Raw genomic sequence first — 109983 nt, forward strand, 5'->3', positions numbered from 1 at the left:
TTCTTCTTTGTTAGAGTGAGCAGAAGACTTAAGACATGTTATAAATTCTTCTAAATGTTTGTCTCTGTTTATCGGCGGTCTAAATCCTTTTTTGTTTCTAACAAGGGATTCATCATCATATGGAGAATTTTGAAAATATTCTCTTAAACGTTATTTGCGACAAAATTCATCCGTATCTGCTCACTCTAACAAAGAAGAAACGAGGACAAAAAGTAATATATCTAAATCCCAACAAAATGCAATACAGGATCTACGGAATGATTCATCCATAATCATAAAAGAAGCTGATAAAGGATAATTGGAAACGTTACCTAGACGACTGCTTCATATTTTGGACCAGGAGTGAAGAAGACTTAACTAAATTCCATTCACTTCTAAATAACCTCCATGATTCCATACAATTTACTATAGAAAAAAGTAGTACGGAACTTCCATTTTTAGATCTTCTTATTATAAAGAATGGATCGTGTATAACTACAGACTTGTACTGTAAACCCACGGACACGCACCAATATTTGGATTTTAGATCGTGCCACCCATCCCACACAAAACGTAATATTCCGTTTAATTTAGCACGGAGAATTTGTACAATTATTACAGATGAAACCCTACGATGTAGACGTTTGGAAGAATTAAAACTATATTTAAGACGGCAAAATTATCCATTGGATCTAATAAACATTGGAATAGAAAAGGCATCCGAAATTCCAATAGAGGACCTAAGAAATCCACGCCATATAGACGACACCGATGATGACGGGAAAATAGCCTTTGTAGTTACCCATAACCCAAGGAACAGAAACATCCTTATGGACGCTAAAAGATTTTATCCCATTTTAGAACAATCGGAAAACATGAAAAGTTTAGTTCAGCCAAATGATATCATAAACAGTCGACGACAAGCACCAAGTCTTAAAAAACTGTTGACCAAGGCCCGTTTTACAACACAGGAGGAAATTCCAACCATTAAAAAATGCGGAGATCCGAGATGCGGAACATGTACATATTTAGAAGAGGGGAATAAAATCCAACTTAAATCAGGAATGGAAATTCGAACCAACTCATCTATGAACTGTAAATCGGAAAACGTCATCTACTGTGCCATCTGTCCGACGTGTAAAGAATATTATATTGGACAAACGGGAAAATTAAATGCCAGGGTTCGTGTGCACAAGCAACAAATTAAAGACCCTAGTGTGCGTAATACACCATTTCGCAAAATGTGGCAAAGGAATATTTAAGATTTTCCCTTTTTATAAACTTCCAAGTGAAAACGAAAATTTACGTTTGGCAAAAGAAGACTTTTTTATCAACCTCTTTAAACCCAAACTTAATCGGAAATGATACTGTATATTTTATATTTTGAAATTTCATTTGTATAATGTGTGAAAGTTAGTGCAAGATTTGTACATTAACAATTACGCCAACTTAACGCTACCTACATCTATTATGACGTCACAATGAACTTTATGCTTTTGACGTTACCAGGTAACCTACCTGACATTTGTATAACTGCCTGAAGAGCCGAACATGGCGAAAGCGCTTGCAGTAAATGTTTTGTGATATTTTTGGATTTTTACTTTTAAATAAATATATATATATATATATATATATATATATATATATATATATATATATATATATATATATATATATATATATATATATATATATATATATATATATATATAATTGTTCTCCCGGTCCGAGAAGAATATATTAATACATGTATAACACCCCCCCCCCTTCAAACACACACATTATAATGATTTTTTTTTAATCACCAAAGCAAAATTTACTATGAGATGAACTTAATAAAAACGGCGAAGGTCTGACAAGAGCAAAGGTATGCAAAAGCACAAAGACAGATTTATATGCAATATCCTTAAATTTTAGTGGTATTTTTGTTCAAATTCGTATTTGAGGAGACAATTTAATACCTGGAGGAGTCTAGAAAGCAATTCTTGCACAAAAATCGAAAGATTTGTTAGAGGAAGGACCCAGAATCAGGAATCCACTGCATTGAATTTCTTAATGACAGGGTCCAAAACCGCATGCCCTGAAGAGTAAAGGGGTTACTGGGATAAACAGAAAGTTAAGAACCCTATCTATACTGCACACTAAAGAGTGCTGATTGTAAGGTATTTTTCTGCAGTTAGAGTGATCTGTCCTTAGATCTAAATTCTAAAAAATAGCAATTTACAATATATTACTCAACTTGAAATTCATTTAAGTTGTCTTAACATTTCAAAAGGCCAAGATAAATTAATTGAACGTTTTATTTACATACAGTTTCTCAACTGAAGTAATTAACAGTGATTTCTATTCACTAATACTGCTTTGTCTTTGAACATTTTTCCCAGGGGTAAGTGCCACGCACCATACAGTGAAAATTAAATAAATAAGCTCAATATTAACTCCTTTACACAATATATTTTTTTCAATGTCCAAAAAAATGGCACTTGTGTAAAGAGTGTCCTTAACGTTTTTTTTTTCACATTTACAATATTGCCAGATCTATAATCTTTCGACTTGTTTCTATTTCCAAATTTGACAAAAATACCTTTCAGAAGGAGAAACCAAGTCCGGGAAATGATTGGATCTGTCATTTTTTTTTTTCAGTATATTAAGGGTAATACCCAAAATTGAGTGCTAATAACAATCAGAAATTGGATAAAAATGTTATGGAAATGTGTTTGAATTAAAAGAGACTCATATGTAAAATCATTAGGACCAAATCATTGAAAAGTGTCGTTTGCTTCTATCTGAGCACCGAGGACATTATTTATTGAGCAGCCCTTGTATGATAATCCACGCCTCCAATATAATTTTATTGGAAAAATTTGTGTTTTGCTTTGGGTGACCCAAAGTAAGTGTCTGGTTAGAAATTAAATAAAATGTACTCAATGGCATTATGAAATAAAAGATCTACGAAAGTATTTCAAATTCCATTACGCTATGTAGAGAGAAATGAGGATAAGCGATTAGGATCCTTGATTTTTATAGAATCGCAGCACAGTTAAGGTTACAAAAAGGAAGGCGGAGTCTAATTTGTACGGGAAAACTTGACTATGACATCATACATATTATACGTCCTACATCATTTCTTTAAAATACCACTAATGAGTTTATCTGCTAATTTAACCAGTAAGAAATCATCAAAATACGGAAAAACTTACTACAGCGTGTTGTTTTGTCGTTAGTTAAATCCCAAACAACAGGTTAAAAACAAGTCACTGATCGCAATAAACGACGTCAATATGACGTCATTTCTTACAACGTGACGTAGTTTGTAAACAGTGAGAGACAAATCAAGTAATATTTTGTCAACAAAATATGTATTCTCTAATTAAATAAATATTATTTACAGATATTCTATGGGCCAATTACTTCAATTTAATGTCTTCTTCACTATTTTATTAATATATTTTCTGTAAATTACGTATTTAATTGACACTGCCGTATATTTGTATGCAAGTACATCGGAGGGTAATGTAGGGGGTCTTAATAAATTAATCTAGTGCAAGGGCATACACTTTATGGATCAAAGTAAGCTTTAAATTTACATTTCAACTATAGAACTATTAAAGTATCTGAAAAGTGCTGCTATCCTGATGAAATCTTAAAAACAATTTAATAATATCAATATTCCATGCCGTTGACCAGCAAAAAATATAGCATTTGATCATACAATTATAATTTTAACAATGAAATCGCTGAATTTAGACAGGATCGCAGCACATTTTAGAAACGACATTGCGTGTTGAAAATATCTATATACTTAAGAGTCAAAATCAGCAAGCATCGTACATTGTTAAAAAATGTGGAAAGTGGCATAGAAACAGATTTGGTTAAAACTCATATATAAATTTTCAGAACAAAGGGTATAATAGAAAAAAGCAAGCCAAAAATAATTTTTCGCATTGTTGCTATGGAAACCACGCGCCTTTCAAATAGCGTGTTTTGTACTTTATCATGACACTTGAATTTATGGTTAAACAAATATTTTTTTTATTTCTAGTCATCAATAAAACCTTTTTAGATTATTATTCTGTTTATCTAAAAATACTCTATTTTAACAACTGTTGATTATTGAAATTCTCTTCACCTTTTGATAAATAAAACTAGTTTTTGGAGGTTTATTTTGATTTAAAAAACAGCAAATTTGCAGTACTCTATAAGAAATCTACAACCACATTAAAGCTTATCAACATAAAATATATATTAAACAGTATTTGTCCTAGAAGAATCAAGAAAAAAATCTGCAGGCAACTAAAGCATTTATATATGATAACTGATTTAAATCCATAATTTTCTGTCTTTTTTGCTTCAAATTACCTCCCTTTGGTATAGCTCTCTAACATAGGAGGAATAAACGGTAGTTTGCTTACATTGTTTTAAATTAACAGTGTACAGAAGACTAGAAGAAAATTACAAACTTGGAGCAGTCTGAGCCTCAGTTTTGGCGTTTTCATGAGTCTTAATTACGGTTAGTGACTGAATTTTTTACAATTTACCATTACAACAGTTTCTGAAGAATTTATAACAGAAATTAACCATGCAGGAAAATATGTAACACTTTCAAGTGTTTTTTTTTTTTTTTTTGCACATTTCAATTTAAATGTTAGCATTACTTTAGTATTTTATAACTAAAAAGAAAAGATTATGCAGGGCCTGAGGAACCAAGAGGAGGGGGTATGCCCCTCCTTCCCCTCCCCGATAATATTGCCGATATTAAACTATATAATATGATAAATAAAATGAAATTAAATTCCCCAACTTAGATTGTTTCTGCTGGCCGAACGTGAAAAAGTTGGTCATGATCAGTTACATAACTGTATCCCAAATTATAAAGTTTAATTTGAATTTAGTTTAATTTTGATTTGTTGTATTCACAGCATGTGTGTAACCAAGTCACTCACCAGCTATAATGATTATAACTTGAGTGATGGTCGGGTAAATAAAAATTCTGTATATAGTAATAGATATCTTTATTTACCATTTAAGATAATACCTGCTTTTTACATAAAAAAAGTTATGAATTTATGAAAATCAACACTATTATGAAATATTTGTAAGATGGAATGACTTTTGTTATGGCGTCGTAAAAAAAGAAAAAGGGGGTTAACTCTGTACTTAATATATTTCAGTTTAGGAAAGGGGATTACCTTGAAAGTATTGTGATACAGACAAGTATATAATGTAGTGGACTAGTGGTAACTGAATTGTATATATACCACAGTAAAATAATAACTTTAAAAAAAAAGGTTTTGCTGATGTCATCCAGTGTTTACTTATGAAAGAAAATTCATATTCAGCTAACATTTTCACCGGGACCACTGCACTAATTTAAGTCAACTAGGTTCAAATAATAGGCATCATTAGAATTACAGCACATAAATTTTTGAAAAGAATTTCTATACTCTATTTTTTCTTGAAAGGGGGGGGGGTGTTATTGGAAAGAAATGAAAACCACAATTTAGAGTTTTGACAAAACCTAGAACCAATTGACCTTTTTATTACAAGTTTATATTTAAAGAATATCTAAAATCAATACCGTCTCAACTTTGTGTTGTATACTTCTGTTTTTAGAATGAAATTCGCCACTTTGAAGCCAAACTCGGAAAGAAGCAGAAACAGAATTGGATGAGCTGATATAGAATTACACAGGAAAAACGTGTAAATAATATATTTAGTAAAAACGTTAACTTTTTGAAATAAAATGATAAACTAAACCATTGAAATCTCTTGGAATTTAATTGATTCCAATAAACATGCTTTGTATTCATCATCATTGCTCAAGCTCAACTAGAAATGGTTCTTAGTAAGTATCTGAAGGCAAAGCTGTATAATATTATAACATTTTAATTTTATAACTTTTTCAGATTATCAATATGAGAATACATCATTACAGTACAGACCTTGATGCTGGAAGTGAGCGGATAGTGTTACCGGAGACTCAGGGATCCAGAAAATAGATCCATAAATTGTACAATGTATTCATGAAAGTGGATCAAATAAAAATGTTCAATCCAAAAGTAACATTCTTTGTTTGTCTGTTAGCATTTTTTTTATTGATGTAAATCTAACAAGGTAATTCAGAGAATTTGTGTCCCCCGCTTAGGGAAAAAGTAAACCATGCGCAGTTCGGGGCGAGGGGGGGGGGGGGGAGGGAGGGGGTCGGATCCCCCAAATTGAATTTGTAGAATTTTTAAATCTATACATGTATACTGAAGCAAATAAAATATGTCAATATTGATATAATGATTTGATTATGTGTATAGAAGGTTCATTTTTTGTGGATTATTTATCACAACGTAATGATGATTTTATGAGTTTGTACAAGCTAGACCTCATAATTTTTTTTTTTCATTTCACTTGCTGAATACTATCATTTAGTAAAAAAAAGAATTTCGGAAAAGAAAAAAAATGATCGTCCGAGAATCGAGCCCGTGACCTCTCGCATGTGAAGCGGGAGACATACCACTGCGCCAAGGAACTGCTGTATAATTTCGACCATTATATGCAAATATGAAGTCACATACATGTATATATTCACGTTTGATATCGTAAAAAATTTACACAAAACATGGTGTCTAATTCAACCTTTATTAAACAGTTCTGGTAGATGTGATAGGAATATAAATTCTGCCGAAAACCTGTTTTATACGCAGTAACTCTCCTCATGCCCCTGTGCTAAAAATAGCGACATGTAATACTATAAATACTAACAAAACAAACGGCTCGGGACACTTTGAGAGAGGTCCTAGGAAGTTTTGATATAAAATACATTGCATAAGCTCAAAATCTTCTTGAAATACCGCCCGGAAATGATAGTGTTACACACAGAGAGAATGTATAAATTTACGACGTTTAACTTTGATCTTTTGACCTCAAAATCAATAGGGGTCTTCATAAGGCCACGGGGAGTTGTCATGTAAAATTTCATTGCAATAGCTCAAATGGTTCTAGAGATACTGTGTGGAAAGGAAATTGTTATAACAGACAGAATTTGTTTATTTATGACCTTGACCTTTGACTTTTTGACCACAAAATCAATAGGGTTCTTCTTTAGTCCATAGGGAGTAACTGTTGCTATGCTTAATTTCACTGCAAAAGCTCAGAGGGTTCTCGAGATATCGCGTGGAAACGAAAGCGTTCCAGACAGACAGAAAGATGGACGGACGGAAGGACAAACGGACAAACTCGGGAGGGGGGTGTGGTTAAACATTAGGGTACGTTGAGAAAAATGTTGGGTGGGGGATGTCATCCCCCCTACCCAACTGAAACCTGTTGCTACATGCCTGATTGACATGGTTTTTCTTCATAATTATGTGAGCTGTCATAGTGACTCTCTTTCATAAACAAGAATTATTGTGAGCAAGCTAATAAAATGATACCAACCCTCCTGCTATTGCATTAAATGTTTTTTTATTACAAAAAAGTCTAAATACTAATTTGAAACCTTTTAAAATTTTGCAGATATACATACCAAAAATGACTATGACAAATACTCAAGTCATAGGTAGTGAAACCGTTGTGTTGAGCACAAACTTTCCCTTCATTCGAAGTTAAATATGTAAATGTGCCAAACTCATATAGTACACTTTTACTGCAGTGACCTTGAAAAAGCTATGTCCTTGAGTCAAGGGCAAACATGTTCAAATGAATTTTGGTCAAGGTAATGACAAACCTACAGCTTAAAAATAATTCCCAAGATGAAACCAAGTCTTTTCATTAGAATGTTACAGAATGGGTAAAGGTTGCACTTTTCTTCTATCAATGACCTTGAACTTGTTCAAATGACCTTGAGTCAAGTTTTTGACACATCTCTCGATCGCAAGCAATCTTAATATCAATTATGAATTTTCAGTGGCACTTCACTGAAACGTTATGGACAAATCAAAATTTTACATGCATATGGATTGGTGAACAAGGTGATTCCTACCCCCCCCCCCTTTTTTTCCAAGTTTCGTTTGTGAGGAATATAAAATTCCTTTTGAAATTGAATGTGCATTTATTTATTAACACTAGTAAAGTTTTGAGTATGCTTTTATCAGAACCAATATGGCCAATATAATGGACACTGAACATGTATTCAAATTACCCCCACCCCTTCAAAAAAGCTTATAAATGCCAGATTTTCACAAATTTTAACCATTTGTAACTTTTTTCTGCTTAAGTTGCCTGCAAATTTTATTTTATAGATATGACATATAGATAACCCCTAACAAGATCATACCATTCATTTTTCCAGCAGTGGTTGTAGATTTTGTGAATAAAGTGATAAACATATGTAATTTTTTTTCAAAATTAATAAGCATTGACGCCATGTTCTTTTCCCGTTGTCATGGCAACAATATAAATACGGAAATTTTGTTCTTCCTATTTTTTGAGAATAAAGTAATTCCATCTTTTAACAAATAAAGTAACCAAAATACCTTATCTTATCACGTTCAGAAAACATATTCGTAGAAAAATTTCTAAAAATCATTGATTTTCATAAGGATTTATGAGCCCGTTGCTAAGGAAATGAATTTCCTTGGATACCAGTCCCTTCATACGTTCGAAAAAAAATTTAATTGTGTTTTAGCATTAGGTAGGACAAAATCTTTCATATACCAAAAGCTTTTGAAAAAATAAAATTTTGACTTTCCATTCAATGCTCGATGCTTGCTGATTTTGACTCTTAACTTGGAAATTTAATTTGGTTATGCCCTTGCAATAGTGAGATTTATATGCAACATCAATACTTCAAGTCAATGTGCTTAAATCGATCGCGTGACTGCCGCATCACCTGATTAGTCTAAATGTAAAATACAATCATCCTCGATATGTAGTTATTGGTCATAATTACAATTATCCGATATGAATTATGTAGTAAAAATAATCGCCATCCCGATTACGAATACAATTTTAAATACAAAATTTAGTCAATTTTTCCATTGTGCACCTGCGATAAACGGTAGTCTTCATCTTTCGCTATGGGAAACCAGGGATGTAGAAGTCAAATCGAGAAGTAAATAAGAGGTCAGAATGACCATTTATAACACAGATTTCAAGTAATTTTTCTATTAAATCGCACAGTGGTATAAGAGGAGACGTGAATAATAGATGGTTACCTCAAAAGAAAACAAACAGACGGATAGACATGTAGACAGACGGCCGAACATCTATACAGATTGATGGATGGACATACAGACCACTCTAAATCTCTTGGTATAACAAGTGGAATATTCTTTATCATTAGCTGGTGAGTCAGAAGATGATGAGATCAGAATCCATCAAGGAGAGAATATTTCTGAAGGACCAGAATATGAGCGACCGTTGCTGACACATACAGATCCTTCTAATGGTAATGACTTCTTTAAATTTAGTTTTATTTAGAAATACATTAAAGATATAATTGCATCAATCCTTGAAGATGAAAAGATATTATTGACATCGAAATAAATATCCCTTAGGACAATCTTTTAATTAAAAAGAATAATTTAATGGGTTTACATTTCTTAAAGAAAAATTACAGATTTTTTTTTAGAAATGTCAATTAAAATATTCGGTATTTCTAGAAGAGACAGAGAATGGTGTCAGAGAAGTTGGTTTAAGTACTGAAGAAGAAGAGAAAATTCCTATTGACACAAAAGAGAATGTCAGTAGTGATTCTGAAGATGACGGTGAGTTAATAAAGCAAACAGTGCAAGCACCTATTCTTTACAATGTAAGATATTGGGAATAATTACTTCTTTATCTATTTACTCATTTTATGTTTCCAACGGAATATACTTTTTAAATAAAAAAAACAAGCTTTTATATTTAATTAGAATAGAAAAAAACATTTGGAAATTAGCACATGTATTTATCATTATTTTAAGTAAATCGATTTTCAGCAGAAGGGTTACATTATACATGTGTACCAGATAGGCTCGCGTCAGTAATAAGGTGGCATTAATTAATCGGTATTCAGAGACCAGCTTCAATAGAAAAACAGAAATGACATTAAATTAATTCATGTAAATAATAACTAGAGAATATTTCTATGGTTTTACAAAATCTGGATCTTATAGTGAACCAGAAATGCGAGCAATTTATACTTGAAAAAAAAATATATATTTGCATTTTACTTCATTGGCCAAAACAATAAATTGTGTCAAAGGATAAAAATACAACAATTGTTGTTTTCAAGGTCGTATGTAAATGTTACAAAAACAATTTACAAATACACTTATACATGTGACTCTCTAGATTGGAATTGGGGCCAATTGAATAAGTGAAACATCTTCACAGATTTGAAAGAAAACCCTGGGATCAAGTGAGGGGGAAATCAATTATCCTTTTTTTGAATGTCACACGCACTGGATGTATAATTTGATCATACAGCGTCGCTGCTCGCTTTCCGTACGTTTGTGTGTGTGTGTGTGTGTGTGTGTGTGTGTGTGTGTGTGGGGGGGTGTGTGGGGGGGGGGGGGGTATATGTGTGTGAGTTAGAGAGATCGATGGTTGTGCGTTTGTGTGTCCATGACAGCTTGTGGTCATGAATTAAATAAACCCTTATCACTCTATTCACTGCCTGCAAATACTTTATTTGGCATTGTCAAAAGACCAACCCATTTCATTTTAAAGTCAATTGAAAATTTAATTTGTGTAGTTTCAATAAAACCGTTTTAGTAAGTTCTACTTTGTACTTTTTTGGCCATATTATTGTGTGTATCTGAAGTCAGTCTGTTTGAAATAAAAACGCCATCGCTTACACTAAGGAGAAATTAAAAAATTAAATTAATTTGATGAATGTCGCCGTTTCTGTTAAGTATACTACATTTGTAAATTCATTCTTAAGGGCCACATAATTCTTTAAAGCTAGGCCAAAATAAAATTATAGTTTGTTTGGAATTGCCTCCCGCCTCATTGAAATGCCCCTTCCTGAAAAAAAATTTATTGACCAAAAGTAGGACAATTTTTTTTTATTTAATCAATTTTTTTGGCCATTATTCATGTATCACATGCACCATACAAAACACCAAAAGATAGTGTCAGATCTATGTAAAATTAGGAATTTTTGTTGATGGTAGATACTTTTTTTAAAAGTCAGAAAATGTATTTACTTTTTAATAAGATTTTTATCAAAAATTTTTAATTTATCTTCAATTTAAAAAAAATAAAATAATTTCTCCCCCTTCCTCCTGTGTCTGAAACCCTTCAGGCGGCAATTCCAAACAAACAAATTTTTTAAGGATGGGCCCTATTTATATATTTTAATGACATTTCAAATGTTTTATTGACATCTCAACACCTGTATATTGTATTTTTTTTTCATTACGAACACATATTGTTTCAAAGGATAATATATTTATATATTTCAATGACATTTCAAATTTTTTATTGACATCTCAACACCTGTATATTGTATTTTTTTTTCATTACGAACACATATTGTTTCAAAGGATATTTTAAGATTTAATTCCTTTTACATGCACCTGCAAGGTTTACATGTACTCAGGTAGGCAAATTGCTAATAAGAGTATACGTGGTGTATTGTGTGTGACTTTAAAAAGCGGGTTTCATATTTTAACGACTTAAGTGCAGACAACGATGCGGTATACGTATTACATAAATACCACGATTAAAAATCATTTACATATACAATACACTGAAGGGAAATGTCGAGCGCTAATTTATAATTACGCCAACAACTCCATAAACCAGTGGTTCGCTAAATTTTGAATACGCCAAATTATGTACATGTACAGTATGTTTTGTTAGGTATAAGGGAAATTGACAAATTACGTATAATTGTTTTTTACCCATGCATTCAAACCCCTCGCCCCAAAAGGATGCTGTGGACCCTGATTTTTTTCTCAAAAAATTGATCACATCCCCATTACTAAGATGATATCAATCTTAACTTTTGTTCAAAATATTCAGTGTTTCAATTCATTTTATTTCTATTACCTTTTTTTTCATTGCCTGACGTCAAGGCGTCAGGCTGTATAAGGATTCATATTTGCAAGATCTGAAACTAATAGCTCATACCTAGAGAGCTAGATTTTGTGCAAGCTGATTTACATTGGAATTCTATACCTACAATTTAAAACAAACAGTTTTCAGAAAAAAGAATGATATAGCTGCCGCAAAATACTGTAGTGTTTACTTCCTTTAATCTTTAAGTATGGACAGATTATTCCATGTGATTCATCGTTTCAACATTGAATCATTTTTTTCTGCATTTCTGTACTACTGAATCAGTCCATTTATATTCTACAAAAGGGGTGTATCGCTCTTTTCGCGCCAAATGTCACTTAGTAGGCTCGTGCCTTTTTCTTGGATTGTTCTATTGTATGATAAATTGATTGATTGTATATTGTTTTACGTCCCTCTCGAGAATTTTTCACTCATATGGAGACCTCACCGTATGCCGGTGAAGGGCTTCAAATTTTGACCTTTACTTGACACTCAGGGTTATTGAGCAGTGAGGAATCTTTATAATGCCTGCCGCTGACACGGGGCCTCTCTTTTAAGGTCTCATCCGAAGGACCCGCAACGTTCACTTCAAAGTGCTGAGCGCATGGCGAAGGAACAGTTGCTGGTGAAGGGCTTCAAATTTTGACCTTTACTCGACACTCAGGGTTATTGAGCAGTGAGGAATCTTTATCGTGCCAACGCCTGCCGCTGACACGGGGCCTCTCTTTTAAGGTCTCATCCGAAGGACCCGCAACGTTCACTTCAAAGTGCTGAGCGCATGGCGAAGGAACAGTTGCTACCAATTTTAAATTGACTTAGGTCAGTCGCGGCCGAGATTCGAACTCACGGCCTCCGCAGTACAGTTAAGGCAACATTTTCTATGAAAAGTCACCGAAAAAGATATAATTAATGTTTAACTATTTTTATTTTTCAGCAAGACACTCTACCTAAAATAGCTTTATGTTATCTTGAAGAGTATGTCCATCGCTAGTCACCTCGGAATTTTTGTGATCATGTGACCCTCTAAAGTCACGTGGGCTCCGATTTTAGGTCAACAAATAAAATGTTAAATTTAACCAAAAAGTTCAAGGGCAAGGCAAACAAACAAATAACTAAAAAGTGTTTTAAATTGTCCTTATGCATCTATACTTTCGCAAAAGTGATGCTCATTCAGTTGGTCTTCCGATACATTTAAGCTATTCACCTAAAACAGTCAGTAGCATATAACAAATAGGGTATTTTCCTTATATCATCGGAAATTATAAATTACCTAAAGGGTTACAAAGAAATGAGCATCACTTTTTGAAAACTATACAGTAAAATGAATAATTTAAAATAAAAACCTACTTATTAGATTGTCGCCTTGCCCTTGAACTTTTTGATTAAAAATTGACATCATGGTACAGTCAGTCTAAATATAGTTTTCAAACGCATTGTTGACCCAGTATGGGAGATAACTCTTTAGTACTTGATGAAGTTTGTTTACCTCGTAGATTTAACTAGGCCTATACTTGCAGACTGCGCTGGGATCTTTTTATTAATCGAACAGTATGCATAAAACACTGGATATTACTTTCTATTTTGTGACTTCGTTCTCTATACAATGTATGAATTATGTATGTTATAAGACGTCTTTCAGTCCCTCCTCATTTCCTTGAATATGTGTAAACACACATGCAGCTACGTGTAACGTGTGCCGCAGCATGTAATTTAAAACGCCGATTGTTAATAAAAATGGGAATATTCAATTAAAATAGTCAATTGAAAGCCTCCATCAATAATTGATCCGATAAATCTATACCTTTCTGTCACTGCTGTACTTACATGTACACTTATGTACAAATATTTTTTTTCGCATACAAGATTCTATCATGGCTTTCTTTTAAACCTTCAACTCCTATGGGATTTAAGTTGTACGTTTTAAGAAGAAAGACTTAGTGGAAATCATAAATATTCTTGTATTTGTTAAAGGGACTACCATTTTTTTTCCAAAAGAGGGGGGGGGGTATTTCAAAAATGTTGAAAATAAATATTCCCACACTGGATAAAGAATAAATAATCTGCCCCAGACCAGTGCCCCCCCCCCCCCCTCCTATAATTTTTTTTTTAGCTTGTCAGACATTTTTCAGTGAAGAAAAAAATAAATAATCTGTCCATCTTATTGGAAATAAATATTGGTAGACCTGTCATTCATTCACATGAAAAGAAATAAAAAAAATAATGACCTGGGAGAACTTGCCAACCCCCCCCCCCCCCCCCGCCCTCCCTTCAGAATAAAATGGTGGTTCCCTTTGCTGTTTTGAATCAATTAGGGGAGCCTTTAATCTCTTTTTCAGTTACTATTATTAAGAAAAACAAATTAACACAATGTACATGCTGGAAATAAAAAAAACTTGATGGACATTGACACACACCACACAAATATATGTAAGTCAAGATTATCAAATCTTAATAGCCTTTTACACACCTGTACAGTAAGTACATGTATATGAAAAAGTCAAATATTTTTTTATGTAGAAATATTATTTTATAAACAGCTTTTAAAACTATGGTAGACTGTGCAAGGAATACTGAGCAGCTGCAAATAATTTCCATCATTTCATGTTCTTGTGGATGAAATCAATTCTGAAAATACATGTATGAGAAAATCAGGATATACTTGTAGTAACATACCATTATTGAGAGTGAATTGGAGTTTAAAATTGAATCAAATTCAGAATAATGCATGGAAACATGCACAAACATTGGATGCATAATAAAATATTTGCAATTCTACTGTTAATTTTTTATTGTTTTGTTTGCCAGGAATATTGCATGGTAATATGGAGCATACCATTTTCCTTACATGATGGATTAACTTGCTGTCTGAATTAATCCATTGGTCCAATTCTTTAGGAATAGCTGCAACACATTATATATTATGCTATTGCAATGAGATTACTAAATAAAATACATTGTAAAATAAAATCACATTACACTTGACAAAACAACTCATGATATACTATCATAAAGTACATAGTAGTACATGCATATGAATTCAACTATCATTTGGATCTCTTCCTCTCTTTAGCTTTATATTTTATGTTGTATTTTTCTTGAATGCCCTTCATTGGCCCAAAATTGGAAATAAATGATATTCTATAAATTCTATAAATAAATTATATTCTATACCATCATAAAGAGGAGGTTATTTGTTTTCAACATAATGATACAGATAATTTTTTTTTTTACATTATGTAGCATGTTTGTATGCCAAAAAGACAACATTACATGTTCAGTAAATCATTGTCAACTCATTGACTGCAACAATGAAATTTCAAATTTAATGAAGTTTGAATTTGTATTACTGTTGAACCCCCTCATTACACATGCTGTCTCAAAGAAAAAAGCTAATTGACTCTATATTTAGTACAATTACATTTTTAAATTTCTAGTAAAAAAAAGGGATCAAATTTATGTGGGCTGTTGGGAAGAGAGAGAGAGAGGGGGGGGGGGGCGACACACACTGCACTGGATTAGTTATCACTGACTGTGATAATGCATCTAAATAAACACGTACACACTCGCGATCGTTTTTTTATTCGATGTTAACAAAAGCATATCTACACATTGTACATACATGTGCATACATACCTGGGCTGAATGCACTGCAGTGATGGATCTAGGGAGCTAGTGCAGATCGTCTCAGTCTTCCGTTATTTTCTGTAATAATGTCCTCATATTCTCGTAATAGGGATAAACAATGCCTTGTCTCTTATCTTATCCCCATTTTCTTTCAAGAATATCTGGTTATTGCATTTAACTCCACTGCATATTTCAGCTGATGTCGCCACGTTTTTAGATGTAAACAACATTCCGTGTCATCGAGTGCAAGCGCTTGGCTGAAGCCGAATGCAGCTAAACGGCACATAAGAAAGAGAATTATTTTTAAAAACATGCTATTCTATGTAGGAGAAAATCAATAATAATTATTTATTTAAACATGGAAATATTGCCGTTTGTTACAAATTCTTGCAAATATCGGTAAATAGTTATTTTGAGCTCTATTTCCTCATAAGGATCAATCAGGGCGGAGCAACTGTCATGACGTCAAACCTCATTATGACCTCATTACCATATTTTTTTCCATGGGTTGCCTTAACCTTACTGCGAATTTGCACGAAACCTTACCATTTTTTTTTATTTTGTACATATGAACTAGAGATATCTCGTAAAACAATGCTTAACTGGGGATTCTACCAGCACTTTCTAAGTATTCAAGAAGGCAAACCTTCCATCTGTGCTAATCTTATATTTTGAAATATCAAGCTTATTGTTATCTAGTTGCGTTATTTTTATCACGGATTACAGAGGAAAGGTCGACCGGGATACGTATATGAAAATTGATGAAAAATAAGTATACTTTTAATTACCTGAATCCCAAATGAATTTCACACAATACTCAAGATATTTGCTTTTAAACTCCATTTTACAGTGTACGTATCTTTGTACATACAGTCTTAGCCAAATTCTCTTTACACAACATGATCAATTCCCAAACTACGTGATGTACACATATGACGTCATCAGTTGTAAATTTTCATCGCCCGAGGACAATATGATATTTCCTTGCTGAATAAATCTTCATGTTTTTCTAACATTCATGCAATGAATAGCTTTTTAAACGGAAACAAGCAAAATCGTTTTTTAAAAATAAACATAAAATTTCAAATTCGACACAGTTTCAAAATATCTCCTTCATTACTGAATTTATTTGTCACATCAAAATCCGATAAAATAGTCAGAAATTTTGGGACGTATACCAGGCTATTGTGATCTATCTCAGGACTTTTCGTTCAACGAACTATAACTTATTGCGGGAAAATACACTAAGTGTTCCGAGGAGATGGAATATGATTTTAAGCGTGCCGAAGACCACGAAATATGAAGTTCTACGGCCCGTTTACGTAATGGTCTAAATCCAATCAGATAATGCGTTTTAAATAATAATTATAATGAGGTATAATTATCTGGTTTGGATCAGTTTGGGCTTTATAATCCGCGACGCGAAGCGTATTTATCTGTACGTTTCGTATACATAGGCGTGTTCACAGGAGCGCCCTAACAGATATAGATTAGGAGAGTTTTTCTGTGCCCCCCCCAACCTTTATGTAAAATTGTAACACAATCATACTTATGTTGAAATTACAATGAATTATTAAACCTCATTTTATTGCAAATTTACTTCCTTTTAACAACAACTGACTAAGCATATCTCATAAAGTAATAGTATGTTGTACATGTAATTAAATATTAAAGTAATTAAGATTTGCATGTTTGGGATAAGGAGTAGAGGTCATACGTTATTTAAAGACATTTCTGTTTCACACAGCATCTGTTATCTAGCAAAATCTAATGGGAATTAAAAGCTTCCCCTTGTGTTGACATCAAAGTAATTATTTATTTTCCCTACGGTATCTCCAATTTCTTGTTTAACACATATGCCTGCATTTAGATATGTGAGAGTTCTATTTACATATACGCCCCGGTGCACATGTATTTGCAATGACATCAGCTTACCTACAATCGCGGCTTTTCACATTTAGTTAGATTGTGTTGAAATCTTCATATTCATATATTATGTCTAAAGCAATAATTAAATAATTAGTATAGCACTAGTGTTAATGATATTTTTTATGAGGTCATGCAGATAGCACATGCTTTGTTGACTCTCTCTTCTTATGCATCTCAACCATTTTGTTAATACAATGTAACACTTTCTTGGAGTCTCGAAGTTACAGAACATGACTTGTAATTTTGCATGCTAAGCAATTTTTTTTCTTTAATTTTGTTTGTTTAGCGTCCACACTATACATGTAGTAAAAAAAAAATCTTTCTATCCGAATAAAAAAAAACATAATGAAATGGAAAAGCACAACATGAAGAATTTCTCATCGTCATCTGGGAATACACATTAATTGTATCAAAGATAAACTACTAGTTTAGCGAAATTAAATTTTTTGGTACACAAAAATGGGTACGGTGGATCTTAAAGAGAAAGCTGTGTGGCAAACATTTGTTTTTCGTACATTTTCATGGCCATGGTGTGTTTGGTTTTCAAATGTACCTCAAAACTAATTCCGAGTTGTCCGCTAACGCTAAACATAGAAATTTTAGCGCAGAAAACCTTAGGGCCCATAAACCCTCTGCTCACTCATATACAATATTACTTGAATTTTAATGATTTTCAAAAAAAAAAAAAATGTATTTTATGAGTAAAATACAAACAATTATACAGGGGAAAAATAGAAAAAAGCAAATTCAATTTGTAAATTTCATAAAGGAAAAATAGACATTTATGTCATTTAGAGTTATCTCTCTTATCAGAGATAAGATGTACCTTAATCCATTGCCGGGGCTTTGAGTAAACAGAGTTGAAACTAGTCAACCATGATTTCAATGTTAAAGTTGCCATTTATTATCATTACATGCTGATATAACATCAATTTCATAGATATGCCATCTTTCATATGATATTTCTTTGTCCTCTCCCGACTCAAGGTAAACTAAATGGGTCGGTAGGTAGTTGGGATTTTTTTCTTCAAAACTTTAACATACATGTTTGTGTTATCTGTTTTAGACCCCCAAAATTCTTGCCCTGGAATATTAAATCAAAGTTTTGAGTCGGGACATTTTTAGTTCGTTGGTCGGAAGAGGGTACCATTTTTTTTTTAGATGACCTCCGGTTGTTTTGTTTTTCATTTTCCCCATAATGTATAGGACCTTGCTTAAATAATTTTTTTTTTCGTTTAAAGACACCCAAAAAATCTTAAGAGTGGATAGGTCGACATGTTTGTTTATAACAAAATGATGAGTTTTTTCAGAATTTCATTACATAACAAAATTTAACTTATTTAACATAGTTAGCTTCATCTGATTGATAATAACGAAAATCAAAAAAAAAAATGAAATAGTTTCAATATCCCAGGCCTTAAAGCTTGAAACTTAAAAAAGGAAAAAATATTTGATTTTGTTTTTGTTTTTTTTTTTTGGCGGGGGGAGGGGGGGGGGGTTTCAGGTTCATTTTCAGTTGATGGGTAGGTAACTGCAAGCTGAAAACGTACCAATTTTTAATCTAGGCTAAGATTTCTTGAATGGCGTTGTAAACTCTTACAATTACAGGTGATAGTATACTTTTTTAAGTTATCATTAATTCATTCTCAAAAGATGTCATCATATGAATATTATCCTGATAAAATCATTGTCGGTATAATGCTTAAAAATAAATAAATAGATAAATACGCATCTGCGTGCATCTATCTGTATTTAATTTCTAAAAAATTTAAGTTGCAAGTTATAAAGACTAAGTAAAGTGTAAATTCAAACATCTCTCTCTCTCCCTCGATCGATATTTTAATTTTCATATGCATGTGGGACTGTGGGTATCGCCAGGAGAAATAAGTGTAAACTGACCGAGGACTATGGATTATTATAAAAAAAAATACGCTATGGCGCGCCAACTTTCATTTGTAACGCTAGCGTACTCCTAAACCTACGTCATAATTTATCGTCAAAGTAAAGAAATATGACGTCATATTTAGACCAGTACAATTTAAAAATAAAGACCCATACTTGTGTCAAAGTATTCGTATTACTGTATTTATTTTAAAGTAAGATAAATGAGAAATAAACGAAAAAGTTAAACATATATTACAAAGCGACATTTTTGTCGCTTTGGCGTTGACACGGTAAACGACATTTTTGTCGCTTTGGCGTTGAAAGGATTAACGAAAACTTGTGTTCTAAACTTGACGTCATCTCGCCTACTATGACGTCACAATGTAGAACTGATTTAGTCAAGGTAGAATATCTTATATGCTTCCTTATTCCCCCTGCGCTTCGTCTGTCCATCTGTCTGTCTGTACATGTAGTTATGTCCCTCTGTCTTACAAACTGAAACCTTGTTCATATCTTTTGAAAGAAAAGAGATAGGGCTATCATATTACACATGTATATTACAAGAAATTTCTAAACACTATAAGATTTTTGACCTTGACTTAAAGTTTCCTACTATTAAAAAAGTTAAACATTTTTTAGATTTGGTCATAACTTTTGAATGAAAAGAGACAGGGCTTTTTATAAAACATATATATTATTTGTGAAAAGACCTTTTTAAATAACATACAAGATGAATTTTGAAATAATGACCTTTTAATTTATTCTTCTTTTCAAAAACTCCAACCTTGGTCATATTAGGTGACAAAATCATTCGGTCGAACGCACTCTGTGCATGACTTGTACAGGCAATTGGTAAAGAATATTTTTTACAAGGGTAGTAATACATATGTATATGTATTATGCAGTTTAAAAAAACCACTGATACTCCCGTATACAATGTAGCACCATTAGGTAAAGGTTGAATTCTCTCAAATGCATGTCAAAATCTAAAGGTCAAGGTTAAAAGGTCAAAATTATTGGATCCTACACAGGAAGGTCTTGTTTAAAAAACACACCTGTGATATATGAAAGCCCTATAATTAGTTCTAACTGTTCAAAATCTTTGACCAAATTTTAAGCTTTAAAAAAAAATGGGTCAAACTTTTGGTACTAGATCAAAAGATAAAAAAATAATTGAATCAACTGAAAAATCTTATCACACTGAATACACATGCGAAGGATGAAAACCCTAGCTCAAAATGTTCAACAATTTTATTTTTTTTAACCAGAGAGCTACATGTAAAGATATACAGCTGATGATAATATTGAAAGAATGATGGCATATTCTTGGAGATATGAGTAGTTTTTCGGATGGGATATGTACGGAGGGATGAAAGATCAACATAGATTTTATGAATTAAAAATATTTTTCTAGCTTGTCATGCACTAACAATCAGCAAACATGTGTATCTGGTCGAGCAAATGAGATATAATGCGTCCTAAACTAAACTCTAACTCAATCTATGGAAAGAAAGGGGAAAGTTCTTTCATCATTGTAATTGATGGATGCAATTTTTTTCAGCGATAAATTGTCTATTACTTAATTTAAACAAATAATTATATGATTATAGATATTTGCAGAAAATATTGTAAGAAACATGCCTAGTATTCATACTTAATATAAATACAGTGAAACTCAACTATAACGAAGTCACTGGGACTCCGTAATTCGTTATGTCAGTTTTTTTTTTCATTTACCTGGAGATCTGACTCAAAGATAACTTTGCTATAAACTTGGATTCGCAGTATCCATTTTCCTACTAAAAATGATTTACTGTACAAATAAAGCACTTCTTTAAAGGATTATGTGGAATTTATTCATTTACTTTTCTTTTTAATTATTCGTTTATTTATTTGTAATGGAAGTGTTCAAAACAAAAAATATATATATGGTTTGCTTATGCTTGCAATTTATAATTAATTCATATAGGTGTTGAATTGATGTTTTCTACACCTGACAATGAAATAGAATAGAATACTTACAATGCAAGGAAGAGACATTCCAAATAAATCATTCATATGGCATTCGCTGAATGTATACCGTTCATTTTTAAGATCGACTTGGGGGGGGGGGGGTATCCCAAAACATACGTTGCACTTTTAATCACGTATAAGTTTATCAATTTAAAAGCATTCACAAAGATATTTTGTCAATTTCTAATGTATTAGCATACATTTTATCTGACAAACTATCGAGAAAATATGTTCAAGATTCAGGTACGTATGATGTCCTAATGCCTTCATCATAATTCTAATATGGAACCTTCATGTGAAGAGCTGACTTTAATATCGGTCTAAAATTGCTACTTTAGTCATTAGTACCATGAGAAAACAACATCCTGTTATGAAAGTCCTCAACAGAATAATAATTTACACGTTTGTGAAGGAGTTTGAAGTTAAAGGTACCATAAATGACACATGACTTAATTCTGGTATTAGAAGACCAAGAAAAGCCGATCTGAAGAGAACATTGATACCATTGATAGAGTTGTTACTGAAACTTTACACAAATCCCTTCGTCGAGTCATGTATGAACAAGAGAGAACCTTTGGTAAATCTAGTCATCTAAAAATACCAAAACTTGATTTAAAAATCGATTTCTTACAAGATACGTGTAAAGCAGCATTTGAAAAAGACAGAAATTAAAAGTCGTTTGACTTTGCCCATTGGATTTTTATTAGACCTGAGTCTGAAAATTTAAAATATGCATGATTTTTTGATGAAGGCCACTTCTATTTAAACAATGTTGTTAAAAGATAATCTTATATAAAATATCATTGTTTGGTGAAACCCAATTTCAATGTGGAAAAACTTCAAAATTGTGAGAATATGTTACATGTAACGCTTAGCAAATAAAAACGTCAGGAAAATGGACGTTATTTGGAACATGTTGTAAAATAATATACAATTATGGACTTCAGTGTAGGTCGATATGTAGTTATAAGGACTCATGGCAATTGATATTGACCTCAGACACAGAAAGTGATAGCGACCGAGCCTGCAAGGTCGCTATCATTTTCTGTGTCTGAGGTCAATATCAATTGCCATGAATCCTTATTACCACATATTGACCGTTCACTGAAGTCCATAAAAGTTATATTATATAATCACTCAAAGTAAATGCACCGACACAGTCATAACACAACGGACTTGGCTGTCATTACGTCACAATGGTTAAATTCACGTTTCTTTTATTGTGACGTCACGTTCTACGTAACTTCAGTGCAACCGAACGGCGTGTCGTGCGATATCATTTTCCTCGGACGCCCTTTCGCGTCGTTATCGCAAAAGGAGGAATGACACGTGACGTCCTTTCAACCAATGAAAACTACGAAAACAATCCTCTTATATAATATCATATGTTATTTTAAAGAAAAAAATATTGATGATTAACAAGGAAACTGTGACAAATGCATGCTTCACAAAAACTTTATAACTTTTTTTTTATATATTTTGAATTTCATTAATATTTTATCGTAACCTGATGCATAATTATTTTTATAACGGCTTAAAAGTGTAAGATATGTTTTGGGACACTATGTATATGTGTCATCTTGTTGGATATAGCGACTATCAAATCAAAAATGAAGATACATGTATCCTATAATTATATTCAAATACACTAGTAAGTCATATTGGTAATGAAAATATCAAAACTGTCTAACGGATGTTTGTTTTAGTAATTCTGATACTTTAAAAAAAAATCTTGTTTTTTAAATTGCGTGTGGGATTAGTCTTTAGAAGACAGGTCTTTCCCGTAGGTTGATGTTATATATTTGAAAACACTGACATACGATTTTCAAGTTTTACATGTTTTTTATCTCACCTGATCTAAAAGCTTCAGTGAGCTTTTCTGATCACATTTTGTCTGTAATATGTCTGTTTAAAAACACTAAATTACGATTTTGAAGCTTTACATCTTTCTTATCTCATCTGAGATAAAAGCTTCAGAGAGCATTTCTGATCACATTTTGTCTGTAGTATGTATGTTCGTCTTTCTGTCTGTCTAGCTGTCCGTCTGTATTTTTTTTATACATTTTTGACTTCTCCTCCAGAACCACTCAGCTAATATCAATCAAACTTGCTACAAAGCATCCTTGGGTGAAGGGGATTCACATTTGTTTAATTGAATGGCCACCTTTCAAGTGGTGAAAATTGAGAATTAATGAAAATTTGGTGGCATATTTTTAAAATTTGCTTCTCATAAACCACTGTGCAAGGAAAGAAGAAACTTGAAATCATCCATAGGAAGTGTAGATTCAAGCTTGTTCAAATCATTGACCCTCAGGGATAAGGCAGGGCCACAAAGGACCATCAAATTTTACATAGAAATTCTTAGAAATACAGTGTATATAGGAAAAAATATCTTATTCTCAAGAACATCGAAGCCATGATTAACCATATTAAAAGGTAGTGTAGATTCAATTTTGTTCGAATCATGATCCCTGGGGGGTAAGGTGCGGCCACAGGTTTACAAAAAGATAGGTGTATATAAGGAAAATCTTTAAAAACTTCTTCTAAAGAACATACAAACTGTAATTGATCATATCTATATGAGAGCATCATCTTCAGGTAGTGTAAATTTCGGAATGTTCAAATCATGACCCGGCCCTGGGATAGATTTGGTCACAAGGACCATCAAAGTTTTACAAAGAAATATAAAGGGAGTCTTTAGAAATATTCTTCTCAAGAACATTAAAGACATGATTGGTCATATTTGTACGAAAACACACTCAGGAAGTGTAGATTCAAGTTTGTCCAGATCATGACCCCCGGGGGCTAGGGCTGATCATGAGGGACAATCAAAGTTTTACAGTGTAAAATACAGGTAAAAAGTATATACGAGGGTTGTCCGTAAAGTTCGTGGACAAGCTCAGAATTGAATAAAAGTTGCGTCATTGATATTTATTATTAGCATAGTTTTAATCCTTTACTAAATGTGAACTGAGAAATGTAAAATCTGATTTAATTTCAAATGTTTGATTAAAATTCTGACTTCATAATAAGACTTGGTATGGAGACCCGGAGCACCGCAAAATTTTAATTAAAAAATTATTTATCACTTTATAAATTTCATTTGTATTTTAAAAATAATGCAGAAATTTGGATGACTTTTACATTATGAGGTTGACAGAAGTTATCACTTCAAACCTGCAAAATTTGAACATTCAAAGTTGTAAAATGGCTGAGCAATCAAAGTTAGAACATGTTAAGACGGATTGGAATTGTTAAAAAAAAAAAAAGGATGTTTTCGAAGTGATAAAATTTTGCGATGACATCGGATAAACACCTACAGAGACCAAAACATTTTGTAAACAATCGGGAAAACATAGGAAAAGACGCCGTACATGTACATTAGTATTTAAGTGGCATATAATATTTTCGGACTTAAGGGACAGTTTACAGGATGACATGCGTGAAGGAAGACCATCATTCCGAGATTGCAGTGCTGTAAAAAATGTCGTAACGTGACTTTACCGTATTTTCGTGAATAAAATCTTTTTTACGCGGACAGAGGTTGGAGGATTGCAGGATATGATGCAGGCATTGTTAAATATTATTTTACGCATGAAACCCGAACATTTTGTGCACATATTTATGAATGGTTAAAGTGACATAAGAAATGTATTGAGTGAAACGGTGACTATATTGAGAAAAGTTACATGTACTCGTATAATGCTTTTGACGTCGGGTAACGTCAAGAATTTTCATTTTAGTGCTCCGGCTATGAGTCTGTGTCTTTTTTAATCTGATAAAAATATAATTATTTGTTCTTTGTATTTGTTGAAAACTTGCATGTTAATAACATGAAACATGAATTTAAGGAAAATAATAGTTTCATGTCTTATATCAATGTTTGTCAGTAATTATCAATGTTATCCACGAACTTTACGGACAACCCTCGTATAAAAAAAAAATTCACGGACTCATCAAATCCATGATTAATCATGTTTACATTGAAGCTTCCTATGGTAGGGTAGATTCAATCAATTTTTGTTCCAATCATTACGGTAATCGGGGGGAAGGGTAACAGATTTAAAGAGTAAAAAAGCCATAGTAAGTAAAAGAAATATGCAGACACCTTTGTTAGTGTAAATCCAAGCATTCAACTTTGTTCAAATCATACATGTAGAACCCTCCATTAGCCACAGTGCTCAGGCGAGCGATGTGACCCATGGGCCTCTTGTTTATCTCATGTTCCTCGGATAAGTGATAATTTACCATCCTTAAAATGCATTTCGTTTTTAGTTATTTTTAAGCTTAAGGAATTGTTTTTTTACCTTATCTGTGATCAATCAAGATACATTTAGATACAAAATTTCAGATCAATATCTGCAAGCATTTAGGAAAAATAGCATAATAATTTTTATACTATCCGTCAAAAGTTTATTACAGAAACAAGTTCCTGTGAAAAACTGTTTAAAATTAAAACGGCCGTAATTTTCTTATGAATCGATGAAATGGAACGAAATTCAAATTTGATCTGTAACTAATCAAGATACAGACCATTAAACGTGCTACTACACTTCAGAAACGAAACGAACCGTACCGTTGAAGAAATTAAACGTACAATACCGTTCACAAAACAAACCGTACCATTCAAAACAAAAAACAGAAAAAAAAAAAAAGGTTAAACACACTTAAGTCAAAATTAAAAAAAGAAAAAACAAAACGAAACAAAAAAAAAAAAAAAATTAAGGAAGGTATAACAGATCAAACATTCCAGTTTCTAATTACTTCATTGAAAAGATCAATTGGTTTGCGGCCGAGTTTGACGCAATATATGTTTCTTGTCCTTATCTAAAACGCATCATTCGCCATTCGGAGAGCTATGTTTAATGACAACTTACATTAGAAGGCTTAGCTCCCTTCCGGATTTCAAACATGATGTGTTACAGTTTACATTGTATATCTCGACATAAAGATGACAATTAATCACTGATTAATACAAAATTAAATAAAATGACCACTTAGTTTAGATATATGTTAAAATGTAAATCCATATGTACATGTAATAAAATTCAGCTAATTATCATTTCCGAAATCGAAAATAAGTTGGGATATATACACGATCTGTAGGTGGAGGCTTGGAAGCCTGGACGGACTGTTACATTTACTTTATATACCTTTGATTATATTATCCCAACTTGTAAGTCCTCAACCCCAACTCTCACCATACAACAAATGCGTGATCAGTTTTCTTAATTTACTTTGTAAAAATAAATTGGAGGATGGATTGGTTTTTTTTCAATATTAACCTTAAGAGTATAATTAGACTATTTGAATGTCTACTTGACACATTTTAGTGATGCCAGTATTACAGTGTATTTATTTTTTTGTCTTTCGCAGATCCCGACGTAGGAAATTACAGCGCTTGGGAGACAAGGATATCAGGTGAACAACTATCTTTTACATTTACTTTTTTTTTTAGATGAAAACGAGTTCTTTGATACACTTTTTAGGTCACCTGAGTTTACTATTTACCTGAGTTTACCTATTGCTATCTGTTTTCGTCCGTCGTCGTGCGTCGTCCGTCGTGCGTCGTGCGTCGTGCGTCGTGTGTTAACATTTGAACATTTTCAGCTTCTTTTCTGAAACCACTAAACCAATTTTAACCATATTTGGCACAAAGCATGTATGGGTGAAGGGGAACAAAAATTGTGAATTTCATGAACCCTGCCCCCCTGGGGCCTGAGGGGTGGGGCCAAAACCACTAACATTAATGCAATCTTAAAAAATCTTCTTCTTTACTCCTGGACATCAAGCAGTCAATCTGTTTGCATGATTGTAATCAGAAATGAGTTCTCTACCAAAATTGTGAAATTCATGGCCCTGGGGTCAGGGGTTCTAGTGCTAGGGCGGGGCTAAATAAGTAGGTAGTGAAAATGCATTATTTCTTTGAAAATCTTCTTCTCTGCTCCTGGATTTTAAATAAACCAACTAAGTACATAGTTATGATGAGCAAGAGTGCCTCTACCAAAATTGTGAATTTTATGGCCCCGGGGTCAAGGGTTCTGGTGTAAGGGCGGGGCTCTATTGATTATATAGTGAAAATACATTATTTCTTTGAAAATCTTCTTCTCTGCTCCTGGGTATTAAATAAACTAACTAAGTTCATAGTTATGATGAGCAAGATTGCCTCTACCAAAATTGTGAATTTTATGGCCCCAGGGTCAAGGGTTCTTGTTTTAGGGTGGGGCTCTAATGATTATATAGTGAAATGCATGAATTCTTTGAACATCTTATCCTTTGCTCCTGGTTAATATGCTAATGATCTAATTACATATTTAAGGCCAGGATTTATTTTATTTTCAGTTTTATAAACCCTCCGCTCAAGGTTTAGAATTTTCAGAAAAAATAAATTTTTTTCTTTCCGATGTCAAATTTGAGTCGGGATCGAGATTTCAAATTTACAAAGTCGCACTTCCGGTTTTAAGATGAAACGGCGGGTAAATAATGCTAGATCTATCTAAGAAGATAGCTTGGTTTAGTGTAAAATTCATGGATTCGAGTGCCATTCAAAACGTTTCACCCGTTCAAAGGACAAATAAAATGCTGACGACTTTGTTGCACAATGACATGCTGGTGAGATAATTATGTGTTAGTTTCAAAAGTATCTGTAAATTATTTTCTTCCCCCAGGTTTTAAACTGCCAGTGGTAGCTATTGCATATTGTCAGCGACATTGTTTAGATCTCTGTTTTAGCTTACAGTCTAAGCATCATTCTTCGGAAAAGGGTTGCTTATGCATAAAATGTAATGAATAAAACTATGGGAGAAGTTAAGTCCATTTGAGGAAGAAATAAACAATAACCTGAAGAAATATAGAAAAAATTCAACTATTAAAAGGCAAAAATATACAAATATATACAGGCATGAAGAATCATTTGTATCAGCCAGTAAAATTATTTTACACTTAATTGAAAAAAAATGTTCACCCTACTCACTGTCTGTTTTATGATAGGAATTATATAATTTTAGGTATCAAGTAAATTTTAGAACAATGCCTACACATTCACCTAACACATATCAAAAAATTGAAGATATATTGAAAGACATTGAATTGATTTTTTTACATACATATTGACCAACATCACAAAATTTATATAACTGGCCCAAACTGGCAAATGATGAAATAAACAATGTTCTACTTTCGTATTTGTAAGCATTATGTGTCCATTGGTAAGGAGCCTATTAGAATGGCATAAAATAGAATGTACAAATGTTAATAATTGATTTATCAAAAAAAAAATTATTTTCTTCTCATTCAGGACATTTTCATTCTAATGTTCATAACTAAACCTAAACATAAAAAAATGCTGGCCTTGTAATGAAGAAAGGGGCCTCTTTCAAAATAGATAATTTCAGGGCTGCTGGGTCAGGGGTACCAGGGGGGTACTTTGACTAAAAATAAATTAATGCTTTGAAATCTGCCCTTTGATAAGCAATGGTGCCTCTTTCCAAATTTGTGAATTTCATGGCTTTTGGATTAAAACACGAACCAAATACAATCACTGGAAAGTTGTTGCATGATACTCAGGTGACCTATAAGGCCCGTGGGCCTCTTGTTTGATTAACAGTTAACAAAAAGTTAATTGCATAGGTATAATAAATCCTTTATTTTATATATTTTTTTTTAAGTTTGCATTGATTTCACAGTATTAACAGATAAAAAGTCTTTATTTTAAAAGCATCTTTACTCGCTGTCAGGGGGTATTATATAATCCAACAGGGTTGAAAGTCATTTTTTATTCGGTAAAAAAAAAAATACCGGGAACAGCCCATCCTCTATCGTGTCCCTGCACCAACATTCGCATATGGTACGTTACTGGCAGAAAATTGAAAATTGAAAAAACAGCATCACCTACACACAGTTATCGTTTCAATAAAACATAGCTCAAAAACATAGCTCTATCTCAACTAAAGCTGAAATATTCCTTACTGTGCAACACAATTAAGTACATGTAGAATTCCGTATTTGTCCCCCTCCTTCAACTGTTCGTCCGTCCGTCTGTTCATCCATCCATCTGTCTGTCTGTAACACTTTCGTATCTGATCGATATCTCAAGAACACTTTGAGCTTTTGCAATGAAATATTACATACCCTCTGGCCAGGAAAGAAAGGAAATACAATTAATAATGATAATTGACATTCTTACGTCAATATGATATATCCTGATGAGCTTGAGATAAAAGATACCACAGAGTCCGACACCTCTGCTTCATATTTGGATATTTTGCTTGAAAAAGACGCTAATGGTAATCTAACAACCAAGCTTTATAATAAACGTGATGACTTTAACTTTTCTATCGTCAACTTCCCTTACTTATGCAGCAATATACCTTCATCACCTGCATACGAAGTATGTGTAACTCAGTTGATTCGATACCCAAAAATATGCTATACTTATCAAGAATTTCTTCAACGAGGTAAATTATTGACAAACAAGTTGATGAAACAAGAATTTCAGCAGTTTCGTAAGTGCCATGGTCGATACAATGACCTTGTCAGAATATACAATTTATCATTGAGTCAAATGCTGACTGACGTTTTTCATGCCATTTTTAGTCCATTATTTAAACACTGACTTGACGACGGATTTTTTTTTACAACGATCATGATGTGTGACCGGTCGGCAGAGCATTCTCACTCCTCCATGGCACCTGATCCCACCTCTGATGTTTCGGAGGTCCGTCTTTGCTCCGCTCTTATTTTGTATATTGTTTGATGCACTTTGAGATTGAATACTGTTCATTATCTCCATATCCTTCTTTGAAGTGAAAAAGTCAAATGTCAAGATAATAAAAAGATAAATTTTGTCTGGTTCATTTCCACTCAGAATCTTGGGAATCGTTTGAGCAATTACAATGAAATTTCACGTGTACATAACAACTCCCTGTGGCCTAAAAAGAACCATATTGAGATCTAAAGGTCAAAGGTCAAGGTCGTAATGTTATACATTCTGTCTGTGTGTAACACTTTCATTTCCGTGCGATACCTCAAGAAGCTTTTTAGCTTTTACAATGACATTTTATATCTGTTCACATATCCATATTGCCTCTTTCACGCCTTTCAAACTAACCCGTCCCATTAAAAAAAAATATTACTTCTATTAAAACTCATTTGGCAATTTTTTTGCACACGAGCATGAGAAGAGTTATTACGTGTAATTCAGGTTGTCTGCGCTATGCGGACTTTATATTCTTATATTTTTTTAAGAACTGTCAAGTAAAGGCTTTAGACACCAGCGAGCATACTTAAGAAAATTTCCTAAGACGTGTTTACAATACTTGCTAAAATATATCTTTATATCTTAGGAATATCTTAGGATACGTCCTAGGGTGTAAGACAAAAGCATTCAAGGCATATCCTAAGTTATAAGATGTCGTGAATTCCATCTTAAGCATTTAATTTTTTTTTAGGTAATATAAGCAGTAGTTAGTAGTTAAGTTCGTTTGTTATGTGAAATTAACTGTTATATAACAGAGCTACTTGTGTACAATCTATTTAACAAAATTAAAACAGAAGAGCAGAACTACATCAGCGTCAGAAAAGCTACATTTGTAAAAAAAAAAAAATACATATATTTAGCTTCGGATTGGTCGCACGCTGGTCTGAAAATAATATGGCTGTCGTCTATTCCAGTTTTTTCAGACAACGGAGCGAACTTAAGAACTGCGGATAATGTTTATACGAGGGTTGTTCGAAAAGTTCGTGGACAACTGCTATATCTTTTTTATTTGACGTCATAGGTTATACAAATTTGGTAAAAATATTTTAACAATAAATCCAAATTATATGTAGTAATTTTGAGAAAATATTACGACTGATTAAAAACTTATCCAGATTTTAAAATTGCAAAAATTGGATCGCGGAGCAGGTCAAAATTTAGTCTGTTACAGACAATACAATAAATAATTTTTATAGTCATATTCTCTGTAAAATGGAGGAAAAACGAAAAACTATTGTTGAGTCACGTTTTGTCCGCCGTCACGTTATGTCCGCTGTCACGAAATGTCCGCCTCTTTTTCAGAAAAATCGTCACGTTATGTCCGCCGTCACGAAATGTCCGCCACTTTTTCAGAAAAATCGTCACACTGTGTCCGCCGTCACGAAATGTCCGCCTCTTTTTCAGAAAAATCGTCACACGATGTCCGCCGCTACAAAATGTCCGCCTTTCTTCTAAACACATCGTAATATCATATTCCCTGCTTCAAAATGCCTGCATTCTTTCTAAAACAAATCGTAATATTGTCCGCCAACAAGAAAAGTCCGCCTTTCTTCCGAAAAAACAAATCGACGGATTACGTCCGCCGCCAAGAAATGTCCATCTATTCTCGGTAAACTCGTCACTGATCACATAATGTCCGCCGTTAAGAAATGTCCTTCAATATTTCTGATTGTAAATATCGTCTGGTAATGTCCGCCAACACGAAGAGTGCGCACTTTCTTTTTTAAGAATTGAGACGTTTTATATACATTTAATTTTTTTTATATCAAAATTAATTTAATCTTTTTCTAAGAAATTATATACATTTAATTTTTTAATAAACTTTATATCAAAATTATTTTAATCTTTTTCTAAGAAATTATATACATTCAATTTTTTAATAAACTTTATATCAAATTTATTTTGATCTTTTTCTAAGAAATGATGTTCTCAATTTTTTAGTCTTAGTCGTAAGTTCTTTTGTAAAACGGGCCCCAGGCCTTTGCCGACTTGAACAGAAAAATACAGAATTGTCCCTCTCTAAATTTTCAAATGTCAGATCACGTGTATACTTCATCCAATGAGGGAATGCGTTCCGCGGTCTCACCTGGCCGCAGGCAGGTATCTGTTTCTACTTTGATCCCTGCTGCGCCACATGACAGGTTCATAAGAAAAATGAAGACTATTGGGTAAGTATCAAACAAACAATACCAGCATATATGTTGTAAAATAATTAAAACAGACTGATGATGAATTTATATTGATTTTCTATTATCATCATCTAATTGTTTAATAGATAAAGTCCTTCCAGATTTCTTTTTAAGCAGAATGTTCTCAAAGCCGGCAATGCTATCTATTTATCATTCTTCATGTTTATCTTAACTAAATATCATTTCTTGAATTAAAAAAACAACTTTTCACTTTTAACCAACTTGTATTTATATGTAAAGGATAACGTACATGTATATATGGCATAATGTTATCATTTAAATGTAAAAATAAAAATTTTTAATACAAATTGGCTAAAATTGAAAAATAATTTTTCTAAGCGAAATAATACCTTACTTAAGTTACCTTTTCTTATAAACTTTGTTTTGATGCATCTGTCAGTTTATTCAATGCATACTCTTGTTTTTAGCATCCTTAGTTCGGGTAGGGGGGGTTAATCTTTTCTTCATCAGGTTTAAAATTGTAACTTTTGGCTCAAAGAATGAAAAAAGAAGCAGTTCTGACATGGTTAATTGTTTATGAATTGAATCAGTAATATATTTTTAGGGAAAAAAAATACATGGGAAGAGAACGTAGAACGCATTTCAGAATTCCTGAAACTCGGGAATTGAATGCAATCTTATTGTATTTAAATTGAAGGTAAAAATTTTCCCACGCTGTAAAACAAAAGGTGTGAATCCCAGGTGTCTGTTGAAAAGGTCTTCATTGTTTTAGAATCACAGGTGTCATTAAATGTATTGTACACATCCTGTCTCTACCTGAAAGGGGGTATCTCGGTTGCGTTTGATGTAATTTTCACATGCCCCTCAATCAGTGCGATTTCTTCCATGGGTGTCCCACTTTTTTTTAAAATCTCAATTCCACCTATTCCCAGTTGCAAATAACAATAAATGTTTCTATAATAATTTAATTACAGTAATTACATTTCATCTTTGATTTACCTGTATTTTGTACATTTGATGACAGAAAATAGTTTTAGAAAAAATGATTTATGCGTGTTAATCAAATATAATTATGCATTACATATATAAACAATGCATAATATATAACACTGCGACATTTAAGTCCGGACACGACAAAGTCCGGACTTTTAGGTACCCTTTCGAAAAGACCTACATTAGATTTTTTTCTATATTTTGGTGGGATTTTTTATTCTGACCTCATCATGTCAATCTCAACTTCCACATTGTAGTAGTTTTCTCATAAACCTCTGTCAAAACCTAAAATCCCATGGGAGAATGGCGGGATTTTTCATCCCACCAAAAATCCCACCAAAATCCCATGGGAGAAAAAGTACTGTGGGATAATTTCTCCCACATGGGAAAAAAAATCCCACGGTTGTTGCAAAAATGGGATTATTTTTCCCACAGGACAAAATATCCCACTAATTGATGTCAATATAGGATTTATCCCATATTTTTGGTATGTGATGGGAGAAATTATCCCACCAACCTATTAAATATATAACAAATCTGAAATAACCACAATAAGTAACCTTAAGCATCGTTAAGAGTGGTGTTTTATTTCTAGTGCCAAAGAATGTAACATGTAGTATACATGTAGTATTCTCAAAATATTTTTTTTTCATTATCATTTTTTGTTATTTACCCCCAATAAGGCATATTGTCTTGCTACTGATGATTTGTCTGTCCACCATCAGTTGCCATTCATTTTCTTTGCAGTGGTTGTACACATTGAAATGATATTTGTTATACATGTATCTATCATATGAATATCTAGGTCTACACAGGTTATCTATGTTACAATATATTTCTTTAACTTCTCTGAATGATTATGATTATAATGACAGCTGCTAACATAATTAATTAACATGATTAATGAATCCAAGATATGAACTTCATAATTCTGACAGTACTTTTTACATGTCTTTCAATTAAAAATGTGTCAAAGTCACAGATTTGTACTTCTGTTATTGTGTTTGATACAGTCATATTTCATTATTTGTTCACATGTAACATGTAACATGTTCCTTCCTAACACTTCTTTCTGATAATAAAATGTATTTCTTTTTATTTACACCTGTTTAGTGTCTGTTGAAAGGTGAATTTACCCAAAGCTCATATACAGCTATACTATCTGTACCTGTTGATATAACTTTGACCATTTACTGATTTATATACTCACTTGCTAGTTGCTTCACTTTGTGTTGAGATGATAATGAACTAATTCAAGCATGTTAAACCAATATCTCAAAGAAATGAATATGAATGAGACTAAATTGATTTAAATGTACGTGAATTAATCCTTAAAATTTAGTCTTTAAATCAATTATTGACTAAAATCTGATCAAATCACCAAATTCTTCTTTCCGAGTTCTTGCATCTCTGTTGCGACAATTCATCAAATGATGTATTATTTTACTACGATTGCCAAGCGCAGTTGAGATCTCGGATGATTTACAGTCAACTCGTACACAAACCAAGTCGTACTTAAGGTTTTAAAAAAATTGAGGAGTCAACTCCTCTACAAAGGTTTTTCTTTATGCCTCTGATTTTTCCTATACCATTATGCGCAGATTGTCTTTGTTTTCCCGGTGTAATTAAATCTGAGGCATCAACTCCTACATATTTTAATATTGTAAAGGTAATATATTATATATTTTAGACAACTAAATTTGATTAATAAACATCACTGCAACAAGATATACATATATGTAAAATTTTGCATTTTAACATTAGTCTTCTTTTTGTAAGTGCAAGTAATATATGTGGATATAAATGTAACTTGATATAATGCAGATAAGAAAGTTATCTTAAATATTTCAACAACATTAACAACAACAAAAATAATATTCCAAATTGGCTTAATATGATTGAGAAAAAAAAAAGAAGAAAAAGAAATGGTCATTTAAAGGCAGAGAATTTTTACCGGGTGGTATTTTTATTCCAGGTGAGGGAGGGGCTAATTTTGTACAGGTGTGATTGCCTTGGAGCTAGCAGTCTACCTGCATGAATGGATACACAGTGAAATACCCTAAGGTGTCATTAACTAATTATACCTGTGATAGGGATTTTAAAACAACTTTGAATAAGTAGTAGAAAGGCTTCTCAAGTACCAAGGTATTGAATTATATATTTTTTAATGTTTAATTTAACACCCCTATCCTTGAAAAAAAATTATTATATCATATACTATAAACTGCCTTTATGAGAACTCACAGTCCTTTAATATTTACAAATTATAATTTCAGATTTCGAAAGTTCATGCTTTTATAAGAAAAAAAAATCCCATACTTGCCAAATTTCATTCAAAAATGAAAAAGTTATGACCATTTAAGAGAACTGAACACACCGGTATGACTGACTGCATATAGCTTTGTTATGGATTCTCCCTATGTAAATTTCAGATCTTTTACAATTTATCATGTAAGATTTACATAGTTTATGCCATTGCAAGAAATATAAAACCAATTATACTTGCCAAATTTCAGTGAAAAAGGAAAAAGTTTTGACCATTTAAGGAAACTGAACACACCGGTACAACTGACTGCATTATTATAGCCTGATGATGGATTCTCCCTATGTAAATTTCAGTTCTCTTACAATTGATCATGTAAGATTTACAAAGTTCTTGCCACTGTTAGAAAAATAAAACCATACTTGCCAAATTTCAGTGAAAGAGAAAAAGTTATTACCATTTAAGAGAATAAACACACCAGAGTACGCCTGACTGAATATAGCCTGGTGATGGATTCTCCCTAGGTAAATTTCAGTTCTCTTACAATTTATCATGTAAGATTTACAAAGTTCATGCCATTGTAAGAAAAATAAAACCATACTTGCCAAATTTCAGTGAAAAAGGAAAAAGTGTTGACCATTTAAGGGAACTGAACACACCGGTATGACTGCATATAGCCTGGTGATGGATTCTCCCTATGTAAATTTCAGTTCTCTAACCGCTTATCACGCAAGATTTACAAAACTTATGCCATTGTAAGAAAAATAAAACCAAACTTGCCAAATTTCAGTGAAAAATGAAAAAGTTATTACCATTTAAGAGAACAAACCCTGGTACGACTGACTGAATATAGCCCGGTGATGGATTCTGGATCCCTATGTAAATTTCAGATCTCTTACAATTTATCATGTAAGATTTACAAAATTTATGCCATTGCAAGAAAAATAAAACCATACTTGCCAAATTTCAGTGAAAAAGGAAAAAGTTTTGACCATTTAAGAGTTTACCCTGGTATGACTGACTGAATATAGCCTGGTGATGGATTGTGAATGTGTAAATTTCAGTTCTCTTACAATTTATCATGTAAGATTTACAAAGTTCATGCCATTGCAAGAAAAATAAAACCAAACTTGCCAAATTTCATTGAAAAATGAAAAAGTTATTACCATTTAAGAGAACACACCCTGGTACGACTGACTGAATATAGCCTGGTGATGGATTCTCCCTATGTAAATTTCAGTTCTCTTACAATTGATCATGTAAGATTTACAAAGTTCTTGCCACTGTTAGAAAAATAAAACCATACTTGCCAAATTTCAGTGAAAGAGAAAAAAGTTATGACCATTTAAGAGAACACACCAGAGTACGTACGCCTGACTGAATATAACCTGGTGATGGATTCTCCCTAGATATATAAATTTCAGTTCTCTTACAAGTAAGATCATGTAAGATTTACAAAGTTCATGCCATTGTAAGAAAAATAAAACCATACTTGCCAAATTTCAGTGAAAAAGGAAAAAGTTTTGGCCATTTAAGGGAACTGAACACACCGGTATGACTGCATGACTGCATATAGCCTGGTGATGGATTCTCCCTTTGTAAATTTCAGATCTCTTACAATTTATCATGTAAGATTTATAAAGTTTATGCCATTTTAAGAAATATAAAACTATACTTACCAAATTTCAGTGAAAAAGGAAAAAGTTTTGGCCATTTAAGGGAACTGAACACACCGGTATGACTGCATGACTGCATATAGCCTGGTGATGGATTCTCCCTATGTAAATTTCAGATCTCTTACAATTTATCATGTAAGATTTATAAAGTTTATGCCATTTTAAGAAATATAAAACTATACTTACCAAATTTCAGTGAAAAAGGAAAAAGTTTTGGCCATTTAAGGGAACTGAACACACCGGTATGACTGCATGACTGCATATAGCCTGGTGATGGATTCTCCCTATGTAAATTTCAGATCTCTTACAATTTATCATGTAAGATTTAGAGAGTTTATACCATTGTAAGAAATATAAAACCATACTTGCCAAATTTCATTGAGAGAGGGAAAAATTATGACCATTTAAGAGAATACACCATTGACTGGGTATAATCTAATGATGGATTCTCCAAATATAAGAAGATATTGAAAAATATATTATACATGTATGAATTCTTAGTTATCATGGTTATTGAAATAAGTTGCAACAGATTTTTTAATGAGTCTTACATCAGAGACATATATAAATACCAGATATTACTAGGTCTCTGCTCACATCCGAATATACGGAATTTTTCACTTAAAAGATATAATTTTCATGACTGTTTTCATTGGTAATTACACAATATAATTATCAATTAATAAAATTTCAAAAAATAGTATCTATTAATAATGATAATTAATATTTTATGTATGTTCATCAATCAACACTTTGAAATGTGCTCTTTACTTGGAAAACTTTTGAAAATAATTTTGAGAGTAGTTACTCTGAAACAAGCTACCAGGGTATGTATACACAATTGGATTAAATAAACAGGAAACGGCACGTGTAATGATCAGTCATGCAGTGTGGAGATGAATTCTGGAATATATGTGTATATCACCGTATAGACTTAAACTCTGAAAGGTGTGAGAACCTTCCTTCGGGCAAAATTTCAATATATTTTCAAAGGTGTGAAATTTAAGGTGTGAAATTCACTGATTTCAGGTTGATTGCTCTTGTACAAAGTTAAAAAGATTTTTTAGAATTAATTAATTGAAAATCCATCTGCAAATCATCTCTTTCATAACAACACTAATAAAAGGGATTTTAATTAAGACTGCTTTTCAAGATTCAACACTCCTGCAATTAAATCAATCGGATACTGCTTTGCATGTAAGCATTCAGTGGTCAGGCTATCAATGGCTTCCTCTCTCTCTTTTTCTCTCTCTTGACACAGTATAAAATTATTGCATCAGCGGTATGAGAGAGAGAGAGAAAACATCGCACACGGCCGGGAATTTAAAAAGTTTTGATTTGGGTCATTTTAATGAAAATTGTCAGTCGGTCGGGAGAAAGCAACTAAACACTTTATTTGAAAAGATGACATCATTGTTATTTTTTAATCGTTCTAGAAAGACCACATACATGTACATATTTTTAAAAAAAATTATTCTGTTACATATGTTAGTTGTATATCAATACTTGAGGGAAAGTTTCGATCGAATAGATCAAGTAAAATGCATACTGAAATAATCAGGCCTCTGAAAGCCTTTTCTGTTTTCTTTTTGGATGGGATGGGGTTTTAAATAAATTCTATAATTTTGTTCCATAAAATTCGCAGCGTAATTGAAACGTCGGGAAGGGGGGGTCCCTTTTGTTGTTGTTGTTGTTGATTACAGAATTACGATAAAAAGTATAAGGAATATTAATTTAGCTTTCCGTTATTTCGCGAGTGTAGATGGTGTAGTTTTCTCTTCTTTACTTTCAATACCAATTGAACTGTTGCCTGAAATTTTTAGTTATTGTGTATTCTATAACTCTCATTGCGTCCAACATCATTTAATTTAATATGAAGAATTAAGTGTATATTTGAATAAATTTAAAGAAGCAATATAACTTTTTTTTCTTTTATTAAAGAAGCAATATAACCTGAAAACAAGAGGGAAAAAAATTAACAAATTTAATTTTTAATACCTGTTAATATAAATTAAAAAAAAATTAAACATTCTTGCTATCTTTGTATACTTCCTCAGATGAGGTAGAAATGATGAACCATATATAATTTTAAAATCTGAAACTTGTTCATGTAGACAGTGCTCGAAGACGGGACTAGACGATTATTATTATGCAATCAAGAAGAAATGGCAGGTGTCACTATGTAGGTGTGGATCCGAATACTGTAATATACACATGTGCGTGTATATGTATACCCTCGGAATACAGTCTGAGGGTGAATCTTACAATAGATTTTCAATTCTCTGTGTATAGAGTGGTTCGCCCATACTCTGTGGCACAGTGCGCCGAAGCTAATAAACCAATGAATGAATACATGCCCCCCTCTCTATCATACCTAATACGCGATTTCCATACATTTGCAATGTGGAATAAAAATTATATTAATTATAGAATAAAATTTATTTTATTGAATAGCAATGTAGCATGTTGTTATACCATTTGGCACAACACAAAACATTTATTAATTGATAGTTAATTCTTTCGATTATACAAAAAAAAAAAAAATGAGCCTGAGGGAAATGAAAAATAAATCATCTGATGACTAAGGCATATAGCATCGTTTTTGAAAAGTGGAGCCAGACAATTGTTTTTTTGTGGGAATTACTCGGCCTGGAAAAGTTGAGAAGCAAAACAAAAAAACAAAAAAAAAAAACAAAAACAAACCATTGCTCAAACTCTGTTATCCTATTTTGAAGGGGGGGGGGGATTTTCCTTATATTTCTTCATTTTCCTTATATTTCTTTACCGTAGTATTAACTTGGGGGGGGGGTGTGCTTCAATGAATATTTTCAATAGAAAAAGTAATGTTGGTATCTTACATATATGCTTGTAACGGAAAATTAATTATGAGGAAAAAAATATTAATTAGAATATTGACCAGATTGAGAAGTTAATATACAGTTGATATAAGAAGATTTGAAACTTCCATTTAAAAAGAATGAATCTACTGCAGTTGGGCTATCTTCTATTTCGGCCTTTTAGTGAACACAAAGTCAATTCGGCATTTTAGTCAACACTTGGTCAGGGTCAAATGAGCGTTTTATAAGAAGACTACCTGCCTGGATTGATTGTCATGATGATGGAAGTAAGAAGTTAACTAAACTTTATTTTAATACGGGTTAATTCATGCAGATTTTTAAATCAATTTGATTGATTTAGCGTGTGTGAATTACTCCATTAACATCATCCCATGACCCAATAATGTCCATTGGAATTCTGCTGTCGGTGTCCGAAGAAATAAATTTGTGTACGAGACTGGAGTGATGTAAGTATATTACTAGCTCATTACACTCTGCATGCTATGAATTTGATTGGGGGTTATTTCTGGCAAAATGTCTATGTGGTAGATATTACCACATTGAGACTGAAGATTTTTTGGGATGTAAACATTGTCATTTTTTTTATCCCGTTTATTAGTTTTTTGTCTTACCCAAGGGAGGAGGAATATGTTTTGGCATGGATAGCTTGTTTCCCACAAGTTGCAACTTTGTCAGCTAGGATGTCACATATCAGTTAGATTATAATGTCACATTGTGCCTGTCTAAGGTTAATCAAGTTCAAGTTCAGTGTATTTTTATGGATACTAATAAAAGTTCGGTCTGACATTGGGAATAAATTCAAAAATGAAGCCCCAAATGGGGGGAGGGGGATTTATGTACTTTTATGGGGTACTCACAAGGGTGGATCTGATCAACTGCTGCAGTGGTATAGATGTAAAATCTCTATTTTTCTTTAAAAAAAATGTGAACCAAAAATTATCACTTCAAAATCAAAGAACCAATCATATGATATTTATGGAAGTACCTTATGGAATCATAATTTTTTTTTCTGTATCATGTGAATTATTCATATTTGGTGAAATGTTGTTATAATAGCCATGATAGCATATACGACATATTTTGTCAAATATGAAAGACCTATCATATGTCATTGAAGAGTTAATGTAATGTAGCACCACTTTTTTGAATTAGGTCAAACATGAAGGTAAATATTAAGGTGTCAGATATAGCATGCACAGAAATATCATGTCACAGATAATGCACATGTAAAATATGAAACCCTATCTCTTCTAAATCAAAAGTCAAAAGGATTTTTGAAAAGTAGGTCATACTTCAAGGTCAAGGTACCATGGTCAAAAATCATTATTAGTTAAAAACATAGTTACATGTACTAGTTCATTATGAAAGGAATTACCACAGGGAATGCATGTATAATCTGAACATGTCGAAAGCCCTATCTCATCTCATTCAAAAGTTATGACAAAGGTTTTAAGTAAAGTTTCTGTGACAGATGAGCAGACCAACAGACATACATATGACAGATGATAAGATTCAATTAATTATCATGAAATCTTGCATTTGATAAAAAGGAGGACAAAAATCAATAGAACCATACACTAAAAGGGATTGACTGACCTTGACATGATGTTGCATATACCCGGTAGATGCTTTTTATAAAAATTTAGGTCTTCTTTTAAATAATTAACAATAAATTATATTTAGGAAGTTTAAGTAGCTGACATAATAAAAAATATATCAAGTTTGACATACATTTAGATCTATTTCAATGCAAAAGCAATATCGATCAATATCGCCTGACTGCATTATGCAGAATGAAAATTCAGTTCTCTAAAGGTCATACGCAACATACCGGTAGTTTGAACTTTATTAGGATCTTCCCTGGAGTTTCAGAGTTTCACTTAATGAAGGACCTGGGTACAATACTTTGAATGTCTTTATATGGATTTGTACACCTCTTCTAAAAAATGTTTGATGAAAAAGAAATCTGGAAATTATGTTCTGTAATTATGCCCCCGGATCGAAAGATCGGGGATATATTGTTTTTGTCCTGCCTGTCTGTCTGTCTGTCTGTTTGTTTGTCCCCCAACTTTAACCTAGCCCATAACTATTGAGTGGTAGGGGCTATGGCTTTCATCATTCATAGGTGTGTTACTTGTGACATAACCTTTCTTTGGGTACCACCAAATTTGACCTCTTGACCTTGACCTTGGAGTTTGACCTACTTTTATTCTATTTGTTATCAACTTTAACTTTCGCCATAACTTTTGAACAGATCAAGATAGAGACTTCATATATAAAATGCATAGACTCCACTAATTAAGCACTTTCAACTGACACCAAGGACAATGACCTTTTGACCCTGACTGTGACCTATATGCTAAAAATAGATTTTTTGAACTTTCGGTATAACTTTTAAACAATAGGAGGTAGAGACTTGATATTTGGTATGCCTACTTCACTAGTTAAGTGCTTTCAAACGACACCGAGGTCAATGACCTTGTGACCTTGACTGTAACCTTTATGCTAAGAATAGCTTTTTCAAACTTTGTTGCTGTGGGGGCACAGTGTTTCACAAACACATCTTGTTTTTGTATATTTCTTTGAATAATGCAAACATTTTCACAATTTGATATTTTTTCAAAACCCCTAGTAACACTAAATTAGAAACATAAAGAATTATTGTTCACTTCCAACATATAAATTCTAACATTAATTATAGTGAACATAATGTATGTAAAAACTTAATTGATTTGTTATCCAATGTAGTTTTAATAGTCAAGCTGATGGATGTGATCATGGTGATAGGGATACATTTCAAAAACTAACTAGTGGTAAATAAAGCACCGTAGTATTAAGCTTTGAATGCATTGATAAAAATGTCTTATTTCATCATGTTCATTACATGTACCTGGGGTTTTTTTTTTGCCGGTAGGTGGTTATTTCAGTTAGGTTAATAAAGAGAAACATACGAGATGTAATTAAATTTCATTCTTATATATTCATTCATAAAGATGATGAAGATACCCAACATAATGATTAAAAGATAAAGAGAATAAATCAGATTGGTGATCAATATCCAAAAGACAGGATGGTGGATCTAAAGGGAATGGGTTCCAATATTTTCCTTTGTTTATTGCATGGTTTTGAATTTCACATTTACCCCAGACAAATCAAAATGAGTTATTTGTAGGTTGATCTAATTAAGAGGCTTTATCTTTTTGATTATGGCTAATTGATTTCAAACAGTTAGCTTATAAGTCATGTGATATCATGGTCCAAAGTTATGAGTGGTGGATCCAAGGGGAGTTGATATTGAATTTTTAATTACTTATCATGCTTATTGTAGATCATCATGGGATATACTAATAATTATTGCACATTTATTTAAACATTTAAGTAACCTTTCTTTGTGTGATAAGTGATGGATCAAAGGCATGTATATTTCACCAGTAATTGTTTTGATAGTTGAGGTGGATCCAAGGGGGTGGATAGATATATTTTTAAATATTAAATTTTGTAATGTGTCAAAGGAATCAATAATGATCATGTGATGTTTATGGTTAATTGATTTTAAACATTTAACTTATATATCATGTGTGATCAAAATCTAAACTTATAAGTGGTGGATCCAAGGGGGTGGATATTAATCTTTTTTAAATATTTGTGGTGGGTGCAGGATCAAAGAATATTAATGATCAATGATTATGGTTAATTTATTTCAGACATTTAGCTTATATGTCATGTTTGATCATGATCTTAATTTTAAAGTGATGGGTCCAAGGGGGAGTGGATATTTATGTTATATAGTAGTTGTGGTTGATCCAAGGGGAGTGGATATTAATTTTAAATACATGTATTTGTGATGGGTAAAAGGATATTAATGATTATAGGCTTATAGCTAATTGATTTCAAACATTAAGATTATATGTCATGTATGATCAAGATCTAAACTTATAAGTGGTGGATCCATGGGGAGTGGATATTAATTTTATTTTTTTTTAAATATTTGTTGTGGATCAAAGGATATAAATGATTATGGCTAACTGATTTCAACATTAAGCTTATATGCCATGTGTGATCATGGTCTTAACTTACATTAGTGGTGGATCCTTGAGGAGTAAATTTTTTATTTTAAAATATTTGTGGTGGATCAAAGGATTTTTTTATTATAGTTTTTTAAAAAGAAGAATTGCTGTCCATCCAAGTGTTTACAGAAGATTCCCACTAATGCAGTTTTTTCCATCAGGAAGCAGTTTTGGAAACTGGTCATTACTCAGCAGAATCAGGAGATTTCAGTATTGTATGCAAACAAAGATAAGACAGTGTCACTAGCACAAATTTAAGTCCCCTTTCGGTTGATTGTACTTTTTCTTAACAAATAAAAATCAGTATCTCAGACACTCCTCTTCTCTTGGCAAGTCATTTGGTTGAGTTTTCTCTGGCAATAGTATTTGTTTATGACCCTCACTTTAATTAAAATGGCTCTGCAAAAGCAGTTTAACAATGGATATATAACAGTCAATTTTGCATTGTTATGCCTCTAGATCTGCCACATAAAAAATAATTTGAATTTGTATATAATTGAAGATAAAATGCTTCATAAAGTATATTCAGACATTGCATTCTTATCCCATTATTCCCATATCTGCTTATTTATTTATCCCATGGGATTAAAAATACCCAGTATTATGTACTTTGCAGGATTTTTAATCCTAAGAAGGGCAAATATGGGATTTTTAATCCTATGTCGCCTATTATGGGAGAAAAAATCCCATGGGAGAAAAAATCCCTCAAAGATTTTTTTCTCCCATGGGATTTTGGTGGGATTTTTGGTGGGATGAAAAATCCCGCCATTCTCCCATGGGATTTTAGGTTTTGACAGAGGTTTATGAGAAAACTACTACAATGTGGAAGTTGAGATTGACATGATGAGGTCAGAATAAAAAATCCCACCAAAATATAGAAAAAAATCTAATGTAGGTCTTTTCGAAAGGGTACCTAAAAGTCCGGACTTTGTCGTGTCCGGACTTAAATGTCGCAGTGTTATATTTAAATTTTTGAAAACAAAGGGTTACAAAACCCTCTTATATCTTGAATTTTAAACGTAGAATGAGAAGATTTTTTTTAAATGCATTAAATTAGCTGAATTTAAAAAATTTACTATAATTAAATTAACGGGAAAAAATAATTTATCAGTAATTCAGTAAAAACTTGGAATGTTACCTTTAAATATGAGTAAAAAGTATGATTTAGAATTTTTAAAAGCCAATTTTCCTTTCAGTTGGTCATTGATCAACTGTTTATACAGCAGCAGTAATATGTTTTAAGTTAATTATTCTTTTACTTTAAAATTCCACAGATTCCCACATAAAATGTTACCTTTTCCTACCCGATTTTCAGAAAGTGTGAATAGGTAAAACGATTTAACCCTTCCATCTACTTTAATTAGCTAATTAACAATTTTGATTTTTTTTTAAATTTATAATACATATATTTTTAATAAAGGTATAATTACTTGAATAATTACAAAACCTATATTGCCCAGAGTTCGGTATCAAGATCCCTATCCCTGTCCTAGGAAACCCGATAACGACATAGATTTTAGTCTTCAATTTCTCTTAAATTTGTCAGTAACATTATGAGACTAGTGATTTTTACCAAATTATTTTAGTTGATAAAAGACAAAGGTACAATACATAAGCCTCGTGATCAAAATGAAAGGAAGGGGTGACTAAACTAACAAAAGCGCATGGGGACTAAGCCCCGAATTTCAATGCCTATAACGCATGTTTGACTATTTTTAGAGTGCGACAAAACTGTGTCCGGAAAACAAAGTACACAACATCAAAAATACACACATTCACAGTTGTATGTTCAAACTATACATGCCAGGATGACGGAAAATGTACATGTAGATACAGCCTATGAAACCTATACGATTGCAAGATACGATTTTTCAAATCATAAAGTTTATAAAATAAACTATCGTGAAAGACAGAATACAATGCAGGATAACTGAACGATGGAATATTACGATTTAGAAGTTAATCAGAAGAAGCCAGCCAATGTCCATATATTTTATTTCAGAATATAAAGAACGATTCACCATTACAAGAGAATTGACCAGCACGAGAAAACAGTTTCAAGCACGAAAAAGTGATGTATTTTTTTTTTTATACGCGTGTTTATTTTTCTTCAATTTTCTGTCCGTTTGCATGTCTATTCTCGATATAATACTTATAAGAGAGATCAAATCGTTGCATTCCGATGTACATATGTGCTAAGTCCTTCTCTGGGTTACATGTAATATTGTTTCGATTATTTGAGTTTAATATGTTTGAATATGTACATGTACATTTGTTTTGAGTCAATGTTCCCCTCTGACACAGTAGAAGTTTAAAATACATTGTATTTCACTCTGCTGTCCTTTGGATGATTTCATTTAGGTCTATAATTTACAAATATTAATGGTATGATCATGCATTATATCCATTGAAATCTGATGTAAACATAAAGAATATATTTCCAGAGACTGTAGACATTACATGTTGTACCACTGATTATGTACAACGAGAATTAAAATCGATGTCAATGTTTTATTACATTTAGAGATAAAAAAAAAAAAAACTTGGAATATCAATGAGAGTGGTCCTCCTACTTCAACTCAGTAAAATAAACTTTAATGTGTTATAAATTTAACATTAATCGGAACGCGTTCGAACGGAGATCAACAACTTTTTTTTCAATTTTTGTATAGAAAAAAAAAAACAAGCCCAGCTCTATATAAGTCAGATCGCTATTTATATTGAAGTCAACGTTTACAAGTTTTTCTCATATCCTTTGGAAGATAAATCAATTTTTTTCATTTTAAAATAGTGCATTAATTAAATAACCTATAAATTAAAAAAAAATCATATTATCTATCTGCAGTACTCAAAAGATTGTAACTCAATCGGCAATCCTCGGCTGATTCCGCTACACTCCATTCATGCGAGGTACTTGTAAGCCATCCGAGGAAATCCTTGTGACCTTTACTTGGAAAGGTTATTGCCCTTTGTTAACTCTCCTGTTTAAATGGCAGCATCCCGTTATTATTTCGGAAATTCCAAAGTGTTCACTTTCAAACAGTCACAAAGTTTAAAAACTAAAGGTAAATTATGTGTTTTACGGTGCGGTCGTTAGCGTTAGGGAGTTACCAATATGCGGCTTTTTATAGTTTGACACTGAAATAGGTATGAACAATTACAGGTGTTTTAGGAGTAGAGTATCAAAGAGTGCTTTTTTAAATGAAAGGTTACTTTCACATTTATTTATATAATACAGATTTGATTGTACTACTTTGTGAATGTGCCTATTCAAAATACTCTGTAAAACAAAGTCGAAAAAACTTGCGGTACGTTACGCAAGGCAGGGGAGGGGGGCGGGAAGGGGAGGGGACGTCCTTAAACACATGTCATTCAACACCCTCGAGTACAACATTATATAGACACGCACACACACTCACACACAATATTTGAAAACGAACCCCCATTGCAACTGAGCTCGTAAAAAATTCATAAGTTTTATATTTTATGTACAGAGAAAATTCAAATTGACTTTCCTATGCATACTTAGTACCCATAGTTTATTAATACAAGTGCACATTATGACGTATTTGAAGTAAAAAAAAAAAAGTCCACAAGCAGTTACACATATATAATTATATACATGATTTACCTTGATTTGGGGGAAAAACACAGATTTCAATAGTTTGTTTCGTTTCGTTTCGGCAGGTTTCGTTTTGATTATGTTTCGTTTCGTCTTGATTTCGTTTCGGTAGATTTTGTTTCGTTTCGGTAGATTTCGTTTCGTTTCTTTTTCGTTTCGCACTTTACAGGTACCCTGTCCAAATATCATCTCCAAGATGTTGAGGTACAACCCGGGCATCGTTGTAGTGTGCTTAGGGGGAAACGACATTTCCAGTGGAGCCGAGGCGTCTACAGTCATTGACTGTCTGACAAGCCTTTTCGACCAAATTAAAGTCTTGAGTCCCAGCTGCAGACAACCAGAGATTTTCTTCACAGATATTGTTTCTAGAGGAAAATTTCGATTTCCTCTGCAGCGTGAGGAGGTTGTTAAGGACTGTAACGTTATGTCCGCCATAGGACTGTTAACAATAAGATGAAGACAATCCTTGGCAGAACCTACATCAGAATAGATGTCAAATTTCCCAGACATTACCTTTCCGATGAGACCCACTTCAACCGGGCGGGAACAGTCCTCTTCTTGCTTTCAATAAGCAAGACCATCAAGAGTCGCTCCTAGAAGTTGACAATAAACAGCCCTTGTAGGGGCAATTCAATTAATCGAAAAGATACCTATTAATACAGACGTAGAAACATCACACCTAACGTACATGTATATGCCCATTTATTTTACCGAACTTACCGGTAAATGAAAAAGAAATACGTAATACCTATAAATATACACATATAGTATGTAATACACAATGACTAAAAACTTCTTTTTTATAATTCCCGGATATATCGGCTCAAGTGATATTTGCTCGAACTTTTATTTAAACTCGTCATATCTCGTCATATCTACACAAAACATTTTAGTTAGGTATTTAAAACAAGAAATATTTTGATTTAAGCGGCAAACCACAATATTCCTGTTATTAGGCAACAAACTGAAATTACTTTATCTGTTATTAATAGAATCATAAAAAATCTATAAATATGCCACATTAAAACAGTGCATGCAATATTGCAGGCGCGTATTTTATTTGAACAACCGATTTTTTTTTCATACATAAATTTTATAAGTAGCCTATCACGAGCTAATTACCGGTACTTGTGTTAAAACACAACAAATATTCGGAATCTCACTCACTCTAGCATATCCCAAAGGAGATATACCCCCCCTATCCCATCCAGATTTGCTAAATTGCATTTCCTTTTATTTTGGAAAAGTATAAAACGTGCTTTATCCTTGTCTGCTGCAGCAAAAATTTCGTTTTTGTGATAAATTAAAATTTTACATATAATGAAAATCCTTAGGAAATGTATACAGTCATGTACAATCTGTACCTATATGTACATGCAAATACTCTCTCCGCTTCGAATTTCGTCAATCAGGATACGTCGTTTCCGGGATCCCCCTTTTAACTTTATCTATCACGTGACTTTCATCATCACGTGATAAAAAGTTAGGCATATTTTGTTCATAATGGCGGCGGAAAGTCACCGAAACAAATCCGTGGCTGAATTGAAGGCATTTTTGTCAGATAGAGGCATCAATACATCACTTTATCGCAAAGATGCATTAATACGTATTGCAGAAGCTGCATCTGCGTTAAATCTAGAGCCTGAGACGGAGAATTATGGGAATTATCAGACTGAGAGAGCAAATCGAAGAAGTGTGATAGTCCAAGGAACTTCTGTGACTTTACCTGATATCTGTTCCGTATCAGACTGGCAGCAAGATTTGTCATTACTTCCAAATATTGAAACAGGGGACATCATGGTTTACCTAATGACAAAGTGCTCGTGGACCGAATCGCGGCTTAAGGCATACAAAAATGACAATGGCTACAAACTTTTTCAACATAGACACATTGACAATGTTGTTGTCAAATTCTTATCGTACAACCATTTCTATATAAAATGTACATGTGTTCCAGAAACTAGACAGTCAGAAAAGCCATACACAACATGGATTCTTATGGATAATGATGGCACTGTAAAATCTGGGGGTTGTACTTGTGTTGCGTAAGTTAAATGTTTATATTTGTATATTGAATAGTTGAAAAAAATGTTGAATATCTTAAAGTTCTTGCTCATATGTGATTAACAGATTGCCATAAGTTTAAAAAATATTTTACCATAAACTTGATAAAGTATACATTTAAGGAATGTTTTTCAGTTTTGTGTGAGTTATTGGTGTGTGAATCACACAGACTTGTCACGTAGGCATATTTCATGAAGCGCGCTAGCGCTTCATGTAAAATATGCCTACTTGCAAGTCTGTGTGATTCTCACACCAATAATTCACACTAAACTTAAAAACATTCCTTATATTTACATTTTACATGTTTGGTAGCACCGAAAATATACTCAATATTTGAATTTCTCGCTGCCCTATATTGTTATACTTTTACTAATGTCGCTGTAGTCCTATTGTGACGTCACGGTAACTAACTCACGTTTCTCCATGTATATTTCTACGCGTGAGTATACACGAAAATGATTTTCAAATCAATTTCACAGTTGGCTTAGTAGAAAAACACAGCGAATGTAAATATTAATGTATGAAAAATGGAGAATACCAACAGGTTCTTTACTTTGATGTAGTGCTGGAGCTCCTTTAAACTTTATACCTCCCAGTTACATATTACCGGTAATTATTTACTACATATTTTTCAACAATTGGAGCATTCAACTTGGTATCCTTACTTTATTTCAGTGATGACGGAACATGCAAACACTGCGTGGCTTTGTTATTTTCTCTTCAGTCCTTTTCTGAGAGACACAAGGATAGGGGAGAGGAAACCTGCACAGACAAACCATGCAAGTGGGACAAACCAAGGATAACTTCACACCCAGTCACTGTTGAGGAGATATCGTTTCGTAGGAATTCAAGTCATCCAGATAAAAAAGACAATTACAACCCGGTTTCAAATCAAAGGCATATATCACACAGGGAGATCACAAAGATATTGTACAAAACATGTAAACATTATGGTTCTGTGTTTATGCACACTGTAGATCCACCTTCGGATGACAGTAGTGATGAAGAAGATTCATTAGAAATCAAGGAACTCAGTGATATAATAAGTGATTACAAACAACAAAATCCAATCGGAAATGAAAATGAGTTGATTGATTATCTCAGAAAAATTCATTCAAAAGATGTAATTAATCAAATAGAAAATTTGACTAAGGATCAAACAGATAATGCCATGTGGTACAAATACAGGAAAGGTCGAATTACAGCTTCGGTGATGGGTTCTGTTTACAAATGCAGAATTGAAAATCTTGCAACAGAAAACTATATTGTGAAAAAAATTTTTGGCAGATCTTCTTTTTCTTCTGCAGCTACAGAATATGGGAAAGCAATGGAAAGTGTAGCTCTTCAACAATACTTCTTTCAATACTCTAAAGATCATTCAAAAGCCCAAATTATGAAATCTGGTTTAGTAATTAGTGAAAATTATCCTTTTATAGGTGCATCCCCAGACAGTTTAATTTCTTGCCAGTGTTGTGGTAATGGCATTGTGGAAATTAAGTGCTCATACACCCATCAGCATAACTTTATCAAGGACATTGCTGCAAGTAATGACTATCACATACTTTTACACGAGGATAATATTGTATTGAATAGATCATCCTCATGGTACACTCAAATTCAGACTCAACTTTTCTGCACTGGACTTCAGTGGTGTGATTTTGTATTATATACCCGAAAAGACATGGCAATTGAAAGAATTGTATTTGATCCAGAATACTTTGATTGTTGTTTAAAAAAAGCTTGTATCTTTTTCCACAAATTCTTGACATAAGTTGTATAAATAAAATACTGAGTGATTGATTGCTTTATTATATCAGAATCAAATTATACACTTAGATCATGATTAGAGTTAAACAGTATAAGTATCAACAGCCTTAAACATTTGATTACAGGTACACAAAAAATTGTACAAATTTTTTTCAGTTGATATCAATAACCATATAATCATTGTCAAAGATAAATGTAACTTCTACAGAATTCAGTCAATTATCTGACCAGGTTTCACAAATGGTAACTTCTATAGATTTATGTCAAATATCTGACCATGTTTTACAGATGGTAAATGTAGTACAAGTGTATAACTCATGATTTACAATTGAACATAGACAGTGCAAGTTAGTAGCACTAAAGTAAATGCAGATATTTGTCGTTCTTTTTTTCAAGATTGATGACAAAATTAAATATTGTTTAAAATGAGATCATGGGATTTATTTGATTCAAACTGCATACAGTGTCACTTGGTTACAAGAGGTTTCTTTAAGTTACAAAAGAATGCACCTAAAATGATCATCGGATTGACTAAAGATTTCATACTCCAGGGTAGAATCTGAGAAATTAGTTTAAATGATTTCAACCTTTGAATGGCTCTCTCAACATGGATTCTCAAATTTGCAATTTGACGGGTTTTTTTAATTTGAGTAGATGTAAGGTACTTCCCTTTGCCCCAAGTACACTTACGAGTAAATGGTGGTATATTCAGATAAGCATGTCTCTCTGTAAGTAAATCTCGAATGGTGAAACCCCGGTCAGCCATAATCTCGTCTCCCGGTGACACATAATCTAAGAAACCAGAATTCATGGTAATGTACCTGTCAGAAGTGTTCCCTCCCCATATTTGAGACACAAAGTTAAAAGCACCTGTTGGTGTAATGCTCACCAGAAATTTAAAGGTGTTGTGAGATTTATATGTACTATATGTCCTAGCATTTACAGAGGGGTCCCTGGGTCTCTGAATGAAAATCTCTGAACAGTCTATGATAGCTCTGGTCCTTGGAAATTTGTAAAAAGATTTTGGCATGAACTTCTTCACTAGTTCTCGGGATGGCCAGAAAATGAAATCTTTAAACATGAAATACATATAAAAAATCCAGGTTGAGAATATAGAAGAGATTCTGGAACAAGACACCCCAAATAAATCAGACATAACTACCACTGGCAATGCAAGGCGAAATCGCACAAGTGTAAGGATCAATTCCTGGTACCTTGATAGCTTTCTAGATGGACCGGGCTTATTCCCTCTATTTTGATAGCTTTTTTCGTTTTCGCTATGTTCACCGGTCCAGTATTTCAAATTTGGTTCATACTTTAATGTTAAGTCACTAATTTTATTAAAAGTTTCTAAATTTGGTAACCCAGTATATTGTTGGATAGATTTGTCATTTTTGGTTACTTTTTCAATGAACAGGTTTCTGAGAAGTGCATCTTTATCACTGAGTTTTGCCTTTAATTGTTCATTTTCTCTCGAAGTGTTGTTCATGTCTTCAGAAGTGAGGTCTGTCTGTGTACCTTTATCTTCAACATCATCACTGGTTGTTAGAAACCTGTCTACAAGTGGTCTGCTGTAGCTGTGATCTGTTTCAGTAGTTGTGGATGGTGCTAAGTAAATATATACATGATATATATAAATATATACATAAATAATTAATGCAAACAATTTTCTGTCAATTAACATCTGCACATTTTGTATAATTATACATGTATCGATATAAATAAAAATTCTGAGTACCGTTTTATCCCCAGTGCAGTATCAGGGTAATGAATTGAATTTGTACCTGACTCTGAAAGTTTGCAAGACTCTACAACTGTTTCATACACAGCAAATGGCAGGCCCACACGTATGTCTACTGGTACGTGCTGCTGAGATGACGATGATACTTGCAGCATATGTGCTGGGTCTGTAAAAGATAGTTTTTTATTACTAGTCCAAAAGAACTTCATTGAATGTACACTGCATGGGTGATTATTATGAGGACAGCTCTATTTACAATAAATTCATTCCATATTACAGGGCTGTCCCTAAGACCTGAGAGCCAGGGGATTCTCCCCTTTAGTCAAATTAGTGGCATATGATGCCCTGGTTATTTTGGGATTGTCCCTCAATTTAGTAACCCCAAGTTTTCCTTCTATTTTTTAAATGCAACCCACTATTTCAAATCCTTGGGGACAACCCTGCATATGATGTTCTTACCAGGTAATGTGTATTTGGAAAAGATGGTAACCTCAGATGTTAGTTATACACATGTAATCATATCAAATTAAGATGGATATCAGGTGAATAATAAATAATTGTGCTAAGACTGGACCTATGACTGATATGAACAGCTGATAAGGGTGATCTTAGCTCAAAAATGCATACATTAATGATAAGTAATTTGTATACTTTTAGCTGTTGTCTTTATGTAGGGTTGGCCCATATATTTACATTTGTCATACCTGAGTTTTCCTTGTCTTGGAATGCAGGTACTGTTGCACTTTGCTCCATTGCTCGTTCTCGCTTCTCAATAGACAGGGGTTTTGTTGTAGATACTGATTTGTAATTATTCCATGGGAAAAGTTCTGGGATTGTATGATTTTCTGAGCGACAATTTCCTACGAAATGTTTCGTGCAAACTCTGTGATGAGCTAAAGGTTCATATTCTTTGGGGCGCCGTATCATGGTGATCCATTTCGCTCGAAGTTTTGGCTCTTTGCGTTTCGTTGGGAAGGGTTCAAAGGAGACATCCTCCATCCAAGGATATTTATCTAGTTTATTTTTCTTTCTTGAATCGGAATTGCACCCTGGTACAACACACCAATACTTGCCCTTTGATTCGGGAGTATTTTTTCGACCCACCATGATTTGTTTACGTTTCATAAAACCCCGCGTCAAAATGTGCCTAACTTTTTACAGAGTCACATGATCAGCGTAGACTAAAAGTAGAGTCGTAACGGATCAGAGAAATGACGTATTCGATCAGAATTCTTACCCGATTATTTATTTTATTTTAACTGCATTAAATTTTTACAACATGCCATTAAATTCTCAAATACCGTAAACAATCAAGAGGAATTAAACAAATCTCCATTAATTGATCGAAACAATGTAGTTCAATGAAATCATTTGTAGCAAATTAGATTAGACAAACCGTTATCATTAATAAACACTATTTTCAATCATTGACGGACATTTTGTTTGGGCAGACATAACGACAAGACAATTTTGGATGATCGGTGGACACTTCGTGACGGCAGAAATAGTGTGACGATTTTTTTTTTGGGGGGGGGGGGGAGGAGGCGGACATTTCTCGGCGGCGGACATAATATTACTAATTTTTTGGGGAGAAAGGCGGACATTTTGTAGCGGCGGACATAGTATGACTATTTATCCGAAAAAGAGGCGGACATTTCGTGACGGCGGACATAACATGACGATTTTTCCGAAAGAGAGGCGGACATTTCGTGACGGCGGACATAACGTGACGATTTTTCCGAAAAAGAGGCGGACATTTCGTGACGGCGGACATAACGTGACGGCGGACAAAACGTGACTCAACAACTATAATCAGAAATTCAAATTAAGAATTGTTACATCGATACGTGTACCAAATTATGGTTTTCTATTTTGCTTTGTTGAAAAGGAATCAACTTGAGAAGATAAGTAGTCATTATTGAAAACGACAAAAACGATGACGTTTTCGAACGTCACGGAGCAGCAGATACCGAAGCAATTTTGTGTTTTCCTCAGGAAAAATCCTGAATAAATTCTAAAAATATTAAAGGAATCAAGAAAATATGTCACAAGTGAGTTGTGCATGTGTGTACAAACAGTACAGGCAATATTTGAGTGACAAATACTCTGTATCGGATGAGGATGACCAGTGAAGAAACGGTTTTACTGTATACATCTGAACAAAACTTTAAAATTTGAAACGTAAATGAAAGACAGAGGCGCTTCAGAGTTGCTCATCTTGTGAAAGCAGAGTAAATTACCAAAAGAAATTAAAAACTTATCAAAGGAAAATATACAATGAAATCAATTCTTGAAAAATAAATTTCAAGTATTAGAAAAAGAATTTAATGAATGGGGATTGGAATATTCTGTGTAAAATGTATAGGTATAGTATCTATTATAAATTCACGACGCTGTGTGTTGACGTTACATTGCCGTTTTGTGTGCTCCGCGGGTACTAAACATAGTGATTTTAAAATGAAGTAAATTTATTTGTGTTGAATCGAATGGAATGAAACTTCACACATCAACAAAACAAATATTTTTACATAATATAATGTGCTTCTTTGAAATTTCTAGTGAGTAATATAACGAAGATGGACATCGTCCACGAACTTTTCGAACAACCCTCGTACATGACAAGTACATATCTCTCAAATTTCTTTTATTTATGCATAACTGGATTATAGCAAATAAGAAAAATGTTAAATATCATTTCTTGTTGTTTATCCAACGTTGATAAACACTTCTCTCTCTCTCTCTCTCTCTCTCTCTCTCTCTCTCTCTTGGAAAAAAATAGGTGAGATATAATCTAAACTGACAAACCTTTGTTTGCCTTATATTTTTTTTGCGCAGAAAGGACCTTACAACGAACATATAACCAATCGTTGAATTAATAGCAACGTTTACGCCGAACACAAGTTTACATTCTAATTCGAACACGTGTTTCGGGTCAATCTATGATCATGTGAATGGAGTGAAACATAATAAAAATGTTTTTATGAACAACTGTGGGCTTTTTTCTGGTTAAGAACACAAGTGTTTCAAGGGAAAGGAAAACGAATAGCATCTTTAAAGCATTTAATTGACTAAATTTTCTTTACCTAGCTATACTCGTGATCACGTGTTTTTGCCAGGGAATTCACCTTACAATTGAATTCGCCAATAGTACAACAATTGAACAAAGGAAGTAATACAGACGCAAATCGCTTTGTAGTGTGACTTTGAGAAACGTAGACTCCCACCTTTTATTTAACAACTGAATTTTTTATAGTGTTGGCAAATCGGACAATTTTTATTGACCGGTTACTCGCTTAATCTTCCGATCGAGTACCCGGTTACTCGGATGTTTTTTTTGTTATAGTTTCCGTATTAATTATTAATCTCATCCTTTTACATATTGATAGAAATAAATAATAAATGTTACATATATGAACTTTATTTACAAATACAAACTCCAGAAACACAATATCTTCGAAGAATTTTGATTTTAAATGTCACTTGAAACAAGGAATGTGTTTTTGTTTAAGAAAATAATTTTATCAACACATTAAGAAGATATATGTCGTGATCGAGGAGAATTAACATACCCTGTAACACTTTTCAATTACTGGTTAATTTTTGTTGAGTTTCATGCAAATCACTGGTTATCGAATTATTTTCAATCTTAGGTGATTTAGCATATTTGTAGTTCCAACCGTATACGACAACTCCGATTCACATAAATTGCATCTGACAGATTTCGAGTCAGCCGTTCTTTAACAATATTTCCATGCTTTAGATGTTTATATATGGCGGCATCTTGTTAAATTGTGTTCCTCTTACTAACACGAGTCTAAATGAGGTAATTATAACTCAGGTCTCCAAAACGTGTACCCCTGGCAATTAAAGTCATCAATTAAACTAATCAAAACAAATCGATCCTATTTGTGAACCACTAGAGTAAGCCTAACGGTAATTGAATTAGGGAAATGTGTCAGTATACATTTACAAATAACAAAAAATTATTTCAAACGTATTTACTATGAAAAATGTATTTTTTTCCGAGTAACCGAATAGCAGTTTTACTAACCGATACTCGCATCGTTCGACGGTTAACCGGTTAACCGGGTACTCGTTGCCAACACTAATTTTTTATAATTGTGAGCATGTAAATTATGTAGAAATTTAAAGCATGCTCTTCAGTTACCACTGACTTCCTTTTCCTTTTTTCAACCGTGAAATTCCTGTAGAACATATATTCGTAGCAACCTATAATGCAATTCTCATTCAGCTGATTTGTCAGTTAAAATCATGCTGGCGCCTCATTTGCTAATCTGACGCCAAAAATATAGTCCCGGTTCCGATGTAGAAACATTTCTTTATAAAAATGAAATTTTAATTCCTGACTGCTGAAAATTTTGATACAGAGTAAACTAGTCTTGTCTAAGTTTGAATGAATGTAAGAGAAATCGAATGAAGTGCATTTCTACACATATTATAGGGTGGTAAAAACTGAAACGCAACATAACCTTTCTGTTTACGTGTCTCCACGTGCTAGTAACTTACTAGCATCATTTCCGTAAATAATTTACCCTATCTCCCTGTCGTCTTGCTTACTCTCGCCAGAGACATCACCAGAGGTACTCTGAACTCTAAGGGTTTTATAATTCGAAGAACACCGAAAAATAAAAGGTTCTGAAAACATTAGTAGGGGCGTAGTATTGTATGTTAGGAAATCAACGATAGTGGGAAACATGTGATAATTTGCATAACGGGCGATAACAAATCACTGTGAAATAAAATTTTAGATTTTGATAATGTAGACATAGATTTAAATAAGATAAGAATTCCCTTGCACATGCCAATTTTAATAGATTCAATAGTTTTCACCCACTGACGTAAAACACAAAGACAGCCTCACGAGATTTGCTTGCATATTTGGCCTCCTTAGCGTCAGACACAAATACTGATGTGCACAACATTTGTCTGCATATAAGGCCCCCTGACTCCTGACATATAGACCTTCATAAAATACATTAATGGAAGAATTATTAGGAAATCTACTCCACTAACTTTCAAAGAGATCTTAGAAAATATATTAGAAATGGAAATACATTTATATGGGTATTAAGGATAAATACATGTATAATTTTTTTTCCTGAAATCAGCAATATTTCTCATACATTAAAATTAATAATCTTCATTTTGTTTTCCAAGTTGGAGAATTTATAAGATTTTCCCATACGGTTAATTTTTTTGCAAAATTTTATGTGGAATTAAATACATGTGGATAGTAAAACATAGTCTCAAATCTAAGCATCAAGGAAAACCAACGATTTCTATATATTTCAGGGATAAATTATTTATGTAATATCAAATCGAAATCAGTCAAAATATATATCAATCCATGCATCAAATTTTTGTTTACGTTAAGTACATGTGTCCTGTATTTTATGTATTTTAAAGGTACTAGGCTATGACTATAGCCCTCCCCTATTCTCCTTGTTTAAAAGATAATTACTGATATTTATTTTCATAAATTTCGAGAGGGATAAAATTTAACCAAAAAATTTCTTCAATGTTTTGATCTTTAAATTCATACATGACGAGAAAAACCGGGAAGGGGGTGCCTATCGATAATTTGCCATGATGCAGATTGCTATAGAAAAGTACAAAGTTACAGTAACTGTGTTCTTGTACACCTGATGGACCACTTGGTTTATTTTAAGTAAACTTGGTACAAAGCATCCAACCCTAACAAAAAATACAATAGTTAACTATAGTTATAACTTTGACACTTTGAAAACTTTGACAAAAACTTTGACACTTTAAAAAAATTGGCGAAAACTTTGACACTTTGAAAAACTTTAGTGAAAACATTAACTTTGACACTTTGAAAAAACTTTGGCTAAAACGTTGGCAAAAACTTTGACACTTAAAAAACTTTGGTGAAAAGTTTGACACTTTGAAAAACTTTGGCGAAAAATTTGACAGGTTGAAAATTTTGGCGAAAACTTTGAAACTTTGAAACAAAATTTCCTTGTCAATGTTTGTAAACTCAGACATAGTGTTTGGGGAGTTTCAGCAACTCCGTGAGGTACTCATCCAAGGTTTGTCCTTCCTTTTGTTTGCAATTTCTGAATGTGTATATCTCCATTTGTGTGTTTTTCCGCGGCCTGAAATAATCAGTGAGAACTTTCTTCGTTGCTGTATATGTAGTTTCGTTTTCCCCCTTTTTAGCCTCATGAACGCAAAAGTTTGTTCACATACGTAGTGCAGTAACAACGCTTGTTTACGATCATCTACACTTTTTATAAACGCTTCATTAGGCTCCTCACCTTCCGGTACAATAGGATTTACTAATTTTAATGCCACAAATAAATTGTCTAAACGTCCGACCCACCTGTCCCATCTTGGTCCTACCGTTGACATATCCACTTCTGCATCGAATGCCGGGAAAATCGGTATTGACAGTTGATCCATCATAAATTCTGGGTCCTCTTACTATCCTCGTCGCCAATTGTTATGTTTTCAGTGGATGATGTTTAGAGATAATTATCAAAACATGCGACAACACACCATGCCGGGTTCCGTCATATTTATTACTTCTTCCGTTATATATATATTCTATACATTAGAACCAATTATGAACATAACTCCGGGTAACCATTACACAGATCATAACAGTAATAAAAATTTCTATACTTTAACAAATAAAGAAAAAATTTTATGGATAATGTCTGCTGAAAATGACATGTTGCTTATCAAGCTTGGTCATTTTTTAATCAATATCTTAAAAATAAGAAATAGCAAATTATGCACTGTTAAACAAAGAAAAAAATAAAAACAAAAGAGTAATTAAAAAAAAAAAACTTTAAACAAACTTTTATTTACAGTATATTGATTATATATGTTGTAATCCCCAACTGATCTAACATCATTTATCTTTTGTCAGTTACTGCTATCAATTTTGAATTTCTTCTTTTATCTTTTTTTTTTCTTATTACTTGTATGCCCTGATGAGCCCCAAATTGGTATCAATAAATCTTATCTTATCTTATCTTGTTAACATTTTTATGCGCCCGGATCGATAGATCCCGGGCGTATATTGTTTTTGTCCTGTCTGTTTGTCTATTTGTCTGTTTATCTGTTTGTCTGATTATCTGTTTGTCTGTTTGCCTGTCTGTCTGTTGTCAACTTTAAACTTCGCCATAACTTTTGAACAATAAGAGAAAGAGACTTCATATTTGGTATGCATACTCCACTAATTAAGTGCTTTCAAATGACATCAAGGTCAATGACCTTGTGACCTTGACTGTGACCTATATGCTAAACATAGCTTTTTACACTTTTTGTCATAACTTTTGAACCATAGGAGGTAGGGACTTCATGTTTGGTATGGATACTCCACCGATAAAGTCCTGTCAAACCACGGCAAGGTCAATGATCTGGTGACCTTGACTGTGACCTATATGCTAAAAATAGATTTTTACACTTTTTGCCATAACTTTTGAACCATAGAAAATAGGGACTTCATATTTGGTATGCATACTCCACTGATTAAGTTCTTTCAAATGACACCATGGTCAATGACCTTGTGACCTTGACTGTGACCTATATGCTGAAAAAACTTTTTCCACTGTTTGTCATAACTTTTGAACCATAGGAGATAGGGACTTCATATTTAGTATGCATACTCCACCGATAACGTCCTTTCAAATGACGACAAGGTCAATGATCTTGTGACCTTGACTGTGACTTATATGCTAAAAATAGATTTTTACACTTTTTGCCATAACTTTTAACCATAGAACATAGAGACTTTATATTTGGTATGCATACTCCACCGATAAAGTCCTTTCAAATGACACCATGGTCAATGATCTTGTGACCTTGACTGTGATCAATATGCTAAAAATAGATTTTTTGAACTTTGTTGCCGCCCATACTGTTTCACAAACACATCTTGTTTAAAATGTAAAAACAATTTAAGTAGTAGTTAGCATGCATGAACAAACAGGGGCCTGGGAAGTGGCGAGGAAAAGGATCTAGTTGATATCTCTTTACGTTTTAATGGTTGAAACTCCTAAAATAAATGTTGACCTCAAACCTGCCTTTTCCTCATCATTTTTCAAGTAGTGGTGTCTCCATATGAGCGAAAAATTCCTGAGAGGGATGTTTAACAACAAAAAACAAATGTCATAAAAACCACAATATTGATTTGCTTTAAGATTTATACATGGGATTTTTTCCATCATAAATCTTCATCTCAAGGATAGCAGAGGCATCATCATGATTATTTTCCCGTTTTCGGAAAAAGGAGGGGACATTAAATCTCATTTGTCTGTCAGTCTGTCCATCTTATTGACAGTATGTGCATATTTCACAATGAATTTAACCTTGTTCATAAATTTTGATTAATAATAGACAGGGCTTTCATTTTTCACATGTACATTATCACAATTTTTTTCTTAATATACTATGATTTTTTATCCCAAGTGAGATTTTGACCTCAAAGTTTTACCTACTTTGAATAAAATAACATTAATTTAAATTGATTTATATTTTGAAAGAGAAAAGATAGGGCATTCAAATTATACATGTATATTACATGTGATCGATTGATTGTATACTATTTAACGTCCCTCTCGAGAATTTTTCACTCGTATGGAGACTCCACCAGTTGCCGGTGGAAAGCTGCATATTTTGTCCTATACTCGGCACTGAGGGCCATTGAGCAGGGGATCTTTTTAGTGCCAGCACCTACTGCGACACGGCCCAAGGACCGGTCTCCACGTCCCACAGTGGGATTCGAATCCGCGACGTAACAATCGACTCCTTACTTCGCGACTCTAGAGCAGACGCTCTAACCACTGCACCATGCTATATTACATCTGAAAAGATTTGCTAAATATATCATGACTTTTGACTCTGTGACCTTGACCAAGAAGTTTAACTTACTTTTCAAAAATATTATATTTCCTTAATATAACTTTTGATTGAAAAGAGATAGGATTTTAATATTTGACATGTACATTAAAGCGGCACAGTGATGCACAGAGGGGAAAATTGACAAATGTAGAATTTTCGCATGACCTCTGTAAATTTTGTTCAATTCCTAAAAGTATTCAGTTTCAGAAAATTACATGTTTCAGAACCTAAAAATTATATATTTATGGGGAAAAATAAAAGTAAAAATTATTTTCTGTCTGCCCCAGAACGAAAATATTGCAAAATACCCTGTTACTTCTTCCTCCTTATTGTACGCGTGCGCAGAAATGTGTTGAATAAGTTTCCGTAGTTACCATGGTCTCAGGTATCCACGAATGAATGTACGAAGACCAAATAATTTGATTTAATCTTTTTAAAAAAGTTGTTAGAACATATTTCTCACCTTTGCATGCTCCAGTTGAATGTTGTTTACAAGTTTGAGCTGAAAATAAGAGTTGCGTGACCTTGACATATACGAAACAACGAAACGGTAGATACAACCTTTATTTTTCCGGCACACAATCTGCCATTAATCTGGCATCCAATTCACTAAAACACAGAAAGCAGAGGACCACAATTCTTTGAATTTGCTTATATAATCTTGATATGGAAACATCCTCATATAATGTAGATTCAAGTTTTTTATGCCACGCCATGATTAAAGGAGTATATGTATAGTTTTTATCATGTCCATCCTCCACCTTTTCATCTGTCTTTCCATCGGGCTCAAAGAAACTATTCTAGAAATTTTTAGCAAATTTCATATGCTGATTAAAGGAGAAATTTGGGCAAGCCTGCGCTGGGGATAAACTTTTTGAAAAAAGGTAAAAAACGCCGACCGTTTTATTCGCTATTTACGAGTATTTACATGTCATTGACCTCATTGTGACCTGTTTAGTATTCCGATATATCACGTGATTTGTAGATTCAGGTAACTGTGAATATAAAAAATTAAATAAACCACGTTGCTGTAGCTTCGATTGATAATATTGCATCGAATGTTTTTACTTAATCAACATTGAATTCTTATTTCCGTTTAGTATATTTTATAGGGCAATGGAATATAAAACTGGACAAAATTTTATAGTGATATTTTATTTATTGTAGCCCTTCGATTTAGGGGGCACGTTTGGAGGTTCAAAGAATTTCAAAGAGATTTAGTCCCAATCGTTGCAATACCATCTTCCTAGCTGCAGATCTGTAGCGTTATGGTTTTATATAATTTGTCTTTGACCATTATGGTCAAAGAAAAATATATAATACCATAACGCTACAGATCTGAAGCTACATCATTCTTCAAAGTGTTTTCACTGTAAAAATATATAACATGTACACTGTATATGCACACAGGGTTTAAACGTTAGTAGATTTTTTAACACTGGAATACTTTCTGGGACACCCCCCACCCCCACCCCCTTCTCCAAGAAGAAAACAAGCAAACAAACAAAAAACCAATCACACATATACAATTAATTAAATTGTTTTAGTAATATAGCACCACACGCAGCATCATAACAATAACAAAATTCTGTACACCATTATATGTTCTAATGTTCTATAAGTATCACATTGTAGCTGTACTTTCAAAAGTACGGAGAGAGAGAGAGATTTAATAAATTCGATATGGCACTAATCATGCTAATCTTTTAAAAGATAAAAAGTTTTTTTTTCATTAGCGGACTTTTGTTCCGTTTTTATTTACAAACTTGTAGGCTTCCTTTATCAGTTTATTTTAAGTGTTAAATTTTCACCTACAAACGACTAAAATTGAGGGGGAAATCTGGAAACAGAGAGGGAGTACATGAACATCCCCGTGCAAGACCCCCCCCCCCCCCAAAAAAAAAAGAAACAACCAAAATCAAAAAAAAAAAAAAAAAAAAAACTGGCGTAAAGCTTGGGAAGTTTTTTGTGTTTATTGCTTTGCGTGGACGCTGCCTGAGGTCTACGTAGTAAATATATAAGCGAGGTATAAACCATATGCCATGGGCATAAGTCAGGCTACGCATGCGCGAAAATGCTGGAGAGTTTGCAACTGCATCATCTCGGATCTTACTGTCAGAGTTCGGAAAAACAACTTCCGCCAGTCGGAAAGGCCCGAGAATTTGTGATTGAGAGAGTTCGACCCCCCCCCCCCCCCCTCCCCAAGACAAGTTACCCATAGAATAATTCGCCATAATCGAATAAGAATAGACTATGTAAATTGGCAAATCTCGCTTTTAAATCTGCATATCGTGTTTATTTGTGCATCCTAATATCTTTCTTATACATACACTTTTATAAAATAAGCATTCCATGCAGATGTATTTTAAAGAGTAGGAAGAACTTGCCTTCATCGGCATTTGTTTTGTGCATCGAGACTCACGAAAATAATTTGATATAGGCCTACAGCAATTCAAAAACAGCTTGATACAGGCCTGTAGTAACGGTTTTCCACGGAGAGCTCTGAAGGAGGGGGGGGGGGTTAAAAATAAATCTGCGAACTACATAACTATATCAACATGTGTTCCATCAGATATATTTTTTCAATTATAGATTTCTTCCATATAAATCAAGAACAGATGTAAAGTCCTTGCCATTATGGGTTACATGTTTCAATATAGCCCTTTTTTTAAATGACAAAACTTTATGCATATGTAAGCCAGTCGGAGATATAACATATATATAACAAATTCGTTATTAAAGTACTATAGTAGGCAAATCATAATAGAAAGTGTGAAATAACGTACATAAATGTTCAAGAAACCTAGATATTGTATTGAATTGAATTTCGGTTAGAAAAACATGCATTTGGTACACGTATTGTAGTCCTTTTTTAAAGGACAGCAACTTGTCTGTATATTTTGTAGTCATTTTAACTGGCTTTTAGACATGTTTTCAATCGATCGATAAAATACCCCGCCTACTTCGAATATTAATGTAACACAATTAAAACCCAACTGGGACAATCGCAACATTCCGGAATTAACATCCACTAGAGGGCTTTTTTAATTACCTGAAATAAAACCTGAAATAAAACTAAAGAGCCGTTTTCAATGAACATTTTTGCAAGGAATGTACCACACTGATAACAAATTATCGGTAAGCTGTAAAATTATTAAGATTTGAGGTGATTAGATAAAGTTAGAGGGGTCCAAAAAAGTTGAAACATTCTCTAACAAATCCTGAAGTTAAAGAGAGAGAGAGAGAGAGAGAGAGAGAGGGTTCTGCGGTAAAACTTCTCAGTCATTAAACTGCTTTCTTATATTTTTTTTTCTGTGTGGTACTTTGCCGCGTAAAATGTACAATATGTACACATTCGTACAGTGTACATAGTCATACATGTATATTGGATAAAAAGCAGGAGACATTGCGTGATATAATATTTTTTCGAACGAGATCACCTTTATTTTAACTACTCTGTACAACTACTAATGAAGCTAATATAATCATATTGCAATAATTATATGTGTTTAAAAAAAACTTTAGATGTAAACCTAGTAGGGATTTTTTATGAATTGTGAACAATAATCTTATTATTGTAACGACAATAACACACCTGGATGTACTAGATGTATTCTAATATAATGTGTCCAGAGTTATATGTACAAGTAATAACATGTTATATTTTCTAGTTAAATTCTCCAAACTGTCTGATGACGAGGTGTCGGTGTTATTCTGTTTTCTGTGTTCTGATTCCGGTCCTCTTGACTTCACTGACACAGAGTGGCTGGACTTGCTTAATGTGATACGACAGGAAGTGTACCATAAAGAGGATCCTGTAACACGTGAGGAAGCTCAGCAGACTCTGGACAGACTGAAGTCACATGATTACCTTTGGGAAGATAAGGACAAGATAACGAAGGATACAAAGGATGAGACAATGTATAGGATAGCATCAATAAGGAGTTATATACCATTCTATTACAGCAGTTATGACACAGCCAGTCTGTACCTGAGATCAAATGGATACAACAGAAAACCTGGAGAGAAGTGTGTCACTTGTCCTTTTGAAAGTGATGCATTACTGATACACCGTCTACAGATGAACATACTGACTCACGTCACAATGGAGGACACGTATATATATGATGAGATACAGCAGATATGTAAGTCACAGTAAAATAATTGTAAACTGTTCTATTTTTTATTCAAGAATTTTCTTAAAATAATTGGATTACATTTCAAAGAGTTAAAAAGTTATCAGTAGAAACATTAATACATTTTAATCACTTTCTTTTTTTGTAGTTGCTTTGTAGTAGCTTCATCGATTACAATTTAATGCTACTAGATTAACATATTATAATAGAAGTAACTGATCGTGTTTAATAAATCTATAATTTGATTGTATCTCTACCTATACACATGTATGTATATATATATACATAATGGTATTACAGTGTAAATGTTTATTATAAACGGTATATTTCTTTTTACAGTAAATATCCCAGAAAATAAAATCAAGAGCAGTAAAGATGAACGAGAAGAATTTCTAACGGATCTAAGAAGAGAAGGGGAGGCTGTACATTACAGAGGAAGATCACAGGACGGTGTAGTTCACGTGACGTGGCTCTGGAGATACGGGTTATACAATAGACCTGACATCGTGAGATCCTGTATAGGTCTACATCCACACAACGACATTTATATCATAGACAACAAAACCTATAGAAAACCAAGTAAGAAAGTTTGATTTTCTAGAAAAAAATAAAATTAGTTCTTTAGTGTATTTCTGTGAATTTGGACCCATAAATTTATATTAGCTCAGTTCATTATATTTGTTACCCACGATCTTGTATAGAAAAGTGATTAATCTGTTCAGTAATCTAAATAAATATTACTGAGTACCTAAATATACCTGTAACTTTGTGTAGACATAAATCTAAAAATAAAGGGTGTCATTTTTTCTACTTAAATAAAGGTGAGGATTGGGGTTTGGGGAGATTGAAGTTCTTTCATGACCATTTTTTATCTTTCAAACACTACGACTTACCATTCTTTAAACTTTAACTAAACTGCAACGTGTGTTTTGAAAGTGCATGAGGGTGTGTGTATGTGTGTGTGTGTGTGTGTGTGGGGGGGGGTGTATACATACGTCCCAATGTTTTTTACCTATATGATTTCTATCGTTTGAAAAAAAAAGTATGGGGCTGACCCCCCCCCCCCCCCTCCGCTAGCCTCCCTTGTTACGACGCCAATGGTAATCTTTTTTAGCTCACCTGAGCCAAAGGCTCAAGTGAGCTTTTCTGATCAAAAGAATGAATCGTTTAAACGTCCAAATTTGGCCCCCCGATAATTTACAAAAAATAAGTTTAAAGATGTTTTACATCTTTTTGTCTCAATCTTTCCATCAAACATTGTCGTTTATTAATTTCATTTTCAATTCCTTGGACTATAGTTGGGCATTTATCTGATTAATATAGCAGGGGTACGTTGTTTACATCTATTTCTCATAGACATTAGGCCATACCCCCATTTTGCAAGCCCATTTTTTATATGAGCGCATCGATGTTTCAATTTGTAGTAAATAGGGTCAATGTAAAGAGTAATACTTGTCATTTTAGTTCATGAAAGAAATTGAAACAGTCGTGCGCTCACATTTTATTTTCCAAAAATGTGTAAAATCACGAGTACCTGTCCCTATAGTAAAGGCACCTTTTTTACAAATTTCAACCCGCCTTTGACCTCATGAATAACAAAGCATCGAACACGTGACTCAAATCTATTCACTTTCATGCTTTGAGCAGATCAATGCGACATCATGTAGAATGTTGCGAGCTTTCGATGGTCAAATCATTTTCAAATGGGTAGAATTAGATGTGACCTACCCACCATATACGGCTTACGCCTCGCCCAATATGGATTTTTTCAAGGACCCCACATATTTCCGTATTACACCTCTAAGTGTATACATAAGTAAATAATATCGGATGAAAAGTCACTGGACGAACAAAAATGCACCCCTACATGTAATTGAATAGAGAGAAACTCCGAGTTTCTTCTGACGACACCACAAATGTCATAATTTTTTTTTTTTACATCGGCACAAAGTCTAACAACAGTTAAAAGTTTAAATATAAATATTAGTAACAAAAAATCGAATGAAAAAGGTCGTAATCTTTTTTTTTTTTTTTTGAAATGGTTTACTGTTCATCTCACTATGGGACGAGAATCTTTTAAACAATGCAATCTGGACTGTACAAAGTACACTTGTCTAACAATGGCGTTTTCTTTTTTAGCGATGATATTGAATTTCGCAAACTTGTATATGTATATGTATGTGCTATGAAATAATTATTCACGTAAATGCAATAAACTTTAATGTATTAATTATAAGCTTTAGTGGATTAATTATTATTCGCTATAAAAATAAAGTTTTTAAGTACATAAAAAAAGTGTAATCTGCGTTATACGTTCTATTCTCAAATTCCATTGTGTTTCTTTATACTGGAATATAAATAATTTGACGAATTTCTAATACATCATTTCAAATAGAACTAGTGTGTAAAGCAGAAAAAAAAACGAAATTAAGCCTGACAAATTAAAAAAAAGGATGCTCAAATTTGGTCGGTCTCTAGCACTAAAAAATAGGGATTTTATGTGTCATTTCATCATAAAACTTAGTACACTTCGAACACACGCTAATGTATTCACAATAATCGCACGCTTGAACGACGCCCCGCCTTCTCATTCAAATACCAGTACAATGACCTATATATAGCCGAAACGGCGAAGTTTTACAGTAAATTATGCGACTTTATTTAATCGATATCATGTTTATGTTGAAAGTTTCTTTCCTAAAAAAATCCTTTATTTGTATCTATACAGGCTATACTTGAAAACCCTAGCTATAAGATAACAATGTTCTAATTAAAAAGGGTAACATTCTGCATTTAAAAAGGGGCGAGATTGCCGTGTTAAGAGGATTCATTCTTTGTCCGTTGTCTGTCGTTGTTGTCGTCGTCGTTGTCGTCGTAGTCGTCGTCGTCGTCGTTGTAAACTTTTCACATTTTCATCTTCTTCTCAAGAACCACTGAGCCAATTTCAACCAAACTTGCTACAAAGTATCCTGGGTTAAAAGGAATTCAAATTTGTTCAAATGAAGGGCCACGCCCTTTTCCAAGGGGAGATAATCATGAATTAGAGAAAAAATTATTGCATTTTAAAAAAATTTTCTTCTTAAGAACCACTGGGCCAGGAAAGATGAAACTCATAAGGAATCATATTCAGGTAGTGTAGATTTGTTCAAATCATGTCCCCCGGGGCTAGGGTGGGGCCAAAATGGCCGACCCAAGTTTTACATAGGAAGATAAAGGAAAAATCTTTAAAAATCTTCTTCTCACATTCTTTTTCAAAGAAAGTGACTCTCATCAGCCACGTACCTCAAATCACTTGACTCGACACTAATCTAGTGTTTCGGCGGTGTGATATATACGAGGTTTAAGATTTTGATAGTATATTAATTAGCTGCAAATCCGCCATCATCAGGAGCCTATTTGCACATCTGTTATACAGATTATTAAATTAGTTAGAAGAGGAGCATATTACTCAGATTTTTAATGTGATTAATGACACAATAGGTTTTTCTTGGAGGATTGTATTGCAATCCTTATATATATATATATATATATATATATATATATATATATATATATATATATATATATATATATATATATATATATATATATATATTGAATATGCTGGTATTTTAACAATTGCTCATGTGAGCGATGTGGCCCCTGGGCTTCTTGTTTTAATTGGAGCCTTGTTTTTTTTTTTGAATTTTGCAAATCTAAATGTCAGTTAAAGCATTAGTCTGTTTCTCTCGCTCGATTTCGCTTTAAAGTAGGTCTTCACTCGCACAACGTCATTTACGGATAGTAAAACCGCCACCGCACTTCCTTTTTCCGAGATGTGATTTTTGAACTATATTGGTTTGACTTTTAGTTAGCGTTTTAAATATCCGGTAACGATTTTGCTTCAAGTCGGTCTACAAAAACTGATTGTTCTACAGTCTAAGGATAAATTAATTATAAAGATAAGGCTGGGAACAACTTTTGGTGGATAGAATAATTAGGTAATAACTTGCTACATCAATCAACAATCAATCATTTATTTGAATCTCTTCACCATTTTACAATAGTGTACAGAGACTAAAAAACATATAGGTGATTTTATATACAACAATAGGTCTAAAAGGCATGCGTGAATAAGAAACTAAACAAAATCTAACAATAAATGGAAGGTTGCTATAAATGTGAAGTATGGGAATTTAGGCCGGGGAGCATATTTTATTTATTTTCTTTACAAAGGAGCACAATTTTCTTAGAAAGCAGTGTTTATTGTTATTCATGATGTTTTTAAAACTAATTATATTCTGGAATTTTATGTGTTTTTCTGTTAAGCATAGTTTTCTTTCTGTTTGTAGCGAGTTGCACTTTAATATATAATGAAACTCATCTCCGAGTTCTTTTAGATTACAATGGGGACAAATTCTATCTTGTCTTGGTATATTAAGCCAGCGTCCACTTTCAATTGGTAAATGATGGTTACACGTTCGAAATCTACAAAATGTAATTAAGTCCTTTTTTGATAAGATATTAAAATAGTTTTCAAATTTTAGTTCGTCTTTGTATATTCTATAATTTAAAGCTTTAGGTGAGGTTTGAAGGATTGATTGCCAACTTTGTTTGAATTGATCCATTAATGTGAGTTTAACTTTTGCCTTTAACCATCTAATATTAATTGGGTTTTGTTCAAGCCATACATTTGAGAGTCCACAGTTATTTAATATATTTCTAATATTTTCAAGCGAAACAATTTTCCCTCCTATTTCTTGATTTATAATGAAGCCTAATTTATAACATAAATTTGCAATTTTAGTTTCCTTTCCGGTGATTAATTTTGACCAATAAGATATCATGCGCGTTTTTATTTGGATTTCCATGGGGTGTCGGCCAAGTTCGCCATATATCATAAAATCTGGGGTTGAACCTTTTAAATGGAGTAGAAGTTTACAAAATTTTAGGTGAACCCTTTCTATTATTGCATTATTTGAAAATCCCCAAACTTCACATCCATATAACAAAATTGGTTGCACAATTTTATCAAATAAATCTAGTTGACACTGTGTTGATAGGTTATGTAATCTTCCTTTTTTTAATACTTCGTATAGTGCTTTTGTTGCCTTTTCAGCTATTTTCTTTTTTGCCGTTATAAATGAGCCAGATTTACATAATATAACTCCTATATAGTTAAATTCTGTTACTACATCTATTTTCTTATCATCATACTGCATCTGTATGTTTTCTTCACGTCTATTTTTACTGAATATTAATATTTTCGATTTGTCGATATTTATTTTTAAATTCCATTTTTTACAATATTTACAGAAGCTATCTAGTTGTTTTCGTAGCTCTTCAGAAGATTTTGCAACCAATACAGTGTCATCTGCATATAAGATTGCAAATGATTTAAAAAATATATTTAGTTTGTTTTCAAACATATCTGATATAGTTGCTAAACCTTCAATATTGGATGCATTCAGGAAATCGTGTAAATCGTTTAAATACATAGAAAATAAAAAAGATGACATATTTTCACCCTGTCTAACACCATTTGCACATTGAAAAAAATCTGACTGTTCTTGATTAAAGACAATTCTGGATTTTATCTGACTGTACATATTCAAAATATTGTCATACATTTTGCCGTTAATATTGTGAGATAAAAGTTTAAACCACAATGCTTTCCTCCATACATTATCAAAAGCTTTTTCAAAATCTACAAATAAACAAAATAGTTTTTTCTTTTTTGTTTTAAGAAGCTCGAATAACATATGTATTGAGAATAAATTATCAATTGTTGAATATCCCTTTCTAAAGCCTGTTTGATTTTCATGTATTACTTTAAACTCATCAGAAAATATATTTAGTCGTTCATTAAGAATCGATGTGAAAAGTTTTTCAACGCAACTTAAAATTGTAATTGGTCTGTAATTTTGTGGCTTACTTTTCTCGCCTTTATTTTTATATATTGGTATAATATTTCCTTCTAACCAAGAAGAGGGAATATTACCTGATGAAAAAATCAAATTAAATAATTTTTCATAAATTGGCAACATTATGTTCTGCGTTGCTTTGATATATTCATTTCTTATACCATCTTCTCCACTCGATTTATTGTTTTTTAACTTTTCTATAGCTTTTTTAATTTCATTCTGATTTATATATTTGTTAAGTTCTTGATTAAGATCTATACACTGTAGGCTAGAGATATCATTATAAACTATTTGATTAATTTCTTCATCTATTTCCGGAGCTTTATTTAAATCTTTAAAATATTCATATAGGGTATCTATATCTATTGGTGTGTTTTCTTCATGTTTATTTCTTTTTTTGTAGTTATTAATTATTTTCCAATACTCCTTGGGGTTCTTATTTTTGATTTCTTTTAAATGTTTACTAAAATTGTTTCTATATTTTATCTGTTCTTTATCTATGACTTTTTTGTGTTTTTTTTCATTTTCTTTATATTTTTTATGTGCATTTTCTGTACGTTTTCTAAAATAATAAACTTTGCTATTCCGGTATTTTTGCGGGCTTTTTCGCAAGCCTTTGTAAACCATGGTTAAGAGTTCTTTGTATTTTTATTTATTTGTTTCTTTCTTTTATCAGTACTGACACCTATAGAAATTTTTGCTGCATCTATGTATATCTTATTTAATTTTTCCACAATTTCATTAATTACACTGTCCGTAGCGTTTTCTAATTTGTTTAAATCTAACAATGCTACAACTTCATTTAGATGTTCAGTATCAATAGACTGTACATATACATGTTCCCTAGAAGGATCCCATGGTTTGATTTTTTCTACACATTCCGTTGTATTTGAACAATTCATACTGAAATCACTTTTTTGTAGTTTTAAATACAAAGCAATAGGTTTATGAACATCAGAAAATAATTTGTTTTGTTCAAGTACTTGCATATTCATTATATACTTATGAAGAAAATAATCACAAAGAAAATAGTCTACAGTGCTCGAACCTTTACACGTTACCTCTCCTAATGAGTTATCGCCAATACGACCGTTTACAATTAACAACTTATTTAATTTACACATTTCCAATAAAAGTTTACCATATGAGTTTTGAACTTTGTCTTCATTGTTTCTATCTAACACATCGTCTATAAGGAAATTTTCATTTTCCATGGTTTCAAAGATTTCACAAAATTGATCATTTTTTTCATTATCAACGCTGAAAATTTCTGTGTCTGTTCCGGTTCGAGCATTGAAGTCACCTGCTAACAAAACATGTTTGTCACTATGTGCCAATTCTTGCATCTCTAGTTCAATTGTACTAAATAAATCTTTACTACCGTATTTTGAATTTTCTGGAGGTATATATATATTTCCGATTAGTAGATTTTTTTCATAAAGCGTATATTTTTTTGAGATTTCTAACCACAGTACAGCTTTACATTCTGTTTCATGGATGCTAATAAAGTTTTTTAATTCATTCTTATATGCTAATATTATACCTCCAGAGTTCACTCTACCATATTTAATTCTATTTTTCATCTTTATTTCAAAACCTTCGATTTCAATTATATCTAAGTCATCTGTTTTTGTTTCTTGGAAACACAATATATCATATTGCCCCACTAGCTCTTGAAACTCTGGATAGTTCAGTTTTTTCTTTATTCCGCAACAGTTTAATGAGAGGATTTTTAATTCATTGTTTTTCTGCGCGCAGTTTCTCACGTTTGGTACATGTACACACTCCCCGGAGAGTCCCTAGTGTTTTTCTGGGGTGGAGTTGATTCTCCTGCGTTTGTTTGTAGAGCTGCCGTATCTGTTAGGGGTGCGTTGGGAGTACTTCAGTGGCTCAGCTGGTCCTGTGTTCTCTGGGTCATATGGCCTTCCGTTCACGTATAAGATGTCCCTGACCATCTTCACAGTTTCACCCTTGCGTCGTAACTCCTTCATAATGGGATACAGGCTTTTCCTTGCTTGCTCGATCTCGTCCGGAAATTGGCGATTTATTTGGAAGGGTTTTCCTTTCAATTTGTTTGCACATTGGAGTACGTAGTCGAGATCACGTTGATAAATAAACTTTGCGACAATTGGTCGATTCCTTTTGTTGTTTTTCTGCCCAAATCAGAACATGCATGATTTGTATAAAACTCTCGCGACTGTTGTCGGCAGCCAAGTTGAAGCTAATAGTAATAATTCGGAAGAAAAGTAATGACAACGATTTGACTTAGACATTTATAAATTTTACAAATCAAACATTATAAAACTTACTTTGAACAATAAATATTGTTTAAGACGGCCCCCCCCCCTTCAAACTGCTTATCCACGATTGTCGAATAAATGCAAAGTTATTAAATTATCTTATGAATATAAGTATTGCCCATTTTCAAAAGTGAGTTATCTCCAATCAAAATCGGAACTCTTCTACACCAGCCTAACTTCCGCGGACTACGCAATACGATAATCCAACAAAATAGTGATCAACTTACACGCTGTATTTAAAAATTTTAAAAGAAGAAAACGGTTTGCATTTTTTTTAGATAATAAATTATTTTATAAAGGGTCTGTTAGCCCCCCCCCCCCCCCTTTCAAGAAAGCTAAGTTATACGAATTAGCCAGGCACGTAGCACCGTCTTTAAAAGTGGGGGGGGGGGTAGACAAAGAAATATTTATTTCTTACCTGGAAAAGTTGACAAGCAAAGAAAAACCTTGCCCAAAGTTGAAAAAGCTACTTATTTCAGTACCAGTTTTTGGCATACAATACTACATTTCCCTTATTTAACTTTACCGTAGTATTAACTGTGTGAGGGTGTGTGTGTGGGTGGGTGGGTGGGTGGATGGGGGTGGCAATCTGTCTATCAATGAACATTTTTAATAGAAAAAGTAATATTGGGAATAAAGTGGGGGTGGGGCTCAGCCCCTTGACCCCCCCCCCCCCCCGTGCGTACAGGTACAGAGAACGAATATGAAAACGGGTTGAACAGTTGAATATGAACCCATAGTTGTGAAAATTAAAAATCATTAGAATTATTAATTGTGAATTCAATAAAATTACGGTACATGTATTTTTTCACAGATGCATATGCATGTATGTCAGTTACACGGGGTTACATGAGTCTCTCTCTCTCTCTCTCTCTCTCTCTCTCTCTCTCTCTCTCTCTCTCTCTGATGTTGTTTTATACAAACTTTGCAAAAAAAAAATATATAAAAATAAATACATGTACTTGCACTGAGAGGAATTTAAAAAAATAAAAAAAACTTGAGAAAAGAATGTTTTCCGTTAATTAACGAGAAATACGCTAGGAAATTATATCAATTTCGTATTTCTGCTCTCAAATCTCTGATCTTAAACAAAATGTGTATTTTACTCGGGAATATACATGTACATATGCTTAGATCCTACACTAAAACTTTGATTAAATGCAGCTCAGACTTTATACAACATATGTAACACGAATTCAGGTCAATGCTATTTTAATTATAGTCTTTCTTCGTTACATGAGGACATGAGATTAAATTATTCATTTAGAATTCCATTCACAGTTTTACTATATAGTGAATCAATTATTTTACAAATAAAAAATTTTAGAAACACTGAAATTCAAATGAAATAAGCCTTTAGTTTTCACCAAATATGTTCTTGTAAGTAAAAGTTCTATGTTATGACATACAATCGAGCAAAAACGCAGTTTCTAGGTATCGGTCGCGGAAGACGAACTACTGCTGTATATATGCCGCAATTTCATAGGTAAAACTGTAGATGGACATGTCATTAGTCTCCAAAATTTTTTTTAGAGATACAAAGAAAATATGGCTGCAGCAGGCTAGATTAATTCGTAAATACTTTATAACTAAAAATTTGTTCCGCACATTTTGTAAATAATGATGATCCGTCTGCAGAACATCCACTACCGAAAATTAGCTTATTAGCTTTTTTTTTTAAATAGGCCTATTCGAATATGTATCAGCATTTTATCAGTTATTTGTTTCGTTTTTTTAGCTCACCTGAGTCAAAGGCTCAAGTGAGCTTTTCTGATCACATTTTGTCCGTCGTCCGTCTGTCTGTCTGTCCGTCCGTCTGTCTGTCTAGCTGTCTGTCTGTCCGTCTGTAAACTTTTCATATTTTCGACTTCTTCTCAAGAACCACAGGGCCAATTTTGACCAAACTTGGTACAAAGAATCCTTGGGTAAAGGGAAATTTAAATTGTTAAACTGAAGGGACATATCCCCTCGCAAGGGGAGATAATCAAGAAAAGGCAAAAATAGGGTTGGGTCATTAAAATATCAATCTTCTTCTCAAGAACCACTGGGCTAGTAAAGCTGAATCTTATGTGGAAGCATCTTGAGGTAGTGTAGATTCTAAATTGTTCAAATCATGACCCCGGAGGAAGGGCGGGGCCACAATGGGGAATCAAAGTTTTATATAGAAATATAGTGGAAAAATCTTTGAAAATCTTCTTCTCAAGAACCACTGGGCCAGAAAAGCTGAAACTTATGTGGAAGCATCCTGGTATAGAGTAGATTCTAAATTGTTCACATCATGACCCCTGGGGGAAGGGCGAGGCCACAATGGGGAATCAAAGTTTTACATAGAAATATAAAGGAAAAATCTTTGAAAATCTTCTTCTCAAGAACCACTGAGCCAGAAAAGCTGAAACTTATGTGGAAGCATCCTGGTATAGTGTAGATTCTAAATTGTTCAAATCATGACACCCGGGGAAAGGGCGGGCCACAATGGGGAATCAAAGTTTAACATAGAAATATATAGGAAAAAAATCTTTGAAAATCTTCTTCTCAAAAACCACTGGGCCAGAAAAGCTGAAACTTATGTGGAAGCATCCTGGTATAATGTAGATTCTAAATTGTTCAAATCATGACCCCCGGGGGAAGGGCGGGGCCACAATGGGGATTCAAAGTTTTATATAGAAATATAAAGGAAAAATCTTTGAAAATCTTCTTCTCAAGAACCACTGGGCCAGAAAACCTGAAACTTATGTGGAAGCATCCTGGTATAGTGTAGATTCTAAATTGTTCAAATCATGACACCCGGGGGAAGGGCGGGGCCACAATGGGGAATCAAAGTTTTAGATAGAAATATAAAGGAAAAATCTTTGAAAATCTTCTTCTCAAGAACCACTGGGCCAGAAAACCTGAAACTTATGTGGAAGCATCCTGGTATAATTTAGATTCTAAATTGTTCAAATAATGACCCCCGGGGGAAGGTCGGGGCCACAATGGGGAATCAAAGTTTTACATAGAAATATATAGGAAAAATCTTTGAAAATCTTCTCAAGAACCACTGGGCCAGAAAAAGTGAAGCTTATGTGGAAGCATTCTGGGGTAGTGTAAATTCTAAATTGTAGGAATCATGACCCCCAGGGGAAGGGCGGGGCCATTATAGGGAATCAAAGTTTTAGATAGAAATATATAGGAAAAACCTTTGAAAATCTTCTTCTCAGGAACCACTGGGCCAAAAAAGCTGAAACATATGTGCCCATGGAAGGATCATGGGGTAGTGTAGATTTCAAAATGTCTAAATTATGATAACAAGGGGGAAATCTGGTAAAGAACAGAATGGTCAACGCTTCTCAAGTGAGCGATGTGGCCCATGGGCCTCTTGTTTTTTTTTTTGTAAGGGGTGGGGGGGGGGGGGGGGGGGTCACACAGCACCTAATTATAGTACTACACAGATTAATACAAATTCAGAAAGAGACTATGAGTGGGCAATTAAAAAAAATACGAATCAGTTAAGATTTCTTGTTATTCACAAACATAATAACATTTTTCCATATGACTGAGGCAGAACACCATAAACATGTTTACATCAAGAACGTCCGCAGAAGTGACTTTATTTATAGCGCATGTGTATTAAACACAGTAAAAGAGTTCCCTTCAGGGGAAATAACTCACCTTTTGAAAATGCGGAATATGACAAAAGTTGATTCACTTGCAGCATACTTACTTTCTGTTACAAAATTATCTAGTTTGTGAGAATCCGTCAATCACTTTCATTTTCATTGTCTCCAATTTACAGACAAGACTAGTGTGTTTTATTTTTTTTTAAGTAAAATAAGATAATTTTAGGAACAATAGGTATTGGGTGTGTATAATTATTGTTTTAAGTATGTACAACTTTGTTAGTAGAAATACACACTCAAACATTAACAGTATTACAGGGAAATGTTGCAATATTTTTTTTTTGTGGAAGAAGGAAATTAGGGGGGGTCTTTGAGTGTAGAGCTCATACCACGAAAAGTGATGCGTCAACATATAATTTTTTACAGCTTAATCTTTTTCTTAAATATTATTGAGTAAAAATAATGCAAATATACGAAGTTTGATACCATATTTTTTTTTTTTTGAATGACGGAGATTGGCATGTGAAGCATATTTTCTCATATTAAATTTTGATACGTTAGTCTAACAAAGTGCATCTATTCATAATAATTCATGCAAAACAATGATTATATATTGTTGACTAACATATTTCTTCTCTCTTTAGGGTATTAAAATCGAATATTTAGACTTTAATTCATTTATATACAACAAAATCTTGGATAGGTAAATTTCAGTATTTCGGGGTATATACTCCGGCAGGTAATAGCGGAAAAGTGAAGATGCTGACATATGATTTTTCTTGTGTCTATCCATTGCTGGGATTTATGTCTATCTTTTAAAAGCAGATTTATTAAGATCGAGCCCATTTAGTGCAGAGTAAAGAACTACCTTAAATTTTGTAAAATTAAAATTGTTTCAATATTAATCCAAATTAAAATTATTCTCTTTAACAGGATTTTCATTTGCTTTTATTTTTTCTATTGTATGTAAGTGTACATGTATTCCGCATTACTTATTGTGAAAGGTGGTGAACATGTTTCAGGTCGTATAAATTTGCTATCTGATACATGACAGGAGTTATCTCCCTATAATACGTACGAGTTATGTTGCGTTACAAAGGCGATATACATGAATTCCTTCCCTCGTTTTAAAAGTGTCACCTTTATCCTTCCATGGACCTGTTGAATACAAGTAGATTTGATTGCTGTTATGCCTTAAAACAATTGTTTCATTTTTTAGTGCAAAATATTAGATCAACTTGGTGAAAATGTTTCAGGTCGTATAAATTTGCTTTCTGGTGCCGCTGACGGGGTGGCAGGCAAGAGTTATCTCTCCATAATACGTACGAGTTATGTCGGGTTACAAAGGCTCCTACATTGTAACCTCATTTTAAAAGTTTCACCTTTATCCTTCCATGGAACTGTTGAATGCAAGAAGAGTTGATTGTTGTTATGCTTTAAAACATTTGTTTCATTTTTTAGTGAAAAAATTATCAACTTAATTTAATCAGGATGCATTTTGAACTATTTAAAAAAAATCAGTTTCATCATAAAATTACAGCAAAAAAAATACGGACTTCTGACTGAAATGACTAGAGACGATGAAAATCCAGGTACTGCACATATATAACAGTTTGAATGGATGTAGGGAATAAACGAATAGTTCTCGTCTGATCGTTATGTAAGTCACGGGATCTAATCCCACTGAGGGACGTGAACACGTGTTCTTAAATCAGACCGATTAAAACGAGGTCCCTTGTTGTGGAAGTTGATGGCAGAAAATGATCCCTCGCTGATCAATGGCCTTCATGCAGTGCCAAGGTCAAATTGAGGCTTTCCGCGGCGACAATCGGCAATGCGAGGTACGAGTCATCCGAGGAAATCCGAGTGCCGCGGCGAACAATGGCGTCAATGTAACAGTGTTTCAGTGAATTATTCGCAGTGAGACGTTTTAATCAACAAACAAACTCATCATTGCAGTATTTAGGACGTTTACAAGCATTATTCATCGTTAATACATAGAAATGTAGAATAAGTCATTTTTTTTCTATTTTTAGGCTATTTATTTTTTTTTCTTTCTGGCTGCCCTCCTTCCTTTCCAAAAGTGTGTTTTTTGTGGATCGGATGTATGTCTTCATGTGTGTCTCTATGTGTAGGGAGGAGGGGGTTGGGGTCGTGAGGGGGATGCAGAAACATGAATCTATTGATTTGAGTATTGCATTTTTTCATTGACCAAGACAGGAATGTGCTGTCCAAGAAGTTGATTTTTGAACTGCTTGGGCAGAAAAATACAGAAATTCCTTTAGAAGCTAAAAAGAAATATATGACAGTTGATGGAAAAAAAATCCGTAGACGTTTTAGGAAGAGGGGGGGGGCAGCTCCGTTGAAAGCCTCTTTAAATTCAATATATGAAATGTTACAATTACTCCCCTCCCTCCCTGTCTTTTCCTGCAGTTTCTGTGAATCCTGCTAAACATGATTGTGTATTAATGCTCCCCATGCAAGATCGCTTAATTACAATGTCTTATTGATATTTTTTTCCCTTTTATTTCCTTTCCATTTTTCGTACTCCTCATCATTCTGCTATATGTAAAAAATAAAAAGAAAATTAAGGTAGGGGGAATATATGTTCAAGTTCCACCTAAAAATATTTCCTTCAAATAAGTAAAAATATTATTACTAAATTGTTTGCCAACTTTTGTCATCAGATGTCCGACAAACAAGAAAAAAATTTGGTGTCGCTATTAAAAGAATGAACTCCCTACTCCTGGACTCTAAAGCAGATGCTCGAATCACTGTGTCTCGCGGGCGACGAAAGCAAAACGTTATTTCAATTTATAGCTATTATTAAGAATAAAAATCATTTTTTACAGATTTGCATTCGTATTTCAGGATTATTATTAAATTAATTAATGATAAATCTCCTCATCTATTAAATATAATTTATTCAGCGATGGTTAAAGTTAATATTAAGAAAAATGTGGTGGGGGTGGGGTGGTTCACATCCTAAAACATCTCTGTTCAATAGGACTGAACACATACATGTACATAAAGTGTAAAGAAAAAGATTGAAGTGCAGTTCATGTAGTTCGACTGAATGTTAACAATTCATTTATTTTATTTTATTAATTAATTTGTTTGGTGATTCATAATTTATTTATTTGTTTGTCATTTCAGGTAAAATCCATAGCTATGAGCCGGAAGTCAGATGTCAACTTTATTGTTTACTTATATCTGATAAATATCGGATTAGTTTCATTGAACAATCACACCAAATCACAAAGGACAAAATCAGACAGAGGTATTTCCCAGATATAACTGCTGACGGCTCGGTAGATCTTCCTGATGAAATCACAGAAACACGTGACGGTGTGATAACCTTTATATCAGACGACATCCGACATGACGTCATGTACGCCTTTGTTACGGAGTGTCTGGTGGAGGACAGTGATCTGGAGTTTTTCCTGACCACGGCGTCACGTGACGTGATCTCAGAATACTGCAGACTCAGGAAGTATGAGAGGAGTGAGGGAGAGAGATGTCTGTATATACCGGACAGACCGGAGAAGATGTACGACCTCTTCATAGACAGTCTACAGCTGGACATCATCACACACTGTACCATGTCTGACAGGGTGATTCATGGCAGGATCTGTAAACGTTGTAAGTATAATGTCTCAAAGATCTGTCACTAATTATGTGGTTTACTGGTTTATGACAGTTGCAGTGAGAGAGGAAAGTATCGTTTTAATTACTATTTTGATTGTAACTATTTTTTAGATGCTTAGCAGCTAATGTTTATGCATTTAATAGTGTACATTGTATCCTGGCACAAAACCGAGACTGTAACATACAAGTTTTAATCAAATTGTTTAGATGTCCTAATCATTCTATTTTTCATACAATTTCCAAGGAATGTAAACAAAGTAGTTAAGAAGCACAGTAAAATATTTGTATAATTCTGCTTTCCAAAGTACATGTTAAACTGTTACACACATAAATGACTAATTACTAGTTACAATGTACATGATGTACTACTTATTAAATCATCAAGCTGAAAAGAAAGAAACACGACTAAATCCCAATTTTATCAAAAAAGAAAATCAAAAGAACTTGAAAAGAATTCACATGCATGAGGGTCATTCATACAATACAATGACAAAGTTCCTCATCAAATTATTATTTTTACAAGATGAAACATAAAGAAATTTTGAATTTCATATTGAAAAAAATATAACTTTTGTCGATGGTTGAAATTCATTCTGTTTGAATATATAGAACAAATGATTTTCAAAAGCTAAATGTTTATATTTCACCACGGAGCACAGTATGTAATGTAACGTGAAGGCCATACGCAACGTAGTTTGGACTTTACTGAGTTCTTCCCTGGAGTTGAAGAGTTCCACCAAATGAAAGACCTTTGTGCAATACTTTTAATGTCTATGGATTTTTACACCTCTTCTAAAACATATTTTAATGAGCAAAAATCTGGAATTTGTTTTGTAATTTTTATACAATTTTCTTTGAAAAATATGAAATTTTCCATAATTTGATATCTTTTCAATAACCCTGGTAACGCATGCTTTTTTTGATTTTTTGTTTAAGAACATGTAATGGCGTTTCTCAGTTGTCAGCTTGCGTTTAATCAATACAATTCATTTTTAGCTGACCTGAGCCTTCGGCTCAGGTGAGCTTTTCTGATCACATTTTGTCCATCGTCCGTCCGTCTGTCTGTCTGTCTGTCTGTCTAGCTATCTGTCTGTCTGTCCCTCTATAAACTTTTCACATTTTCGACTTCTACTCAAGAACCACTGGGCCAATTTTGACCAAACTTGGTACAAAACATCCTTGGTTGAAGGGGAATAGACATTGTTAAAATAAAGGGCCAAGTCCTTTCACAAGGGGAGATAATCAAGAAAAGACAAAAATAGGGTGGGGTCATTAAAAAATCTTCTTCTCAAGAACCACTGGACCCGAAAAGCTAAGACTTATGTGAAAGCATCGTAGGGTAGTGTAGATACTAAATTGTTCAAATCATGACCCCCGGGGGAAGGGCGGGGGTATAATTGGGAATCAAAGTTTTACATAGAAATATATAGGAAAAATCTTTGAAAATCTTCTCAAGAAACACTGGGCCCGCAAAAGCTGAAACTTATGTGGAAGCATCATGGTATAATGTAGATTCTAAATTATTCAAATCATGACACCCGGGGTAAGAGCGGGGCTACAATGGAGTATCAAAGTTTTACATAGAAAAATATAGGAAAAATCTTTGAAAATCTTCTTCTCAAAAACCATTGGGCCAGAAAAGCTGTAACTTATGTGGAAGCATAATGGCGTAGTGTTGATTCTAAATTGTTCAATTAATGACCCCGGGGGACAGGGCTGGGCCGCAATAGGGAATCAAAATTTTACATCGAAATATGTAGGGAAAATCCTTGAAAATCTTCTTCTCAAGAATCACTGGGCCAGAAAAGCTGAAACTTACTTGGAAGCATCTTGGGGCAGTGCAGATTCTAAATTGTTCAAATCATGACCCCCGGGGGAAGGACGGGGCTACAAATGGGAATCAAAGTTTTACATAGAAATATATAGCAAAAATCTTTGAAAATCTTCTTCTGAAGAACCACTGGGCCAGAAAAGCTGACACTTATGTGCACATGGAAGGATCCTGGGGTAGTGTAGATTTGTGGGATAGGGTGGGGATGCATTATGTATTACAAGGGGGAAAGAGGTAAAGAACAGAATAGTCAAAGCTTCTCAGGTGAGCGGTGTGGCCCATGGGCTTCTTGATTTTTTTTTTCGAGCTCATCTCGCTCAAGTTGACCCAAAAAAGAAAGCAAATTGACATGGTTGTATAGAACGGTGCAAGGGCAATAATTGCGGTATAGCAGATAGTGCACTTTCAAAGCAAGTGTCCTGTAAATAATGTAACAAATAATCTTTATATTTAATAAAACGAATATTTCCTTGGACAATTTAGCCCATTAAGACAAACTGTTATCAGTATTCATAATGTTCACAGTCTTTTCCTGTCCATATATCCTTTTCCCTCGAAGTTGGAAGGCTTTGGGTGTTTTAATCAAAAGTAAAATATAATATTAAAAGTAATCATTTAAGATATTAATGTTCTAATTACTTCAGCTTAGAGCATATTCTAGATTGATAGATTGATATATGTCTTAAAGATACATATTAAAAAGAAATTTCATATCTCTTACACAGAAGAAATACTATGGTATTTTTGCATATTTCTTTCAATAGAAACACTAGATGTGTTTGTGAAAAACCATGCGCCCGGCGGCAAGAAAATTTTTTAAAAGCTTTTTTAAGCATTTACGCCACAGTCAAGGTCACAAGGCACTTGGAGTCATTTGGAAGAATTTGATTGGCATAGTATATATACTAGATATGAAGCTTAAGTCTCTATCTAGTATGGCAAAGGTACGAAAACTATTTTGTGCATAAGGTCACAGTCGATGTCACAAAGTTATTAACTTTGGTATCATTTGAAAGAGCTTAATTTGTGGAATGAACATACTTAATATGAAGTCTCTATCTTTCATGGTTCAAAAGTTATGGTGTAGGTTAATGTTTGCAGATAAAAGTTATTTTTAGCATATAGGTCACAGTCAATGCCCCTTTGTGTCATTTAAAAATGCTTTATTAGTGGAGTATGCATACTAAATATGCAGTTTCCATCTTCTATGATTTTAAAGTTATGGGCAAAGACATAAGACACAGTCAATGTTATTTTCAATGTCATTAATTTTTGTGTCATTTGAAAGAGCTTTATTAGTGGAGTATGCTTATTAAATATGAAGTTTCTATCTTTTATGGTTCAAAATGTATGGCGAAGGTTAAAGTTTGCAGATAAAAGCTACTTTTAGTAAATAGGTCACAGTCAATGTCACAAGGTCATTAACCTTGGCATCATTTGAAAGAGCTTAATTAGTGGAAATGCATACTTAATATGAAGTCTCTATCTTGCATGATTCAAAAGTTATGGTGAAGGTTAAAGTTTACAGATAAAAGGTATTTTTGCATATAGGTCACAGTCAATGTCCTATTGTGTCATTTGAAAGAGCTTCATTAGTGGAGTAGGAATACCAAATATGAAGTTTCTATCTTTAATGGTTCAAAAGTTGTGACAAAGGTTAAAGATTGCAGACAGACAAACAAACAGACAGACAGACAAAAACAATCTACGCACCGGATCTACCAACCCTGGTGCATAATAAAAACGTCATTCAAAGTGTGTAAATTGTTAAAATGCTTCGTTGAAAATGACCCAATAACATTTGCAATATTAAAATTTTGATACATCTAAATACAATTTTTGTGATATTTCAAATTGTAGGGGGGAAGGTGTGAATTTATATACTTAGATAAATTGAGCTCAATCCCAGGGTTTATGGATTTCACAATAAAATATATTAAAAACACCACACATTTCTTTGATTTTTAAAACAAACATATTGAACTTTTTTTTTAAATTATGTGACTTGGCAAAATATTTAACTGTTTGAAAAAGTATTATAAAAAACCTTTAATTCAAGCAATGCTTTTTAGATTTTAGGGGAAAATGTATCCATAAATACAAAAGTCTCCAATGAAGGTGAAAAGAAAAAAAAATAAATTATTTTTTCTTCTGTTTATTTCTATATGATATTGCTGATTGTTTAATGATACAGTGAGAGTCCCTCATGCAATACTGTTCTGGGACCAGGAGTCTAGAGAGCGGTATGTGGAGTACGCTAAGAGAGGAACACAGACAGTCCACCACGCCCGGGGGATGATTGTAGGATGTGCTGGGGCGGGGAAAACCACGCTACTTAAACGTCTGCTAGGATGTAGTGAGGAAGAGATTAAGGAAGTAAAATCTACTGAGGGATTGGAGGTGCATGAGGAAATATTTCATATATGTGATCAAACAAAATCACTAAAAGGTGAAAATAATAGTATTTTATTTATATGACTATTTTTTTAATATGTAAGATTGATTGATTGTATATTGCTTAACATTCCTCTCGAGAATTTTTCACTCATACGGAGACGTCACCGAATGCCAGTGAAGGGCTTCAAATTTTGACCTTGACTCGGCACTCAGGGCCATTGAGCAGTGAGGGATCTTTATCGTGCCATCGACTGCCTCTGTTTTTTAGGTCTCATCCGAAGGACCTGCAACTTTCACTTCAAAGTGCCGAGTGCATGGCGAAGGAACAGTTGCTATCCATTTCAACGACTAGGTCTGTCGCGGCCGAGATACGAACTCACGACCTCCCGAAAACGGAGCAAGTGCTCTAGCGACTGAGCTACCGTGAACGGTAAATATGTAAGAATACTTGAAGGGATATACAGTTACACATATGCACACTCATTGCACTATTTGTGTATCTAACAATACTTCTCACAGTTTGCGCATACAATTAGGTACAGACAAATTTTATCAAGAAAGGCAGTTAATTTGTTAATTTTGTTTCAAAAATTTCTTTTAGGCTGCTGACCTTCTCTTTTTTTAAAAACATATCATTTGATTCAGGCAATTCTTGTAGTAATTTTAAGATTGAATAACTTTCTTCGATTTTTTTTTATTTTTAAATTTCAATTTTTATTGTCAATTTGTTTTAATTTCCGGCTGCAAACCACCAACCTATCCCCAACCTGCATCTTCCCAAAAAATGCCAGTTTGCTTCCTTGTTCTCAGATTTGATGCACAAAGCATGCAACTTTGAATGGTAGAAAATTACTGATATTTAGAGAAAACTTAATCTGGTATGCATGCTATGCCCCCCCCCCCCCCCCCCCAGATGATATGGATCCTGACTATTGTAAAAAAAAGTTCCACCTAAAGATAATCTCCACCTAAAATACTAAGTGTTGCAATAAATCTTTATTTATTTACCAAAATTTTACTTTATATTATAAAGTTATACTGCTTACCCTTGCTTACTAGGTATTTATATATTGTTTAAGACATGACCGTAAAATTCGGGCGAACACGGGGGAAGTGGCCCTACAATGATTTTGTCGATAAATACAACACTTTAGAAATACCTAGCTACTTGGTACATGTATCCATTTGCCCTCTGAACAAAAACATCTTTAATGGCGTTTTTGGATTCTTTTTTTTTTTTTTTTTTTTGATAGTTGATAGCCCCTACACCAATGAACTGTATGGTTGTGAAGTTCTATGGTCGATACAATGATCTTATCAGCAAATAAAATTTATCATTGAATTGACGACGGATTTTCCCGTTATTTTCTGATCATGACAAGGAGAATATGGCTGGTGTTACCTGTCGGCAGGGGATGCGGACTCCACCATGACACTTGATCCCAACTCTGATGTTTCGGGGTCCGTGTTTGCTCTGTTCTTATTTTGTATTGTTTTATTGACTTTAATTTGAAATTGAATACTGTTCGTTATCTCCATATCCTTCCTAGTAACACATCTGCCCCCTCCCAATGAAATTGTTTCTTACAGGCCTTTGACATTCCTCTTATTTTTTTTCTATCGAGTATGGAGACATTATCATCAACGATCTATGGTGGGTGCCATTTCGTCTCATTCATACGTAACTCATGCATGTGGTCAAAATATATCCTACCGCGCGGGGATGCTTCACTGTGCGGTGCTTTTATTGCTAGCGCCTTCGGGCGCTAGCAACTGCGTTAGTCCAAATTCCTTGAATATGCATGTTCGGCTTCATGGCCGTGCATTCTGGGAAAACTAAAAAAACTACTATAGATAGACGGTATGCTTATAATTTTGTTGTATCATTAAATAAATATGTTTATTTATTGTTTTCAGACCCATTTTCATGATTTTTCTATTAACTCTGAGTGGTAATTACTGTAAATTTGAATTATCTCCCTTTACAAAATGGGTTTATTTCTCATCTTGATATTTTGTGCCTGCTAAATAGTGCATTATGTCACTGTTAATAATACTTTTCAGAATTTCAAACAAATTATTTAACGTCACAAAGGTGGCAACACACGACAAACTATATTACAGACTTTTTGCTTACTCAAGGAGGATAAGATAAGGTGTTCTAGCGTTGAAAGGATTATGGAAAGAAATTAGCCAGTTGATGGTTACCGGGGTATCAAAATACTTATTGCATTAAAATAATTTTTTTTTGTTTATTTATTGTGTAGCTTACATATACAGTTTAAAGATAACTACATAATTGTAATAGTTCAATTTTCCCGTTTTTCTGATGGAAAAGCCGGAGTCATTATCTGATTGTTCTAAACAAAGACAAGGGTTTTTTTTTGTGTCTAAGTACAACCAAAGATAGACTCTAATTTTTGATTGGTCAATTCATTCAATCTTACAAATTCCAGAAACAAGAATTTACACTGAAAATAACGAATAAATCCATTATTTATAAAAAGAAATTCTGATTTGCATGGCTTTTTAAAACAACAGTTTCTTGACAAAGATGACCCAATGGACCAATCTACGTCACAGAGGTTAAAAAACTACACTGTATTTTCTTTGCTTATTGCCACGTTCTATTCTTAAACCATCTGATTCAATGCCTCAATTGGCATCTACACCATATTATATAGAGTCTCCCCTCTCTCCAGTAAAGGTCATAAATGTTCCGTTGCGCCAAAACTCGATAGGTAAAGACCTCTCCGCCTTCGTTTCTTCATCTATATGTCTAAAAAGTACACTTCACAAAACAATTATATAACTGTATTACAATCAAGCCTCGATCAAAATTAAAGAAATCAGCCAAATAAATCACTTCATCATGGAGCTTCCTTTCTGTGTTTAAAAATTGCTACGGCACTAGCTCACCTATCTTTTAAAAAAAAAAAACTTGTTTTTAATATCATGTTGTAAATGCTGATGAAAATAAAACGAAATACGTTTATGTCAATGTTGTACACCGAAAACTTCATATATCACAGAATAGCTTTTTTTCTGTTATCATGTTTTTTGTCAAATATTTTTAGTGACTGCGAAACTAGAAATTGCAATATCATTTATTGAAAATACCTCTTTTAAAAATATTTGTGCATGAATATATATTACATCTTTTTTTTTAGATCTTAACGAGGCAAATAGGCCATTCAGTTAAAAGAATAGTACATGAATTATATCACATGTTGATTTTGATTTGAACATATTTTATTGTGTAACACAAAAGGGTCAGAAGCATGTTCTTACACCTTACAAGTTTTTTCCCTGAATCACATGTTTATTTCCATAAAATCACATTCATTAATTGTGAAACTTTATTCATATGTTATTTTGAATTTATGCACGCCGTCATGATATATAATATGTCGGACTTGTCCTTGATATATGGGGCAAAGTAAGGCCATCCATATCTCACGGTACGAAATTGGTGTATTTACATCAATTATGTGATAATAATAGTAAACTAAACTAGTGTAAAAGAAAGCCCCATATTTTCATTTTAAACTTAGCATGATATGAAATTGTTCATGAAAATAACTATAAGCACGTAATATTTATAATACCTAGGATTAGGAAAGAAGGATTTAAATAAAACAATGATAAGATTGTCTTTTGTTATGCTCATATGAAGATAAAGCCTCTTTTTATTGTACAAATTGGAAAAAATATGTATGTGTTATTGTCATAAAATATTCCACCATGAATCTTACAGGAAGATCTCGGGGTAGAGATAATTTTGAGAGGAGTGAGGAAAAGAGGGGTGGACCTTCAGATAAGACACTAACTTTCTTTGACTTTGGTGGACAGTGTGCGTACTACGCCTGTCATCAGATTTACCTGACCAGGAGAGCCTTTTACATTGTGGTTGTAGACGCCTCTAAAGACCTTGATCAGGTGGTAGATAAAGCGGTGTGTGACCAGATGGACACCGTATTCTCTGGATGGACATACAAAGGTTTAATCTTAATGTAATACTGTGTCAATAAAAAAACTTCAAATAGAAATTGAAAATTCTCAAACTTTGTATAGGATTCATTGCCAAATTATACTGCAAGAATGTTAAAAGCATTTTATTGTTTTTTCTGCATATTTCTTGTGAATGAAATACGTAGGATTTCTTATTTCTGTCATAATAATGAATAAGGCTCCTGTTTCAGAATACTTTGTGTTTTGGTTGAAATCTATCCACACCTATTGTTCAGCTGTAAAACATGGAAGTGACGACCAAGTAGAAGTACTTATTGTAGCAACACACTGGGATAAATCATTATATAAGGCAATTATTAATTTAATAAAAAAAAGATATGTGATAATGCAATTCTCAGAAAACATTATTGATCTTTTAATTCTTACATAAACATAACATGTATTTAAATTTGAATTTAAAGATAAAGTGCATGCAGGATGATTCTAAATTCTTTTTACAGAACAAATATTCTCTTTTGCAATCATTATACAATGCATTACCCAACGATTCTGATACAAACCAGTATATAAGAGAAGACAGATGTTTCTTAGCACGCTTTCCAGCCGATCAACCCTTAGCTGATTTAGAAAAATGTATCATAGATATCACATTAAACGCAAGGTGGAGTGAGAAAATACCTCACGAATGGGTTTTCCTCAATGATGAAATCAATGAAAAAAGCGACAATCAACCGATATTATCATTTAATAACCTACATGGAAGGTTGCCAGTCCAAGAAGATGCCAAAACGGAAAATGCTGTTGACATGCTTCGATACTATCATGATGCTGGAAAATGTCTTTTCTTTAACGAGAAAGGTCTTCAAGAATCAGTTATCATAGACGTCCAGTGGTTCATAAACGCATTCAAAACCATCATAACAGACAAGTTACACGTGAAAGGGATACACGCAAGTAAAATAGACTGGAAGGAGTATTACAAAACAGGAAATCTGAAAGATACACTTTTAGATAGAATATGGGAACAAGAGGATAAGAAATCACAGGTGTTAGAAAGAACCGATGAAATTAGAAGAAACGGTGGACATTATTTGGATCACAAGAAAACCTTGCTGACGTACATGATGAGGCTAGGATTGATAGCCGTCGGAAAGGAATGTCATTATGTGCCATCTATGAACAAAAAGAAGTTTGACATCGCACAGAAAGAATTTATTCAAAACGCAGAGTCAAAAACCTCCGTTTTAGTGTTCCTTTTTGACTTCTTGCCTTTTTTTTTATTTTACCGCCTTGTTGTGACATTAATGCAAATGAACGATTTGGAAGTCTTACGAAGTAAAGGAACAACATGTCTGTACAAAAACACAGCAATGTTCAATTGCAGAGATCATTATCTGGTTGTTGCTGTTACAGGTAACTCGATCCAACTTCAAATGTTGCACTCTAAAGCAGACGGGTGTTTGGAAAAAGAAATCACAGTAGCAATAAGACAAGGCTTTGACACAATTTTGAAGAATATCACAAATACGTTTCACAAACATCTTTCGTATACAGTAGGATTTACTTGCCTTGAAAAAAAGAATCAGATTATTGGTATAGAAATCGAGGATAATTTTATTGAGGAGGAGAAGTTGAGGATGGGAATTTCCATGAATTGCCCTCTGCATCAGGTAGATGACCTACATGAAATTAATCCTGACTATCTGAGCGAGTTTTGGAAGTAACTAATCACTGCAGTTTAATTTATCAAAAATTCTGAGACTCTCAGTTATTTTTTTTTCTGCATCTAATGTCATCCAAAGTATCATTAACAAGGAATTTCAATCTGCTGGAAAATTAGGTGTTTATTCATTTTGAATGCCTCGTACAATATTCCATTTATTTATTTTTTTTTTTGTAAAACTACATGTAATAAATGGGATTGATTAGCTTTGCGTTAAACTGTGAATGCATCCTTTTGGAAGAGCGTTGTAGCAATTGTATTTGCTTACTTTTACTTTTACCATATGATTTATAAATTTAGAGTGCAAATGCAAGAGTAGCGTCCTTTTTTGTTGTCTTTAAGTGTTGGTTATAATCGTCCTTTTCAATACGCTGAATTTACGAAAAGTATCATATGTTTTAGGAAAAATTACGAAATATTGCATTTACTCCTACTACACGATCAAACACAATCAAGAGAGTGTGCTTTTGAACAAACTTTTAAAAAAGCTTTAAAAAAATTGATAATATCGGTTTCAAGGATGAAACTTTAAGATTACTGTTGTCATGTTTTTTAATAGAGACAATTAAGAACATACAAATCGTGGACTTGGTATTCACATGCATATTTCTGTTTATCTTATATCCCATTTTCATTATTTTTAAATAGTTTGCACAATACTTGTACGTTACTTTTTCATCCTAAAATCATATGGAACGTGTTTTTTGTGTATAATTTTATGTATAATGTTTATTCATACATGTATGTGTACTGTATTTTCAGGGATCATATACATTATATCTTCGAATGAACATTGCGTTTCTATTTTATATCCATTTCTTGCTTTTATTTCTTATCCGATGTCAAATATTTAGGATAAACATTTGATGTTTTGTCTTCAAAACCCAATATTCTGTTAAATTTTAGACGTCGCCTCAACCTAAAAAATATCAATAGAACAAGTCCTTTGTCATAATTTTACAGGCTGATCCTTTTTCTTTACTCATATAACTCATAAAATATATATTTTAGACAAATATAATGTTACTTAATGTTTTACTGCAAATAGTGTACACGTATTTATTTTTGTCGTAATGTCTAAATAAAGTTTATATCCAAGTTTATTGTTGATATCTTTAAAGAATTTTATGAAAAGACTTTATTAATTGGATTTTATTTTAGAACTGGTGAAAAACTGTTGAATCAATGTGAGAAACACCTTAAAATTGGCAATCATTTTCAAGTAAAGGGGTAGATTGGATATATATGCCTTATCCGCGTTTTTGTATACAATATTAATGTTACAAAAAGGGTCACCCGCGTGGAACAGTGGTAAGAGAATCTGTTCTAAAGTGTCGAAGCACACACAAGGAGGTTATCATAACCTCGCGGATTCGAATCCCACTGTTAGACAGTATTAGTAGTATATGGTGAAGTGACAAACATAGGAAAAATGCTTAATTCTCGAGTTTAATGGACTGGCATACTCTACGGCTGAAAACTATATTTTATAAAAGCAGCATCCTTCTCCATGCATTTTTGTCGTAGAGTTTTCCCTAGTCATTTTTTAATAATTGCGATGAAAAAGAGAGAAGGTGTATTTAAATTTGATATTTTACTTGCTGATATTATTTTATTTCAAAGATGAATAATAGAATTCAAACAATGCAAATTTTTGCGTGATACAGTAGCCATGTATCTAACTTTACAAAGCATTATTAATCAGAAATATTATCCCACTTTAAAAAAATATTATTTTATTAAAGAAACTATGATAATTTCAACAAAACATATTCAGCATAATTATTATCCCCCCGCTTGAAAAGCGGGAAGGTATATAGTAATCGTTAATTCCGTCCCCCGCCCGTCTGTACGTCCGTCCGTCCTTCCGTCCGTTCGTCTGTCTGTTACGCTTTGGGGTACCAATCTCTTATCTGCAACTCCTCTCATACATGTACCACTTAATGAAATTTGATGAAACTTTCACAGAATCTTTATTACATATTGCCATTGTGCACCTCCTATTTAACTTTTTGATCCGACACACATTTAACGTTTACCGGCCACAGCGCTAGCAAATCATGGACTTTGTAATGATAACTATGTAGAGGCAGGGGTATCATTTAGTGAGCTAATCGCTCACAGTATCTAGTTTTATACAATAAATGATGAATATTTACTTTAAGTGCCAGAATGATATTGATAAGATCGACAATTATTTGTAATCAAATAAACCCCATGTTTTTTTTTAAATATCAAATTTTAAGTCTTGTATTCTATTTGATTGTTAATTTTGGAAAATTTTGTAAAACTGGAAACAGAGTAAAGAATTCAATAATGCATGTGATAGTGGCCCCATCGATCAAATTATTGTTGAATAAATTAAATAAGTTACTATTATAATTAGTATCGTATAACATTATATATATATAATGGCTACTTAGGCAATCAGCCTTTTTTATTAAAGATATAAAGTTTCCAGTCAACAGATGGAAAAAAAAACCAAACAAAATGCATTTAAGGTGAATATTGCGACATACAATTAGACATATTTTAATTTTTATATACCCCACCTGAATTATCTTTCAAAAGATCAGATATCATTACTTTTAGCTCTTTTACAAAGTTTGTACATGTCCCTTTTTCATTGAATTATCACTTGAAACATTTTCTTGCAAAATTAACAAGCATTCTTAGAGTATTGCAAAAGCAATACATGTCCCCCTACTGGGTTCCCCTTTTTCTTTAGGATGTCATTTTATAATATGCAAAAGTCATGTCCAAGGTAAAACTGAAAGATTTTCAAGTTGTAAATGCCTTAAACCAATAAAAAAATCCACATTAAGGCAAAAATTCAACTAATTTCTCCACCGTCTTTTCCTCGCGTGATATTTTTGTCAACAATCGGAAGTAAGCGCAGTTCGAACCCGATCTTAATTAAGCGATTATGAAAAATATTCAAAATGCCATAATTCTGTCAAAAATCAATGAAGCGAAGTAAAATTCAAATTTGATCTGTAACTCATTAAGATACACCCACATGCCAAAATCCAGCTTAATATCTGCAAGTGTTTAGAAAAAAGTGTGGAAAACCAAGTAGGACAGACTGACGGGGACAGACAGACGGACGGATGGATGGACGGACGCAGAGGAAACCTATAGCCCCCCCCCCCCCTGGTTTCACCAGTAGGGGACAATATCAAAAACAAAGATATACATGTTAACCAATGAATAGATATTACAGCTCTATCAAATGTATTACGTCTTAAAATTTCAACCTCTTCAACACCTTTGAAAGAATTGCAACTATATCACCGATACGTGTTAAAAGTCTTTCCAAACCCCTAAATCCTTTTAATGTATCCTGCTAAACGTATGAGTAAATGCTTATTCGAAAATTCATCAGGTTATCATAACAAAAGTTACAAGAAAATAAGATTGTAACAAGTTTTTGTGTATTTGCACTCTTCGGCGAAGAGAGATAACAGATACGTGGGTACTAGGGTGCCCTTTTAACTTGAACATTTCCCAGAACATACCATTCATTAGAATGCACTTGTTTACTGTTTTATCGGAAGATGTATTTGGTAAAAAGGAAGAAGCAACCAAAGAGATTTGGGCTGATCAGAATTCAGGTGTTTGTATGAATTACTAGTACAGAAAATAATGTTTCAAGATAATGCAAATGTCGGTAATTATTTTAAAAGTGCTTTAGAAAATTAAAAAGTACTGAAGGTCAGTATAGAAGTAATATTATTTTAAACGTGCTTTAGAAGATTAAAAAGTAATGAATGTCAGTATAGAAGTAACTACAAATTCAGATACAGATTATAAATAACTATTGCAAACTTTAAAGAAATACTGAAATATGCAGGGCATGCATGGGGGTATAAATGTAGCTCAGTGAGACAATTCAGCAGTGGAAAGCTGGATTTTGTCTCTATGGTTGTATTTATACAGGTAATATTTTGTAGACTTGTTTTGGTCAAAATTATTAAGTTTTCAATTGCTTATTTTATTTACAGGTTAAACTTTTTTTATATGATAAGTAGTTATATTTATAATAACGTTAAGTATCATTTGTCAAATTATTTATTGTAATTATAGATATTAAAATGGATTGTTTACTGTAATAAACAGTGGAAAACTGAATTTAGACTGTCTTGGTTGCTCTTCGTTGGGTAACATCGCCACTCCCCAACCATGTCAGCCGCTCAGATCCGGAAAGTTCCTTTGGAAATCAAAGAACTGAAAGCTGGGAGTTGAACATGGTGTAAATAAAATCTTTGATTGGGAGGTTAAGTGAGTGAACAGTATTATTATTTTAAATACAGACAACTGTTTCACATTTTTTGAGTTGGATCAATCTTGCTTGGGAAAGACATTCAGAGACATTGGCTAACAAACAAATGCATGGGCCATAATGCTTGCCTGTCTACATTAGTTCTTTTTTTATACCCCTGCTTGAAAAGCGGGAGGGTATTTATTAGGTCTTTCCACCTTTCTGTGGAAAGACCTATTGATTTTCTTCTGTTTATTAGGTCTTTCCACCTTTCTGTGGAAAGACCTATTGATTTTCTTCTGTTTCTTATTATTCTTCTTCTTCCGCTGATTTTTTATTTCAATATTTATCGAAAAGACATTTTGTTCATTGTAAAGGTCTTTGAAAGTTATGAACAAATTTGACCCAACGCTTATGAACTATGACCGCTTTCGAAATTATTGCCCCTTTCCCCAGAAATGCTTGTTATCGCTACTCCTTCGAAACCGTAAACTGTAGAAATATGAAACCTTCACTAAAGACTTCGACTAACTGAGAGGACTCTGGAATCTATTCATTGCAAAAGTATGCGGTGACCCCTTCAATGAGTTATTGCCCCTGAAACTTTTTTAATTTTAGAAATAATTAAAAATTTTCAAAACGAGAAGTGATAGAGACATGGGACCAACTGCATAAGATTCATTGACCTTTGATCATGAAAGTAATGCAAAGGTCAAAGGTCAAGGTCATTTCAAATTTGAGAAATTAAGCTCTTTTTATATCTTTTTTGTCTTTAACATATACAAACTGTCTTAGCATCATAAATATGTACTCTTAAAACTATTTTAAATATTTAATTCGTATCCCTTAAGATTGACGCTATTAAAAGTTATCGCCCTTTGTACAAAAAACCTTGTTATCGCTACTCCATCAAAACAGTAAACCGTAGAAATATGAAACCTTCACTAAAGTCTTCAACTAATTGAGAGGACTCTGGAATCTATTCATTGCGAAAGTATTCGGTGACCCCTTCAATGAGTTATTGCCCCTGAAACTTTTTTAATTTTAGAAATAATTAAAAATTTTCAAAACGAGAAGTGATAGAGACATGGGACCAACTGCATAAGATTTATTTACCTTTGATCATGAAATTAATGCAAAGGTCAAAGGTCAAGGTCATTTCAAATTTGAGAAATTAAGCTTTTTTTATATCTTTTTGTCTTTAAACATTTACTAAATTTTTTTTCATCAATAATATGTGCTCTTAAAACTGTTTTAAATATTTCATTTTTGTTCCCTAAGATTAACCCTTACAAAAGTTATTGCCCCTTGTGCAAAAAACCTTGTAATCGCTACTCCTTGGAAACTGTAGACCGTAGAGACACCAAACCTTCAGTAATGTCTTTAGGAACTTGAGTCATAACTTCACTGTATAAGTGTGAAACGATCTGATGACCCCTTACATGAGTTATTGCCCTTTAACGTCTTTGTACTTATTATTAAACCTTATAACTTAAAAAATATAAGTCGTAGAGGCATGGGATCAATTGCATTGTGATCCTTGACCTTTGACCTTGAACATTTTCTCAAGGTCAAAGGTCAAGATCATTTTAATTTTTTTTTTCATTTTTTTTCTATCTTTTAAGACAATTTTGGTTTCTTATTCATGGAATTTAATTTTAAGGAGTCAGATATAAAACAAAATTGAAATTCAAAGAAGGTGGAAAGACCTCTTATTGTTCTGTGAACAATAAGTCTACTAGTTATTATTATTATTATTAGGGCTTTCCACCTTTCTGTGGAAAGACCTCTTGAAATGCTTATGTTTATTAGGTCTTTCCACCTTTCTGTGGAAAGACCTATTGATTTTCTTCTGTTTCTTATTATTATTCTTCTTCCGCTGATTTTTTGTTTCGATATTTATCGAAGAGACTTTTTGTTCATCGTAAAGGTCTTTAAAAGTTATGAACAAATTTGACCCAATGCGTATGAACTATGACCCCTTTCGAAGTTATTGCCCCTTTCGCAAGAAATGTTTGTTATCGCTACTCCTCAGAAACCGTAAACCGCAGAGACATGAAACCTTCACTAATGTCTTCGACTCCTTGAGGGTACTCTGGAATCTATTCATTGCAAAAGTATTTGGTGACCCCTTCAATGAGTTATAGCCCCTGAAAGTTTTTGAATTTTACAAATAATTAAATATTTTCAAAATGAGAAGTCGTATAGACATTAGACCAACTGCATATGATTTATTAACCTTTGATCTTTAAACTCATGTAAAGATCAAAGGTCAAGGTCATTCCAAAAATAAGAAATTCAATTTTTTTAATCTTTTTTTTTCTTTTCACATATACAATCTGTCTTTGCATTTTTAATATGTACTCTAGAAATTATTTCAAATGTATCATACTTGTCCCTTAAGATTGACCCTTTTAAAAGTTATTGCCCTTTGTGCGAAAAACCTTGTTATTGCTACTACTCTGAAACTGTAAACCGCAGAGACATGAATCCTTCACTAATGTCTTCGACTCCTTGAGTGGACTCTGGAGTCTATTCATTGCAAAAGTATTCGTTGACCCCTTCAATAAGTTATAGCCCCTGAAAGTTTTTGAATTTTACAAATAATTGAATATTTTCAAAATGAGAAGTGATAAAAACATAAGACCAACTGCATAAGATTCATTAACCTTTGACCTTAAAATTCATGTAAAGGTCAAAGGTCAAGGTCATTCCATAAATGAGAACTTAAGCTTTTTTATATCTCTTTTGTCTTTCAACATATACTTAATGTCTTTGCATTTTTAATATGTACTCTTAAAGCTATTTCATAGATTTCATTCTTGTTCCTTAAAATTGACCTTATTAAAAGTTATTGCCCTTTGAGTGAAAAACATTGTTACTGCTACTTCTTCGAAACCGTAAAGCGCAAAGACATGAATCCTTCACTAATGTCTTAAGGGACTTTAGGCACAACTTTTATGTTCCAGTATGAAAGGATCTGATGACCCCTTAAATGAGTTATTGCCCTTTAACACTTTTGCACTTACTATTAAACCTAATAACTTTGAAACTATAAACCATTCATGTATGGGGTTAATTGCAATGTGACCCTTGGCCTTTGACCTTGAATATTACATGAAGGTCAAAGGTCAAGGTCATTTCCAAATTTTTTTTTTTTTTTTTTTTCATCTTTTAAGCAATTTCTGGTTTCTTTTTTAATGAAATTTAATTTTAAGGAGATAAATATTAAATGAAATTGAAATTCAAAGAAGGTGGAAAGACCTTCTAATTGTTCAGTGAACAATTAGTCTACTAGTTATTATTATTTTTCTTCCCGGACTTTTGAAACCGCAAGACTTATCGAAAAACTTTGTAGTTCATGATATTGGATATTAAAAGTTATTCCGAAAAACGACCCCCCATGTTTGAACTTTGACCCCTTTCAAAGTTATTGCCCCTTTCGCAAGAAATGCTTGTTATCGCTACTCCTTTGAAACCGTAAACCGTAGAGGTATGAAACCTTCACCAATGTCTTCGACTAATTGAGAGGACCCTGGAATCTATTCATTGCAAAAGTATTCGGTGACTCCTTCAATGAGTTATTGCCCCTGAAAGTTTTAAAGCTTACAAGAAAAATTAAAAACTTTTAAATGACAAGTGGTAAAGATATAGGACCAAGTGCATGAGATCTTATGACCGTTGACCTTGAAAATAGGTCAAGGTCAAAGGTCAAGGTCATTGGAAAAGTAGAGAAATTGACAATTTAAGCTTAAAAATCAAATGACCTTGACCTTTGACCTTGAAATTTGATTTTGACCTTGACCTCTGACCTTGACCCTTACTCAAAAGGTCATAAAGAAATATTCATTACCTTTCTCTAGATTCAGCTTCAAGTGTTAATCTCAAGTTTACCTCTCTCTCTTTTCATGACCTTGACCTTTGACCTTGATAAATGACCTTGACCTTTGACCCCATTGACCCAAAGGTCACAATCAAGCTGAAGGTCGTGGAGGTATTTACAACCATCACTCTAACAAATGCTTATAAAATAAACACCCCCCCCCCCTTTTAAAAAGAAAATCAACACCAACTTAGAGAAAATGTCTACAAGTCAAACGAAACGAAATATCGGCATAAGATTCGTAATAAAAGCAAGAATAGACCTGAAAGAAAGTGTCCTGAGAGTTTTAAGGTGAGTCTCTTAAGTATTTTGAAATTATAGTGAATATCGGCAAAATCTGCATTTTTTTTCTGTCTGAAATTTAGTTAATGCTGAGCATAAAAATTAATTAAAACTCGTATTGGCTATTTCTGCAATTATTGTTAATATCATTCGATTCTCCTGCTCTATTACGACATTTTAATACCAAGTATTCTTGCTTTCTTAGGTGTATGGAATTTATTTTAATTTTATTTAGATTTAAATCTAAATCTCGGAAATAGCGATTTTTCATATCAAATAAATTTCCACGCAATTTAGATAGGTTAAATCAATTGCAGATACCCCGCTTTATACAATATAGTGTAGAAAAAATGTCCATGACTTACTCACTGTTTTTCCGGGATTTTGAATTTCCTCTGCAACTGACCACGTGTATTACTTTCGCTTTTACGACTCTATATATGCTAAGTGTCATTGCTTCACTGCAAATGTGTCCCATAATTATTCTAATCATTTTCCTACATACAATATCACATCAAACCGGCAAGATCTCAGTTTTTTAAGAAATTTGACCGGTACTTTCCTACGAAACTACAGGTATCCTCTTCCACCTTCAAAAAATAAATTAGTTTACAAAATACGCTTACTTGTGTACAACTTGATGGCTCAATGGTTAGCGTATCCGACTTACAAACTGAGGGTTGTAGGTTCAAGCCCAGCTGGAGAAACTTTTTTTTTCATTTTTTTTTTTTTTTTTTTTTTTTTTTTTAATTCAAATGACATGAAAACTTAAAAAAGGTGGAAAGCCGTTAATTGTTCAGAGAACAATTAGTCTCCTAGTTATTATTCTTCTTCCGCTGATTTTTTGTTTCGACATTTATCGAAAAGACTTTTTGTTCATCGTAAAGGTCATTAAAAGTTATGAACAAATTTGACCCAACGCGTATGAACTATGTCCGCTTTCGAAGTTATTGCCCCTTTCGAAAGAAATGCTTGTTATCGCTACTCCTTTGAAACCGTAAACCGTAGAAATATGAAACCTTCACTAAAGTCTTCGACTCATTGAGAGGACTCTGGAATCTATTCATTGCGAAAGTATTCGGTGACTCCTTCAATGAGTTATTGCCCCTGAAACTTTTTCAATTTTACAAATAATTAAAAATTTTTGAAACGAGAAGTGATAGAGACATGGGACCAACTGCATAAGATTCATTGAGCTTTGAGCTTAAAATTCATGTAAAGGTCAAAGGTCAAGGTCATTCCAAAATTGAGAAATTAAGCTCTTTTTATATCTTTTTTGTCTCTTAACATATACAAACTGTCTTAGCATCATTAATATGTACTCTTAAAACTATTTGAAAGATTCAATTCATATTCCGTAAGATTGACCCTATTAAAAGTTATTGCCCCTTTCGCAAGAAATGCTTGTTATCGCTACTCCTTCGAAACCGTAAACCGTAGAAATATGAAACCTTCACTAAATTCTTCGACTCATTGAGAGGACTCTGGAATCTATTCATTGCGAAAGTATCCGGTGACTCCTTCAATGAGTTATTGCCCCTGAAACTTTTTCAATTTTACAAATACTTAAAAATTTTCAAAACGAGAAGTGATAGAGACATGGGACCAACTGCATAAGATTCATTGAGCTTTGAGCTTGAAATTCATGTAAAGGTCAAAGGTCAAGGTCATTCTAAAATTGAGAAATTAATTTCTTTTTATATCTTTTTTGTCTCTTAACATATACAAACTGTCTGAGCATCATTAATATGTACTCTTAAAACTATCTTAAAGATTCAATTCGTATTCCGTAACATTGACCCTATTAAAAGTTATCGCCCTTTGTGCGGAAAACCTTGTTATCGCTACTACTGCGAAACCATAAACCGTACAAATATGAAACCTTCACTAAAGTCTTCGACTAATTGAGAGGATTCTGGAATCTATCATTGCGAAAGTCTTTGGTGACTTCTTCAATGAGTTATTGCCCCTGAAACTTTTTGAATTTTAGAAATAATTAAAAATTTTCAAAACGAGAAGTGATAGTGACATGGGACCAACTGCATAAGATTCATTGACCTTTGAGCATAAAATTCATGTAAAGGTCAAAGGTCAAGGTCATTCCAAAACTGAGAAATTTAGCTCTTTTTATATCTCTTTTGTCTTTCAACATATGCATAATGTCTATGCATCATTAATATGTACTTTTAAAACTGTGTCTTAGATTTTATTCTCGTCCCTTAAGATTGACCCTATTAAAAATTATTGTCCCTTGTACGAAAAACATTTTTATTGCTATTGCTCCAAAACCGTAAACCGCAAAGACACGAAACCTTCTCTAATGTCTTATGGGAATTTAGGCAAAACTTTTACGTTCAAGTGCAAAAGGATCTGGTGACTCCTTGAATGAGTTACTGCCCTTAAATGCTTTTGTGCTTAATATTAAACCTTATAACTTGAAAACTATAAGTCATAGAGACATGGGGTTAATTACAATGTGACCCTTGACCTTTGACCTTGAATTTGACTTGAAGGTCAAAGGTCAAGGTCACCTAAAAAAAATTTTCATTTTCATTTTTTTTTTCTTCTTTTAAGCCATTCCTGGTTTCTTTTTAATGAAATTTAATTTTAAATAGATAAATATTAAATGAAATTGAAATTCAAAAGGTGGAAAGACCTCTTATTGTTCTGTGAACAATAAGTCTCCTAGTTAATCGTGATTTCCATCCATCTGTTTGTTAAGCTTCAGGTATACCAATCTCTTATCCGCAACTCCTCTAAAAACCACTGACAAAATTGTCATAGAATCTTTATTTCATATTGCCGTTGTGGTTCTTCTATTACTTTTTAATCCTACACATATTTTGGGTTTCCCATTGCAAAACATGGACACTGCCATTATATTCATATTAGAGGTGGCTGATCATTTATATCACTGCTCAAAGTCTTCAAATGTGTAATATATATTTTCCTTTGCACCTTTACCCATGCGTTATGATCTCGCACACCAGTAAAATATATTATAATCTGAAAGGACACACATAAGAATCTATAAAGACAGTAAAATATTTAGGAGTAACATTATCCTACAACATGTCCTGGGAACCGCATATTAATAATGTAACGTGTCGGACCTGAGCGGTCAGTAGGTCCGTACTCGGATTACCGAGTTTTACTGGGGGTATGATTAAAGCAATATATACAGATAATATGACACTTGCCTAGTGTCTTAAAATCAAATGACCTAACTGCTTTTATGTTAAATATATACAATGATACTGGCACCTGCCTGGTGCCTTGTGACAGTTGCCTGAATGAACCACTAATTAACAAGGCAAGAGACACCTGCCTGGCGTCTGCTGACAACTGGTCTTCAATGTTGACACCTGTCTGGTGTCTTCTGCAAGCCAGTTGGTAAGTACACTATACAGCCAAATGGCTCTCATACAATGCAACTTGCTATCCTTGCCACAGGGTACACTTTTACCCTCTAACTCATAGTCAACGACTAGTATCTTACTCCACAAGTATATGGTACAAGTTGCGAACACCGATTAGCAGACAGCAAAGACGACAGCACATTGCAAGATGACATTGTTAATGCCATATGGTAGATATACCATATTTCAGAAACAAACCAGTGGGTCGTACTACCCTTTGTACTCCATCTTAATCAATGTTAATAAGTTTTCAGATACTGTATTAACAAAATACAACAAACTGCCTTTCTTTTGGCATCATAACTACTATTTTCTGACACAACATCATTTATCAATATTTCTTGTAATTTCCTCATGTCAATTGACCAATTAATCACAATATTTACATTGATTATTTATTATTATATACATAAGTAACGGGAGATAACTCCCTCAGCCATTTCACTAATATAACTTCTAAGGCAAATAAGATACTGGGTTTTCTAAAAAGAAATTTGCAGATAAAAAATGAAGAAACAAAATCCTCTGGCATATAAAGCAATGGTCAGGTCTAACATCGAATACTGTTCTTCAGTTTGGGCACCTCATACAAAAAAACTTAAGGATAAACTAGAAAATGTTCAAAGACGAGCTGCAAGACATGGCACACATAAATACCACAATACTAGCAGTGTCTCAGATATCTTACAACATCTAAATTGGCCAACATTAGACAATAGACAATTAGACAATAGGTTTATGCATTAAGGAATTCAATTAAACCAAGAAAATGTTCATGAAAAGTTTGAATAAGACTAAATTTAACGATTACCGTCAGTATCTAGAGTTGTCGTTCGTATCTCTTTCAGTGTATGACGCTACACTAAAAATGAGTTCCATTACGGAAAACTTCAAAGTTCTGTTTAATTTAATTTTACATATATGTACTATGAACGAAATCTAATATTCAAATTAAGATTACGTTATAATTACATTTACTTACATAATGAAAATTTGATTAATTCAGGAGAAAATGGCATGAACTATTTGTCTCGGATGTTTATGCATGTTTTCTGTTGAATATCATCGGTGTAAATCGGGCGACACAGTAGTCTCGCTTTCAGCCCTATATAATCAACACAAATTACTGTGCATGTTAAATACGTGATGAACATGGGAGATTCAACTCCCAATAAAATGTCAAGGAATCATCTAAAAAAAAAAATAGCAAAAATGAGTCACCCCGGTACCTCTTCAAGAGTTCAGTGAATGAGTTAACCTTATTATGAAAAGCGGGCAATAAATATCATTATCTATTTTATTTTATGAAATGTGGTGCAGAAATGGGGTTAAATTGAGAAATGCGGAAACTTACATGTATAAGATCCTGGTGGATATTAAACATATGTATGGTCGGCCCAATGTCATTCATATGGTAACTCTTGGGGTACGAACTCATAACCTCCCGATCAAGGAGAGAGTGATCTGTCGACTGAGCTACCGTGAGCGGTATATCAAGTGAATTATGTTTAAAGTAATGGAATATGATCAAAATTAATTTATAAATCATTTTTAAAATTCATTTCGCTCTCACTTTACACAATTTTCCATTATGACAATCTGACCTTAATTTTTACGAAAATCCATGCGAGTTAAAAAAAAAAAGTGCCTTGAGATGTACTTTTGTCTTATTTTGAAAAAAAAAATACGTAAAATCTAGTATGACAGTGTTTCTTTTGGAAGCAGTAGTTTATTTCATTTCTTGTAGACTTAGATTTCTTGTTAATATTTTATTCTGAAATTTATTTTCCCCCTCTATGATTGATTATGTCTCATAGATACACAATGCTATTTTTTCTGCTTTTATTCATATATTATGGTGTAGTCTTTTTAAAAACTCACCTGAGCTTGCAATGAATTTAGTTTGTGCGCCAAATATTAAGAAAATTCCGTGTCCATGTAACACAATTAGCATATAAATTATAAGAATAATTGATATATATTAATTGTACAGTACATTCATCGATGTTTTAATATCGGGTTATGAATTAAATTTGATACTACCAGTGTAAGGAGCGATGGACAATAATATCTTAATAACAAACTTGTATACAAACTCTGGGAGAATGGATACAGTAAGAGAGCGTCTTCATTTGACGGACAATTAGTATTTACGATGTGCTGTTGGTCAGCATTGACACTTTCAATCAGACTGCATCCATCTTATTACAAAAGAATATGCAAAATACACAATGATAATGTAAACAATGACCATTGTCGTATCTTATAAGGAGATTGAGACAGAGCTTCATTGAGGGGCAGACTATATTAATATTAATGAAGTGACACTCTTAATCACTATTTGCTGTTACCAAATATGTGATCCCTACGAATGCAGCTTCTTGTACAAAAGATGTGCGCACTGAGTATTAATCGCTTTCAACATCTTAGCACCCAGATGGAGTATGAGAGCTTTTAATATCTTAGCTCCGAGACGAAATGTGAGAGCCTGTACGAACTAAGCTCTGAGATCTTTGACACACACTGACTATGTGAGCTTCCACAATCTTGGCTTCGAGATCTTTGTAATTGAACTTTTCATGTATCATTGTTTGTTACCGTATAAGTAGAATTTTTCGCGAGGATTTAATTTTGGCATTATAAGCAAGGGTTCTGACATCGCTAGAAAAAGATATCGCTAAAAATTAATTGCGTTTTATTTATGATAGCCTTTTAGTTACATTTCTTAATCGCTAAAGGAGATGGGTGAACATGAAGAGAGATAAGCCGATAACGCGACAAACATGAAGGTGAAAAAATAAATGTCAATTATATCAAAATTTTCTTTAATATTTCATCATAAATTTAAGTATACTTTGTGTAAAATCTCTACAACTTGCACAAATCTCATGAATATTGAAGTTATTTGCCTATGAAATATCATGCACAAACGAAAGAGGACAAAACGAGTCATTTTTTCACACTATAACCCTATTTTTCGTTATGAGTGGGTCTTCTCTCCATTTTTTGGAAAGGAAATCCTCAAAGTTTGCATAAAAAACATACATATTTTGGTTTCCAAAATTATGGAGCAAAGACCCACTATACCTAAAAAATATAGTTTTATGACATAACTTTTGTATCTTTTCGAGAAATACTTGAAGTCCCTTAAGACAATGGTCATATCACAAACATGATTTAAATGGCACTCTTCATCAGGACTTGTATGGCGTTTTGGTTAGCGTGCCGGTCTCAAAAGAGAATGCAACTCAGGATTTTTATTGCCAAGGTTCGAACCCAATGGATACCGCAATTTTTTTTAATATAAAAAGAATAGATTTTAATGAAAATTTTACTCTAACTTTTTGTTTGTAATGATTTCATTAAAAATCAATGATGAGAACTTTACTCTTAATACTTAATTCATAATTTGAATATGATTTTTATATTTCCGAAGCTATTGGGCTTTCTACACGCTAAGTTCACCCATCTACGTTCTTCTCGTTTAATATGAAATACCATTTCTTGGGTAGAAATCGCTAATTTAGCGTCTCGGAAAAATTTCCACTTATACGGTATAACGGATTATTTAATGCCATGAACATGGACCAGAATGGTAAATCTCTCAACGCTGGAAAAAGAAAGACATTTAAGACTACAGTACTGTAAGTAACAGTATTATCGTATCTTGATTTTCAAGTATAGACAACCAAGACATTGGGAATGGTTTTGACTTTAGAGGTCTTTACGACATTGTCGACTGTAATAGGAGTCTTAATTTTGCATGAATCAATAATAAAAAAAGAATAAAAAAGAAAATAATAACATTCCAAATTTCAGAAATAACATCCTTGTATAATTAAGATAACAGGTAAATATTTAGCTCACTTATCGATATCCCTGTGTGGAATTCTCTTGAATTCATTCAATAGTTTTAGGACCAGTCTCGTCACAAAAAATTGTATAAATTGACACATGAAAAACCGTGAAAAATTTAAGAACTTCTCTTAGATAATAACTATAGCTCTTTTAACATTTTCATTTCGTGATTTAAAAGGGTTTATAATCAGATCAATTGATTTGATAATACTAGTAAGCAGCATGTCTGGGTATGACCTATCGGAATATTTTTTTTAAAAACTAGTACTATGAAGGACTGTCACGACAGCCGTCGTGCTCTGTTCAGTCAGACAACAAGAAGATTTTTTTTCTATTTACAATTTTTTATCTATAAATAAAATCAATAAAAACAATATTTACAACATATTTTTTTACAAAATTATCTACAATAAATATCACTTAAAGTCTTTATATATCCATATCCATTCATGTGTACCACGCGACCGCGTCCTGACTCTCCCCGTTTCACGACGGACTCCCGCCAACTGGCTCCCAGTGGGTTTCCGGTCCAGGTAACGCTGGTACCACGTGTCCACACAAAATGGCCCTTATAGATAGAATATGGCTGGAATGTCTGGAATATCTCTGGAACCTTTAAATTAAATAATATTTTAAGTCGCAAGTTACGTATACTAAAAATAACACGTCAACATTGACCACAGTTGCACTTATGGCACACCATACAAAACAGTAGCGGTAATTCTAACCGAACACTATTATATTAAGAAAAACGTTAAGAATATACCACATCTTAACAAAAGTGGTTTTAACTATTTAACCCACAACACCGACTTTATAAGCGGCAAAACAAAATAGCCTACGTACGTACATAACTTAGTACATTGCACAAAAATAGAAAATACACGCATGAGTAACTCTACCCAGCAAAACCGTATACATAAACAGTAACGAAAAACATTACTTAATTCAAATTCTTAAATAGTTCTACTTTCAAATGTATTACTAAAAACCTATATATATAATAAAAAACAAACTTACCCCTTATGGAGAAATGGTTACCGTTGATAACTACTTATCTACACATTTTGCGGTACCTTAAGCATGGCATGTAAAAAATCTATGAAAACGTGGACCCCGGCTACTTGGTCAGCTATGCAGCGATTTAAATACCCTCTATACAATAGGTCGGAACTGACTAATGCCTGCAAAACTTTACTTGAGGTTCAATAAAGGTAACAATAAGAAGAGGTCCAGTAAAGGGTAAATAAAATAAAAACCGTAAACATAATGTAAAAACAATTATAATTAAATATTGATTGTGACAAGGACCTTTTCAATAGGTTTGATGTTAAAGAGCATAACTGGTGTTAAATATGATTGATTGATTGTATATTGTTTAACGTCCCTCTCGAGTATTTTTCACTCTTATTGAGACGTCACCGTGTGCAGGTGAAGGGCTTCAAATTTTTACCTTTACCCGCACTGAGGGTCATTGAGCAGTGAGGGATCTTTATCGTCCCAACGCCTGCCGTTGACACGGGACTTCGTTTTTTAATGTCTCAACCGATAGACCCGCAACTTTCACTTTAAAGTGCTGAGCGCATGGCGAATGGCGAAGGAATAGTTGCTATCTATTTTTTTAATCGACTTAGGCCAGTCGAGGCCGAGATATAAACTCAAGACCTCCTGATCACGGAGCGAGCGCGCTACCGATTGAGCTACCGTGAACGGTACGTTACATATGAAGAAAGGTATAGGATGATGCTATGTAATGTGTTTGAGTATGAAATTTAAGATGAGAAAATCTAACCTAGAGTCTAAAATTGATACTTTAATAAAATGAAAACATGGTTGTTTTCTTTCTCTGGACCCTCTCTGTGACTAATCTAATCATTTCTGGTTTAAAAGCGCAATTCATTTTAAGATGACCTTTCTTATTTCATATTTCCAAGATGTTCTTTATAAATTGTAGCGAATAAAATTATGAAAATAAAGTATTCCCGAAGCAGAAAGTGGTTGACTGACAAGGATACTTGTATATACATTATCCCAGAGAAAATAAGTTCCATCATTATGGGGCCTTAAATTGTGTTGTATATTAAAGATCAAGTTCAAAAGTGTATTGGTTGTCCAGAAAGAAAAGATCGAGGTATAATATCTCAGCCAATTATTCATATAGGAAGATTACTATATTTAATAAAGCTCCATCTGCAGCATCATCTGAGCTTGGAAATTGCTTAAAAGAAGCATGAGACACTTTTTACAGATGAAAAAAAAAATCAGCAACTACAATTAATCTTAATTGCCTTAAAACAGGGACGAAATCCACCGAAGATGATGATGAACAGCCAGGAAGATCAACACTGTGTATCCAAGTCTCGGACTGACCAGTTACAATTTAGTGGAACACTTAAGCTAACTCTGTTGCAGATTACAACTTTGTATGTTAACGTTTTCTGTGATGCTTGCACTCTTATCACCACTATACGATCACAAACGTTATGACAATGTGTCATGTATCAGATATCACCGAGTT

The 109983-nt window shown here is 33.2% G+C and overlaps 3 protein-coding genes across 3 annotated transcripts; 2 read left to right on the forward strand and 1 right to left on the reverse strand.

Annotated features, from left to right (window-relative positions):
* Nucleotides 1-26786: 26786 nt before the first annotated feature.
* On the forward strand, nt 26787-91763 carry LOC134282607 (uncharacterized). The gene is made up of 8 exons (XM_062765008.1): nt 26787-26826; nt 65928-66401; nt 66732-66971; nt 81348-81833; nt 85865-86119; nt 89825-90067; nt 90270-90388; nt 90540-91763. The coding sequence occupies exons 2-8, from the start codon at nt 66176-66178 to the stop codon at nt 91761-91763; spliced, it is 2793 nt and encodes a 930-aa protein (XP_062620992.1). The 5' UTR covers nt 26787-26826; nt 65928-66175.
* LOC134282605 (uncharacterized) lies at nt 49296-51656 on the forward strand. The gene is made up of 2 exons (XM_062765005.1): nt 49296-49837; nt 50532-51656. Exons 1-2 carry the CDS (start codon nt 49296-49298, stop codon nt 51625-51627), a joined length of 1638 nt encoding a protein of 545 aa, XP_062620989.1. The 3' UTR covers nt 51628-51656.
* Nucleotides 52021-54471, reverse strand: LOC134282606 (uncharacterized). The gene is made up of 3 exons (XM_062765006.1): nt 54069-54471; nt 53408-53530; nt 52021-53231 (listed from the first exon to the last, which is right to left on the reverse strand). The coding sequence occupies exons 1-3, from the start codon at nt 54469-54471 to the stop codon at nt 52090-52092; spliced, it is 1668 nt and encodes a 555-aa protein (XP_062620990.1). The 3' UTR covers nt 52021-52089.
* Nucleotides 91764-109983: the final 18220 nt, after the last annotated feature.

This window comes from Saccostrea cucullata, unplaced genomic scaffold (genome assembly GCF_032062105.1).
Source record: "Saccostrea cucullata isolate Sc308-1 unplaced genomic scaffold, CSIRO_AGI_Scuc_v1 ctg2651, whole genome shotgun sequence".
Lineage (NCBI taxonomy): Eukaryota > Metazoa > Mollusca > Bivalvia > Ostreida > Ostreidae > Saccostrea > Saccostrea cuccullata.

Excerpts from the sequence above, each read along its gene's own strand:
- LOC134282605 (XM_062765005.1), top strand. The coding sequence starts at position 49,296 with ATGGCGGCGGAAAGTCACCGAAACAAATCCGTGGCTGAATTGAAGGCA. Across the intron at positions 49,838-50,531 it reads GGGGGTTGTACTTGTGTTGC|TGATGACGGAACATGCAAAC; the intron begins GTAAGTTAAATG and ends ACTTTATTTCAG.
- LOC134282606 (XM_062765006.1), bottom strand. The coding sequence starts at position 54,471 with ATGGTGGGTCGAAAAAATACTCCCGAATCAAAGGGCAAGTATTGGTGT. Across the intron at positions 53,531-54,068 it reads CCAAGACAAGGAAAACTCAG|ACCCAGCACATATGCTGCAA; the intron begins GTATGACAAATG and ends TATCTTTTACAG. Across the intron at positions 53,232-53,407 it reads TTGCAAACTTTCAGAGTCAG|CACCATCCACAACTACTGAA; the intron begins GTACAAATTCAA and ends ATATTTACTTAG.
- LOC134282607 (XM_062765008.1), top strand. The coding sequence starts at position 66,176 with ATGTATAGGATAGCATCAATAAGGAGTTATATACCATTCTATTACAGC. Across the intron at positions 66,972-81,347 it reads CAAAACCTATAGAAAACCAA|GTAAAATCCATAGCTATGAG; the intron begins GTAAGAAAGTTT and ends TTGTCATTTCAG. Across the intron at positions 86,120-89,824 it reads TCAAACAAAATCACTAAAAG|GAAGATCTCGGGGTAGAGAT; the intron begins GTGAAAATAATA and ends TGAATCTTACAG.